Here is a 144179-nt window from a genome sequence, read left to right on the forward strand (position 1 = left end):
GAAAGATTATGTACAGGACTTCATTGATCAAAAAGAAGTCATCGTTGGTGCCCAAACCTCTCCCACTGCAAGCCTACAGATCTATCAAAATGCTTTTCCTCCTCACAACAACCAAAATTCTAGAAAAGCACCTATCCAAACCAACAACAACAACACCAACAACCACCAGCCAAACCAACAACATGGGAAGAACAATGACCACACTTCATCCTATATAGACTATGGTAGCCTCATAGGTTGTATATTTGAGAAAGAGCCTTCTATCAATGTTATCAATATCTGAGGACCAAGCAATGAGTGTGCAGTCACCACTCGAAGAGCACAATTTAAAATTGCAGGCCCACTAGTTCCACCAGCACCATCAGCTCCATCAAAAAGCCAATATAATATCTTGGAACATCTTGGGAACATGTCAGCCCAAATCTCCATTTTAGACCTTCTCCGCACTAGTCCTGTGTATAAAAACATCCTTGATAGTGCTCTCATAGAATCCTATGTCCCTTTAGATATCAACGCTACTAATTTTTTTAATCTCGTTGGACACCTATCCTCCTCATGTGCCCTATCATTCAAACCCACTGACATACCCATGGTCGAGCAAGATCACACCCTTTCACTTTGCATAGCCATCATGGTATCCAATTTTGCCCTAAAAAGAGTAATGATAGATAATGGATCAGCGTTGAATATTTGTACACTAAAATTCATAAAAAAAGTTGGGTATACTAAGGTAGATATCATCAGTGAGGTTATCACCATCAAAGCTTATGACAACTTGGAGAGAACCACATAAGAAACTATTTTGCTGCCAATCAAGGTTGGGCTAGTCATCCAAGAAACACTCTGCTAGGTTATTGATCTAAACCTACCATTTAACATCCTCCTTGCCCACTCATGGATTCATGCCATGAAAGCCGTTCCATCCACTTACCATTAGTGCATCAAATTTCTGCATCAAGGCACTGAGGTAACCATCCACGCCGATCCAAAACCCTTTTCTTATTGTAATATAGATGAAGCCTCATATACAAACCATTGCCCTAAATTGATATCAGCACATCCATTGCTAGCTCATTCCACACTTGTAATGACCCAGAAACCATCCTCACCTCCACCCTATCTACCGTGAAGATCAATAACAAAGGCTATGGCGAGTATAGTTTGTTAGATGCATTTGCTGTCAGGGCACTCCCACTTGATCCCCACGCCCATGGATGATTGAGATATCACAAAGCTAAGGAGATTCCACCTCCTCGATAGAAACAATTTGGCCCAACAACCTTTATATTCTCGAAAGTCCCTCTTCATGAGGAGCTCACTCTAGATATCAACAATTGGTTACATAAGGATGCACCTCCAAGAAATCAAGCATGCCTTGATCACTTTAGCTAGAAGTATCCCCAAGAACATAAGCTCATCACTGACAAATAGAACTATCAAGGTGGTGGTCTAGGACCAAAAGAAAGAGGCATGCAATGCCCCATTGAAGCACACAAGTATGAAACAAATTTAGGTCTTGGCTTTGGTATACCCACAACTAGGGGCACCAATGAGAATGGTCATGATTTTTTGAATATTCACTATGACCTTGTCAAAATTGAAGAAATTCCCAAGGAAGTTGAAAAGAGAACCTACGATGATATCCCAGACCAAATCTCCCTCAGAGACTCTATTCTCCAAGAACTATCCATCCATTTTATTGACCTACCACTCACTCATCCACAACTCATAGATTGGGACCAACCAAGCATCATACACATTGATGAGTTCACATTAGAGGAAGTGCTTCTAAGATTCATAGGAGTTGAAACACCTCACAAGAAAAAAAAGCCAGATTTTGCCTATATATATAAGCTAGATCCCAAGGGGTATTTTGGAGAAAATCCCCAACCTAGTTTCGATACACCCAAAATTGGAACTAAGGTGAGTCCAAGACTAGCTAAGGCAGTGAAGAAGATCTCTTAGCAAGAAAATCCAGATTCACAAGCAGGACATGAGGATTTAGCATTGCCTCCTCAAGATAATCGACCAGAGGTGTCTTCTATTCTAATTGAGGATACTAGAGAAGTCAACATTGGTTCTTCAGAGATCCCCAGACTTGTTCACATTGCTGCATCCCTATCATAAGACCAAGCTGATCTCCTCTTTGAGATCTTAAGAGAGAACATTGGCCAATATGCATGGTCATATTGGGACATGCTAGGACTTGATACAAAACTTGTAGTTCATCATCTTTTATTCAATCCAAAGATCAAGCCAGTTAGACAAAAGCTTAGAAAAATGCACCCCGAGGTGGCATTACTAGTCAAAACTAAGTTAGAAAGAATGTTACCTGCTGAGGTTATCTGACCTATCAACTACTTAGAGTGGATCTCCAACATGGTCCCCATCACTAAGCCTTCCGATGACATCAAAATCTGCACTGATTTTAGAGATCTTAACAAAGCTTGTCCAAAAGATGATTTTCCCCTGCCCAACAAGATATGATTGTAGATCTTACAACTAGACATGAAATTCTATCCCTCATGGATGGATTTTTTGGGTATAATCAAATCAAGATTGTAGAAGAAGATCAGCATAAGACAATATTTACTACCCCTTGGAGAACCTTTTGCTACAGCATGATGCCTTTTGGCCTAAAGAATGCCAGGGCTACCTATCAAAGAGCTATGCCAGCCATTTTCCATGATCTTATCCATAGCATTTTGGAGGATTATGTGGATGATATCTTGGTCAAATCTCACACCTTCATGGATCATCTTGCTAACCTAGAGAAAGTCTTTGATAGGTTAGCCAAATATCATCTCATGCTGAATCCCAAGAAATGTGTCTTCGGGGTCACATCTGGAAAGCTTCTAGGCTTTATAGTTTCTAAATGAGGTATAGAGATCGACCCCAAAAAGGTCAAGGCTATCTTAGACATGCCTCCTCCCCAAAAACTGCGATAGCTTCGCACTCTTCAGAGAAAGCTTCAATTAGTCCATTGCTTCATCTCCCAGCTTGCACATAAGTGCATGCCATTTGCACATTTACTAAAGAAAAATGAAAAATTCAAGTGGGATCCTTTATGTCAACGCAGCTTCGATCAGCTGAAGTAATATCTCGCTAATCCCCCTATCTTGGTTCCACCAGTTCTTGGTCATCCCTTGATCTTGTACATATCAAAAATGCCTACTACTCTAGGGGTAGTTTTAGCATAGCATGATGACTACAGCAAAGAAAGAGCCATCTACTATATCAGTAGAAGCCTAGTTGGTTATGAACTTAATTACACTCCTATGGAAAAAGCTTGTTTGGCAGTTTTTTTCTCAACTCAAAGGCTTCACCACTACATGCTAAGTCATAACATCCAATTAGTCTCCAAGATCAACCCTCTCAAGTATATGCTCTCTAGAATGACACTTACAGGCCATTTGGCCAAATGGGTTATGCTCTTTAGCAAATTTGACATCCAGTATGTGGACATAAAGGCAATCAAAGGGCAAGCTATAGTAGATCACCTAGCTGATGCACCTCTAGTAGATGCATATCCTTTGCTCACAGAATTTCTAGATGAGCATATCTATCTTATTGAAGAACAACCCCTGTGGAAACTTTATTTTGATGGTTCATACAGATCTCATGGATTAGGGCAAGAATATTGTTGGTCACACCTCAAGGATATTACATTCGAAAAGCTTTTAAGCTACAATTTCCTAGCACCAACAATATAGTAGAATATGAAGCTCTCATAGCAAGATTAAAGATAGCCATAGAATGGAACATCACTGAGTTACAAATCTTTGGCGATTCTCAGCTCATCATCAAGCAAGTCCTAAATGAATATCAAACAAAAGATGAAAAGCTATTACCCTAAAAAGAGCTAGTTGATCAACTAACCTAGCATTTTAGAAAGCTTCAGTTTACACAAGTGCCTCAAATGCAGAACAAAGCAGCAGCTGCTATGGCTACTATCATCTCACTCTTGGAAAATTTCCAAGATGCTACAAAGTATGAGTTTTTAGTCAAGCAACTCCTCACACCCACCTATGCGAATGATGACTCAAACCGTGTTGGCATCTTGGTTGGTCCCTAATCCCCTTGGTACCATGAAATTCATGCTAACCTTATAGATGGTATCATATCCCCTCACCTCACACGTACCCAATGCCAAAACCTTATCAAAAAATCATCCCGCTATGTTATAATAGCTAATACCCTATATCATCTGGGTTATCACGATACTCTCTCTCAATGTTTAGATGAAAATGAGCCTGTGATGGCATTAAAATAAGTACACTCTAGACTTTTTAGTGCCCACACGAGTGGTATTGTCTTAGCATGAAAAATCCTTAGAGAAGGCTACTATTGGCCTACCATTGAAGAAGACTCCTGTGAGTTTGTCAAAAAATGTCTTCCATGTTAGCAACATGCAAATCTTGTGCATGCTCTAGCACAGAACCTACAGCCTAATGCACCACCTTGGCCCTTTGCATGTTGCGGCCTTGATCTAGTTGGAACCATCACACCTCTCTCATCTGATGGACATAAATGGATAATAATAGCTACAGACTATTTCACTAAGTGGGTGGAAGCAGTCCCCCTAGTCTCAACTACAAGAGTTTAGGTCTCCAAGTTCATCTTGTACCACATTGTTTGTTGCTTCGGCATCCCATCCACCATCTTCATTGACCACAGAGGTAACTTTGAAAATCTCAACATGGAAGAATTATGTACTTCCCTTCACATCCATCATCACTTTTCTAGCCCATATTTACCACAAGGTAATGGCCAGGTAGAGGCAACTAACAAAACCCTCCTCAAAATCCTAAAGAAAGTTGTCAATGATTTTGACCACAATTGGCACCTACAAATAAATCCAACCTTATGGGCCTATTGAACCTCCTTGCATTAATCCACAGGCATAACTCCATATTACCTAGTCTATGGTGCTGAAGTGCTATTACCTATAGAAGTTGAACTTCCCTCACTGTGCATATCTTTGCGAGGGCAAATCTTAGATGAAGAATACAGAGTAGCTAGACTCACCCAACTAGATTTCGTAGATGAGAAGATACAATAAGCCTATGATCATCTCACAGTTTATCAAACTCATCTCAATAGAAATTTCAATAAGAAGGTGCTTCCATGACACTTTCAGCTGGGTGACATGGTCCTCAAAGAAAACATGAAAGTCCAAGAAGATCGAGAAAAGAAAGGTAAGTTTGAACCTACATAGCTTGGTCCTTATGTCGTCACTACATCCTTTGGCTCTAGAGCCTATCAGCTATCTACACCAAAAGGAGAAATCTTGAATGATCCTACTAACATCATTCATCTCAAGAAGTTCTATGCTTGAAGATCCTTGGTATACCCAACTTTTGAAAAATACATAAATAGTAAAGAGAAATAAGCATCCAATGCCAAAAACTTGGCAATTCAAGCACCTTGGATAGGTACCTTGGTGAAAACCTGGTAATTCAAGTGCCTTGTGTACTAAGACTAATCCATTATCTATCACTATCCTATCCCTCATCCATCCACCCACCATCCAATAAAACACCCACTTGTTCCCTTGGTGTTCCACCCAAATATCCAACATCTAATGAAGCTTGTAAATACCTCTTGTACAACTTGTAAATCTTGTCCCCCAGCTTGTAAATCTTGTACCAAAGCTTGTATCATACCTTGTACATCTTGTAATAAAGCTTGTATCATACCTTGTAAATCTTGTATCATCCCTTGTATCATAGCTTGTATATCCAAATCTTGTCCAAAGCTTGTACCATATTCCAGCTTGTAAATAATCTTGTATCCTAGCTTGTATCCTATCACAGGCACACAAAGAATCCCATTTTAACTTAAGCTTTTTTCAAACCATCTACCTATCTGCCTATCGACTATTATGAGCATCCAACCCTTCAACATCATTTCCATCTCACAAAACCAAAACATGAATGACCTTGTACATTTGTAACATATCTTGGTCTGTTAGCTTGTACATCCTCTTTAGCTTAGTACCATTTTATCTATCCAGCTTCCTTATCAATTTGTCCTTGATCAGCATCTTGCACACATTGCACATCTTGGTTAGCTATTCCAATGCAACCTTTAAGCTAGATCTCCTATCACCAAAGTGTTATCCTTCTTTGTTCAGCTTGCTAGATGCATCTCTCATCCAAATCCATTAGCTTAGGTTCTCTCTGATAGATCCTTGTAGGATATAGCTTTCCTCATGTCAGATCTTAGTCTGGTAGTACCTCATCCTACCTATCTCATTGGCAAATAGTTCTCTTTTAGATTTTTTCTTTCTTTTGATTTGGAATCTTCCTCTTGGGTCTTGAAGGATCTTTTACAAGCAATCCTTTTGTTCCCTCCTCAAGGTGGCCACGATCTTCCATATCATGGTATATTGTGAATGGGGCAATCTAAGTGTAAGGTCTTGATTAGGTCTTTTGTTTGTTTTTCTTTTTTTCTTTTGGGTTACCCAATGTCAGTTCCACGCTACTCCCTCTGGGATTCATGTGTGATACTGGTGCAATCCTTGCATGTTTGCTTTGAGTCAATTTGTCAGTCCTCTAGATAGTTGGTGAAAAAGCCTTGATGTTTTTGGTAATATTGGCAATTAACCAACAGTCCTATAGAAAATCTAGTGCTCAACTACATTGTGGCACTTCTCTTTGAAGTATTCCCCCGCTCAAAAAGCTTCAATGGATTCCCTTCATCTCCATTATCCCCCATCCATATCCAACATTTGTCTCTCCTACCCTAGCTTATGCATCCATATCTATTTGAATCAATCATCACTCTTAGAATTAGGGATCCACAATCCTTGTCTTAGGGATCCACCCATCCAATCAGTCACCAAGCCTCATCTTTCGAGATCCATAATCCTAGTCCTAGGGATCTCTGAAACCCATCTTCCACCAATCTGACTCTTTGAAATCATGTTGCATCAACTTTACCATCCCATTCATCCATCTCCATATCCTGGATTCCTTTTATAGTGCTCCACCCCCCCCTAATCATAGAAAATCTTAAGCTTGCTGCCTCTTGTGCATCTGACCTCCCTTTATCATTCTGCCATAGTGCAAGTTTGAGCTAATTTAGCCCCTTCTCTTTTCCAATATGTGTCTATGCTTGTCTTAATTTCTTGTACTTTTCAAGAAGCCATCAAGCCTCATTTCTCTCTCCACCACCTTCTTGAGGGGGCATCATCTATGTCTAGTCTCTCCTCTTCTTATTCGAGACTGGGGCAACCTTGTTGCTAAAACATCTTCCTTGTGTCATCTCCATTTGAACTTCTTTGAAATAGTGTTGTCTCAACACTATGTCAAAGAGGGTCAAAATGTAGACACCTAAATCTGATTACACTGCTTCAGTAATCCTATTTAGTTATCTCTAAAGGAATCATTAATTTAATTCCTATTTAATTAATCCTTTGCCATCCCCTAGTTGATTAATCTTATTTAATCATCTATAGTCCTAATTGATAAATCAAACAACCTATCATTTATCAATTAAATTCTATTCTCCTATCTAAAATCCAAAACCCCCATTTATTAAATAAATCTATTTAATAACTAAAGCTCTCAAATCTAATAGCCCCTAAACTATCGCTAATCCTCCATTTAGCCTAATCCACCCCATCCACCTATACTAACCAAGATTAGTCACTAACTCACCCACCCTCATGAATGCCATCCACTTACATATCTCTAACATCCCTAATCTAATCCTAACCCAAGCCTAATCCACCCCCTAATCTTGTCACATTCCCTAAGTGAGCTTAAGACTTTTCTAAAACAAACCAAAGTCTACTCTCCAAAATATCCCAACCACCATGCCATGAATGCTCTTACACCTCTCCCATCCTCACTCATGACTCTTACATCCCCCTTACATACTCAACCTCCCTCATCAAGCCTTTGACCAACCCCTTATCCTATTCTCTCACACTCATCATCCTTGTGACAAGTGTCACCTTCCCATTGGTGCTAAAAAAGCACAATCCATGTGCTCCCCTTTGAGTGCATCCTAGCCCTCCTTAAGAATTCATCTCTCCTTGCATCTTAGCCCTCCATCCCTCAAGCCCTTGACCTATAAATTGAATTCCCTCCCAAGCCATTTCATCACAATCATTAAGCTAAAGTTATAATGCCATTTTGAGACCAAGTTTCACACCAAAGCCATCATCCACACCAAAAATCCAAAATCCATTGAAGCTATTTTGAAACTTGAGCATACATCAAATCTACATAATAGGCTCATCCCTAAATCAAGTGACCATACTCATTGAGAGAGCCATTCCATGGCTCAAATTCTCATTTGAGGGTTTCACTTTGTCTATCTCATATGTTATGATTTTTATGCTAGTTAATGCTTTTGTTTTTAAATAGATTAGTATTACTTGCTCTCATATTTTCTTATACACAGTATCATTGACAACACACCAGATGGATTTCATTTATAAGCTATGTCTAGAATGGCTCTAAAATTTTGTTGGCTAATCTCATTGTAGAACCAAAATCAGTATGCAGAGAATATTAACAAATAAAGTAAACATTCACAAACCAAAAAATAAGTTCACATATATGCTTAGACAAAGAAAGAGAACAAGAAGTGCAAACCTCACAAGAGAAAACACTCCATGCTTTCTTGATTCTGTAGATGTGTCCTTTTTCTGTGGATGTATGCTCAAGATGCTCAAAAGTTGCTTCAATGGAGATGGGTAATGGCAAATTGGTAGCTTTGTGAGCTCTCAATTTGGCATTATAAGGGTAATATTGATGGCTTTGGTTCTCAAAATAGCATGGTAACTTTAGCTCAAAGATTGTTGATGAAATGGCTTGGGATGGGATTCAATTTATAGGCTAAGGGGTAGAGAGATGGAGGGCTTAGATGCAAGGATGGATGAAGGCTTAAGGAGGGCTAAGATGCACTCAAAGGGGAGCACATGGATTGTGCTTGTTTAGCACCAATGGGAAGGTGACACTTGTCACAAGGAGGATGAGTGTGAGAGGGTAGGGTTAAGGGTTGGTTAAGGGCATGATGAGTGGGGTTGAGTATGTAAGAGGGATGTAAGAGGAATGAGTGTGGAAGAGGGAAGAGTGTGGAAGATGGATGTAAGAGTCATGAGTGGGCTTGTAAGAGTCTTTATGTTTTGTAAGAGCACTCATGACTTAGTGGTTGGGTTTTTTTGAGGGGAGACTTTCGTTTGGATTAGGAAAGTCTTAAACTTGTTTAAGGAATGTGACAACATTAGGGGGTGGATTAGGCTTGGGTTTAGGATTAGATTAGGGATGTTAGAGATGTGCAAGTGGATGGTATTAATGAGGGTGGGTGAGTTAGTGGCTAAGCTTGGTTAGTATGGGTGGATGGGGTGGATTAGGCTAAATGGAGGATTAGAGATAGGTTAGGGGTTTTTGAATTTGAGGATTTCATTTATCAAATAGATTTATTTAATAAATGGGGATTTTTTGAATTAGATAGAAGAATAGGATTTAATTGATAAATAATAGATTATTTGATTTATCAATTAGGACTATAGATGATTAATTAAATTAATCAACTAGAGGATGACAAAGGATTAATTAAATAGAAATTTAATTAATAATGCCTTTTTAGATAACTAAATAGGATTACTAAAATAGTGTAATCAAATTTAGGTGTCTACACTCATTACTTATGAATTGTACATTTAAAACTTCCTTTCCCTCTAAAACCTTGGCTATTGATGAACTAGATGCTATTTCATAAAACTAGGTTTTACAAAATCTTAAAACTATGTAGCTTGGCACATGATAAATACATTTTCAATCTTCCTGAGATGGTGTCAAATATTTGTTAAATACATTTTCAAACACATAGGAAAATTTATCTAGTTCACCTTTAGCTCTCCATGCTCTCCTTAAAATTTAAATGATGTCAAATGAGTATAAATTGATCATATAAACCTCAAAACATTGCAATTAATGCTTAGTGCTTACACAACTATAAGATTAGCTTCAATAAAGAATTTTACTCACTCAACTTCTATGAAGTTTCCTTTCCCACTTGAAAACTACTATGAGCTCCATCAACACTGTTAGTTTTGATAGCTCGATATCAACTAACATTTCACTCAGCAAGCATAGTGAAACTTTTCATGCTCAATAGTAACATGAAAACTAACAAAACTTAAAGATTTCTACTAGATTATATTCAACACCTTGCATCTTTATTCATTTATATGTAATCTTTCTAGAACTAAATCCTTGGAACTGATGTATAGTATATCCTTTTAAATATTATTCCCACATACTTCTTGATTTCTCAATTGGAGAAGGTGTGATCACCTAACCCATTGGGTGAAGTGATCCCATCTACACTTGATGTGTTGCAATCTATGCTCCACAAAGTTTCTAGTCCATGAGAACATTTTACGGGACAAGGATGTATTTCTAGTACAAGATAGGTAAAAGAAAAAATTTAGGGGATGACGATTAAAAACATAGGGGATATTTTTATATAGAGAGACAAAATTCAAGTATGCATATCATAACATTGATAAACCATTCACCATAGACATTTTTGAAGATCAATACAGGGAAAATTATCAAATGAAAAATATTAAGTACCTTCATTATAACATATCACATACATACATAGTAAAATAAAAATGCCTAAAGTCTTCAAGTATTATGCATCAAATCAAAATGGAATAAAGACAAGTGCAATTAATATAGTAAATACTAAATAGAAATACTAAATGTAATCCTTCCTCACTATTGCTACTATTGTTGCTCTATTTTTTTCCCCTCTTAGCAAGTACATCATATCTTAAAATGAGTAGAAGACTTAGTGCTTAGTGTTTTAATGGAAAAATATGGTTTGCACATTTTTATTATGTGTTTAAGACAATTGTAAACCCATACAAAAAGTAAAATTTATTTTTTTTCCTCTACCCGACTAGCTAGAAAAAAGGAGATAGCTAGAAGTTCTGAGGATCGCTAGGGGATGAATTTTCTATCACTAGTACTACTTGCCATCCCCAAGTTTCTTACCTAACCTTTTTTCCATTTTGAGGATGTTTCCAAATTTGGAAAAAAGGGGCTAGCTTTGAGGATGGCAAAAATTTGTCCTTGCTTCCCTATTTCTTCCCTAGGATGAGTGTGAGCCAAAAAGCACACAGGATGCATCCCCATAGAAAAAAAGTTGCAATCTTCCTTTCTCTTTCATGTCTTGTTCATTTCATCTCTGAAATTCTAAACATCTACCTTCACTTTTCCTTTTTTGAACTTGTTGGAGTTGAGTAAAGCCAACTTCGAAGATGCCCAAGATCACCTACATGCGAGAACCTATCAAAGAGAAGCCAAGGAGAGGAAGATCATGGAGCAAGGGAAAAATCCTAAATGAACATGAGAGAAAATATGAAAACACAAGAGAAAATGTATTTACAGTGTACAATGTTGTTATGAAAATACAAAGAGGGAACCTGCTTATAAAGAGCTCATGGAAGCTTGTAGAACAAGCTGGAAGGTGGTAGAAGATAAGGTTGACAACTCAGCACATATCCACAAAAGGTGGAAAAGCTAGAAGGGAACAAACTCTCATGTTGTCAACAACTAACCACTACATGCATTAAATACAAAATATTAAATAAATGCACTAAGCTAAGTAAGCTTAAGTAATAGAATAAATAATTAATAAATAATTAATTATTTACTCTAACACCCCCCCTTAAGTGCAACTTAGGGAAATGCCTTAAGCTCACAAAACTAAGAAATGCAGAATGGGTCCCGGCAACAAGGCCATGTTAGGTACTCATGTATAATGCAAGAAAATGAAACCTCTATAAAATGGGGAAAGCGAGAAAATCACGTGGAAAAAACCCTCTCCCAAAAAGAGGTAACCTAGTGAAGAACTAAAGAAGCCTCCAACTAGGGAAGTTGTCCCCTAAAATAGGAACAAGGAGTGATCATGAAGAAGCATCACTGAAGTATGAAGAATCCACAAATCTATCAAACTATTGATCTAAAGAACCTTCATGGAAGAAGAAGGCACAAACTAAGCATGTCTATATGGTAGATGATCCATCTCACCGAAATGCATAGGTAGCCAGCCACTGCAATCACCTTGTACATAGGATCAACCACTGAATACATAGTTCATACTATTGAACCATCAAACCATGGATGCATTAGAACAACAACATAATCCCCCCTTAATGCAGATGGGGTGTGATGATAGGCAACTAAAAAGGTGAGCCAAAGTCTCCTACAAATGAACCAAGAATGACAAGAGAGGGAAAGAGGTACATGCACCTATAAAGACATGGTCACACTGACTCTGCATGGGCTAATATCATGGAAGGGACACTCACTTGATAAAGGGAGAATGCCTAAATAGAAAAAACTTATACCCCCCATGGTGCTTTATGAAAATAGTGCATGTACAACTGACTCAAAACAATGTTCATGATCCCCAAAATTCAAAAGTGGCACTTTATCTCAGTGCGATACATAAAAATGCTTCAAAATGATAGCTACAATGATCAAAATTGAAAACAAGCTGATACAAAACAAAGTATAGCTAAAAACAAGAGAATCCATGCCAAGAAAATGATCCTCAGGCCTAAAATACTCAAGATATCCACCATATAGAAAAAAAGCCAAAACTATAATAGAAGGAGTATGGGCTAAAAACTAAAAAAAAAATCACATTTCTGAAAAGGTGATAGAACCAGCTTTCCAAAAATATAAAGTTTTTTAAAAATAGGCATGAGATGCAAAAGATATGCTTGTCAAAGTCAAAAAAAAAATTCAGACTTCAACTAAAAAAATGGGCAATAAAAATGCATCAAAACCAAAAAATATATACACCAAAATCTCTATCTTGGAACTAGCTTTTCGATGCTTGTTTCAAATCGAAAAAATACGTCCATATGCTCAAGTTATGGCCAAAAAATTGAAGGTAGGTCAAAAAGTGACTTTGGAGGTGTGCAAGGTGGTCTAATGACATCATGCTAATGTTAGCAAACTATTGCAAACAATTTGATAGCCACATTAGCCATCACAGCAAAAATAAAGCCACATGACAATGCCACGTAGACACCATGTGGAAAAATGTTGAGGTGGCAGGGGCTATGTGGAAAAATTCCATGTGGAAAACCTACCACATGTCACATAGTGACAGGTGTTGATGTAGCAAAAAGGCTGATTGTACCGCTGTAAACCCATTGACTCAATCTACAACTGTTGAGTGGGCAGGCTGATAGAGCATACATGTAGGTGGAGCAGGGCAGTAGTGGGTTGATGGTTCTACCCAGTCAGAGATAGCGTTGCCCTGGCAGCGAAGTTAATGATGAATACCTGCGATGATGAAAAATTGAGGAGGCACCGCCAAGAGGAGAGGTGGCCGAACTATGGCCGAGACGTCATCACTAGAAGGAGGGTGCATAGCCAAAGGAAGGTGTAACCGCCGATGACTGGGGAGCTGCAGGCAGAGTGCAGGCGGCCCTATGGTGGTAGCTGGGTGGTGCCACAGTAGCGCGCTCTACGTGAATTTTTTAAATATTTTTTTCAATTTTCAAGCTCGAAATCATCCATACATCTGTACAATAGCCCCTAAAGTAAAAAAAAAAAATTCTCTTGGAGCCATGTCTCCAAAAATGAAAATTTTTATATGAATCCTGATTACAAATGACCTTTCGGATCCAATGGTGATGTCCGTTTGGCCCAAATGTGCTCCAAAAATTCATTGATCCCCTAATTTGAAAAAAAATGCACAAACAAACTAGTCTTTGTGACTTCAAATCATGGCTTCAAAATTCTTCAACCAAGCATTAGCAGGGAGGCTCTGATACCATGTTGGAGTTGATGAAAGTCAACTCCAAAGATGCCCAAGATCACCTACATGCGAGAGCCTATCAAAGAAAAGCCAAGGAGAGGAAGAGCATGGAGCAAGAGAAAAACCCTAAATAGACATGAGAGACAATATACAAACACAAGAGAAAATGTATTTACAATGTACAATGTTGTTAAGAAAATGCAAAGAGGGATCCTGCTTATAAAGAGCTCATGGAAGCCTATAGAACAAGCTGGAAGGTGGTAGAAGATAAGGTTGACAACTCAACACATATCCACAAAAGGTGGAAAAGCTAGAAGGGAACAAACTCTCGTGTTGTCAACAACTAACCACTACATGCATTAAATAAAAAATATTAAATAAATGTATTAACCTAAGTAAGCTTAAGTAATAGAATAAATAATTAATAGATAATTAATTATTTACTCTAACAAAACTCACTATTGAATGCCCTTGACCTTGTTGGACAATTCCTACTTATGTGACCAATCTTCAAATAGCTAAAACATGTGGTTTGACTCAACCATCTATTGTAGTCACCTCTAAAATTTGTTCTTATGCAATTCTCAGGAGCATATCCATACTCTTGATAGTAGTGACAACTATACTTTGTATTATAATCTCAATTATAAGAGTTGAGATTCTACTTTACCTTTTTCTACTTGTTTGATGAACATTTTTTTTTGGATCTGTAGTCATATTCTCTATGTCCATACTTATGATAGTTATAGAAATATCCTTCAAATATTTGTGTGGTTATGATCTTGGTTCTACATTCATGTGCTAGATGTCCTTGTTTATTGCATTTGTGGCAATGACCTATGAACTTCTACTTAGGATTCTGATTTGCAGTCTTACTCTTGCAAACATTAGTAGCATGACCTATCTTACAACAATTATGACAAGTAGATTTAGATTTCTTACCTTTATTACTTCTTTCTTCACCACTTTTAGATGATTCTCCTTCTTCAGTACTAGTGTAGCCCAATTTGGAAGCATCACTATTGGATCGAGGGGATCTTATCAACCGTTCAAAGTATTTGATGGCTTTAATAGGATTGTTGAAACTATCAACAAACTCCATTTCTCTTTTTAGATCATTTCTCAGTTATTCATTTTGAAAATTCTATGTTTTGATCTCAATATCCTTTTCATTTATTTTATTATTTGCAATCATCATTTGACCCAAAGTTTCCAATTGCATATTAGCAATCCTAGTTACGTCTAATATTTTCTCTTCTAGTCTATTGGTCAAAATGGTTTTTTTTCATCTTCAACCATGACTTTGTCCTCTTTAGCTTTATTTTTCTACTCGATCACCTCACATAGAAATACTAATTGGACTTCTTGTTCTCTTTTGAGATTTTTAACCTCTTCAATTAGGGTTCCATTATTTTCCATTAGATTTACATCTGCTGTATTAAATTCATTTGTGTTTCCATCAGCAAATAATTTAGTAGTGTCACTTGGTATTGCGTGTCATTCTCTTCCATAGAAATTTCCTTCATTCTTTTTCTATGATCACTTTAACTCATCTCTTGCTTTATTTACCTAATGTAAGGCAAGTTTTATTTCAAATATTTGGTTCTTAATGGTCTTTCCCAACTTGTAGACTTCCATCTCCAAGATCTTTCCTCAAAGATACAAATCTCTACTTTCTAGAGGACTTAACTCTAATACCAAGTGTTGGAAATACAATAGGGGAGTAAACTCTGGAGGGGGGGGGGGTGTTGAATCAACACTTCAAAACTTTCAACCTCTAAAAATATTCAACACACATCCATCTCACAATAGATGCATATAAATTGAAATACCAAATTAATCATATACATTCATAGCATGAAAGTAAAATATTCAAAACATGTATGACACAAGTTATTTGGTTACCCAAAAACCCTTCAAGGAAAAGGTAAACATAGGGTGGGGATGACACTCACAAATCTTGACTACTGCAATAATAAAGTGTCTCCAATGAAGGTTACAATTTTTGACCATGAAACATGATCCACCCTATGAAATTTTTTCCATGTTAAAAGCTTATAATAATGTTAGATCTTAACTTGTCAAAGGATTTAAACATCTTATTAAACGTGTTCCTAGTAAAAGGACTTTAACTACAATAAAGTTAGCACGCTATTAGAGGATTTACAACAGACTGTTAAGAATGCTCTATTAAGAGAGTTAACTAATTCACCTCTTAAAATGTCTTAGAAATGATCCTTTGTTTAGTGCTCTATTGCTTGATGTCAGATCACCTCTATACTAATGTGTACCTAATCCTTTCTAATCAATTGTATCTCTACTATCTTCTAATTCCTTTCCTTTGTTCTCCTTTAACCAATCTCATAATGCATAACTCAATTCATGACACCTAATCACCATGAATGATCTATTTACACATGTAAACTCTCTTCAATTCTCATTAACATTTGTTAAAAAATTTAGGGTTTGTCTTCCTTAAAAAGACTTAGGTGACTTAGGGTTAGGTATGAATCAACAATATTGATTCAACCATATTGCCAATCAAACCTTCCCATTTTTTGATTGGATGCATGTAATGCATAGGGATTCATAATTAAGATTCCTCCTTATCAAAAAATATCGTAAAACAATCCTTAAGTCAGATAACAAATGGTTTACATAGTAGTTTGGCCAATACAAATAACTATGGAAAAACTATATTACTTGGCATTTGAAGTCCCTAGTGCTCAACACTAACTCTAACTTCAATGCTATTACTTGACATCTAAATGACTCGGCATACATTGCTTTCTTGGCACTTGAATCACTCAGCACATACTATCTACTTGGCATCTGAGTGACATGCCACTTAAGTGACTCAAAAATCACTATTTACTCAGCATGCTCTATCTTATATGTTATGCTTGACATATTTTACTTGTTCGGCATGAACTAAGTAAATGACTTATAATGACTTAAGTGTATAGACACTTATTTGTTAAAACCAATATGAAATCTACACAATCTCCCCCTTTGGAATTGATGGAAACATAAATGAAAAAAATCTAAGCTTCAAGAATAATAAATAGGAATATGAAAACCTTTGGAACACTACTTTATTCTTCTTCTTCTTAGGATCAACAATAGTAAATGCACATAAAGTAAAATCACTTGATCTATCATACCAAATTTCATAGTGAGATTTTTTTTCAAATGTTTGAATATCCTCTTTACTATTGTATAATGATACTCTTTAGGATCAACTTGAAATTGAGCTATAATCCTAAATTTATCATCTCTATGTAGTCTAGAGTGAGTCAGATATTAAAAATCTCCAATCATGTATCTGTACTTCTACTCAACTATAGGTTATCATCCTTGCTAGATAACTTGTGACTAGTTATCATAGGTGTACCAAAAAGCTTACAACTTGCCAATCAAAATCTCTTCAACAAATATTTCAAGTACCTAGCATGTGAAAGAAAAGTACTATCACTATTCTACACAATCTACAGTCAAGGAAAAACTTCATTTCTCCTATCATACTCATTTCAAACTCATTCTTTGTATCTTCAAAAAAATTATCATTTGCTTCATCATTACCTCAAAATATTATGTTATCAACTAATATTACTATGATCAAAAAACCATTTACAATTTCTCTCAAATACAAATTACTATCCATTGTACCTTTAACAAATCCAAGCTTTGTCAAATACTTATCTAACCTTTCATAACAAGTTCTAGGTGCTTGCTTCAAACCATGTAGAGACCTCTTCAGTATGCATACTATCTCTTTGTCTTCTATTACAAGGAAACCTTTAAGCTACTCAATATATATCTCATCTTCAAGTTCTCCATTCAAGAAAATTGATTTAAAATCCATTTGATATACTTTGAATTTATTATTTTCTACATAAGACAAGAACATTCTTAATGCTTCCATTCTAGCTATAGGGGCATATTTTTCTTCATAATAAATGCCTTCATGCTATGAATGACCTTTGAACACAAGTCTATCTTTGATTGTCAAAACTTCACCTTGTTCATTCATCTTGTTTCTAAATACCCATTTGGTTCCTATCACATTCTTGTCTTTACATTTAGGGACTGACTCCCATGTTTCATTCTTCATTCTTCAGATCCAATTCTTCTTTCATTGCTTGAATCCAATGATGATCTTTACATTCTTCATCTATACTTTTTGGTTCAACTTGAGAAATCAGACATAATTCCTCATTAACTATGTTTCTTTTCATCACACATTTGTCTTTGCTTCCAATTATTCTCTCTGGAGTGTGATTCTTTGTCATGTTCCTATTAGATGTAGGAGTTTATAACTCAACTTTTAACTCTTCTCTTGGTTTAGATCTTTATTCTCCTCTTTGCTCAACAATTTGTACATTATTATATAGATCAGTGTTAGTCTTAAAGGAAACTTGAACATTCTTTTTAACAATTCTAGTATTATCTTCTTCTTCATAATCATCAATGATAGCTACCAAAGTTATTTCTTCTAAACCTTCCTCTTTCTTAGCCAATTAAAATTATTCATCTTCAGTAGAAATTGAATTCTTTCTATATTTTCTTCCTCTCTTAGGACATATGGATTAAAAATGAAATAACTCTTTACATGTACAACAAATGAAAATTTTCATACTTTTTGGTTCCCTTTTTATCAGTAGATCAAATCCTTCCTCGATTTTCTTGTCTTCTTCACATATGGATCTAACTTTGCTTCTATTCTTTAGTATGCAAAAAAAGAATTCTAGATTAGGAAACTCAATGCCCAGATCATTACACATATATGATAATTCACCAAGAAGCTCTAACTTCAGCGAGACAAAATTTCCTTCATCAAACTTAGGACTAATCTTTCCTGCCATGATCTCACAAAGCTCTTAAGCTTATGCTTCAAGGACCTAATGCTCCGATACCAATTGTTATAATATATAAATATAAATGAGAGGGCGGGTGTGATGGGGGAGGGTGAATTAGTTATCCAACTATTATAAAAAATATCAACGTTAATAAACTTTAATCACATGAGCAATATAATCAAAAACCACAAAAAGATACCCATGAACAATTAACATAAGATATGTTAAGTAGGGAAACCCTTCATTAGAGGGAAAACCCTAGTGTGAATAGTACCCACAAGATGATGTACTAATATAAACATTCCTTGTTAGAGGATGAACTCTATTAGGAGTTGATGAAAAAATTCAGTAGACATCAGTCCCTATTGGGAGACTTTGAATCCCTATTAGGAGATTCCAACATTGGTAGGAGTTGTGGAAGATAGCTGGACCCACTACCCAAAAAATTTCAAGGTTAAGATCAATGAACCCACTATCCAAATGATCTATGTATTATTCTTTGTAGAATAATAGAACTGAAATATTTTTAAATAACAATGGAAAATAAACTCATGGGGGCCATAAATCAAAATGTCAAAAATTTAACCAAAAAATCATTAACCACACATCCATCTCAAAATTTGCATGATAAATGAAATACTAAACTAAACAAGTTCATCCATAGAATGAAAAAAAATAACAAATATGAAACAAGATATTTGGTTACCTAGAAAAACTCCAATGAGAAGGTAAAACTGGGTTAGGCATGATGCCCGCAAATCTTTACTGTTGTAGTTGTAAAGTGCATCCAATGAAGGTTACACTTGTTTGATCATAAACTATGACCTACCCTATGGAAGCTTTATCTTGCTAAAGGCTTACGAAGATTGTTGAATCTTACCCTATTAAAAGTGTGCTTGGTTAGAGGACTTCAAATTACAATAAAGTAAGCACCCTGTCAAATGATTTACAAAATCCTACTAACACTATTTGGTTGAGAGATTTTTGTTGATTCACTAGCTAGAATGTTTTAACATCTCTCTACTAGATATTAGATCACTTCTTTCTTGATGTATGCTTGATCCTCTATGATCAGATGTATCATTTTAGTCCTCTTTATGCTTTCCTCTATTCTCTATAATTGATTTTGTAATTCATATCTTTCTCACAACTTCTTGGTCATCATGAATGCTTGTTTTGTACATGCAAACTTCTCTCTTTACACTCAAACTCTTTAGGTTTTTCCCTCCTTAAGAAGACTTAGGTGACCTAAGGTTAGATAGGAATCAATGACTATGATTCACCCATTTTTCCGCTTAATTCATCCCTTTATCTAATTGGTTGCATGTACTACATAGGGATTCTCAATGTAGATCCATTCTTATCTTCTGGAATCTTAAAATAATCCTAATGTTAGCTCAAAAATGGTTTACATAGGAGTTTGTTCCATTACAAACAACTATGTCCAAATTTTTTTGCTTGACACTTGAAGCCTCTAAATCTTAGCATCCATTACATCTTCAATGAGGTAACACAACCTCTAAATGACTCAACATTAACTATTTACTTAACATTTGAATCACTTGGCATGTATTAGCTTCCTCATCACTCGAGTGACTCAACATTAACTATCTACTTGACACAAACTAGTACTTGACACATATTGTATATTTTTCTCTACATGCATAATTTGACATCTTATGCTCAACATACACCAAGTAGTATTAAGTAATCACTTAAGTGTATTGTTTCTCATATTTCAAAACCAAAATGAGAAAAACAATTTATCCCTTTGACATGAGTGGAAAAAACACTTTGTCATGTATATATGCTTAATAACTCAAATAATCTATATTCTTTACTTGACTCACATACAAAACTTTGAAATGTCAAAACAATTGAAAAAACTAATGACTTATCATTCATACCATAAATATCCACAACCCCCTTGAGTTGATTGTTCTATGCTATATCTAAATCTGATACTCCTATTGAGTAAATTTGTTGATTTACCCCCCTTTGTGTATTCTCTCCTTTTTACTCTCAATCCTGCTCATCTTATATATCTCCCTTCTTTGACACTTATTTCATGGGTGGTACACTAATAGTGTGCTTTTCCAAAAATGTTTTATGACCCTCCATTATAATCTTAAGTGCTACATCCCAATTGTTGCATGCTACCTTTATAGATTGAAATTGAACATCTAGTTTCGCAAAAAAGTTTACTAAGCCCTCATGAGTAGAAAGAGGAGAATCTTTCTTCATCAAAAAATGAACATTTTTTGAAACACCAACCTTGGTCCAAGCTAAAGGTAATGATAGTTTTTGAAGAGCTCCCTTAATCTCCCTCCAAACTCTAACTATCTCTAAACTTAGAGAGTGGGTAAAGAACCCACTAATTTGACCAAAACTCTCTAATAAGGCATTCCCACTAACTATTTTTGGAAAAAAACCAAGCCACTCCCTCTTAAAAACTTTTCTACCTCTAAGTTTGCTATATTTGAGTTAGTGGAGATGTCAGAGAGAACACCTAATACAACTTCATTTTCGAATTGATGGGAGAATGCATGGGTAAATGGCCCCCCCTAGGCTGTTTAGGAACTAACATGGTCAAAATTAGGTCCCTAACATGTTATACTATCATAAAGGTAGCTCATTTTTACATAACTAACAATTTGGGACCACCTAATGACCCCTCAATACCCTAGTCAAGTCCAATTTCGAATTTCATTTGATTGTGACCCATCCTACCCCTTGTCAAGTGGGTTTACTTACTCATTAGAAAGATAATTAGTTTTAGGGTAAAATGCAACTATAACCAAAACCCTAGATGACATGTCATTGTACACTAAATCCACAAGTTTCATGACACTTAAAAGAACATTCCACATCACCACGACATGTCCCTAATGCATCTTTATGATTAAAAATTTCTTCATAAAATAAAACTTACATTTATAAAATAAAATACATCACAATGAGGCTTTTGAACCTTCCAAAGATTCACCTTGGTTAAACTATGTTCACATAGGTTTGGAACTTGTTTCAACGCAAAATTTCCATGGTTCCTCTTCCTACACATTAGACTCAAGCATTAGTAGTCCAAGGAGGTCATATCAAATATGTAGCATAAATGCATATAATTTCAACATTACATAATCCATATTAACATGTTTCAATTAAATTTCCTTTCTTAATCATTCCAAATAATTTCATTCAAAATGTTAAAATATCAAAATTTGCATATCATAAATCATCATAATCAAATTAACATTTATCTAAATATCATAAATCATCATAATAAATTTAACATTTATCTAAATATCATAAATCATCATAATCAAATTAATATTTTGCATCACATAAATCATCATAATCAATTTAACATTTATCTAAATATCATAAATCATCATAATCAAATTAATATTTTGCATCACATTATAATCTAATTCTATCATGTCATAAAAGTTGCATCCATATGTGTTCAATCAATCCATACACAATGTCAGGTTCTTAGTGCATATCATAAATGTAAAACACCATTGTAATGTCAAAATCAATAGATAAAACAAGCCACTATCCATTTAGGTCTTGAATAGCTATCAAAGTATCAAAGTCTTGAATATCAAAATGCAAGTAAAATATGGATGTGATGATGGGTTGGGGTGAGGCCTCACATTACTGTCACTCATATGTCAAAACCAAAATGAGATCAATAGAAATGTCCTTCCTTCCTCTTCCTCTATCTTGTCAATCAGACTTCTACTCCTTCAAATCTTGTAACTAGATCAAAAAAATTGAATCCAATAATTTTTAGATTGCTTACTCACATTTAGTAAATACTCTACTCCTTTTCATGCTTCATAACCAACACAATGATTTCTTACAAACAAGGAAAACAATTTCCTTTATACCGTATCTTCAAAATAATTCCTTGAGGCTTTTTGAATTAATCATAATAAGATAATTAATTATTTACAATCACACTAGCACTATCATCTCACAGTCTATAAAACTTCTCACACATGTGACACTAGGGCTTATGTACCTACTGACATCATCATCAGTCTATCATATGTTACTATCTGACCACACATCAATAGACTATATCTCTATTAGAAGATATAATGAAAACATTAGAAATCACTTCTTAGGTGCTCTATCTCTATAATTCTTCTTTAAATTAGGTATATCTTTCGTAAATATTTGACTTACATATTGTGCATTTAACAAAATCATTAGGACATAGTGTTGGCATTAAGTTATGTTTCTCATTAGTGACAACACTTATTCACAATTTAGTGGTTACCAAGACTTATGGTTCACACCAAGCATTTTAGAGGCTATTAAGTGAAAAAAGGGAGTGTGAAGACCAGTAGTTATCACTAAGTAGTTCAGTGGTTATTGAGCTTTGCAGTGTCTACTGAGTCATCAGTTCCTATGATGTGAAGCCAGTGTTAACCAAGTGATGGATAAGTAGTGTTTACCAAGTGCAAGTAAGGTAAACATAGTATTCAGTTTCTGCTAAGTGACACTATATCTACCAAGTCTCCAATGGTCACCAAGTTTGAAGTGATATTGTGTGATTAGTATGGGCCATGCCTCTACTTCTACCAAACGCATGATGATGTTGAGTAATGCAATGGACATTGAGTATCAAAAATTCACCAAGTTAGTTTCAAAACTTGAGTTTGTTTCTACAATTTGTAAAGGCAATATTTGGTTGGGACTATAATACTTGGTGTAGATGTCATTATTATGGAGAATATGGACACATTGGCATAAATTTTTCAAGGCATCACTTAAGAAAGAAGGATACTACCATAAGATGTTGCACATGTACTGAACTTGGTCATATAGCTAAGAATTGCATGAACATAGGTAAAGTTCAAGATGAAAAGAAAGAAAGAGTAGATAACATTAGGAAATAGATGACATAGTAGTGGATTCCTAAATCTATTGAGGAAACCAATTAAATTCATGGTACTGAAGTCACTCAAGAAGTGGGTGACTCAATCATTTCCAATTAAGTTCTTAAGGAAGAACTGGAACTGTATTCCCAAGGTCATATCTCAAGTAGCTCCAATGGAAGGACATGAAAGATCCAAATTAGTATTCTAGATATAGAGGGATTGCAAGGATCTAGCATTCATTGAGTAAGATTAGGTCATACCGAGCAAGGTTGGTCATAAAATCTACCAAGCGAGGTCAGGAGTAAAAAAGTTTTGTTTGGTCACCAAGTCACAAGCTTTTACCAACCACAGTTAGTGGATGATAATCTATCACACACTATGTCATTATGGCACTAAGCATTAATGATTTTTTTTATCAAAAGGATAGAATTTTGACTTTATTTTTATCTCAAATTCGATATATCTAGAGCAAGAGAAATTTACAGAGCTTTCAAGTGATCTTGAGTGAATTTGTAGCAAAGTCTTTTGAAGAATTTTCTCATTTATTGAGCAATCATGGCATTTGGTAGTAGCAATAGCAGCAAGACAAAGAGAGGTTCAAAGATGTTGGTGAAAGGTGTTGAATGAAAAGCAACAAATTTTAAGTTAGTGCCAACTATTGCAAAGTCACTCGACCCTAATGGAGCTCAATCGAGAATCTCACCAAAGGTACTCCTCATTAACAATATTCATACTCATTTCAAGTGTGCTATGGAAGAAATCAAAACCCTAGAAATGGATAGGGCCCTAGGAGAAATGTGTGTTGATAGATCTCTCAAGCTCGAGGATAAGCATTTAGGGGTCAAAGGTTTAAGCCACATCCCGCATATGCCAAGAAAATTCCAAGTAAAATGAATTAGATACATTTTGAGCCGTATGCATAATGGTTAGCTATGGCTAGAATAGTTACTCTTGATCATGAAGAAGATGGTTCATAATATTGTTGGTCTCCCTATGCTCAACGAGGTCAAAAATACTAAAACCCTAGGTCGAGAAGAGCTTTAGAAGAAAACCATAGCCAAGTGGGAAGGTAGATGTCTAAAAATTAACAATGTATCTAATTTGGAACTTATGTTTGGAATTTATATTATTGCACATAAAATATACAACTCTATTCATTTGAATAGTGTGCCATGTGAGGCTATGGATTTAGCATATAAGGTTGTTAAGAAGAACTTGGAATTTGATCTGACAGACTTGTTGTTGAAATTATTGAATAAGAACATGGGTAGCATCATGACATAAAAGAATAACCCCTATAAATCTAGTTCTTTGTTAACTTGTTTATTCTTTTTCATTCTAAAGTTTTTCCCCTCCAAAGGTTAAGTGGTATGGAGAAAGGATACTCCCATTTTATATCAAATTAATGAGTTTATTGCAAAAATGGGTGAGAATTTTGATAGTATTATGGATAACTATTTTGAAGTTTTTAAGGAGAAGATGAACAACAGATTCTAGATTCCTCTCAAACTAGTTGAAGATTACAAAGATGATGTATGTTTCATGGTTGATTGTGATAAAGTTTATATCCAAGTAGTTAGGGCTAGAGTTGCATGGTTAAAACCTCTTCCATATGAGGTTAACATTGATGAATCAAAAGATATAATTGAAGCCCTAGTAAATGAGTTGATAGATCCAAAGCTACCTCTCTTTAGAACTAATAATGATGCCAAAGCTAGAATAGAGCTTGAAATCAAACTTCCCCAAGCACTCAGTAGAGGTAAGAAGAGGGTAGCCAAATTGAAAACTGATGAAACCCATCTTATGCTTACCAAGGGAAAAGGTGAAGATTAAGAGGAACCTAAGAATGAAGAGGAAGAATCAAAAAAAGAGGAGGAACCAGTGATAAAGAAAGGCAACGTAATTATCACCAAGCCTCCCAAGCCCTCTATAGCTATGTTCACAAGGAGATCTAAGAAGAAAGTAGATAAAGATGATAGTGAAGTTGACTTTTACCACCCTTCTCCCACATATGAAGAAATATTGAAGCAATTAAGAGAAGGTTCTAGTATAAGAAACTTCAAAGCACTAAAATATGAAACTAGGACACTTGCAAAAAAAAAAGAGATAGAAGATCTAATCATGGAAAAGTTAGGAAAATGGAAATTCTCTGCTGATTAGTTTGCTCCCCTACAGTTCTACTAGACAGGATCAAGGTGAGATGGGACAACACCATTCAAACTATCAAGGACATATTTTCTCAAACCCTAAATTAGTTGGAGCCGAACTTGATAGAGGTAGAAGTGAAGAAAGCATTGAAAGACAATGAGAACAAAATGATTTTGAAGTTCAATACTTGTCTTGTTTTGATGAAAAATATTGAACATGTTGTAAAGAATGCTATAATTGTATGGAAAGATGTATGCCATCTTCATAAGCCTAGTGAGGATCCAATAGAAATAAAGATGATGATAGTGACAAGGATGAGGATGATGAAGAAGATAACACCCCTTGTGTCTGTAATCACCTAAAAAATGGTTATCTAGACTATTAGCCCCCTTTTCAACATTTTGGCTAAATTAATTTAATCATTTACCTAGACCAAATTGCTAATAATCAATTTATTTTATTATAAACTATAGTTTGACTATGCTATCCTAAGTTCATTATTTGATTAAAAGAACATGTCCCCTTGTATTGCATAAAATTGTAACCAAGATTATGCAAACCTCAAACTATGAACAAATGAATAAGCAAATGACAAACAAAGACCATTCCACCTCTACAACTCAACAAAGGCATCCATAAGAAGCCTTGTTGGTGTATCTTATATGGAGAGTATGTTTGGTATGCTCTTAGGAACACAACAATGGATGAATCTCTTGGATGTGTGAATGCAAGTGTGAGTGATGGAATATGTACCTAGACTAGATGATATGAGAAATCAAAATGACAGAATGATGATGCAATGATAAGAGATTCTAATGGTACCTAATGGATGATAATGACTTCTAATGACTCCTAACCCCCCCAAGGAAAGCTTGAGACAAGACATCTATTTAAAGTAGATGGAGGAAGCATCTAGAATGTGCTTAGAAACCACTAGGAGATAAGGATAAGGATTGACAACTAAACACCTTATCTCACATTCTAGATAGTTGGATAAGACTGATGAGGTGGCATGTGTGTGTAGAAGGTTCCTATGGTGTAGACAACATGTGCGTAAAAGATATATGGACCCATGTGATGACAACTCATATGAATGCACATACTTCTAGGTAGTTTGGATAAAGATTAAATTAAATGAAATTTAATTTAATCAAGGTCTAGAAGAATTAATGGGAATATGGAGGATTTTAAATAAATAAAATTTATTTAAAAAAGGAATATGTGGAGAATCATGTGTTAATTTAAATTAACACATTAGAGCTAGGAGTATTTAAATTACATTTAAATACTTAGGCAAAAATGAACCTATTTAATTAAAATAATTGAATTAAATAAGTATAGGAATGTGACTAGTATTAATTAGATTAATATAGTCATTTGGGACGATTTTTGGTGTCTACATTTTGCCCCTCTTTGATGTGATGTCGGCACGGCATCATATCAAAGAAAATACAGGTTGCCCCAGAGAAGATAGGAGAGGACTAGTGACAACGACAAAGGAGAAGGGTGATGGAAAATGATAATCTAAATGCAACTTAACTACATGAATGCAAGAGATTCAATTGTGTTCATATGGAGAGCAAACCTTATTTTAATATTGCAAGAGGAGTTATGCACCAAATGCTATAGAAGCATAGATGACAAGATTCCTTTGCATGTATTAGACTCTTAACACAATGGATGTAGGTTTTAGAGTCATGAGGGAACAAATGACATATATGCATTGGAGAGGTCTGGGCACACCCAAAGTCTTTTTAAGGAGCTTGGTGGAAAGTGTGCTAACCTGTTGCCCCCAGTGAGCAATGCATTAACATAACTTGAAACTTACATATATGTGTTAAAGAATCATGAAAATAGATCATATTGCAAAATAACATGTGTAATCAGGATAAGCCATTCAAATGATACCAGGATATGGAAGATCGAGGCACACTGGGGGAGGCTATCAATAACACACAAAGATAAGATTAACAAAAAGACATTATGACTAAGTAGTCATTCAATTCACCATGCTTGCCATGAACCTGAAAAATTTGTTAAATTTGTTAAGCCTATGTAGGAAGGATTCATCCTGTAAGGCAAAAACTGATTGATTGATTGAATTGAAATGAGATATTTGTGATTGGTTGCTGGCAATGACAGTAAAAGGAATGATGTTCTCAAATCATTGAGTCTAAATGTGAATTTGTGTAAGCTTGTTTGCAATCACTATTTGATGAGGTTGGTTTTATGGATGGAAGCTCAATGTGGTGAGAATATGGATAAGATAAGATAAGATAATGGATGAATTGAATTGGAATGGAATGAAAGGAATTGATTATGAAAATAATAAATATTTTGTTAGAGGAAAATGTGTTGAATGGAAGACTAGAAATTTGATCAAGGTAGATGCAAATAGAATGAAGGAATTGATTATGGAAATGATGTGAATGAAGTGATTGGAAGAAGAGAATATGATGAGATTAGAGGATAAATGAATTGATTGAATAGATTGGGAGACTTGGATTGAATTTGATATGAATGAATAGATAGAATGGATAGAAATGAATTGATTGAATGAATTTGGAATAAAATGGATTGAATGTGAAAGATTTGGAATGAATTTGATATGAATGAATGAATAGAAGTGAATGAATGTGGAATAGAATGGATTGAGACCAATGACAAGGGAGAGCCATGGTATTTGTAAATGGATAGGAAGGTTGGGTAGATATATGAATGAAGGAATAATATGGATGACCAATGGATATAGTGTCAGATAATGGGGAACCAAGAACCATATTTCAAAGGAGTGACCAAAAATGCCCCATTCCAAGGATATGAAAACAGAAGGAAATAATGGTGGGGAAGGATTGCATGAAAATGGATGGATGGTGTGAAAGTTCACATATGGAGGAAGAAAAGGCATGTGCTCTTCTTAAGCATGTATGAGCATTTTTGTTGTTGTGCCTCTAGTATTGATTGTGAGCATGGGTATGAAAGTGGAATGAAGGAAGGCATGAAAAAGGGATAATGATACAAAGGATATGGAGGAGGGATAATTATATGAAGGATATGGATGGAAAAGGGATAATGATATGAAGGATATGAAGGAAATGTGTGATAAGAAGTGGATGAAATGAAAGGGATAACCAAGATCAAGGGTATATGGAAGAAGGATAGATGTGTGTAGGATTATGGATGGAAAAGATATGAATGAACATGAAAAGAGGATGGGAATACGTATGCATATGGATGGAAAATGGATGCATGAACATGAACATGACAAGGACTATGGAATGCAAGATAGGGATACCATGTCAAGATCAAACATATGGAAGAAAGTAGAAAGTATATAGGATAATGTATGGATAATGGACAAATGAACATGAACATAACAAGGACTATAGGATAGGGATGTCAAGATCAAATATATGTAAGAATTATGGGAATATGTAGGAAAGGATATGGAAGGTACTTATGGATGGATGAGAGGAAAGTTTTTGAATGGCAAGTCTAACTCTCCCTCTTTTGGCGCCTCTAAGAGGTTTTCACCAGAAGATGCATCCTTTATTTTTTTTTCTTTTTCACCATCCAAAAGTGCCCTAAAAGGGTTTTCACTAGAGGATGTTTCTTTGATTTTTTTTTAATTTTCTTTTTCACTTTTGCAACTAAGAGAGTTGACTTGGCTACCAAAGGATAATGAATAGTAAGATGGGAGCATGAAAGGATATGCATAGAAGGTTTGTATGGATGAAGCGCCAGGGAAAATGGAAAGTGTAAGTCAAGATCAAAGATGGGAATGACGATGGATAATAGATGGAATATGGAAGATAGGTAAGGAAGAACAATATGGATGGAACTTGCCCCTAGTGTAGAGTGCAAGTGGAAAAAGGGAAGTTAATGGATAGGTAAGTGAAAGTGGAAGACAATGGATACATAGTAGGAAAATGACGGGAGGACTCAAGCATCTAGGTATATGGATGTATCCCTTGATATTTATGCTTCTTTAATTTTTTAATTTTCAAGGAATTGTTGGTATTTTCTCATAGATGTTGATAGCATAAGGAAAAGAATGCTAAAGTGAATTGGGGAATAGAAGACAATGATCTATGAAAAAGTTTTGATTAAGGGAGTTGAGTAGGTAGGAGGAAGACATGGTTGATGGATACTAGGTTGGAAGACTTGTGAAGGAAGTGGAAAGATCTTCATTGGCACACACCTTGAAGGGTGGTGGAAAGGAGTAAATTGTGAAGGATGTGTAGGAGAAAGTTGGAATTTTGGGATATAGGGACCCAAAATGGATGAAGGAGATGATAGAGTTGGGATGGCGGATTTGGGTGTATAAGGACCCAAAATGGATTTTGAAAATAGAGGTTGGGAGAATTTATGAAGGAGGGAGTCCTTTGGATTAGTAGAATTGGATGTCATTTGGAATCTTTCTTTGAGATTCATTGCTACATTAAGTAGCTTTGGTATCCACATAACTTTTGCACTTTTGATTTTTAGCCTTTGTGACTTTTTGATTGCATTTTGGATCTGATTTTTCTTTTCTTGGACATGTTGCTTAGATGGGACATGTTGATCCTTACGCTTTTGTGGATTTTTGACTTTGTTTTCTTTTTCTTTGGCATCCAATTTGCTTCCATTGGCCATGGTATGGGTGCATGAAGGTAAATAATATGGAGAACGTATGGAAGGTGAACGTTGGAAGGAATTCAAGGACGTGTGCCTTTGTTGATCTTTACTAGGACTATGAGGGGATAAATTGGAAAATGTGGAGAAGGTAGAAGGATGTATATAAGGACCTAATATGGAAGGAAGGGAAGAAGAGTTTGACGATGGAACATAAGGACCTAGAATGGATGGACTATAAGAACCTAAAATGGACTTGGAAGATGAAGGAGGAGAAGATTTAGGTGTGGAAGGAAGAGTTTTGGAATTGGAAAAAGTGGAAGGTGTACCAACATGTTGAGGAATTATTTTTTTAAGGAGATACATAGTATTCTCAATGCAAGATGCAAGTCTACGTGTATGAGGTTCATGAGGAGATTGGATAGGTGTGATAGGATCATGTTAAGGAGTAGGGTTATGAGGGGGATCATGAGGAATAATAGGATCATGAGATGGAGAGAGATCATGAAATATGGATGAAGGGGTGCATTGATCTTGACTTGGAAGAGGATCATTGAGTGGAATGAGTGGATTGTGAGATGGAATAGATTCAGGAGATGGAATGGAGGGAGTGGAACTATGAGATGGAGTACTTTGATCTTGACATGAAAGAATATCATATAGCTCAAGGAGTGGATCATGAAATGGACTAGAATCATATGAGGATGTGGAAGGAATGTAATCATGTGGTGAAACAAGATCATATAGCATGGTAAGTGGATCATCATATGTGGGCATGGAGAAAATGGAATCATGAGATGGAGTAATTTGATCTTGACATGGAGGAGTTTTAGTGAATGGAGTGGAAGAAAATTTTTCATGAAGGGGAATATCTATGGATGCTAATGCTGGAGATGGAATGGAATCGGTAATGTGTGTAGTACATGTAATGTCTTGATCTTGATTAGGACAGGAATCAAAAGATGGACTAGGAGGGATGGATGAATCTTGAGGGATAGTGGAATGATGGGATGGAGAAGTGCTTAGATCTAGAAGAGAAGAGGAATCAATAACATTATTCTTTGAAGGAAGGTATTGAGATGGAACTGGAGGTGTGACTTTGGGTGATTGGCTCACATTATGCTGAATTTTCAATCTAGCCAAAAGTGATGTGAAATACCCCTAACGAGGTGGGGATGACATTGTTGGAGGTTTAGGAGATGATTTTGTTGGAGGATTAGGGGATGATGTAGTTGGAGGACTAGAGGATAATGTTATTATAAGATTAGGATTTTTTGGAGGTGGAATTATGGATAAAGGATTTGGATTAGGTTCATAGTAAGGGGGATTACATGGAGGATTAGGATTGGATGGGACATGAGAACTAATGCCTTTGAAATATGAGAGATAATTCTTCATTTCCTCCATTTTCTTGGCAAGGGTATTTACGTCTGAGGCATTGTGTGGGCCGTGAATGGAATTGTATGGAGGGATATGAGAGCTAGAAAATGAAGGACACATAGCAAAGAAACTGACCTTTTCCTGCGGACTTATTTTGTCCAAGAGTGTATTCTTTAGTTCCTCAATTCCTATGGCGAGGTCATTTATGACAAAGGAATTATATTGGCTATGGATGGAATTGTCTACAGATGAAGGATAAGGAGATAGATTTCCCTTGTTAAAGGTAGGAGAATGATGAACATGAGATAGATTAGAATTGAAGTGTTGAGAAGGAATTTGATATGTTGGAGGTACGAGATCATGTTGTCGTGCAATATTTTCAATCATTGGAACAAGCGGATTTGAATCCATGGATGCAAGATGAAAAGTGATGAAAATATTTAAAGAGGGAATATGAACTTGGAATTAGGAGCTTTGTGCTGATTGGACTTTGATTTGATTTGATTTGAAATTGATTGCACTTGATATGATCCAATTTGATTTGATTTGATTTGAAATTAATTGCACTTGATATGATCCAATTTGATTGAATTTGAATTGATTGGATATTGATTTGGTTTGGATTTGGATTGGATGAGGGTTTGATTTAATTTGATAAGAACCCTATGATAGTGCAAACAAAGTGAATGTTTGATTTGAATGAAAGTACAATGATAAGACAATGCTCCTATGTCCGAAGTAGAATATGTGATGTCAAATTGAAATAGAAGAAGACTTGAATGAAGTTTTTGAAAGATTGATTATGACTTGGATGACTGAATTTGACAAGGGATTGGATTAGAAGAATGCTGATTTGAAGGATCAAATTAAGAATGCATGATGAGCCTGACTAGGGAGATTGAATATGAATAATGATGAATCATGACTAGGATGAAGATTAGGAATGTGATTGAATGACAAGGAAATGATTTAGATAAATAAAGAGGATGAAGATGTCAAGCAACATTTTGAATGATGAAGGTAAGATATGTAAGAGGGAACGATGTCTTGGATGGAAGAAGTATGTGACGTGAAATGATTTGGAATGATGATTAAGAAGAGGTGTTTTTTGTGTTTTTGAAATGTTTTTTATTTTTTTGGATTTTTGAACTTTTATGATTTTTTTTTGAATTTTTAGGTTTAAGATGCAAAAGCAAACAATGAAATATGTACAATTCCAATGTGCTTCAAACATGCCAAACACACCAACAATCCTATAAGGTTTGACTAGGCTATACAAGGCTCAACTAGGGGGCATCCTCGATATACACAAGGTATGTGAGGCCCAAATCTATAGATGGAAGGAAATACTGCCACACAGCCGGGGGGAGATGGTAACCCAAATCTCCTCCTTCACTTCCCAAAGGTATAAAGTTCTTTGGGGCTTAGCCAAGAGTGACAATATTACACTTCCAAGAGAGGTGTCTTTCGATTCACCTCCCGATTTTTATACTCTGCCAGAATGCTAGAGTTGAGGTCATCCCAAGGCGTGATGAAATCCCCAAGCAGGCCTCCTAGAAAAATAAAAAACAAGTCCACTTATTTCTTGTGCACCCAAGATCACCCAAAGGCGCGAGGGGAGAGAATACGTAAGTGGACTTGGGTTTAAAAGACACACATTCGTTGCCAAAGAAATTTTAAATTTTCTAATCTAATTGAAGACACACGTGATTAAAATGTACAATGTTTGTTCAATGTTGCAAAAATCAGGCACACGAAAAGCAAATTTTTTTTAGTTTTTTGAATGTTTAGGCTAAAAGGAAAATAAAAATAAAGATCTAAATGCCTTTATGCACAAAATAAATTTGATTCTGAATAAAAGTAAAGGGCTATTTGAAGGAAATAAAAAGCAAAAAGGGTTTTTTTTTTAAAATTTACCCAACAAAGAAGAACAAAATATAGGGTACTCACCTCATGTATTCTAAAGATGATTATGATAGAATTTTGTGGCTTGAGTAGACGAGCATGCTACTTGATCTCCAAATGTGAGCCTCCAACCTTAGTTTGAACAAATTCAAACCCGTGAAGTGGGTCCCACTGGGTGTGCCAAAATGTATTGCATAAAATTGTAACCAAGATTATGCAAACCTCAAACTATGAACAAATGAATAAGCAAATGACAAACAAAGACCATTCCACCTCTACAACTCAAAAAAGGCATCCATAAGAAGCCTTGTTGGTGTATCTTAGATGGAGAGTATGTTTGGTATGCTCTTAGGAACACAAAAATGGATGAATCTCTTGTATGTGTGAATGCAAGTGTGAGTGATGAAATATGTACCTAGACTAGATAATATGAAAAATCAAAATGACAGAATGATGATGCAATGATAAGAGATTCTAATGGTACCTAATGGATGATAATGACTTCTAATTACTCCTAACCCCCCCGGGGAAAGCTTGAGACAAGACGTCTATTTAAAGTAGATGGAGGAAGCATCTAGAATGTGCTTAGAAACCACTAGGAGATAAGGATAAGGATTGACAACTAAGCATAGGAGATAAAGATAAGGATTGACAACTAAACACCTTATCTCAAATTCTAGATAGATGGATAAGACTGATGAGGTGGCATGTGTGTGTAGAAGGTTCCTATGATGTAGACAACATGTGCTTAAAAGATATATGGACCCATGTGATGACAACTCATATGAATGCACATACTTCTAGGTAGTTTGGATAAAGATTAAATTAAATGAAATTTAATTTAATCAAGTTCTAGAAAAATTAATGGAATATGGAGGATTTTAAATAAATAAAATTTATTTAAAAAAGGAATATGTGGAGAATCATGTGTTAATTTAAATTAAAACATTAGAGCTAGGAGTATTTAAATTAAATTTAAATACTTAGGTAAAAATGAACCTATTTAATTAAAATAATTTAATTAAATAAGTTGAGGAATGTGACTAGTATTAATTAGATTAATATAGTCATTTGGATGATTTTTGGTGTCTACACCCCTTTTAATTAAGTAAAACACCCCATTATTCTAACCCACTTAAAGTGCACACATAAATTCCTTTTTCTATTTTGGAATTAAAAGAAAAGGCTTTGTGACTTTTATCTTATATAACAAGTCAACTTATATTCTATTGGTTGACTTGTGTGTGCACATGCATCACTCCTCTTTTCAAATTCCACCATTGATCATCCACCATCTTCATCTTGATCTATACTATCCGTATGACTTTAAAAGGGAGAGAGCTTTCCCCTCAAAGGATCCACCCTCATTTGAATATTGTAATGTTGCAAGTTTTCTAATAGGTTTCTTTGGAGCTTTGTGGAGAACTTCTCTTTCTTGTTTACATTCTCTCATCCATGGTGTTCTAGCTTAGCTTAGCTTTCATTTTTACGTTTAGCTTAAATCATATAGTCTAATAGTTGGACTGTAACACTCTCATACATACTTAGCATAGCTACACTTTGCATCTCATTCTAGCTTAATCTTCATTTGCATTGCATCCTTGAGGGACTCATTGTAGACACTTGCATTCTTGCTCTTGTCTCAAAGAACCTCCCGTTGCATAGTTTACTAGCAAGAACCATATCTCTAAGGCTTGGCTGAGAGCCTTCAAACTTGAAACATACCTTCTTGCACTCTGTGGATAGGGAGCTCTAAGCTAGCATTCAAACATCATGAACTCATGGAATCATTTGGATAAAAAGGTTTAGAGCGGGACACATTCGAGTGTATAGTGGCACTATAAATGCTAAAGATTATCAGGATCTAATGAAGGATGACAAAGAAGAGAAAGAGGATGAAGCTAAGGAGGAAGATAAGAAAGAAGAATAAGATAAAGAGGATGATCTAGTGAGGATTGCTGCACAAGTCATTACCTCCCTTCCTCACTCTCCACCAAAATGTGTAGTATCATCAATGGAGATAGCTTTAGCAAGTGTGATTGTAAGCACAATAGATACACCATTTTCTCAATCACTCTTTGCTCCCACTCAGATCTAGATATCACTAATGGAAGTTTCACTTCATCTACCAAGTTGTGGCCCTCCTCTTCTTTAGCTTCTGAGTTAGAAACATCAAAAACATGTATAGTAAGTGCAACATCAAGTTCTACAATTTTGTCTACTTCAGCTTTGCTTGCTCTAGCTTTTTGTTCCAGTAAGTTCTTCCATTGTAAGTACTTTAGTCAGAATTACATCTATTATTACTTCAATTTTGGATAGCACATCAATTTTGGATTCTTCTAGTGCTTCAGCTAGTATTTCATCAGTAGGCCCTATTCAAGTTTTCTCAGAAAGCCCTACTATTTCTACAATTGTGTCTATTTCTAAGTCCAAAGTAGTAATGTCAAAAGTAGAACCAAAGACACCTCTTAAACTTCTAATAACTGGTAAAGAAATTGACGAAGATATAGATTTGGAGATGGAAATTGAGATTCCAAAGATAGATTTTAATACTGCTACTATGGAAGAGATGAGATTGGTTATCCAACTTCTAGAATAGAAGGCCATGCAGAAACAAGTCAGAGATGAAAGAGATAGATAATTCTACATAATTGAAAGTGCAAAGGATATCTTAATAGAAGCTATAGGTGTTGAGGTTGATTCATCTCAACATATTGTGTTACAATTAGAGGAAGCAGTACATAAATTCAATGAGGATTCTACCAAATAGGATAAGTTGTTATAAAAGGCAGAGAAAATATTTGATAATAAAGTGCTTGAGCACATTTCAATACATCATGTAGAACTATCCTCCATTTTGGCTAATCTTGAAAATTCTTTTACAAATGTAACATCTCCTTTTGCCAAGCTATGTGATGTTATTGAGTATACCAAGGAGATAAAATGAAAATTGAATAAGTTAGATGAAGATCTAAAAGCCAATGCCAAAAAGTTGCAACTTGACCCTATCTCAAGCTTAACACATTACATAAAGGTCAAATTTCTATCAGATATGTAGGATGAACTATTGAGAGAGGAAGCAAGGATTTGATCTACATTGATAGACATCCAAAACATGATCCTTCCAATCATGAACATAATACAAAAGCACATTGCATATTCAAAATCATCAATTCATGATAACAATCTTTCAGTTGTAGATCATATGATTCAACTCTCAACAAAAGTTCAAATTGCTCTTCATGCCTACAAAATTTTGCAAGACAACTTAGATAAGACACTAGCTCTTATTCTCAAGGTACATTTTGAGTTTCTTTCACATTTTGGTGTCTCCATATAAATAACTTGTATTAATCTTTGGCATTATCGTCAAAAAGGGGGAGAGAATAGAGAGACATATGTACAAAATAAAAAGGGGGACAGATTGTCGAGTGACTGTATATATATATATATATAAAGAAGGAGAAATACTTGTATATACACTTAGTTTGATATTATATCTTATATGATATGTACATTGTATGGGGGAGATATGTGCATATACATCACAAAGAAAAATTTTGAAAAATCAAAATTCGCATGTCAATGTACATAAGTCTTGGTTAATAAGTATTTTTTTCACTAATGCCAAAGGGGAGATTGTTGGCATTAAGTTATGTTTGTCATTAATGTCAACAATTATTCACAATTTAGTGGTTACCAGGACTTACAGTTCACACAGAGCATTCTAGAGGTTACTGAGTGAAAATAGCTAGTGTGAAAACTAATAGTTATCACTAAGTAGTTCAGTGCTTATCGAGCTTCGTAATGTCTACCGAGTCATCAGTTCCTATGATGTGAACCCAATTTTAACTAAGTGATAGATGAGTTGTGTTTATCGAGTGCAAACAAGGTAAACATAGTATTCAATTTCTATCAAGTGACACTATATCTACCGAGTCTCCAATGCTCGCCAAGTTTGAAGCTATGTTGTGTGATTAGTATGGACTATGTCTCTACTTCTATCGAATGCATGATGATGTCAAGTAATGCAATAGATTCTAAGTATAAAAAAATCACCAAGTTGGTTTTAGAACCCGAATCTTTTTCTACTATTGGGCCGACTCAATAATATTTGTGTTATCTTGTGTCTTAGTCAACCTTGTAATTTTAAGAATTGGAATGTATATATGTAATGTATTGTATCATAACAATGTATGAAAGAATGCATGTAATGCTAAACAGATGTTTTAATGAGAATGCGAATGAGTATCAACAAAAGAGAAAGGTATTCAACAAAGTCAATTCAGAAGTAGTAAATTCTTAATCTATCACAGAAGGTGATTAGTACTTTAAGGACCTAATCAAAAAATAAAGTTGTAAGTAAGATCCTCTATTTCATCCTAACAGGTGAATTGGACTCAAATCCTTTAATAGGGTAGACTAAATAGTCTTTTCTTTAAATCTATTTACCAAGTGTATACTTCATTGTATGTTTGTAAATCCTCTAACAAGGTGGATCTAGCAATCCAAATTGATCGTAATAGGGTAGATCACTAGAAGTGATCAATGAAAGCCTTAATAGGCCAACTTTATGCTGTCATACTAAAGTTTTGTGGGTATCATCCCCACCCAATTTTACTTTCTATTTGGAAGGTTTCTAGATCACCAAATATTGTGTTCATGTGTCATGCATGTTTATCTTTTAGTTTCTTATGCATGCAGTAGGTTAGATCAATTAATGGTGAATGATTTATGTTATTAAGTGTTGAATCTATTAAAAAATTTTGAGGTTACTAATTCACCCCTCCCCTATTAGTAATATATCTAGTCTTTATTATTTCCAACACATAGTATAGAACATGTCCATGAATTCACATCATCAAAAAACTAAAATACCATTCGTACAACTAAGATCCCTATCTTCTACTCTATCAGTCTTCATAGACTTACTACTATGTTAACATCAATGATAAACATAGTCATAAATGAAACATGTCAATAATTTTTAATTCTTAGGATACTCCCCTAAAGGAATACCTTTAGCATTCATGCTAATAGAAAGTAGAAATATTTAAAGATTATCCTAAAGAATCTCATTATGCAATAGTAAAGAGGATATTGAAATATCTAAAGGGTGCACCTAATTATGGTTTATGGTATGATAGGTTAAGTGAATTCTCTTTGCGTACTTAATGGATACGGATTGGGTAGGCAATATGGCTGATAGAAAAATAAATATTCATTTCTTGGGTAAGTAAGAAACATAATTATATTTCATAGAGTACATATAAAAAAGAGTATGTAGCAACACCAAACAAATTTTATTAGATTATATTGATGAACTAGATGCTCAAATGTATTGGGATAGAATTTTTAGATCTTGTTATCATAAATTATGATAACACAAGTATAATGAGTATTTCTAAGAAACTTGTATTGCATTCTAATACAAAGTATATATTGATTAAGTATCATGTATTTAGAGGTAAAGTTTGTAGAGAAAGAAATCATATTGGAGTAAGTTAGTTCCAAAGATCTAATTAAAAATATCTTTATGAAGCCTTTTCATAAGGATATGTTTTAGTATTTACAAGGTATGCTTGTGGTTATACTCCTACCTTTTGCAATGTGGAGCCTAATTAGACTTGGATGTTTATTCAGTGCAATTTTCTTCCCATATTATTGCTATGGGGATTCAAAGGTAGCACCCCTAAAGCCAAAAATGAACTTATATTGCAAAAGGCATCGACTACTATTTTTCTATTATTATAGCTCTAATTTTGTAAGTGAAAATTTTTTTACTATTAAAAAGGATTAGGGTTAGGTATTTTCATAAGGTGTGATGAGAAAATTGGTTCTTGTTGCAATATTGAGCTATAAGGGATTACAAATTGTAATCAGGTTGTAATCACTAGATCTTAATAATAACAGACTTGTTATTTAGTGGATGTAGCCTAGGGATTGGGCGAACCATGTTTAATCTTGGTGTCTTGTGTTCATTTCTATGTGATCTATTATTTTCTAATATTGTTTGTATTTGCATGTAATTATTATTTCTATTTGAGATTTAATCTTAACAAGTGGTGTTAGAGCCAGATGGTAGTCTTTTTTTTAGCCAAACTGTTGTTTTTTTAGCGATCCTCTATAGGAAGGTCTCACAATTGAGTGGGAGTGATAGAAGATGAGGCTAAGTTGAGGGTTGACAAGTTTAATGGGTAGGACTTTTAATTATGGAAGATGCAAATGGAGGACTATCTCTATCAGAATGATTTATGGAAGCTATTGGAAGGAAAAACTAAAAACTAGGGAAATATGACAAATGAGTAATGGGCAATTTTAGATAGAAAGACACTTGGAAGCATTTGGTTATGCTTGGCACCATTGGTGACATTTAACATTACAAAATAAAAGATGATGGAAGAGTTGATGGAAATCTTAGTAAAATTGTATGAAAATCCTTCCAGTTCAAATAAGATATTTCTCATGAAGCATTTATTTAATAGGAAAATGAAAAAAAAGGTGGATTTGTTGCAGATCATTTAAATGATTTTAATGCCTATTACTGGTTAGTTATCTTCTATGGCTATTAATTTTGATGAAGAAATTAGGGCTCTCTTAATTTTGTGTTCTTTGCTTGAAATTTAGAATGGCTTGGTAATGGTTGTGAGTAATTTTGTTTCTAAATCTAATACCCTAAAATATGATGATGTGCTTAGTGCTATTTTGAGTGAAAAAACTCATAAGAAAACCTTAGGTGGATCTACATTAGAATGCGCTTTGTGTTAGAGTAAATAATTAATTATTGATTAATTATTTATTCTATTACTTAAGTTTACTCAGGTTAATGCATGTAGTTAATAGTTGTAGTGATGAGTTGTTGACAACATGGGAGTTTGTTCCCTTCTAGCATCTTCTCACCTTTTGTAAACATATGCTTAGTTGTCAACCTTATCCTCTACCTTCTTCAAACTTTTTCTACAAGCTTCCTCAAGGCCTTTATATTTGGTCTCTCTCTCATTGTAAATACATACAATTCATTTTGGAATCCGTTCACATAGAAATTTCATTTTTCCTATTGTAAAATATTTTCTCTTCCATTATTTACTACAAGCTCTTCCTCCTTAGGTTTCTCTTCAACAAGCTATTTGCATTGTGGAGTTAGATTTCTTCAACTCCTAGACTTCAAACATACAAAGTAGAGATAGAATGACCAAGCAAGGAAATAATTCTAAAAATCTTGGGAAATCAAGAGGAAAGTACAAGGGGAAGAGGTCTCAATCTAGAGGACCAAGAGATTGCTGACTGTGGTAAACTAGGGTATAAAAAGAAAAATTGTTGGAATCAAAAGAAAAATGGAGGAGAAAATAAAGATGGAAAAAGGGAGGCAAATGTGGTAAGCAAAAAAACCGAAGAGGATGCTTTGCTTCTTTCTTTACAAAATGTTGATGACTCATGGGTTTTAGATTCTAGTACTTCATTTCATGCTACACCTCATCGAGGTAATTTTATTGATTATGTACAAGGGGATTTTGGGCTTATTTATTTGGGGGATAATGAACCTAATTAAATTTCAAAATGGGAATCATTGGCTACTACATGAGGTAAGACATGTTCCAAGACTAAGTAGGAATTTAATTTTAGCAAGACAACTTGGTGGTGAGGGTTGTGTAGTTACTTTTAATGATAAAAATTAGAAGGTTTCAAAAGGTTCCCTTATAGTACTAAGAGATGTGAAAGTAGGAAGCTTATATATTTGTATAGTTCATATTGTTTCTTCTATTTTGATTGTTTTAGAGAACAATGAATGTTTAGGAATAGTTGTTATAATTGAGTAGGGAGAAAAAATAGTTGCTAAAGATTTTGATATAGTGCAATGGCACAATAGGATCGGGCATATGAGTGAGAAAGGTATAAAAGTAATTCATTCAAAGAAAGTCTTACTAGATCTAAAATGTGTTAATATAGATTTTTGTGAAGGTTGTGTGTATAGAAAACAATAGAGAGTGAGTTTTGTGAACACTGGGAAGGAAAAGAAAAGTGAGAGATTAGAGCTTGTACATATAGATGTATGGGGACTAACTTAGGTATCTTCCTTTGGTAGGTCTTATCATTATGTTACATTTATTGATGATGTAACTATAAAAGTATGGGTTTATTTCCTTAGATAGAAATCTGATGTATTTCAAACTTTTTAAGAAATGGAAATGCTTGGTTGAATTTGAGACTAGAAAGAAATTAAAATGTCTCAGATCTAATAATGGTGGTGAGTATTGTAGTCATGAATTTGAAGATTATTTCTTCATTAATGGTATTTGTAGATAAAAAACTATTCCAAGGACTCCATAGGAAAATAGAGTGGTTGAACACATGAGCATGACTATAATGGAGTGTACAAAAAGAATGAGGTTGCATACACAATTACTATTAAACATGTGGGTGAAGGTTGTTAGTACTACTATACATTTAATTAGTAGAGGTCCCTATACTCCTTTGGATTGTGGGATTCTAGAGGAAGCATGGATTGGTAAGAAGGTGAGTCATTTTTTTTTCAAAACCTTTGGTTGTGAAGCATTTACTCATATAGATTCTGAAAATAGAACCAGTCTGGAGGCTAAGCCAAAAAATGTGTATTTTTTGGATATGGCATTAATTAATTTGGTCATAGGCTTTGGTATTTTGAAAATTGTAAAATTGTAGATAGCAGGTATATGAGTCATCTAGGAATTGAGCATTGGAATGTAGTAAAATGAATTCTCATATATTTGAGTGGAACATCCAATAAGTGTTTATATTTTGGGGGCTCTACTACTGATTTATAGGGATATGTTGAATCAGATTTGGTAAGGGATATTGATACTAGGAGGAGTACTAGAGGTTATGTATTTACTATTAGTAGGGAAGCCATGAGTTGGGTTTCTAAGTTACATAAGGTTAATGATTTATCCACTATAGAGGTAGAGTATCTTTCTACTACAAAGGCATCCAAGGAGATGATATGGCTTCAATTCTTCATGGAAGAATTGGGGCATCCAGAGAGTGATAATTATTTTTTCATAGATAGCTAGAGTGCCACTCATCTTGGAAAGAATTCAACTCTACATTCAAAGACAAAACACATATGGTTACATTACCATTTCATTCATTCAATTTTGGATGATGGATAGTTAAAGCTAGAGAGGATACATATAGATGATAATCTAGCCTATATGTTTATAAAGGTAGTAACAAGGGAGAAGCTAAACTCGTATTCAACTTTAGTTGGTCTTCTAGACTAAAGAAAATAAAAAACAATAGAGTCTAGTGTGGTTTGATATTCCAATGGGAACTACATGTTTAGTAGTGCTATGACTAGTATCTAAGTGGGAGGTTATTGTTGTGGAGCCTAATTAGTCTCCAAGTGGGAGATTGTTGCGATGTGGAGCCTAATCAGACTTGGAGGTTTATTTAGTATAGTTTTCTCCCCATATTATTTCTATGTGAGTTTGAGGGTAATGGCCCCAAGATAGGGTCAAGGGGAAACACCCTTGTGGGGTCATACCCCAAGTGTGCTCCTTGTCATAGTATAGGGTGGGATCAAGGGGCAATGCTCCTGCAAGGGTTTTTGGGGGCATCACCCCTCAAGCAAAAAATGACCTTATATTTTAAAAGGTGTTAGCTACTATTTTTCTATTATTTTAGGCCTAACTTTGTAAGTGGAAAAAATGTTCTATAAAAAAGGCTTAGAGTTAGTGATTTTCATAAGGTGTGATGCAAAAATTGGTTGTTGCAGTGGTATTGAGTTGTAAGGGATTATATATTATAATTAGGTTGTAATCACTAGATTTTAATAATATTGGACTTGTTGTTTGGTGGACATAGATCAAGGATTGGGTGAACCATATTAAATCTTGGCATCTTGTGTTATTTTTTGTGTGATCTATTATTTTCTGATATTGTTTGTATTTTTATGTAATTTTTATTTCTATCTAAGGTTTAATCCTAACAATACCTACTTCTAAGTAGAAGATGCAAAGATGTTGGAAATAGTTAATACTTAGAGGGGGTGAATAAGTATTCTAAAAACATTTTCCAACAATTGAATATTATTAATTACATTAAAACATGTGTATGAAAGTAAACTAAAAATGTTGAACAATAATAATAACCATACAAAAGATAACTCATAGCACCTTATCTTGTTAACTAGGGAAAGCTTGGTCAAGGGAAAACCTTGGTGGATATGGTACCCACAAAATGATTCACTACACACAAATATCTTGTTAAAGATGTTGACCTTGTTAGGAGTTTATGAAGTACATATAGTGTCTTAGTAGATATAGTGCCTCATGTCTCTTAAGGGTTGGTACTACAACTACAAAATGTGTTTAAGATGAGCCCACTACTCCAACATGCAATTATCCAATACAATTCCTTTATACAAAAAGAGATAGATGTTGAAAATAGATTGAAGAAGACTATTAAAGAGGGAGATTATTGATAACAAATTTATGCAAGTATGATCAATCTACTTCAATCATTATTTTGTCATTGATGTCAAACCTAATATTTCATGGTAAGATAATTTCTTATATGATTTAAGTACTATCACTTATTTGATTGATGAAGGGAATTTGATCAAGAGATGTAACAATAGCACCTAGAGGAAAGGTTGAGTTATGATATGCAAAAGGAGTACAAGAATCCATCAAAGTAGTAAATAACATGATGTATTGATAATCTACTTAAGGTTACAAAGGCTGGTTACAATAAGCAAATACAGAAGAACAAGTTAAACAAAGACCATCTACCAAGCTTGATCAAGTGGATAGTAGGTGCCAAGAAAATTCAATGCAAGCCGAGTAGAAAATTAGTTGAAGCCAATTAACTATTTATTCTAGTCTATGCCAAGAAAAATAGTGGATGCCAAGCAAACTTTAGTTGATGCAAAGAACCAATAAACTTTAGTTCATATTTAGTGATTCCACAGAGGATGTTGAGAAACATAGTATGTGCCAAGCATCAAAAGAAATTTAATAGTGAGTGGTTGCATTATTTGAAGAATCATGAACTCAATGAATTTGAGTTGTCAAGTTTATTTTCTCAGATTGTGTGAACAAGGTGGAAGATAAGATTGATGATCTGGTGGCACAAGATTCAAGATAAAGTGTTTTTAGATGAATCCAAAGAGGATTCAAGGAGAAGTTTCTAAAGGAGATATAGAATAAGGGGTAGATTCATTATATCATATACCTAATCTTTTATAACCCTAAATTAGATGATGGAGAGTGAATGACAAAAGATCTTAATTTCTTATTTATAGGGATGGTTAGTCAAAAGAAAATGTTGTCATGTAAAAGAACCTAAGGAAGACAAGGAGTCAAGGGTTTTTCTTTATAAACTAACCTAAGAGAAGATTCTACATTGGCATGTTAAGAAAGAAGGCTTAAGGATATGAATGCTTGAAGGGTGAACAAGCTATCAGAGATAAAATATGTGAAGCCCAAGCAGAATGGAGGACTAAAAAAAAGATTTGTAATCTACAAATGGAGTTATAAGTTATTAGTAGACCAAGCCTTACTGTTACTCTCTTATAAGTGTATCAGTCTAGGGTAAATCCTTTGAATTAAGGTTTACCTAACAGTCATTTGAAAATCTTTTGACCAAGTGACATTCCAAGTGAATGGTTCAAAGTCTTATAAAAAGGCTCACTCCTAATAGGGTGATTGAAATTCTTTAACAAGGTCACATTTAATAGTGTGTATTGTAACCTTTAACAAGGTTGGCTTTTCATGGGGCATCACTTCTGAAGAGTGAAGAAGAGTAACATATTACTGGTCAAATGTTATTATGTTATCCATACATAACAAAACTATTCTTGCTTAGTTGCAAAAATATGACACTTAGAAAAATTCCTAAATATAATTGCCTTGATTTCTTTTTCATGATCTGCTATATTCATAATAACATCAAATTGCCATAAATGATAACATTTGATTATTGCATTAACTAAATTTCCAACAATATGCCCCATTTGCATTGATGGCAACATCAGGAAAATTTGCAAATTCCAAAAATAAACTTATCACTTCAAAACCTATTTTACAAAATTGGCCTTGACAAAAAAAATTAAAAACTTCAAAACTATGGATCATTATATCAACCATCTTTCCTTATAGCTTATAACTTCTAATTACATTACCCCTCTTTGAATTACATACATTTATTATACATGTATATAATTTTCCATACTTTTTTCTCTCCCTTTGACATGAATGACAAATATTTCAAAACTTTATTTACAAGTGAAAATTTTGAATAATACCTCTTTATTAGGTTGATAGCCATATCATACAATCATCAAAGCTGGTCTTTCTAATTTCAAATTCTTCAATAAATCTATGATGCATTTAGATATGTTGCTAAAGATGCAAAGTCCATAATAATGCAATATAAATTGCATTTAAGTTTCAATAGAAAAATTTCTCAAATGATGTCTTCACCTTAAGACATTCTTCTTTCTACTACTCCAATGCTCCAATTTTTAGATATTGATTTTCTCTAAGAAGAAAAATATCTTTGCAATTATATCTTTGTCCATCTTAGTGAGCCTTATCATGTTAGAATATATGGTCTACCAATATGATTGAGGCAGGGGAGGGGGGAGGTGGGTGCCCAATTAGTTATCTAACTAATATCAAAATTAGCAACCATATTAAATCTTAACCATATGAGAAATGTAACTAGAAACCACAATAAGATATTCATGCATACTAATACTAGATATTTTAACTAGGGAAACCATTGATCAAAGGGAAAACCTTGGTGGGGATGGTACCTACAAGAATATGCACTTATATAAATATTCCTTGTTAGAGGATGGACTTTATTAGGAGTCTATGAAATACATTTAGTACACATCAGTTTCTATTAGCAGACTTTCAAACCTTATTAGGAGATTCCTATCATAATAGGAGTTGTGCCAACCCTGTTAGAAGTTGTAGAAGGAAGATGGACCCATTTTCCAACTAGTGTTTAAGGGCACAACCAATTAACCCACTTTCCAAATGATATTTCAATTATTCCTTGTAGAATAATAGAAATTTGAGCTATATTTTTTCTTTCTCTTTCTCTATATTGTCAACCAAACTTTTGATCCTTCTAATCTAGATACCATATCACAAAATTTTCATCCAATAATCCCTTGGACTGCTTACTTGTATTTACTAAGTATCTTCTCTTTGTCACACTTTTGCATCACATCACAACACTTTATAAATAATGAAACTACATTCCTTTTTACAAAGTCCTAAAAAAAAATTCTTGAGTCAGCCTTGAGGCTTTCCCAATTAATCATAATAGGACCACAATAAGATAATTAATTATTTCACAACCATATTGCACCATCAACTCATAGTCTATACAACTTCTTCACATGTGGAACTTCATGGCTTAGGCACTTGGTAATGTCATGATGTAGGATCATCAAGCTTAGATTTTGGTGGAGTTACACTTGTCATGGTTAGGGATGTATTGGAGACATGTTGAGAATCTTTCCTCATGATTTCATAGAGATTGGATCGATTGAGTTGACATTTGAACTATTTTTACCTTGCTACTAGAACTATGTTTTTTTGGTTTTTGGATGCTTGTTTCAAGACATATAACTAATTTTGTGCAATGAATGAGAGGCTTTTCATTTCAACGATTTAAGAGGGCCTAGATTAATATCTCTAGTGAAAGGTGCAAGTTCTAATTTATTATAAGTTGGGAGGTATAACAATTCTGTAGGAGTATCAATTTATGGCAGTTTGCACAACAAGTTTTTGTATGTGAATATTGGGATGGATGTGTACTTATCATTGGTGAATTAGCCTTTGTACATTTAAGGGGATGTAGAGGAACAAAGTACTACCAATAGTTTGAAGCACAAGTTCTATTCAATCAAAGCTAGGAGATATCACAATTTTTCTCAAATATCAATTTGTAGACATTTAGTTGCTGCTACAGGTTGACTTGTGGCTCTTCAAGTATTTAATTTTAGGTTTTTTTGCATTTTGGATGAATTGTGGCTTAGATTAGTATAATTAGGGATCTTGTGGAGTCTTTTAGTTATTAAGTTGAGATGGAATCAAGGATAGATGCGAATTTGAGGAGCTAGAGCTACAACTTAGGAATTAGAGGATCTCTTGGTGGACCTAAGGATACAAGTATGGATTGTTCTTGATGTTCTTATCTAGTTGTGTATTTGGACTAGTTGAGATTGGTTTTGTAAGTTGGATCTTGTAGAACTAATGTTCTAATTTTTTTTTTGTATTTGGCCCTAACTTGAAAGGCCTTAAAGCTAGGCATATTGCATGTAATCAGTTATATTTCATGAACAAATTATTGTAATTTGGTATTAAATATTGCATTATTGCTCATTGTTATTGTGTTTTCATGGTGTGGCTATTTTATGGGGGCTAAGACATCTCCTTGAGGATTCTCCTACCTTGCACTACATTAAGAGGTATCAAAGCCAAGGTTGTTCCTGAGTGTATAGATAGATCACCAAAGTTGTGGCAGTTTGACCTAAGACTTGGGTTGGAGAAGTAGATCTAAGTTAATCTCGATCTATTGGTGGACTTTCTTTCTTGAGTCCTAGATCTCTTGGTTGTGAGGTGGCAGATCATGGTTCTGACTTGTAATTATAGAGGGCTTCTAGATGGAGTGATAGATGCATAGATGGAAGATTGATCTTGTTGAGGCATGATCGTAGAATGTTTGTGGATTGTAGATCTATGGTCCTTGACTTGTGATGTGGTTCTTGATTATTTGTGCAAGGTGGAAAATTGCAATCTAACTTGCAAAAAATTTGGGTTTGTCACAAGGAGCATAGGAAGGATTTATTGGAAAGGGTTTATTAAGATCTTAGGAGATGGCTTTGAGAGGATTGGACCCTAGGATGATTGCAAATTTCTATGATGTGGTGGAGAGAAATTTTTCTAAGATGTCTGCTCAATTTGAAGCTAGTTTGGTAAATCAAGCTAAGAAGGAGATTGCTCAGTTTGAAACTAGTTTGGCTGATCAAGATAAGGATAGGATGAGGAAGACATTTCATAGATGTTTGTGGAGGTGGAGTCTACCAATCCAGAAGAGAGTTATCTGGCCAGTTAAGAGACTTGTTCATGCGAGAAGATAGCATAGCAAAGTTGAATTTGATTTTGTTGATCAAATTGTGGAGTTTGATACAAAGCTTCTAGAACAGTTAGAGGTTGTTATTGAACACATTCCTAACCTTGTTGATGCTAGGATAGAGGTTGATCTTCATTATCAATTGGTTGAGTCTGACATGGAAGTTGCAGAGCACTTGGTCATGGATGATCTATTTGTTGTTGGTGGTGTCTTATGTATTACATATCATCTTGTTGTGAGTAATGAGATTGATGATGTTGTAATTTTAGCATGTGTTGATGGAGATCTAAATATTTGTGCTAATATGGAGTTTGTTTCTGTTGATGTGGAGTTTGTTCCTACTAGTGTGGATTCACCAGTTGCTGATGTGGATGAGGGTTTGTTGTTGAAGCATTATGTTTAGTTTATTCTTGGGTGTGATCATGCTGATTAGGTTGCTAATATGTATTTTATTTTAGTGTTTTAGTCGATAAAGCATAGATGGTTAATCTTTAGATTTTTTCTATTGAATTTGATGAAGTGAAAGCCTTTGGTAAAGATGAAGTTGGTTGTAGATCTGTCTTTGGGCATCAAAGTATGGGACATATATTTCTATTTACTTGGGGAGTCTAATGTAGAGCATTGAGCTCAATTTTGGTGGAGTTACACTTTTCATATTTAGGGATGTGTTGGAGACACATTGGGGAACCTTTCCTCATGATTGCATAGAGATTGGATGGATTGAGTTGAAGTTTGAACTGTTCTTACCTGGCTATTGGAACTATGTTTTTCTAGTTTCTGGATGCCAATTGTAAGCAATATAACTGATTCTGTGAAACTAATGAGAAATTTAAAATTTAAAAGATTGGAGAGGGCCTAGATTAATATATTTGGTCAAAGGCAAAAATTCTATTTCATTATAAGTTCTAAAACTAAACCAAATTTAAATAAAGCTTCTACAAACTAAACAAAATTCATAAACTTCAAGATAGACTAAGATGAGCTCTCAATTGAGAATATGAGCCATTAATGGGCTCTCTTCAATGAGAAGATCTCTTGTTGAGTGGCTTTGTCTAAATAGATAGGATGTATGCTCAAGCTTATGCTTCAAAAATGGCTTCAAATGGAGTTGGAATTTGGGTGTGAGTGTATGGTTTTGATGTAAAATGGCTTCTTAAAATGGCATTATGACTTTACTTCATGAATTGAGTTACTTTGCAAAGGGGAAGGAGCCAATCTATAGGCAAAAGGCTTGAGGGATTAAGGGCTAAGATGCAAGGATGGGAAAAAGCTCATGGAGGGCTCAGATTGCATGAGAGGAGATCACATGGATTCTGCTTCTTTACAGCCAATCAAAGAGTGACAAATGTCATATGGTGAGAGGATGGAGGAAAGGGGAAGGATGAGTCAACAAAGGAGGCTCAAGGGATAAAATCTTCATAAAGACCCTCATAATGGCTTGTAAGAGCAATAAAAGGGCTTGGAAGAGTCATTTATGACCTAGTGGGATTCATAAAATTTTATGGTTGAGATATTTTGAGGGAGATGAGAGAAATTTTGACTTGGGCTTCATTAGGAGGGTTTTAAGCTTGCTTAGGATTGTGCAAATGATTAGAGGATGGATTAGGATGGTTTAGGATTAGCTTAGGGATACGCAAGTGGATAGCATTTAATGAGGGTGGGTGAAGGAGGAGATGTTTGTTAACTTTGTCTTGAGTTAGTAAGTCTTAACCCATTTTTAGGGAATGTGACAAGGTTAGGAGGGGATTAGGATTAGGTTTAAAGACATCTTCTAGAAGAGTCTAGACTTTGGATGAGGATAAATACTTTCTAGAATACTCTAGAACTTCCTAGGATGAGGATGAAGACTTTCTAGAAGAGTCTAGAACTTCTTAGGATGAGGATAAATTAGATTTTTAAGAAATAAATAAAGTTTTATTTATTTCAAGGGTTTGGGTTGAGGAGATATTTATTACAACTTTTTTAATAAACATGAGGATTAATATTTAATCTTAATTAAATATTTTGAGTTGGGATTAGGGGTAGGAAATGATGGGATTAGCCTTTAATCAAAATTAAAGAAAGATTAGGAGATTTTGGAAGAGGTTAGTGGTCTTAAGGAAATTGGCCAAGTTTTGGGCAAAAATTTTTTTTTAAATTTTTTTTGGATTTTTTGGTCGATTTATTAATTAAATAATTAATAAATAAGGAAATAATGTTTAAATAAGATTTAAATATTTTTGGGAGGGATTCCTTAGTTAAATATTTTTAATTAAGATAAAGGGATTTAATGGCATAAAAATAAATTAATTAATTAATAAATGATGATGTCATCAGGAATTTTTCAAAAAATAAAAATACTTTATTTTTTAAAGGTTTTTAGGTGTCTACATTTTGCCCCTCTTTGATGTGATGCCACAAGTGGCATGGCAACAAAGATAAGAAAATAAGATGGGCAAGGCTAGAGCAGAAGAGGAGAGAATGGACTGTGAGATGCCCCCTCAAGAAGGTGGCGGGGAGAGAAAGCAAGGCTCGATGGCTTCTTGAAAAGTACAAGAATCTCAGATGAGCAAGGAGACTCATATTTGCAGAGAGAAGGGGCTGAATTAGCTCAAACTCTCACTATGGGAGAATGATAAAGGAAAATCAAATGCACAAGAGGAAGCAAGCTTAAGACTTTAGGGAAGGTGGAGGATGAAGGAGTGGAGCGCTATAAAAAGGAATCCAGGATAGGGAGAAGGATGAGGGGATTATAAAGCTGATGCAACAGGATTTCAAAGAGTCATATTGGCAGAAGATGGGTTTCGAAGATCCCTAGGACTAGGATTGTGGATCTCGAAAGATGAGGCTTGGTGGATTGATTTGGATTGGTGGATCCCTAAGACTAGGATTGTGGATCCCTAAAGCTAAAGTTGAGGAGTGATTCAAAGAGATACTAATGCATAAGCTAGGGTAGGAGAGATGGATGTTGGATATGGATGGGGGATAATGGAGATGAAGGAAAACCATTGAAACTTTTTGAGCAGGGGGATACTTCAAAGAGAAGTACCACCATGGAGTTGAGCACTAGATTTGATATAGGACTGTTGGTTAATTGCCAAGGTTACCAAGAACATCAAGGCCATGTCACCAACCATCTAGAGGACTGACTGACTGACTCGAAACAAACACACAAGGATTGCCCCAGCATCACACATGAAATTTGGAGGAAATAGTGTGGAATTGACACTGGGTAACCCACAAGAAAAAAAGAAAACAAGCAAAAGACATGATCAAGACCTTACGCTTTGATTGCCCCATTCATAGTATACCATGATATGGAAGATTGTGGCAACCTTGAGGAGGGAACAAGGAGATTGCTTGGAACAGATATTTCAAGACCCAACAGGGAAGAGTCCAAATCAAAAGAAAGAAAAAATCTAAAAGAGAACCATTTGCCAATGAGATGGGTAGGACAAGGTACTAACAGACCAAGATCAGACATGAGGAAAACTATATCCTACAAGGACCTATCGAAGAGCACCTAAGCTAGTGGATTTGGATGAGTGATGTGTCTGGCAAGCTGAACTAAGAAAGATATCACTTTGGTGACAGGAAATCTAGCTAAAGGATGCATTATAATAGCTAACCAAGAGGTGCGATGGGTGCAAGATGCTGATCAAGGATGAACTGACATGAATGCTGGATAGATACAATGGTACTAAGCTAAAGAGGATGTACAAGCTAATGGACCAAGATATGTTACAAATGTACAAGTTTTTTCATGTTTTGGTTTTTTTGAGATGGAAATTTTTGTGAAGGATGAGATGTCTATAATAGGTGATAGGTGGATAGGTAGATGGTTTACAAAAAGCTTAAGTGAAAATGGGGTTTTGTTTGTGCAGGTGATAGTATACAAGCTGGGATACAACATTATTTATAGGCTGGAATATGGTACAAAATTTGGACAAGATTTGGATATACAAGGTATGGTACAAGATTTACAAGGTATAATACAAGCTGAGGTACAAGATTTTACAAGCTGTACAGGAGGTGTTTACAAGCTCCATTAGATTTTGGATATTTGGTTGGAACACCAAGGGAACAAGCAGGTGTTTTATGGGATGGTGGGTGAATGGATGAGGGATAGGATAGTGATAGATAATGGATTAGTCTTAGTACACAAGGCACCTGAATTACTAGATTTTCACCAAGGTACCTATCCAAGGCGCTTGAATTGCCAAGTTTTCACCATTGGATGCTTATTTCTCTTTACTTTTTTTTTGTATTTTTTAAAAGCTGGGTATACCAAGGATCTTCAAGCATAGAACTTCTTGAGATGAATGATGTTAGTAGGATCATTCAAGAGTTCTCCTTCTAGTGTAGATAGATGATAGGCTCTAGAGCCAAAGGAAGTAGTGACAACATAAGGACCAAGCCATGTAGGTTCAAACTTGCCTTTCTTCTCTCGATCTGCTTGAACTTTCATGTTTTCTTTGAGGACCATGTCACCTGGCTGAAAGTGTCATGGAAGCACCTTCTTGTTGAAATTCCTTTTGAGATGAGTTTGATAGACTATGAGATGATCATAGGCTTGTTGTCGCTTCTTTTCTAAGAGATCTAGCTGGGTGAGCCGAGCAACTATGTATTCTTCATCTGATATTTTCCCTTGCAAAGATATGTGCAAGGAGGGAAGTTCAACCTCTATAGGTAGTATCACTTTGGCACCATAGACTAGGGAGTATGGAGTTGTGCTGATGGATGTACGAAAAGAAGTTCGATAGGCCCATAGGGCTAGATTTATTTATAGGTGCCAATCACGACTGAAATCATTGACAACTTTCTTTAGGATTTTGAGGAGGGTTTTGTTAGTTGCCTCTGCCTGGCCGTTACCTTGTGGGAAATATGGGCTAGAAAAGTGGATGCGGAGGTAAGTGCATAATTATTCCATGTTGAGATTTTCAAAGTTACCTCCGTGGTCAGTGAAGATGGTGGATGGGATGCTGAAGCGGCAAACAATGTGGTACAAGATGAACTTGGAGACCTAAACTCCTGTAGCTGAGACTAGGGGGACTACTTCCACCCATTTAGTGAAATAGTCTGTAGCTATTATTATCCATTTATGTCCATCAGATGAGAGGGTTATGATAGTTCCAACTAGATCAAGGCCCCAACAAGCAAAAGGCCAAGGTGGTGCGATAGGTTGTAGATCCTGTGCTAGAGCGTGCACAAGATTTGCATGCTGCTAACATGGGAGACACTTTTTGACAAAGTCACAGGAGTCTTCTTCAATGGTAGGCCAATAGTATCCTACTCTAAGGATTTGTCACACTAGGACAATACCACTCGTGTGGGCACCATAAAGTCTAGAGTGTACTTCCTTTAACACCATCATGGCCTCATTTTGGTCTAAACATCGAGAGAGAGTATCGTGATAACCTCGAAGATATAGGGTATTGGCTATGATAACATAGCGAGATGATTTTCGGATGAGGTTTTGGCATTGGGTATGTGTGAGGTGAGGGGATATGATACCATCATTAAGGTAAGCATGAATCTCATGGTACCAAGGGGATTGGGGACCAACCAAGATACAAAGATGGTTTGAATCCTCATTCACATAGGCAGGTGTGAGGAGCTGCTCAACTAAAAACTCATATTGTGTAGTTGCTTGGGGAATTTCCAAGAGCGAGCCTATAATAGCCATAGCATCTGCTACTTTGTTTTGTATTAGAGGAACTTGTGTAAAATGAAGCCTTGTAAAATGTTGGGTTAGTTGATCAACTAGCTCTTTGTAGGGTAATAGCTTTTCATCTTTGGTTTGATATTCATTTAGGGCTTGCTTCATGATGAGCTGAGAATCACCAAATATTTGTAGCTCAGCAATGTTCCATTCTATAACTATCTTTAATCCTGCTATGAGGGCCTCATATTCAGCTATATTGTTGGTGCTAGGGAATTATAGCTTGAAGGCTTTTGGAATGTAATCTCCTTGAGGTGTGACCAACAATATTCCTGCCCCTGACCCATGAGATGTGTATGAGCCATCAAAATAAAGTTTCCATGGGGGTTGTTCTTCAATTAGACAAATATGCTCATCTAGAAATTCTGTGATCAATGGATAAGCATCTATTAGAGGTGCATCAGCTAGGTGATCTGCTATAGCTTACCCTTTGATTGCCTTTTTGTCCACATACTGGATGTCAAATTTGTTAAGGAGCATAACCCATTTGGCCAAACAGCCTGTAAGTGTTGTTCTGGAGAGCATATACTTGAGGGGGTCAATCTTGGAGACTAGTTGAATGGTATGACTTAGCATGTAATGGCAAAGCTTTTGAGTTTAGAAAACAACTGCCAAACAAGCTTTTTCCATAGGAGTGTAATTGAGTTCATAACCAACTAGGGTTCTACTGATGTAGTAGATGGCTCTTTCTTTGTTGTAGTCATCGAGCTATGCTAGAAGTGCCCCTAGAGTAGTAGGTGTTGCTGATATGTACAAAATTAGGGGACAACTAGGACCTAGTGGAACCAAGATAGGGGGATTGATGAGATACTAGTTGAGATGGTCAAAGTTGTGCTGACATAAAGGATCCCACTTGAAGTTCTCATCCTTCTTCAGTAAATGTGAAAATGGTGTACACTTATCTGCAAGCTGGGAGATGAATCACAAAATAGATTGAAGCTTTCCCTGAAGAGAATGAAGCTGTCATAGTGTCTGCGGAGGAGGCATGTCTAAGATAGCCTTGACCTTCTTGGGGTCAATCTCTATACCTCGTTTAGAAACTATAAAGCCTAGAAGCTTGCCAGACGTGACCCCAAAGACACATTTCTTAGGATTCAGCATGAGATGATATTTGGCTAACCTATTAAAGACTTTCACTAGGTCAGCAAGATGATCCATGAAGGTATGAGACTTGACCAAGATATCATCCACATAATCCTCCAAAATGCTATGGATGAGATCATGAAAAATGGCTGTCATAGCTCTTTAATAGGTAGCCCCAGCATTCTTTAGGCCAAAAGGCATCATGTTGTAGCAAAAGGTTCCCCAAGGGGTAGTGAATGTTGTCTTATGCTGATCCTCTTCTGCAATCTTGATTTGATTATACCCAAAAAATCCATCCATGAGGGACAAAATTTCATGTCCAGCTATAAGATCTACAATCATATCTATGTTGGGCAAGGAAAAATCATCTTTTGGACAAGCTTTGTTAAGATCTCTAAAATTAGTGCAGATTCTGATGTTACTAGAAGGCTTAGTGATGGGGAACATGTTGGAGATCCACTCTAAATAGTCAATAGGTTGGATAACCTTAGTAGCTAACATTCTTTCTAACTTAGCTTTGACCAGTAATACCACCTTGGGGTGCATTTTTCTAAGCTTTTATCTGACTGACTTGATCTGTGGATTGACTGCAAGATGATGAACTACAAGCTTTGGATCAAGCCCTAGCATGTCCTGATATGACCACGCAAATCGGCCAATGTTCTCTCTTAAGACATCAAAGAGGAGATCATCTTGGTCTTGTGATAGGGATACAGCAATGTGAACAAGCCTAGGGATCTCTAAAGAACCAATGTTGACTTCCCTAGTATCCTCAATTAGAATAGAAGATATCTCTGGTCAATTATCTTGAGGAGGTAATGCTAAATTCTCATGTTCTACTTGTGGCTCTGGATGTTCTTGCTAAGGGGTTCTCTTCACTGCCTTAGCTAGTCTCAGATTCACCTTAGTTCCAATTTTGGGTGTATCGGAACTAGGTTGGGGATTTTATCCAAAATACCCCTTGGGATCTAGCTTGTAGATATAGGCAGAATCTATTTTTGTTTTCTTGTGAGGTATTTCAGCTCCCATGAATCTCATAAGCACTTCCTCTGATGTGAACTCACCAATGTGTATGATGCTTGGTTGGTCCCAATCTATGAATTGTAGATGGGCAAGTGGTAGGTCAATGAGGTGGATGGATAGTTCTTGGAGAATAGAGTCTCCGAGGGAGATTTGGTCTAGGATATCATCGTAGGCTCTCTTTTCAACTTCCTCAAGAATGTCTTTGATTTTGACAAGGTTACGATGAATGTTCAAAAAAGTGTGACTATCGGTATTGGTGCCCTTAGTTGTGGGTATGCCAAAGCCAAGACCTGACTTTGATTCCCACTTTTGTGCATCGATGGGGCACTGCATGCCTCTTTCTTCTGGTCCTAGACCACCACCTTGATAGTACCATTTGTTAGTGATGAGCCTATGTTCTTGGGGATACTTCTGGCTGAAGTGATCAAGGCATGCCTGATTCCTTTGAGGTGCATCCTTATGTAACCAATTGTTGATATCTAGAGTGAGCTCCTCATGAAGAGGGATTTTTGAGGATACAAATGTTGTTGGACCAAACTGTTTGTATCGAGGAGGTGGAATCTCCTTAGCTTTGTGATATGTCGGTTGTCCATGGGCATGTGGATCAAGTGGGAGTGCCCTAATAGAAAATGCATCTGACAAACTATACTCTCTATAGCCCTTGTTATTGATCTTCACAGTAGATAAGGTAGAGGTGAGGATGGTTTTTGGGTCATTACAAGTGTGGGATGAGCTGGTGATGGATGTGTTGATATCAATTCTAGGGAAATGGTTTGTATATGAAGCTTCAACCACATTGCAGTAAGCAAAGGGTTCTGGATCAGCATGGATGGTTACCTCAGTGCCTTGATGCAAAAATTTGATGCACTGATGGTAAGTGGATGGAACGGCTTTCATGGCATGAATCCATGGGCGACCAAGGAGGATGTTAAATGGCAGGTTTAGATCAATAACATGGTAGAGTGTCTCTTGGATGACTGGACCATACTTGATTGGCAGCAAAATAGTTCCTTCTATGGTTCTTTCCAAGTTATCATAAGCTTTGATGGTGATAACCTTACTGATGATATCTGCCTCAGTATACCCAGCTTGTTTTATAAATTTTAGGGTGCAAATATTCAAGGCTGATCCATTATCTATCATTACTCTTTTCATAGCAAAATTGGATACCATGATGGCTATGCAAAGTGGAAGGGTGTGATTTGGCTTGACCACAGGTATGTCAGTGGGTTTGAATGATAGGGCGCATGAGGAGGATAGGTGTCCAACAAGATTATGAAAATCAGTAGCATTGATATCTAAAGAGACATAGGATTATATGAGAGCACTATCAAGGATGTTTTTGTACACAAGACTATTGCGGAGAAGGTCTAAAATGGAGATTTGGGATGGCATGTTCCCAAGGTGTTCCAAGATATTGTACTGGCTTTTTGATGGAGCTGATGGTGCTGGTGAAACGGGTGGGCCTGCGATGTTAAGTTGAGCTCTTCGAGTGGTGACTGCACACTCATTTTTTGGTCTTTGGATATTGATAACATTGACAGAAGGCTCTTTCTTAGATATACAACCTATAAGGCTACCATAGTCTATATAGGATGAAGTGTGGTCATTGTTCTTCCCATGCTGTTGGTTTGGCTGATGGTTGTTTTTGTTGTTGTTGTTGGTTTGGATAGGTGCTTTTCTAGGATTTTGATTGTGGTGAGGAGGAAAAGCATTTTGATAGATCTGTAAGCCTGCATTGGGAGAGGTTTGGGCACCAACAGTGATTTCCTTCTGATCAATGAGGTCCTGCACATAGTCCTTTAATTTCATGCATCTGATGGTAGTGTGACCTTTTACCCTATGAAATTTGTAGTACTCATTGTCTTTGTACCATGTAGCTTTGGATTTTCTTGGGTCAATTTGTTGGGTAGAAGGAAATTTTATGAGGTTTTCCTTGACTAATTTCTCAAAAATGACATCCAATGGCTCACCAAGGGGTGTATAGTTTCTAGGTGGAGGTTGGAATCTAGGCTTTTGTCCTGCAGCTACATTGATACATTAGGTTGATTGCTAGACCCTTGAAAGTTTGGTCTTGGATTGTGGTTTTGATAGCTCTGGTTATTCTGCTATTGGTAGTTGATAGCTTGCTGATTGTTTGGTTGATAGGGTGGGTTGGATTGGTTGTGAGAAGGACCAACAATATTCACATGTCTAGTGTTAGTGATGCCATCTATTGCAACATGCTTGTTTTTGTTCCAATACCTAGACTTGTCATTGGAATATGATTGATTTTGGTTGGATTCCTTGTAAATATTGACCACACCATCTTTAATGAGTCCTTGCTCAAGGATCATTCCTTTCTCTTTGATATCTTTGTATGTTTGCAAACAGTTCATGGTCATGTGGTGAGCCAAGCTAGGATGGGCATTATCAATAAACATTTTCACCAAATGGTGCTCTGGCAAGGTGCAAGATATGCAGGTGGTAAGGGTTTGTCATCTTTGTAGATATTTAGGAAGACTTTCTCCACCTTTTTGCTTGGTGTGGACAAGATCAACTAATGATAGCTCTGTTTCAACAAGATGGGCATATTGGGCTACAAATGCCTCAGATAATTCAGTAAAAATTTTAATTGTGCCATAGGGGATTCTATAAAACCATTCAAGAGCTAGGCCAACCAAGCTTTTGGAAAAGAGATGCAAGAGGAAGACGTTATCGTATGCCACTTCTTGGTAGTGCATGTAAAATTCTTTGATATGTGTGACAGGGTCTCCTTTTCCTCTAAATTTGTCAAATTTGGGTGTCTCAAAATGCTTTGGAAATGGTGTCATGGTAATGGCTCTGTCAAATGGGTAAGGACACACATTCTCAAACTTGAAGGTTTTTGGATCATTTCCCTCTTGGATGTTCTTTAAAGCTATTTTCATGGCTTCCCATTCTGAATTAATGGGTGACATCTAGGGTGCCCCCAATGTAGGAGTGCCTTGAGGTAGGTATGTTCTAGATGGGGCAATGGAATATGGATGGTTTTGAGGTATGAGCTGGTAGGGATTATACATGGCTTGGGCAACTAAATGGTAGATGATGGGTTGCTGAGGTGGAGGTGGCACATATTGCTGCGTATGTTGCGAGGCTTGCTGTTGATATTAGATTTGAGGTTGGGATTGAAGAACATAAGCTGGCTGTGGGATAAATGGATTGCTTTGTGGAGGTAAGGTATAAGATAGTTGTGAAGCTCAGGGAAAGGATCGGGGGGCTTTTGGGGTTTGACCAAGGTATGTGGGCTACGCCCCCATTTGGGATGGTACCTACAAATAACTGGTGGTTGGCTGGATTGGTGGGTTACCTCCTAGAAGTGGCATTGAAAAGTAGTTGGTAATAGGAGGTAATGGATTAGTTGGTGGTGGAGGTGGTGGGAATTGAAAGCTAGGAATGGAATTGATGGAGTTTGATAGCTTGGCGGCTGGATTTGGAAGCTTGGTAGAGTGGTGGCAGGAGCTTGGGTCACTTGAGAGCTGAGAAGAATAGTGGTAGTAGCTTGTGAGGTTTGATAGCTTTGTGGAGTGAGGGTAGTAGCTTTTGGATTTGTGTCTGATGGCACTAAGCTCCCAAGACCTAATGAAAATGATGGGATTGTGCTTTGGGCTGTGGTGAACAAGCTGGGGGTGATGAAAGGTTGATTACTTGGCCCCATGGGCGACATCCCTGTTGTATATTGCTGAGGTTGGCCAAAGATGCTAGCCCTAATTTGGGAGATGGATGGATTTGGAAGGCTGGGTTGGGGAGCAGCAACAACAATAGTGAACGGCATGAACGGTGAGGTGTTTTTGGTAAAGGGGGTTTGGAGCGAAGAGATATGAACCAAGGATGGAGTGATGGTGGCTGGATTGGCTTGCAGCATGGAGATTTCAACTTGGATGGATGATGGTATGTTTGGGTCTATTGGATCATATGGATTGGCTAGAGGCTCTTCTTTTGGCATATATTGAGGATAATTTGGATCATAAGAGCCTATGGGTGGTGGCAGTTGCCCAAACAATGGGTGGGATGGATCTGATAATGGAGGGGGTCTTCTAAAGTCAAAGGTTCCTACATTGTCCCTTCGAAAATTAGCCATGATTGTCTCTTTATTCTTGTTTGTAATGGCGTTTATCAATACTGCATTTCTTGGTTGGTTTATGAAAGCTTCAATGTCAGTAGATGATGGCATAGCTTTCTCTAGGCTGAAGGATGGCTGAGTGCTCAAGAGGGGTGAGGTTGTTCGATCCAAATGATAGGGCTCCATTGTTTCTTTCTTCTTGGCTAAGCGAGTGACGGGTGGCATGAAAAATGCTCTTAGGGATGAGATGTAACAAATTCTGGTGGATGCAAAAGGGAGGAAGGCTTTTCTATGCAAATGATTTCCTAGGTTGAGGCAAAGATATATGACAAAACCTAAGGAGGATTGGGTTGGGGATTCTAACTTCAAAGATCTGTTGCCAAAGCACAAAAGGTCTCCTTTCCTATGTGCAAGCTTGGTGGTGATTGTGTCAACTTAAGGATAGACTGATGATCCTTTAGGAAGAACATGAGATTGACCACTTGTGGATCTCAACCTTTAGCTCAAGGTGATGAGGGATAACAAATGGCAAAGCTAGATTACCCTAGAAAAATCTTTGTCAAAGGGATAACCTTGGTGAGATTGGTGGTTTTGAAAGATTTTAGGAATGGAAAACTTTTAGCAAGGTGACAATAATTTTTGAAGGCTTGGATGTGAAGATTTTGGATTGTTGGCTAGATGGTTTGGTCCTAAATGATATGGATGAGCTAATAATTCTTAAGGGGATAACCTAAGATGGCTGACTTTTCTACAAAAATGACTCTAAGGTGAAGCTTATCCAAGAAGGTGTGGAGAAACAAGGGTTTCTAATCATAAAAATCATGCCTGGTTGGTAAGGCATAAGCAGGATTAACTCCTAGATGTTGGCTAAATTTGATGGTGTGCTCTAACCAGGCCTCTTGAAGTGCTTCATTGGCAGCTTTATCCTCTGCTTTGTGGAGTTTGGCAATTTGAGGACTTGGTGTTAGTTCCTTTCTCCTGGCTGAAAGTTCTTGGTATGCCTGAGATGGTTTGAGTTTAAGTTTGTGGAACTTTTGTTTGGGTTTGGGCTGCTCTGACATCAATTCTTGAATCTTCTTGGCTTTGAGAGACCTCAATTATTTTGCTTCAACTTGTTCAACTTCTGGAATAGGCAGTGACTATGCTAAGTTTACCCTAAGCTAGGATTGACCAAGTTTGGAAAACATTCATTCAACAAATAAAAAAGCAAGCAATAGATAGGAACAACCAGATAGAAGTTTTTGATTCTCAGAATGTGATACTTGCACTGAGGAGTGTGTATGTTTTACAAATGTTTCAATCAGTCACTTCAAACACATTAACACTCTAGATGGTTGTCTACAAGGCTAACAGTTGGTTTAGCTAGGGAGTCCTTGATATACCCAAAGGTAGGTGAGGCCTAAATCCATAGATGAAATCAACAAGATTTCACACAGCCGAGAGGAATGGTAACCCACTTCTCCTCTTTCACTTCTGAAGGGTATAAAGTTCCTTGAGGCTTAGCTCGAGTGACAAAAATCTTGATTCAAAGAGAGGTGTCTTTCGATTCACCTCATGATTCTTATACTCTACCAGAACGCTAGAGTTGAGGTCATCCAAGGGGTGATGAAATCCCCAAGCAGGCCTCCTAAAAAGAAATAAGGTTTTGGATCCTAATCTTATGCACCCAAGATGGCCTCGAAAGATGACAAGGGGAGAGAAGACTTGGACGACCTTGGGCTAAAAAAAAAAACATGCTTGTTCTTTTACCAACTGACTCTTATGTATATTAATCTAGAATTTGCAAGCACTCATGTTTAAGAGACAATGTTCAATTCCAACTTGAAGCGCCAAAAAAAGTAAATCAATCGAAGAATGCAAACAAGAAGAAGAGTTAGGGTCAACAAAAGCAAACTTGCATGCCTAGAGGCCCTCCACATCAAGTATTGATTAATTTCCTTTAAAGCATTCAAGAGTTGGTGTGATTTGTTTTAAGCCCAAAGCAAAGATGTATGAGACTCGATTTGTCAAGCGTGCACCCAGAGGCCCTCCACGTCAATAGTTGTTCAATTTTAGTGCCCAAACTTGAAGTGTGATCAATTTAATCTAGAGTTTTGGTCATTTAAATTTTTTGATAAAGTTAAAGCAAACGTTCAAAGACCAAGTGAGTGAGTTAGATTGTGGAACATTTAACACCTTTTTCAAGTAGACCCATCCCCATAAATGGCACTAAGATTGCAACCAATGGTTGAATTGATGGGTGATTAGAAAAGAGGTGAGTCCAAGGAACTACTCAAATTGATTTTTGTAAATTTGTATTTAACTTAAAAAAGTTTCTTAAATGTCCAAAAATCAAACTTTACCTAAATTGCATGTGGAAAAGAGATTTGTTTTGTTCAATTTTAGAAGCTCCAAATGAAGTGTTTGATATTGCAATGGTTAATTGATCCTTGACATTCAAGATTTGATTTTTTGTTTTAATCATGCATTCAAGAAAAATTTTATTTTAATCCATGGCATTCAAGAGTGTGTTTAGCAACATGCATTCAAAGACAAGTGATTAAACATTCAAGTTTTTTCCTTTGAGCATTCAGGATTGAGATTTTGTGTGTTGTTTTAAGAACTTTGAATTGCTTTGTTTTAACCTTAGATCATTCAAGCTTGTTTTGGACTCAAAAGTGAAAATGAATCTTTGGACTTTGGTTTTCATTCAAGATTTTGTGTTCTAGTTTGCATATTTTAAGCCAAAAAATGATATTCCTAGATTATTTTGATGCATGAAAAACCTAAGAAACATTCAAGATTTTGCAACAAGACATTTGTTTGAAACAAATAACAAAGCTTTTAGGACAATTTTTGGCAACCATTTAGTACTCATAGTTTTCATGAGATTTTTAAAATAACTTTAAAATATTTGCAAATAAAGTTCATTTTATCCTTGATTGATGCTTTGAGTTTGATTTAGATTTTAGTGTGCACTTAGTGTTGATTTTCAACCTTTTGAAATGGAAACTTGAAGTTCTTTTTAAATTTCCAAAAATGAAATGTTCCTAACTTTGCATGAATGCATCTAAATCCTTGATTTTGCAAGGATGCAAATGATTGAATTGGTTTAGTTTCACTTGTTAAAAGGCTTTTTTTTTTCTTGCAAATTTTTAGTTTTTTAATGGATTTAAGTATGATTTAGGGGTTCATTTTAAGCACTAAAAAGAAGTGTGTATGATTTTGCTTCCTTCAAAAAAAAATGGCTAAGATCTCCCACAAGAAGAAGAAGAAGTAGATGGAATAAGAAGAATATAGACAAGAAGAGGAAGAAGAATTCCAAGTGCTTTGTCCACCTATAAGCTTGAAAAATCTGCAAACACTATGAGATAGATTATGAGTTCCTTTGTCTTTTTCATGCTCATGTGGACCTACAAAACCAATTTATACAATCCTACCAATCAAAAAAACAAACAAAATTAGTCAAAATTAGCAAATGACATACAAAACTTGACTAAAAAAGCTAACGAAGATGACCCATTCGGGGTCCCATCGGGCGTGTCAAAATGTATATGAGCAATGTTAGTATGCTAATAGAAACCAAATTTAAATAAAGCTTCTACAAACTAAACAAAATTCATAAACTTCAAGATAGACTAAGATGAGCTCTCAATTGAGAATATGAGCCATTAATGGGCTCTCTTCAATGAGAAGCTCTCTTGTTGAGTGGCTTTGTCTAAATAGATAGGATGTATGCTCAAGCTTATGCTTCAAAAAGGGCTACAAATGGAGTTGAAATTTGGGTGTGATCGTATGGTTTTGATGTAAAATGGCTTCTTAAAATGGCATTATGACTTTACTTCATGGATTGTGTTATTTTGCAAAGGGGAAGGATCCAATTTATAAGCAAGAGGCTTGAGGGATTGGGGGCTAAGATGCAAGGATGGAAAAAAGCTCATGGAGGGCTCAGATTGCATGAGAGGAGAGCACATGGATTATGCTTCCTTACAGCCAATCAAGGATGACACATGTCACATGGTGAGAGGATGGAGGAAAGGGGAAGGATGAGTCAACAAAGGAGGTTCAAGGGGTAAAATCTTCATAAAGACCCTCATAATGGCTTGTAAGAGCAATAAAAGGGCTTGGAAGAGTCATTTATGGCCTAGTGGGCTTCATAAAGTTTTATGGTTGAGATATTTTGAAGGAGATGAGAGCAATTTCAACTTGGGCTTGATTAGGAGGGTTTTAAGCTTGCTTAGGATTGTACAAATGATTAGAGGATGGATTAGGATGGTTTAGGATTAGCTTAGGGATAGGCAAGTGGATGGGTTTTAATGAGGGTGGGTGAAGGAGGAGATATTTGTTAAATTTGGCTTGGGTTAGTAAGTCTTAACCCATTTTTAGGGAATGTGACAAGGTTAGGAAGGGATTAGGATTAGGTTTAAAGAAATCTTCTAGAAGAGTCTAGACTTTGGATGAGGATAAAGACTTTCTAGAATACTCTAGAACTTCCTAGGATGAGGATGAAGACTTTCTAGAAGAGTCTAGAACTTCTTAGGATGAGGATAAATTAAATTTTTAGGAAATAAATAAAGTTTTATTTATTTCAAGGGTTTGGGTTGAGGAGATACTTATTACAACTTTTTTAATAAACATTAGGATTAATATTTAATCTTAATTAAATATTTTGAGTTGGGATTAGGGGTAGGAAATGATGGGATTAGCCTTTAATCAAAATTAAAGAAGGATTAGAAAATTTTGGAAGAGGTTAGTGGTCTTAAGGAAATTGGCCAAGTTTTGGGCAAAAAATAATTTTTTTATTTATTTTGGGTTTTTTGGTCAATTTATTAATTAAATAATTAATAAATAAGAGAATAATGTTTAAATAAGATTTAAATATTTTTGGGAGGGATTCCTTAATTAAATATTTTTAATTAAGATAAAGGAATTTAATGGCATAAAAATAAATTAATTAATTAATAAATGATGATGTCATCAAGAATTTTTCAAAAAATAAAAATACTTTATTTTCTAAAAGTTTTTAGGTGTCTACATTTTGCCCCTCTTTGATGCAATGCCGCAAGTGGCATGGTATCAAAGATAAGAAAATAAGATGCGCAAGGCTAGAGCAGAAGAGGAGAGAATGGACTGTGAGATGCCCCCTCAAGAAGGTGGTAGGGAGAGAAAGCAAGGCTCGATGGCTTCTTGAAAAGTACAAGAATCTTGGATGAGCAAGGAGACTCAGATTGACAAAGAGAAGGGGCTGAATTAGCTCAAACTCTCACTATGGGAGAATGATAAAGGAGAATCAGATGCACAAGAGAAAGCAAGCTTAAGACTTTAGGGAAGGTGGAGGATGAAGGGGAAGAGTGCTATAAAAAGGAATCTAGGATAGGGAGAAGGATGAGGGGATTATAAAGCTGATGCAATAGGATTTCAAAGAGTTAGATTGGCAGAAGATGAGTTTGGAAGATCCCTAGGACTAGGATTGTGGATCTCGAAAGATGAGGCTTGGTGGATTGATTTGGATTGGTGGATCCCTAAGACTAGGATTGTGGATCCCTCAAGCTAAAGGTGAGGAGTGATTCAAAGAGATATTGATGCATAAGATGGGGTAGGAGAGATGGATGTTTGATATGGATGGGGGATAATGGAGATGAAGGAAAACCATTAAAGTTTTTTGAGTAGGGGGATACTTCAAAGAGAAGTACCACCATGGAGTTGAGCACTAGATTTTCTATAGGACTGTTGGTTAATTGCCAAGGTTACTAAGAACATCAAGGCCATGTCACCAACCATCTAGAGGACTGATAGACTAACTCAAAACAAACACACAAGGATTGCCCCAGCATCAGACATGAAATCTAGAGGAAATAGTGTGGAACTGACACTGGGTAACCCACAAGCAAAAAAGAAAACAAGAAAAAGACATGATCAAGACCTTACACTCTGATTGCCCCATTCGTAGTATACCATGATATGGAAGATTGTGGCAACATTGAGGTGGGAACAAGGAGATTGCTTGGAAAAGATATTTCAAGACCCAACAGGGAAGAGTCCAAATGAAAAGAAAGAAAAAATCTAAAAGAGAACCGTTTGCCAACGAGATGGGTAGGACGAGGTACTAACAGACCAAGATCAGACATTAGGAAAGCTATATCCTGCAAGGACCTATCAGAGAGCACCTAAGCTAGTGGATTTGGATGAGTGATGCATCTGGCAAGCTAAACTAAGAAAGATAACACTTTGGTGACAGGAAATCTAGCTAAAGGATGCATTGGAATAGCTAACCAAGATGTGCGATGGGTGCAAGATGCTAATCAAGGATGAACTAACATGAACGCTAGATAGATACAATGGTACTAAGCTAAAGAGGATGTACAAGCTGATGGACCAAGATATGTTACAAATGTACAAGTTTGTTCATGTTTTGGTTTTTGTGAGATGGAAATGTTTGTGAAAGATGGGATGTCTATAATAGGTTATAGGTGGATAGGTAGATTGTTTGCAAAAAGCTTAAGTGAAAATGGGGTTTTGTGTGTGCACGTGATAGTATACAAGCTAGGATACAAGATTATTTATAGGCTGGAATATGGTACAAACTTTGGACAAGATTTGGATATACAAGGTATGGTACAAGATTTACAAGGTATAATACAAGCTTTGGTACAAGATTTTACAAGCTGAGGTACAAGATTTTACAAGCTGTACAAGAGGTATTTACAAGCTCCATTAGATTTTGGATATTTGGTTGGAACACCAAGGGAACAAGCAGGTGTTTTATGGGATGGTGGGTGAATGGATGAGGGATATGATAGTGATAGATAATGGATTAGTCTTAGTACACAAGGCACCTGAATTACCAGGTTTTCACCAGGGTACCTATCCAAGGCACTTGAATTGTCAAGCTTTCACCATTGGATGCTTATTTCTCTTTACTATTTTTTTTTTTGTACTTTTTAAAAGCTGGGTATACCAAGGATCTTCAAGCATAGAACTTCTTGAGATGAATGATGTTAGTAGGATCATTCAAGAGTTCTCCTTCCGGTGTAGATAGCTGATAGGCTCCGGAGCCAAAGGAAGCAGTGACAACATAAGGACCAAGCCATGTAGGTTCAAGTTTTTTTTTTCTTTTTTTTGGCTTTTTTATTCTATGCCAACTTGTGGCCTAGATTAGTATTATTAGGGGTCTTTTGGAGTCTTTTAGTTATTAATCTAGTATGGGATGAAAGATATGAGTGAATTTGAAGAGCTGTGGCTTAGGAACTAGAGGATCTTTTGGTGGATCTAAGGATACAAGTGTGGATTCTTCTTGATGTTCTTATCTAGTTGTGTATCTAGACTATTTGAGATTGGTTTTGTAAGTTGATCTTGTTGGATCTTGTAGAACTAATTTTATAATTTCTATTTGTATTTGGTCCTAACCTAGAAGGCCTTACAATCAGTCATATTGCATGTAATCAATTATATTTTATGAACAAATTATTATAATTTGGTATTAGATCTTGCATTATTGCTCATTGTTATTATGTTTTTGATGTGTGGTTATTTGATTAGGGTTAGAACATCTCCTTTGGGGATTCTCTTGAATTGCACTACATCACATCATCATTAGACTATCTTATATTATTGACTAACTATACATCATGAGATTATATCTCTATTAGAAGAGATAATATGATCATCAAATACTGCTTCTTAAGTAGTCTACTTTTGCACTTCTCTCTATAAATCACATATATCTTTCAGATGTCTTCAACTTAAGTTATGTGCATGTAACCTCACCATTAGGATATAGTATGGAACATATCCTTATCCATGCATCACCTAACAATCAAGACTCTATTAGTATAATCATGAGCTCTATCTTCTACTCTTCTATTCTTCACAAAATTTCTATTATGTTGAAATCACTGATAAATATAGTCATGAATGCAGTATGCCAATACTGCTACATTCTCTCCAATGCTTAGGATACACTCCTAAAGAAATACCATCATCATTCATGGTAATAATCTCCCCCTTTTGCATTGATAGAAATATAGATGAAAAATATCTATGTTCCAAGAATACCAAATAATACATTTGCATTTTCTATATCTAGTCTAGTGTGAGTTAGATATTGTAAACCTCCAATCATTGATCTATATTTTTTTTTTCTCAATTATAGGTGTCTCATCATTGCTAGATAAATTGTGGCTTGTTATCATTGGTGTACCAAAAAGATTAAAAATTTCCATGCCAGATCTTTTCAAAAAATCTTTCAAATACTTAGATTGTGAAATGAAAATTGTATCACTATTTTGCATAATCTACAAACCAGAATAGAGCTTCATCTCTCCTATTATGCTCATTTCAAACTCATTCTTCATTTATTTAGTAAATTTATCACTTGCTTCACCATTGCCTCCAAATATTATGTCTTCAATAAATATTACTATTATCATCAAAATATTCTCCATTTATTTCAAATACAAGTTACTATATGCCATACCTTTAGAAAATTCAAGCTTTTCCAAATACTTGTCCAATTTTGTGTTCTAGGTTCTATTGGAAACAAATTGATACAAGTATGAGAATCTATTTCAATCATTATTTTGTCACTAATGTCAAACCTACTATTTGTTGGCAAGAAAATCTCTTAAATTATTTGAGTACCATCATGAGGAGGTTTTGATCAAATGAGATAACAATAACACCTAGAGGAAAGGTTGAGTTATGGTATGAAAAAGGAGTACAAAGGTCAATTAAGAAAATCATGTTATAGTTCATTAATTATGTACTTAATGTTGAAAAGGATGGATACACTGATTAAGTTTAGAAGAACAATTAAAATGAATTAAGTATTCTAAGTTTAACAATTGGTACAATAGGTGCCAAGAAATGTTAGTGCAAGCCGAGCAAAGTCAAATTTTATTGTATGATGAGTGATACAATGTAAGATGAGTAAAGTTTAGTTGATGTTGAGCTCCAATAAAATTTAGTTTGGGCTGAGTGATTTGATAGTAGATGCCAAGAAACATAGTGTATGTTGAGCATTAGAAGCAAATTAATGTTATGTGACAACATTATGAGAAACATCATGAATTTGATGAATCTAAGTTGACAAGTTTGATTTCTTGGATTGTGTGAAGAATGTGAAAGATAAAATTAATGAGCTAGTGGCATGAAATTCAAGATGAACCATTTTGTGGAAAATTCAAAGAGGATTGAAAAAGTAGTTTCTAGAAGGGAATAAAATGAAAATATGGGTAGATTCAGTAAATCCTACCTAATCCTACCTAACCCTAAAATGGACGATAGAGCTTAAATGAAAAAAGATCTTAATTTTCTATTTATAAAGATGGCTGGTAAAAAGAAAAGGTTTTCATGTGTGAGAACCTAAGGAAGACAAGGAGTTTAGGGTATTGCTTCATTTAGTGACCAAATAGGATAGACTGTGTTGACAAGTAAGTTAAGAAGGCTTAAAGGTATGGATGCTTGAAGGGTGAACAAGCTATTAGAGATGAAGTATGTGAAATCCAAGCATAATGGAGGACTAAAACAAAGATATATAGTCTACAAAGTGAGTTGTAAGTAGTTATCAAATCAAAGCCATCTTGTTACTTTAAAATCATTGTACTACTCTAGGGTAAATCCTTTGGATTAAGGTTGACCTAATAGTCACTTGTAAATTCTTTAACTAGGTGACATTCTAGGTGAATGATCTAAAGTCCTATAACAAGGCTCACTCCTAATAAGTTGATTGAAATATTCTAACCAAGTCACACTTAATAGTGTGCATTGTAACCTTTAACAGGGTTTCCTTTTCATAGGGTGTCACTTCAAAACAGTGAGAATGAGTAGCATATTACTGGTGGTTTTTCAAAAATTGGGTTTCCATGTAAAATCATTGTGTCAAATATGTTATTGAATCTATTATGTTTCATGCTTACATTTTTGCAAAGTTGATTTGATAGTAATCTACAAGTTTAAGTGATTATATCATCTAATGGATGCATTCATGATGGATATGTTTTATGGATATGGGTTCACTAAGTCGTGAAAAGTTTTATTTGTTTATCAGGACCTTAGATAATTGATTCACCCCCCCCCCCCCCCCCCCCCCCCCCACCCCCCCCAATTATTCTAAAGAATTATAATAATTGGTACCAAAGGCATCTACTTAAGAGGACTAGTTTGAAGGTACTAGGAGCACAAAGATCAAGATGTCAAAAAAAGATGTACAAGGGAAACCTTGGAAAAGGGGAAACCCTAGTGGGGATGATACCCACTAGATGATCCACTAAAAAAAAAAATTATGTTAAGGATATTTACCCTATTAGGAGTCTATGAAATACATATAGTGTCTTGAGTTCCTTTTAGAGGACTAGGCATTGTTAGAACCCTAAACCTTGTTAGGAGTTTCTTCAGCCCTATTAGGAGCTGGTATATCAAATACAATGTATGCAAGAAGAACCCACTTCCCTAACATGAAATTATATAATTAAGTTATTGACAAGAGTAGATATATAACATACAATACTATCTCACTATTGTAATTTACACTTTCTCTGATCATATATAAGATCTCACATCACATAAAGTTCATATATATTAAAAGTTGTTCTTACAATAGTTTGGATGTCATACGTCTCACACATCACATTATTTATTTGCACAATATAAGATCTTTACTTATACCTCACACATTAGAAAATATTTGCTTAGTTAACCTTCATGTCTTTACACACTTGACATAATATAAAATAACTTATGGATTATTATCCATAAAGTCATATCGTCATGACTTAGTTATAATTTTGTCACCAAAATAATTCCTCAAGTCATACAAACCAATTCTTTGATATGCTCTATTAAATACTCATAATGGTATTCTAATGGTAACTGGTGACCTATTTTCCATACACATCTACACACTTACATACATCATCATGACACTATCGTAGAGCTATCCTCAATTGTGCATAAGTTATCTCAAAGAGAGTTTTCCATACATATCACATCTATCTTTGTACTGCTATGAACTATCTAACACTTAGACAATTTTCTAACTCTAAATGTATAAATGAAATGTTGAATACATGTTTCCATAAATGATAGCTAACTAGACATCTAAATAACTATACTTCTAACAATGGTGATAGATTTTTTTATGTGATTCCAATGACATATTTCCATATTATTCTTGGAAGGCCATGGAAAGATTCTATGCATACTATACATTATCGTTTGGCAATTGCATACATTGTGCACATGAATGGTTAAATTATTTACCTTAACCCTTTACTGAGTGATTATGGTGATGGTGAGAGCATTGTATGTGTTAGTGAGAAGAGGCATATTACCTTAGAAAATCAAATAATAGGTGGTGTAGATCTGAAATACAAGATTCCGTTGGAAGTGATGAAGAGCTCTATTATTGATCATAAAGATTTTGATTTGTAGTAGATGGAATGTGAAAGGAGAATATTGGTTTGTTCTCTTTAGCATCCTATGGTGACACTCAACAAAGATAATGTTGGAATGTCCATGAAGGAAAGAGATAAGGGTCTTTTAGATCCTTGAATGAGAGAGGTAGTGCAAACTAAAGGGGAAAGGGACATATATCCTAAATTTGATATTTGTAATGAAATTGTTGGTTCTAATAATTTGTATGTAGGAAGTAAATGTGGTGTAGGTAGAGAAATGCAAGAAAAGAGTTGTAGAAATCCATCTAAGTGAATAAGTGGCTTGAAGACAACTCCCCTTCACTATTATGGCAAGAGTCTTTTTCAAGGTGGGGTGTATGGTGCAGGAGCACCTAGGCAAACATATAGGTACACCTTAGTTGTAAGAAAAGAAAAATGATCAATGGAATCCTTAAGGTGGATTCAAATTTATTGAAGCCTATAATGGAAATATGTAATGATAAATTTAATGTAAACTTGAAAATTCCTAAAAATACTGATAAGTGATTTAGGTGCAAAAATGATGTAAGAGTGGCCAATAGTACCAACAAGGGATATAAGTTGGTTAGAAGAATCAAATAGGTCCAAGGGGCTCCAAGAATATTTCATAAGTGGTAGGAAGTAATAAATTAGGTGATAAAGAAATTAAATAAGGTTTAAAATTCAAATTTTGAATCCTACCGGTCATATCCTAGTCAGGAAGGAAAACAAGTGTTTGAATGTTTTAGCATTTATAATGGATTCCAACCAATGGAATATGGTTGGGGAAGTTCTAGTATATCTTACATATCCTAGTGAATTCATAGGATCAATGGAGAAAAGCATTAGTTTGGTTTTACCAACAAATATAAGGTTTGGGCAATAAGAATGCAATAAAACTCCATTTTTGAGCATTTTTGTGTTTGATCTCTTTATTGGATTGGTTCCTTGGTGCTGTAATTATATTTTAAGTCTAATGGCATGACATTGGATGCATTTTTGGTGCATTAAGATAAATAGGAGTGTCATTTGAAAAAAGTGTTGATTGCAAGCAAGTTTTCTTCATTTTTATAAGGTTTTGGGTACCTAGGAAGCATTTGGCTATTCCATGGATGTAGGAGTTTGATTCCCTGATGGGGACACAACCCAAGCACAGAATGGACACAATAGGAAAGGGAAATTTTATTAACTTTGTAAATAAGCTAATGCATCCAGTATAGAGAAAATAGACTTCAAAACATGCCCTATGGGCTTACAATAGCATAAATTTGGAGATAATATCTCCTTTCAATACCTCCTCTCAAACTCCACTCCGAACTGCCTTTTACAATGCCAAAAATGTCCTTAAATAGACCCTGGAGGGTTAAGGACTAGGAATACATTCTAGAAAGTACTAGTAGGCATCCACCGACCAAATAGAAGGCTCCAAAAGCTGCATTAGAAGTCGACAAAAATCTAGAAGAATCCAAAAATGGTAATCAAACTTTTGGGAGGCATAACTTTTGAACAGTAGCTCTGATTGACGAACTATTTACATTTCCAAAAAGCTCTCAAAGTGCTCTATAGCCCTATGGACCAGCTTTTTGGCCCTTTTTGAGGTCATTTAATGCCCCTAACCTGACTTTGAAGCACTCTTAGGAGGTCTCCAAAACTTCAAAAACTACAATAACTTTCAAACTGTGGGGCCTTTTGACATGATTCTCTTTTTAGAATACTCTAAATTACAATTACATTCATCTGGCCAATTTACACCTCCTAGTTCACCGAAATGATGGCTCAATTGAATACTCCTATTTTTTTGGCATTTACATGTATCCCAAGGTGTTCAAATACTCTATCCTAGAACACTGATAGTGGAATTGTGAGAGTTGGAACATTTATTTGACCCAAATGGGTATCTAGAAATGAAAACACACGAAACAGAAACTAAGTCTAAGTACATTTTTTTTTGGGTGACACAAGATTGCCCTTATACCTCTTGATGCTCCTGCATCATTCCCATAGAATGAACCTATATATTTATGTAAATAAGAATCCTAATTATGTTTAAATAAGATCTTGTAAGGATGGTGGCTTGTAATAGAGTTTAGGTGGTTCTACGTGCATGAAAGGCATGGGTTTGGAGCAACAGCAAGAGATCCATCCTTTGAAGGGTATGATTTTATGATGGAATATGTATATAAATTTCCTATACATTTTGAATCAACCTTTACTAGATTGAAATTGGCTTGGGAAGTAATACATTGAGGAAGCCCTAGGTTTGAGGGCTTGTAGGAGGCCAAATTTGGGATTTCATACTTTCAAAGGCTAAAGCATCAAATTGACTTGATATTCCTTGGATTGGAACCATTTTGAGAGACTGTTGAATGTCTTGAGTATTGGAAGCAAGTACAAATGGCATTTTCTTTGGAAAATCACCCTATTTTATGCCTAGAAAGGGTGCACAATTGAAGGATCCACTGGTTGCTCCAAAAAAACCTATACTAAGGTTGAGATATGCTAAAGAAGACTAAAATGGGTGTCTAAATACCTTTTTATTTTGTGAATTATTTTGGATATTTTGTGAGAAAACATCTTTCTCGCTGGAGACCTAGTTGGAAGCAATTAGGCCTACTAGGCAATTTTGAAGAGTTTGAGTGCTAGGAGTGGGTTGAGGGTATAAAAAGAGTTTGAAAATATTGAATCCATCTTAGATAGGTGAAATATATCTACCATATCCTTGGGGAGGGTGTTGGAGTTGTAGAAAGGATAGTTGTTATTTTGTGGGTTTGGAGAACCTTGCATTTTCCCTTACAATTATTGAATTTTGAACTTGTTTGGCCCCATTACACTCTATCCACTGCATCATTTCAACTTGAGAAACCAAACATAATTCCTCATTTACTCTATTTCTTTTCATCACTCCTTTGTCTTTACTTCCAATTATCTACTCTAGAGGGTGATTCTTTGTCAGATTCTTGTCAGAATTAGGTGTTTCTAACTCAACTCTTATCTCTTCCCTTGGGTAAGATATCTATTCTCCTCTTTTATCAAAAATTTTTACATCATTCTATATATCATTTTTAGTCTCAAATAAAACTTTCTATCTAACAGTTCCAATATTCTCTTCTTCTTCACAATCATCAGTAATAGTTACTAGAGTTGTCTCTTCTAATATTTCTATTTTAAAACCAATTCAAACTTTTTGTCCTTATCATCACAATCATTTAGGAAACTTTCCATACCTTTTTTAGGTTCTTCATCATCATTATTTAAAAAATACTTTCTAAATTTTCTTACTTTCTTAGGAGACCTGGATGAAAAATGACCAAACTCTTTACATGTCCAACAAATGAAAACCTTCATACCTTTTGGTTCTCTATCATAAGTAGATCAATACCTTCTTTGATCTTCATTTCTTCTTTAGATATGTATCTACCCTTACTTTTTCTTCTATTCTTTTTTATGCAACAAAAAAATTCTAGATCTAGAAACTCAATGCTGAATTCTATACACAAATATGATAACTCACCAAGAATCTCCATCTTTTGGGTTGAAAAATTTCCTCTATATAACTTGGGATTGTCTTTTCCAAAATTAATGACCATTGATCTCCCAAATTTATTAAGATTTTTGTTCAAGGACCCAAGGCTTTGATACCAATTATTAGAATATACAATCCACTAATATAACCGAGAGGTGCGAGAGGGGGGCTGAATAAATTATCCAACTAATATCACAATTGTCAACCTTATTAAATATTAACCATATGAGAAATATAATTAGAAACCACAATAAGATACTCATGAACAATAACATCAATTATGTTTGTTGTAAATATTAGAGGAGTCACTAAGAGGGGAGAGTGAATAAGTTACCACTAAAATATATGTTATATCCCTTAGATGTCAACTTAAAAGTCAGACTGATAAAACTAATTACTGTTGATGCTAAATAAACAAACGTAAATTGTTGTAACTTGGTAAATCTAGAGTGTGTTTTTCTTTAGTAAATCTTAAAATATTATTAGTAATTAACTTTAAAACATAAGAGAAATAAAATTAACACATGAGACACCAAGATTTAATGTGGAAACCCAATTTGGGAAAAACCATCAATCTAACTAGTTACTATTTTTCACTCTTATGAAGTGAGCCCTATTAGGAGCCAACCCAGTTAAAGGTTACAAAACACACTGGTAGGTGTGACCTTGTTAGAGGATTTAATCACCTTGCTAGGAGTGGCCTTGCAAGAGGTCTTAAAATAATTAAATGGAATTACTACCTTGTTAGAGAATTTACAACTGGCCTCTAAACCAACTTGGTTAAGAGATTTTAGATTACTACTACAATGGTTAGAGAGTAACAATGAAATGACCTGATTGTGATGCAACTAAATTTTTGAATCTAGATCTCTGTTTTGCTTAAACTTGATCCTTCCTAATCAAATGTAAATTTTTTTCTCCACAAGGATACCTTCTTATCCTTTAATTTCACTTCCTCTCTTTTCTTTTCAATTCAATAAATACACTTGCACACACACTTGAAAATCACAACTTGACCTTATATTTATATCATCCAAATTGTCAAGTCAACTCAATACAAATTAGAATGACCAATATTCATTACAATAATCAGCTAGAATCAATACCTAAAATAATTAAGCTTCATATGAAAAAATAAAAAAATCTTTCATTAGTTGACCCTATTTTGTAAACACGAGTTTTGAGACGATTTCCTATGTTAACCAATAGAGGCTGGATTAACACTGCAAACTTGTGAAAATCCTTTGGTAACTAAGTGAACTTGGTTAGCACTAACCCTGTCCAACTTTATCTTTGTTAACCAAGTGAGCTCAATTAACACTCTTTTTTGACTAAATTTCCTTTGATGCTTGAGAGAGCTTGATAGACACTATCTTCGCAGAATAGACTCAAGAATGCTTGGTAGACAAGAAAAACTATCTTGCTAACCAAGTGAGCTTGGTAAGCACTGAATATCAATTGATATGACATTTTTGTAACATCAAAGACAACACATAATTAAACAATTGTATCCAAAAATCTTCCTCTTTGACATTGATGGCAACACAACATGTCATAGCATAATGAAATTTGAGAGTAAGACCCCCTCTTAGATTTTTTTCCAAAAACATCTCCTTCATATAGTAGACTTAACTTCTATTCCTCTTGGAAAAAAAAAATTCTTAGAAAGATATGACAGTATACTTCTCCCTCTTTGACAACACATGCCAAAGACAACTCATACCATATTAGTATCAATGTACCTTGAGTACTGATTCATATACAATATTCTCTTAACTATGCTACACCAACCGATTGATCTTTGACTTGGATCTTGTTGATGCATAACTAAACTTTATTTAGTGAGCTTTAGATAGGGGAATGAGCCCTAGCTTACCTCTTAGATACAAAAATTCATCCTTAGGTAATGTCTTGGTGAATATGTCTACAATATGTTGTTTTGTATAGACATATTCCAACCTGATTTCTTTGTCCTGCACCAATTCTCTAACAAAGTGATATTTTATAGCTATGTTTTTTGTTTTGGAATGCATCACTAGGCTCTTTGATATATTAATTGTGCTAGTGTTATCACAAAACATGACTACTAGTTCTTTGATTTCAACCTTCATCCCTTCTAGCAATTATTTGAACCAAACAACGTTAGAGCAATTTATTGTTGCTACCACATGCTTTTCTTCTATTGTGGATTGGGATGTGCAGTTTTACTTCTTTCTTGTCCAAGGTACCAACCTTTTACCAAGAAAGAAAGCTCCACCACTAGTGTTTTTCCTGTCATCAAGATTTCTTTCCCAATCAAAATTAATATATACTTTTAGGTCTATATTTCCTCCAAGTTTGTACCATAAACTATATTATTTAGTGCGTTTGAGATATCTCAAGATTCATTTGATTGTTATCATGTGGTTTTCTCTAGGTTTAGCTAAAACTCTTGCCACTATCCCAAATACTAGGCAATATTAAGCCTTGTGTGAACTACATACTATAATTTTCCAATCATTGATCTATATAAGGTTTGATCTACTTCTTTGGAGTCATCATCTTTGGTAAGCTTAAGTCCAGTACACATGGGGGTACCAACTAGTTTTGAATCTTCCATTCTAAAATTCTTGAGTATCTCTTTGATATACTTAGATTGAGTGATATAAATACCATTTTTGTTCTATTTTATCTATAATCCAACAAAGGATTTTATTTCACCAAACATGGACATCTCAAACTCTTTGTTCATTTGTTCTAAAAATGCTTTGCATAGGTCATCATTTCTTGTAAATAGAGTATAATCCACAAATATCTCTATGAACACAATCTTGTTATTAAGTCATTCCTTGATGTAGGGACTATTGTTATCATTTTTCCTTTGAAAACCAATCTATATTATGTAGTTATACAGTCTTTCATACCAGGCTCTAGGAGCTTGTTTGAGAGCATATAATACTTTGTGTAATTTTCAGACCATGCCTCTGGTGTCAGGATCAACAAAACCTTTTGGCTATTCAATGTAGACTTCTTCATCAAGAAATTCATTTGATAATGTAGATTTAACATCCATTTGATATACTTTGAATCCTCTATGAGCTAAATATGCAAGTAGGGTCCTGACACCTAATCTTGTAATAGGGGAAAATGCCTCACCATAATCAATACCTTCTTCTTGAGAATATCCTTTACATACCAATCTTGTTTTGTTTCTAGAGACTTTTCCATGTTCATTCAACTTATTTCTGAATAGCCATTTTCTTCCAATCACATTTTTATCTTTAGGCCTAGGAAAAATAGTCCAAGTTTTGTTCTTTTCTTTCTATTCTATCTCTTTGTTTATTGCTTCAATCTAACTTTCATTTTCCAGTGCATCCTTAAAATTTCTAAGTTAAAAGTCAGCAAGTAGACATTTACCTTTTAATTTTCTTCTTGTTTTTGTTCATTCTAAATTATCTCCAATGATCTAGTCATGTCCATGATGCCTTCTGACATACTTGGCCAATATAGATTCTTTGCCTTTTGAATGAATTGCATTGTCTTTTTTCTGAATTTCAACTTGAGATTCAGGTTGTTCAATCTATGGCTTGGGTCCTTCAAACTTGGTAGGTGTTAACTTGGTAGCTTTAGAATGTGACTTAGTTTTCACTTCTTGCAACTCAATAACTCTAGAGGGATTGGGAGATGAAGTCTTCTTATAATTAGATATGCTTGGCAATGTATCACATTTGAAGTAGACAAATCTTTTGTAATCCTCTAGTTCCTTTTTTCTTTCTTCATCAATCTTTTCTACAAACTGGTCAATTCTAACATCTGTACTTTCTATGATCTTATGAGTAGAAAAATTTAAACATTTATATGCTTTGCTTCTATAGGAATGTCCTATAAATATACCTTCATAAGCTTTTACATCAAAATTTCCTTTTCTAGGTTCTTTCAAGGTATAACATTTATTGTGAAATACTTTTAGACAACTTATATTGGGTTTGTAGCCATACCATAGTTCATAGGGAGTTTTATCTGAGTCCTTCTTCAACTATACTTAGTTCAAAGTATGAACTGAAGTGTTGATGGCTTCCTTCCAATATTTGATAGAAACATTATTTTCAATCATGAGGGTCCTTGCACAATCCATGATAGATCTATTTCTTCTTTCATCTATTCCATTCTGCTTAGGAGTACTAGGGGCTGATACTTATCTTTTGATTCTTCTTTCAATGAAAAAATTATTGAATTCATTAGAGATGAATTCACCACCTCTGTCTGATCTAAAGCATTTCAATCTTTTTCCTATTTCCTTTTCTACTCTTTCTAGATACCATTTGAATTTCTCAAAAGCTTCTAACTTTTCTCTAAGATATACAACAACCATCATTCTAGAGTAGTCATCAACAAAAAGAATGAAGAATTTTTCTCCACTATAAATTTCTACTCCAATAGGTCCACATAGGTTAGTATGCATAATTTCCAAGACATCTTCAAATTGATAGTTTTTTCTCTTAAATTTAGTCTTTCCCATTTTGCCAATTTGACAATTTTTGCATAAACCAACATCTGCTTTCTTTAAACTAGGGATACCTCTTACTTTTTTGAATTTTCTTAGCTTGATCATGTTATCAAAGTTTACATGACATAGTCTTCTTTTCCATAGCCAATTTTCTTCCATTTGAGCAATAAGAAATGAGAAATTACAAAGATCAAGATATAATAAGTTACCCTTTTTTTGTTTTCCTAATCCAATTAGATTCCCTTTGTCATCTAGCACTCTTTCCTTTCTATGCATGAATTCTACCTTGAATCCAATATTTATTAGCTATGCCACACTCAATAAATTATGTTTTAGTCCTTTAATCCAATAAGCATTGTCACACACAAGTTCATTGGTTAATGAGATATGACCTTTTTCTTTGATGCAATAAGGTTCATTGTTTCCAAATCTTACACTACCTCCATCATAACGTTCAAAATGTTCAAAATTTTTTTTTTCTCTCATCATATGGTGTAAAAATCCACTATTTATGATCCATGTATCATTTTTTCTAACATAAGAGATAAGTGTCATCTTATCTCATTCATAATCAGATTCATCTTTTACAACAATGTATACTATTTCATCTTTATTGTTATCATAATCCTTAGCCATAAAACAAGTTTTCTTACATTTTTCTTTGTATGATTTGTGACTTTCGAAATCCTTTTTTCCTTTGTACTTATGGCTCTTCTTCTCATCCTTTCTATCTTTGTTTAGGCACCTGGTAGAAATATGACCAATTTCTTCACATGGAAAATAGATTAGAGGAACCTTACCTTTGTACTTTCCTCTACCTCTAGAATATTTCTTTGCAAGTAAAGCTTTAACAACTTCAAGATCACTGTCAAAAATTTCCTTTTTTTCCTCTTCACTTTCTGACTGATTGTCCTTTATTTTCTTTCCTTTATCCTTAAGAGAAAGTTTAGCTTCAAATGCAGACTTGATATTTTTGGAAGTTGGAACATAATTGTCAAAGTTGTGTAGCTCAAAAGCTGTCAATCTTCCTACTAGGGCATCCAAGCCTAACTTTCTATTTGAATCACGTCTCTTTTCTTGAATAGAAGACACTCTGATTGCATAGATGGGAAGAAAAGTTCTGAGAATTTTACTTACAAGAGTTTCTTCCTTGATTTCTTCTCTAGAAGCTTTGATTGCACTGACACTAGCTTTGATTCTCTCCACATATTTAGCAACATTTTCATCTTCTCTCATCCTCATTTCATCAAATATTCCTCTAACATTTTCTACTTTGGCTACCTTATGTTTTCATCACTACCATAGATACCCTTTAGCTTGTTCCACATATCAAAAGTAGTTTTATAGTCTTTGATGTCATCAAATTCATCATAGCTAAGAGTAGATGCAATGTCAATCATCATAATGTTATGATTCTTTTTTTAGCAAGATCTATAGAAGATAATGTACCAGTAGGAGCTTTATATTCCTCACCAAGATATTTGCAACATGAATCACTTATGGTAGCTAGATGAAGTCTCATGAGTTCCTTCCATACCAAAAAGTTATCTCTATTTAGCTTTGGAATCTCTCAACTGTTGGAAATATAAGAGGAGTAATTAAGATGCGGGGGGGGGGAGGTGGGGGTAAATTATTTACCACTAAAATATATCCTAGATCCCTTAGATGTCAACTTAAAAGTTAGACTCACAAAACTAATTACTACTAATGCTTAGTAAACAAACATAAATTGTTGTAACTCGATAAATGCAGAGTGTGTGTTCCTTTAGCAGATCTTAAAATATTATCAGTAATTAAGTTGCAAACATAAAAAAAAAAATATGAACACATGAGACACTAGAATTTAACATGCAAACCCAATTTGGGAAAAACCACCAATGTAACTAGTTACTATTTTTCACTCTTCTAAAGTGAACCCTGTTAGGAGCCAATCGCTAAAAGGTAACAAAATACACTGTTAGGTGTGACCTTGTTAGAGGATTCAATCACCTTGCTAGGAGTGGCCATGAAAGAGGTCCTTAAAAAATTCAATGCAATCGCTACCTTGTAGAGGATTTACAACTGGCTATTAAACCAACTTTATTAAGAGATTTGAGATCATTGCTACAATAGTTAGAGAGTAACAATGAAATGACTTGATTGTGATGCAACTAAATTACTAAATCTAGATCTTTATTCAACTTAAATTTGATCCTTCCTAATCGAACATAAATTTTTTTCTTCACAAGTATATCTTCTTATCCTTCAAGTTTGCTTCCTTGCTTTTCTTTTCAATTCAATCAACACACTTGCACACACATTTGAAAATCAAAACTTGACCTTATATTTATATCATCCTGATTTGTCAAGTTGAATAAATACAAATTAGAATGATCAATAGTCATTACCATAGTTGGCTAGAACCAATACTTAAAATAATTAAGCTTCATATGCCAAAATAAAAAAATCCTTCATTATTCAACCATGCTTGATAAACACTAGTTCTGAGATGATTTTTTGTGTTAACCAACAGAGGCTCAGTTAGCACTACAAAATTGTGAAAATCCTTTGGTAATTGAGTGAACTCAATTAGCACTAACTCTATCCAAATTTATCTTTGTTAACCAAGTGATCTTGATTAACACTCTTTTCTACCTAAATTTCCTTTGATGCTTGAGAGAGCTTGATAAACACCATCTTCATATAAATAAACTCAGGAACGCTCGATAGATAAAAAAAATTGTCTTGTTGACCAAGTGAGCTTGGTAAGCATTGATTGTCAACTAATATGACATTATTTTAACATCAAAGACAATACACAATTAAACAATTATATCCAACAATTTTAACTAAGGAAACCCTCAATTAGAGGGAAAACCCCAGTGAGGATGGTACCCACAAGATTATGTACTGATGTAAATATTCCTTCTTGGAGGATAAATCTTGTTACGAGTCTATGAAATACATTCGATAAATTTTAGTCCTTGGTAGAATACTTTGAATCCCTATTAGGAGATTTAAAACATTTTAGGAGTTGTGCCAACCCTATTAGGAGTTGTAGAAGGTAGATGGGCCCACTGTCCAAACAACTTCAAAGGCAAGACAAAATTAACCTACTGCTCAAGTGATCTCTATATTATTCCTTACAGAATAATGGATTCTAAACTATACTTCTCCTTTTTCTTTCTCGGTCCTATCAACTAGACTTTTGCTCCTTCTACTACTGATATGCAACTAATTTGTATCCAATTATCCCTTAGATCCCTTAGATAATTAATTATAATAGGACTCCATTAAGATAATTAGTTATTTCACAACCATATAGCATCATCAACTCATAGTCTATACAACTTCTTCGTATGTAGAACTTTAGAGCTTGCACACTTGCTTATGTCATTACTAGACTATCTTCTATCACTGACTAAGTGTCAATCTCTAGATTATACCTCTATTAGAATATATAATATGATGACTAGAAAATGCTTCTTAGGTACTCTGCTTCTACACTTTTTTTTGTAAATCACTTATAATATAGTGTGGAACATTTATTTATTCAAGCATCACTTGTAGATCAAGAATTTGTCTATAAAATCATGACATCTATCTACTACTCTTCTAGTCTTTACACAATTACTACTATGTTGACCTCAATGACAAACATAGCCATGAATGCAACATGTTAATACTACCATATGCTCTCCAATTATTAGGATACTCACCCAAAGGAATACCATCATCATTCACACTAGTACATCTCATCATAGATATTCACAATTTGTGTCTCAATATCCTCAAATCTTTGACTTGGTTGCTAAAACTGATTTAGCAATGCTTTAGGTGCTTCATTTTTCTTATTCACCTCACCATCTTTATTTTTAGTGAACCTAAATGTCAATGCACATGTAGGTACACTTTCTTTCCTTCCTATTCACATATTATTTCTTTGATACACACATCAATATTTCCTAAATCATTTTTGATATTCTAGCAAATGGTGTTGAACAACTATGAATCATGGTTTTCTTGTGCTTGCACACTCCAATGTCTAATATACTTGTGAATCTTATATCAAATGCTTGTATTACTACATTTTCTCTATCTTGGGGATCAGATTCTATCAATTTTGTAGGGAAATGTTTCTCAAGTCTTTATGTAGCTTCCATCAAAGTGGCCTAAATAATTTTTAATTTCCTATTCTTCTCTATTATTTTTCTAAGATATGAGATTAGTTCTATCTGATCATCATCATATTGTTGAATAAAATTGATTAATTTATTTATTATCTTTGATGTTACACAAAATTTCATATCATTTCTAGTCAATGTATGCCGAGCTCACTCAAGCATTGAAGATAGTTTTTTGTATCTTTTCAGCATTCCAGAGTTTGTAAGATAGTGTCTACCAAGTTCGCTCAAGCATTGAAGGAAACTTTGCAAAAGTTGTCTATTAACCAAGCTCACTCCATTCATGAAGGAAATTTTGGATGCAACTAACTTTAACCGAGCTCACTGGGTTACCAAAGGAACTTTGTGAATATGCAGTGTTAACTGAGTACACTTGGTTAACATAGGAAAATCATTTTAGAGTTAGTGTCTATCAAGCAAGGTTGGCTACTGAAGGATTTTATTGTTTTGGCATATTGAGTTCAAATAATTTTTCTGTTGGTTCTAACTAATTGATAAGATGAATATTAATTATTCTAAGTTGTATTCAAGCTATCTTGCCAATATTAAAGATATAAATATAAGGTCAAGTTGAGGATTAAAAAAAAAGTATAGTGGAACATAATTGAAGATTTGATGATACCAAGAGGAAACGAATTAGAAGGATAAGTAGAATATCCTTGATGAAATGAAATGATACATTCAATTAAGAAGGATCAAGTAAACAAGCTAGAATTGAGATCTGTAATTAGTAATTTAGATGCATCAGGAGTCAAGTCATCTCATTGTTACTCTCTAACCATTGTAGTAGTGATCTAAATCTCTTAACAAAATTGGCATAATAGCTATTTATAAATCCTATAACAAGGTGGAATTTGTTTTAAATTGTCTAAAGACCTCTAACAAGTCCAGTCCTAATAGGGTGATTAAATCCTCTAATAGGGTCACACCTAACAATGTGTTTTGTAACCTTTAACAAGATTAGCTCCTAATAGGGCTCACTTCAAAAGAGTAAAAATCAATAACTAGTTACAAGTTATAGTTTTTCCCAAATTGAATTTTCACATTAAATCTTGGTGTCAAGTATGTTCATGATGTTTCTCTTATTTGTATGCAACTAAGTTAAAGTAATAATAATCACATATAATATCTTAAAATACTCATGTTAAGCATTTATTGATCTATTTCAGTATTTATCAAGTTACAACATTTTGTCTATGTTTTTTCCAAGCTTTAGAAAAATTGAGTTTTCACAGAGTTTGTTTTGTATTGACATCTAAGGGATCTAAGATTTATTTTAGTGATAACTAATTCACCCTTTCCCTCTCAGTTACTCCTCTTATATTTCTAACAATTGATATCAGAGAATCTCATGCTTGTAGATAAGGTTTTAAGGACTAAAGATAAAGAGTAGGATGTTTTACAGAAGAGAGATTCTCAAGTTAAACTGAGATAACTTTGCAAAATGGCAAGGACTTATGAGGTTATATTTGGAAACTACCAATGATTCAATTTTTAAGTATCTTGATAATAAATACAAGACTTTGACTAGAACATTATCAGTTGAAGATATTGCTAAAAAGAAAAATCATAAAATCATGATGTTGACATTGCTTTTGCTCTTAATTTGTTGAATTTGATGAAGTCAAAAATTGTACTACAACTTATGATATGTGGATCAAACTAAAAGATATCTATGGAGGACATGATAATGTAAGAGGAGCTAAAGCTCAAAGTATTAAAGGGCAATTTTATCAAATGAAGATGAGAGAAGATGAAAATATTACAAAATATGTTGAGATAATTAAAGCAAGTGTGAGCGTAGTCAAAACATCTAGAGGAGACATTGATGACAAAATAGTTGTAAACAAGGTATACAGAACCCTGTTTCCTATCTATGCAATCAAAGTGTTTGGAATTCAAGAGATCAGATGTGATCCAAATAGAAAAAAAACTTTGGATGCTCTAGTTGGAAGATTGATATTTTTTGAGTTAGATAACTATGATAACTATGTCCCTAGTTTGAAAGGCATTGAGCTTTCATTTGAAGCCAAGCTTTCACTCAAAAAAGGGGTAAGAAATCAAAGGCTAGTCAATCAAAAAGTGATGCAAAAGAAGAAAGTTTAGACAGTGATCTTAAAGTTTTTGAAGCCCTACTTGCAAGGAAATATTCCTAAGGTAGACAAAATTACAAAGATAAGATTCCTTTAATCTATTTTTCTTGTGAAGAATTTGGTCAAATTACTGCAAGGTACCCAAACAAAGAAGACAAGGATGAAAAAAAATGGAAATAAGTACAAAGGCAAGAAGGAATTCAAAAACTACAAGGAGTACAAGGAAACAGGTAAGAAATCTTATTTTATGCCTATTGGCACTCAAAATTTTAGCTCAAATTTTGGGCACTATTGAAGAAATTGAGCCCTATAAACACTTTTTAATGTATTTGTACCTAGTTGTACTTGAGAGCCCCATGAGGTGTTTAATGTTTCTAGCACCTTTCATTTAGTTTTCCTAAGCATTCCATGAAATTAAATCATCATTCCAACTCATTTCGTGAAGTCTTGTTTTGATTTAGTTCCAAATCTACATTTTACCCTGAGTGTCAAACAACAATAGGAGGCTATGTTTGCACCTAAATATCTTGCACCCAGAATTGTGTCATTACTTGTTGCTTTGAGAATGTCTAATATCTATACCTGATAACCTATGTTTCAGATTTTGAGTCCTTTCAAATTTTTTTATCTAGATTTTGAATCCCTCAAAGTTGGTAGTTTAATGTTTTCATGCTTTTGCAATTAATTCAAAATTTTGGGAAGCCCTGTTTCATGTGTAATAACTTTTTATCAGTTGACCTACATATTGAATTTCCTTTTGTGTTGCATTTTAGATGTCATAGAATTATTATGTTTCAAGTTTGAGCTTATGACGAATCCATTTGATCAGTTTTCAAATGTGATTCCAAATGCAATTTAAAACTTTTTACTGGTGTCAGTATTTGCAGATTGTTTGGTACCCCTGTTTGGGATGTCATATCTTGAGATCCATGATTGGTAAGATTGAATGGATTATACCATCATGTTTTCCACTAAAAATACTTTAAGTGCTTCGAGTTTCAGGTCGTGATGAATCCATTTGCACACTTTTCCAAGTCAATTCCATTCACAAAAAATTTTTTTTGTCAATTTTTCCAGTTTGCAAAATTCAAGTAGCCCACTTTGACCGCTTGCCATTGGTGCCCTATTATTTTTCATGAGCCCAAATTGCAGATCCATACTCTCCTCATGATAGAGAATCAACGCCCCAACTTTCATTTCCCCATGTGCTCATTTGACCAATTTTTTGAGCCAAATTTGAACCCAATTTACTACTTTCTCACATGTTTTCTTGCAGGTAATCCTAAGAGGTCAACTTTGACAGTCAATATATTTTGACTGGGAATCTTTCATTAGATAAGATTTGATAGGGTGCAAGTGTGTGGTACAAAGAATCAATGCTCCAATTTTTAGAGCTTGGTCAAGTGTTTGCGTCAATTTTTAAGGCCACTCAATGAACCTCCTAGAGTAAAATTGACAAGTTGAAAATTAACAAAAAAAGTAGTTTTTAAGAATCAGTTAGTGCTTGACCTAGATTTGAGTCAGTTTGAAAAGGTCGGTGGGTCAATTTGACTGTTTAGTTTTCTAAAAACAATTTATTTTTTAAGCCAGACCCACTTCGAGGCCTGGCTAAATTCATCAGATTTGTGATAGCTGATAAGATTTTAAAGATGGATTCTATATTTAAACTTTGGAATTGTGGAATAAGTATGATCATATGCACAAGGGGTAATTCAAAATTACTATATGGAAATAAGGAATAGTTGCTAGCACAAAGAAGCCCTACCTAATACTATATCTGGAGTTCACAAGCTTGTCATTTAAAAAAAAAAAATTTCCATAAAAAATCTCTAAAATTCCACTGAATGACATTTCCAGAATTACTACCTCTGAAATTCTAGAGGAGAAATAATCTAGTGTTGATGCTGAAGATAAGCTAGTTAAACCAAATTGGAAAGAGGGGGAAGACAAAGCAACAAATGAAGAGTATGTACAACCACCAAATCACGCATAAGAAAAGAAGTATAAGGAGCCACCTTCTTCTGCTCCCATTGATCATATGTATTATCATTGAATATTGAAGACACTCAATGAAGAGATAACTTATAGTTTTATGTTTGGATTAGAAATTTGTGGTTATAATGCTCAGAAATTTTATGCTCAAATACTAGTTTGTAAAGGAGAGAGCAATCATATTAAAAAGGAGGCATCACAAGTATTTAATACAAGGTTGACCTCTCATTAATAGCCTTTAAGTTGACAAGCATTAGGGGCGAAGCCATAGAATTGATAGGGTCAATGAAGCATAAAAGGGGAATAAAGCCATGGTCAAAAGAGAAAATCATGATAGAGGTTAACAAAACAGAGTAGACATAGCCCAATGTTAAAAACCTCACACAGTCAAAAGCAAGAAGTGAACTATCATCAAAGGTTAATATTTCAGGAGGCTCAAAAGAAATTTGCAAGCATCTTTGGCTAATAAATAAAGGAACTACAGTGTTTTCGATCTTTAAACGACAATCTCACTCATAGTAAACAAAAAAGCAGAACTAAGGTCAAATCATATGTTTTAAAAAATACATTGCAAGAAGAGCTTTGAACCATCTTTACTGGAGACAAGCACAATTCACAACTTCTTGGATTGACTTTTGTTGTAGTTGGCATTCTGTAACTCTCTAGAGGAAAAATTCTAGAAGATACATTATGGAAACCCGCAAGAAGAACTAAGGCTAAACATTTAAAGGAGCAGAAGATGTCATATAAAGGAACTATCCATGCTGAACAAAAAGAAGCCCACGCATTGACTAGAGACATGCAACAACAACATAAAAACTCACGGCTAAGACATATAAAAAGAGAGCAAATTACACAAGAATCCTATGGCACAGCAAGAAGAGAATTACATTTGTGACTACCCACGCAAGGCATTCAAGGTGGAGACATGCATAGTAGGTAGGAGGAAATGTTCTACGTGAATGGAGAGGAAGGTGTTTTCTAAAGGAAACCCATGTAGTTGAAATGAACAGGCATTTTCATAAAGGCAGTAGACTAAGGAGCTTCCATGCTTGTGAGAATGAACAACCAGCATTGAAAAGAAGGGAGCAATCATTTTAAAAGGAGGTCCACATATCAAAAAGACCCCCAAGACATCACATTAAAAAAGCCGATCATGTTAGCTCCAAAGAGAGACCACACAACAGTGAAGAGGGACCCTACACAAAGGAAGCCACCAGTTGAAAATGTCTCCACATATAAAGAAAAGGACTACACTTGGTAGGACATGAAGGTAAAGCCACAACACATCCAGAGGAACCCATGAATAAGGAAAAGACACAACCAATGCATTGGAGAGAAGAAACTAGCATTTGAAGTGAGGAAAGAGCCACATTTCAGAAAAAAAGGGAGCATTCAATGTAAGGGTAGAGATAAAGAGACATAGACTATAGTCAAAGAAAGGCATTTTGACATGCAAAGAAAAGAAGAACTAGTTGCATTTCACCATAGTAATTGGATGAAGCCGCAAGGAAAGACATTGAATTCAAAGCATAGGCAAAATAGTTTTAGATATTGTCCCACATTTACTATGGTGAGGAACAATTAATTGTTTAAATACTCCAATTCTTCTATTTTAACATGTCTAAAAGAGAATGGTCTTTTTAGAGGCATGCATGTGGAGGGGCCCATCCAGTTAATGCACCCAGTCAATATGTTTTGACTCACCTAGGTTCAAAGCATGTGTGTAGTCATAATTTTTTTTTCAAAGGGCTCTAATGTTATGTGAACATGTATGAGCGTATGACCACTTCAAAAGCATTACAATATTATGCTCAGATGTTACACTCAGTCTAAATGTTCGTAAAGAAAATTTAAAAGGTCTCTCGATGCTACAGGAAGGAAAGGGTCCTCGTAGGAGCATGAATCAAATTTTTGACATCTCTAGTGATACGCATGAGCACAAGGACATAAAGTAAGAGGTTGAGCGTGAGAATGTGAGGCAAATCTCAAAAGTCATTGCACTTACAAAAATGGGATGAGCGTAACAATGTAAAGTGAAAAATGAATGCCTCCGGTGCTACGGGGAAGGAATTAGGAAATTAATTAATATTAAAGTATTAATTAATTTAAAATGTCTCAAATGGTGCACAGTTGATCAGATTGTGACAAGTGGAAAGGGGAGTTATTAAAGTGAATATAAAATTCAAAGGTGATTTGAACATATGAATTGTTCAAATGAAGAATTTGAATAAATAAAAAAGTTTATATAGTTCAACTATGTAAATTTTTTAAATTTTTGAATTTTAATGCTATTCACAGTCCAGACCTGAGTTGTTCAAATGGCCATAATAGGGGCATTTTTTATCTAAATTATGCCTTATCATATACTGTTGGAACTGGGAGAAGCTGAATTTTCCAGATTTGGGATCAATTTTTGCACAGTTATTCACTAGTTCATGTTATAAGCAGAGTTCTAATTTATGGGGCATGCTCAATAAAAGAGGTAGAATTCATCATGAAGTGTCAGAATCAGTTGGGGAACATGTATTTGAGTCTTTTGATGCCAAAAAAATTCTAGAAAAGTTTTCATCCTTCTGGAGTTCAATTTTAACTGATTTTATGCTATTGTTATGAGTTAAAATCAGAAATCAAATCACTTATTCTTAAAATATCTGAGATATTTTGTCATGGTATTTTGTGATGGTGGAGGTTAAATGATGAAGATTTGATTTGCTAGCTGAGGGGAGAGATTAGAAAGATGTTTTAACCTATTGAGAAGGTTTTCTAGATGGACAGATGTCATTTTTTGATCAGATCTAGGAATTAACTCTTCTCCTATATCTTCTTTTCTTTTCCACATTGTAGGGGTTCCAATTTTTTCACTGTGAGACCATTGTTGGTAGGAATTTCTCAGTCATTCTGTGAGACTATTTATTTTGATCCAGAAGTATGATTGCACCTTCATTCTTCAACATATTCTTTCTTGTATGAACAACAGTAGGAAGGAATACATAGAGAGTTTAAATCTGTTAGGTTGTTTCATGTCTTTCATTTCATGCATACGATTGTATAATTTCAATGAAATAATACAAGGAGTAGTAGATGATTGAGTTTTAGTTGAATCTTGTCTCCATTCTCAGCGAGTTATAATGTTTTATGACCTTTCAGCAAAGAGCCTAGGTCATAGTTGTAGTCCCTTAAGGTTGTATGTTGTTTCATTATTGCTGATAATTCAAGGAATTATGTAAATGCTTCATAGAAATCAATAGGGTTGCAAATTTATTGAGGAGGATATTAGGTAAGAATGAGATTTAAACTGAACATAAATGTCTATTTACAAGTTGAATAGATAGATCAGATATCTAAAGATGCACATATGTCTCAGATATTCATATGTATGTTTGTGATTCATGGATTTTCCCAATGATTAAGGCATTGATCATTTATAGGATCACTAGGTCTTACTGTTGCATATTTGAGGTTTTTGCTAAATTCAACATTATTAATCAAAAATTCTTTCCCTTTCATGTTGAAGGACCTAAATGTTTAACCCTCACTCAGCTTTTGAGATTCATAGATCTTCATTTAGCTACTGTAGATTGATGTTATTTCATGAGCTATTAGGAGAAATAAGGGTAAAATCTTCTTAATAGATTCAAGGATATGTTTTTGTATTGGTACAATATCATTTGAATTTGAGGTCTACCAGCCTAGGTTTATCATAGCCTGAAGTAGAAGAAGGGTTATGCCTTATAGTTGGCTTGTTGTCAGAAATGGCATGTTGAAAATGGGAGTTAGCTACCCCTAGATATGTTAGTTTCTCAATGGGATAATTGAAAACCCTCCAACATTTTAAAACACCAACAAGATGGTGACTCTACTAGGGAGATAAGATGGTAATACATCTTGTTAAAAGGACAAGAATCTCTAGTGTATAAGTTGAATATTTTATTCCTATTGTTAGTTGGATTTTTCCCATCAGAGTCACCAACAAGATGGCAACTCTGTTGGGGAGTGTATTGAATTAGAATGACAGACAAACCTTGAGAATTTAAGAAGGGATTCAATACAATAGGAAGATGTGCATGGAAATGTTGCAAGAGTAATTTCTCTGATTTTCTTTCTAGTTTTCTTACTCCAAATCATGCACCCTAATGAAGTTTTATCCATTTGTAGCAGTAAGTTTGAAGGATTGAATGTAGATTGTTGTCACTAAGTTTTATCTTTAATCAATTTAGTCAATTCTTTTTTTTCAAGGTACTATTGTAATTTAGAGTTGGAATTTTTTTAAAAGTGTTTTCTCTCTTTTAAATGTTTAAAGATTTGCAAAGTTCTACAAGTTGACAATCCAGTTTAGACCTATCATGTTATGAATCATGTTTTAAAATCTTTCTCACAATCTTGAGTGGTGACTTTCTCTAAAAGGATCTTTGAACCAGTGTAGATTGGTTACATAAAATTGCTTTCAAGAGTTTTCAATAGAATCAGACAGATCTGAAAGTTGTGTCAAATTTTAAATAGAAAAGGAGAGTATATGAATTTCTGACTAATAAGTTTCAGAGTGCTTTTGATTTTCTGTCATAAGAATTTTTAATTTTAAATATGAATCACTTTTGTGATTTAATTTTTCTCCTAAGGAGATGGTGACTCTATAAAGGATATGATCAGTGGTGTGAGGAATTGAGATCAACACCAATCCAATCAGCAGATCAGTGGTTTCATGCAGCAACACTTGAGGTATTTCATTTTCATGATGTTTTTCTTGTCATGAAAGAAAGTAAGTTTTACACATGTGTTCTCCATTAAGTGAAGTTTAGCACTAAGAAGAGCATAATAGTTTTATGGTTTTATACACTTCACTAGATCAAGTTTCAGCTTGTTATGATAAGTTTGTGAAGTGTATAGTTTAAAGTGTTCATTTGGTAGAAAGTGTGTAGATCTCTTGCAAGTTATAAATCAGAATTTATTATGGGTGAATGATTTTCATATTTTGGAAAGAATTTCAAGTTTTATTTCACCTAGTATGCAGCCAATTAGTAAAGTTCCTAGATCCATTTCTACCAAGAGATATATGCCATTAAGTTTCAATGGTATTCATGGTTTCCTGAATGTCATTCCTAATGATGTTTGAAATAAATTGCCCAAGTTTAATGGGAACCATACCATTTCAACTATTCATCATGTTGAATTGTGCAACAATTTGATGGGTGACTGTGAAATTGCTCATGAGGACGTACACATGAAGTTATTTGTTCAAACATTGGAAGGTGATGCTAGAGACTGGTTTTCTTTTCTACTAGCATGTTCTATTTCATCTTGGAGTGAGTTTTATTCTGCATTCATGTAGCAATTTGGAGAATGGGTAAGCATATCTGATTCTTATGATAAGTTCTTGAAGATTCATATTCAGAGTGATGAACTTTTCCCTCAATTTAACATCAGATTTGCAAGAGTTTTGAATGAAATCCTTGAGAGTTATAGACCCAATGATCAAATGTCTTCAATAGTTTATTTTGATGCATTTGACAAGAAAATGAATTATCTACTAAGGGATAATAGGCTTTTATGACTGCTAGAGATATTGAAAATAATTTGAAATACGGATTCACTAGAGGTCATTTTTCTATGTATGATTGCTGGTATAATTGTTATGAAAGAAATGATGAACATAGTGTTGATGTTTCAGTCTCAAATCATAATGTCAACACCCCTACTGTAATGTATGATCGGATTGAAAATTTAGATCAAAATGTGTGTGTAGAGAAGAGTGAGTTTATTACAAACAGAGACTCATATGTTCGTGATGCTCCAGTAGTAGGATATATCTCAAACTTTGATAGGGTTCAGCATTATCTTGATTTTATGAATCAAGGTTTAGTTATAGTAGTAGGTTCTTCTCATGATAATTATATGTGTGATGATGTAACTAATGTTTCAAAATTTGAAGTTGTTGAACCTAGATCTTATTTTTGTGCAAGTGAGAAGGTTGAAAGTTACTTTTTTGATCATGAACTTAATATTTTTTATCCAACATGTAATGGAGAAATAACACAAGATGAAGAATGTAAGTTACACTCATCTCAATCATAGTCAGAAGAACTAAGCTCATATGTTGATAATGTTTTAGTAGTAGAGATGGATTTTCTTGATTAGCAGGATAGGAAAGAAATGAATTATCTTATTGAGAGATTGCATCATGTTGAGAACATTATTAAATATGAATTTGAAAGATAGTCATCTCAATGTGAGTATGGAGAAGCTGAAAGTCATTTTTCAAGTGATGATAATAACGTTGCTGATCTGATATATTATCAAGAGGTGTCATATGAAGCTGATGATGAGATTTGTCACTCGAGCCAAGGAGAGGATAGTCATAGTGTACGATCATCTTCACATGAATTTGATGCCAGTTGGGAAGAAGAAAGCAATGATGGGAGTGAGTATTCTTATGTCAGTAAAGGTATGAGTTCTATTTTTAAATTTGAAAATGAATATCTAGTTTAGAGTCATACAAATCAGTTTGAGATTGAAAGTTATGAAGAAGATGTGTCTACACAATATGAAGACAAAAAGGTTATCCATAAGGATGTATTACCTAATTGTGTAGAAAAATTTCTTGAGGATGCATATAGTTATGATTAGCATATGAGTGATCCTATGATTAATGCATCAGCACCTATTAGTAAGATAAATAATGATTTTCTTGCAAGACATTTTAATCACCTACATGAAGACAATGAAAGTAACTTTGATTTATATTCTACATGCTGCAGTGATGGAATTGATGATGTGTCTTCAAATGATGATTCTGATTTTTCTTCACATGCTAAAAGTCTCCATGAAGACAAGATGGCTAACGGTTTTAAATTACATACTAATGCTTTATATGATGGGAATCTTGATGATAATCAGCCCAAATTTTGTCAAAATGCTCAAAGAGGGTCATTGCATGCAGTTATCGATCCTTTATTTGAAGAGCACATGGAAAATTCAGATTTAGTTGAGAATGAGTTTGATGATGATATCTTGTCTTACTACTATAAGAGACTAGAATGTTCTTCTTCCAAGTTTGATAGTGAAACTGATGATTGTGTTGCATTTGATGAGATAGGTGGCAAGGTGTTTGACAAAGTTGTTTTTGAAAATTAGTATGGACCTTGCAATGAGTTTTATGATGAACTCTCTGATGTGAAGACTAATCTATTTTCTGACTATGAAGAACCATTTGAAGATTGTGGATTAGCTTCAGATTCTAACATTGATGACAAGTGTAAGTACAAATCTAATTGTTCGTTTGAATATCATTCAGTTATGCATGAGGATATACATTTTCAAGGTATGTGTGATCCCTTTCCCCAAGTTAAATATGAAGCTTTCATATTCAAGAATGATAGTATGCATGAGCCATTAAATGAAGAGGATTTTCAATTTTAGTCTGATATATTTAAGCATGCTGATCAGTGTTTTCATAATGAGCAAATGGTTGAGAATGAAGTAAGCTTTTATATGCATTATGGAAGTAAGAACAAAGACTTAGTTTTACTAAGTGTTTAGTTTTAGGATACTGATCTAATTGGTGAAACTAATATGAGTGATAGTTTCAATTTACCTTATGAGGAAAGGAAACAAAATCAAGTATATGATAGAGGTAAACAATTTTGTTGAAGTTCGGTGACTAGGGTCATCGCTTATACATAATAGTTGTAGTTGTTTCCTATTTTTAATAAAGCTATTTGAGAGAGTTTTTGAAGTTGAGGTGTGTCATATACTTCTTTAGAAGATCTAAATCCTTTCCATGCCCACAAGGGACATGCATCACCAAACAGAGCCACTATTGACACTCAAAATTGTAGCTCAAATTTTGAGCACTATTGAAGAAATTGAGCCCTATAAATGATTTTTAATGCATTTGTACCTGGTTGTACTTGAGAGACCCATGAGGTGTTTAATGTTTATAGCACCATTCATTCAGTCTTCCTAAGAATTCCATGAAGTTAAATCATTATTCCAAGTCATTTTATGAAGTCTTGTTTTGAGTTAGTTCCAAATCTGCATTTAACCTTGAGTGTCAAACAATGATAAGAGGCTATGTTTGCACCTAAATATCATGACTTGCTAATTTGAGAGTGTCTAATATCCATACTTGATAACCTATGTTTCAGATTTTGAGTCATTTTGAGTTCATTTATCTAGGTTTTGAATCCCTCAAAGTTGGTAGTTTACTATTTTCATGCTTTTGCAATTAATTAAAAATTATGGGAAGCCCTATTTAACATGTAATAACTTTTGATCAGTTGACCCAAATACTAAATTTCCATTTGCATTAGATTGTATATTTCAGAGACTTGTTATGTTTTAATTTTGAGCTTATCACGAATCTGTTTGATTAGTTTTCAAACGTGATTCCAAATGCAATTTATAACTTTTTACTAGTGTCAATATTTGCAAATTGTTTGGTACCCCTATTTAGGACGTCATATCTTGAGATGTATCATTGGTAATATTGAATGGATTATACCATTGTGTTTTCCACTAAAAATACTTTAAGTATGCCAAGTTTTAGGTCATGACGAATCCATTTGCACACTTTTCCAAGTCAATTCCATTCACAAAAAATATTTTGCCAGTGTTTCTAGTTTGGAAAATTCAAGCAGCCCACTTTGACCGCTCGACATTTGTGCCTTGCTATTTTTCATGAGCCCAAATTGAAGATCCATACTTTCCTCATGATAGAGAACCAACGCCCTAGCTTTCATTTCCCCATGTGCTCATTTGTCCAAATTTTAGAGCCAAATTCAAACCCAGTTTACTACTTTCTAACATGTTTTCTTGCAGGTAATTCTGAGAGGTCAACTTTGACGGTCAATATCCTTTGATTGGGAATTCCACATGAGATAAGATTTGATAGGGTACAAGTGCATGGTACAAAGAATTAGTGCTCCAATTTCTAGAGCTTGGTCAGGTGTTTGGGTTAGTTTTTAAGGCCAGTCAACGAACCTCCTAGTGAAAAATTGACAAGTTGCAAATTAATGAAAAATTAGTTTTTAAGGATCAGTTAGTGCTTGACCTAGATTCCAGTCAGTTTGAAAAGGTCAGCTGGTTAATTTGAAGGTTTAGTTTTCTGAAAACAATTTTTTTTTTTAGCGAGACCCACTTTGGAGCCTTGCTAAATTCATCAGATTTGTGACTGCCAATAAGATTTTAAAGACGGCTTCGATATTTAAACTTTGGAAGTGTGGAATTAGTGTGATTATATGCACAAGGGGTAATTCAAAATTACTACATGGAAATAAGGAATAGTTACCAGCACAAAGAGGCCCTACCTAAAACTATATCTGGAGTTCACAAGCTTGCCATTTCAAAAAAAAAATTCCATAAAAAATCTCTCAAATTCTAATGAATGAAAGTTACAGATCAACTACCTATGAAATTCTAAAGGAAAAATATTCTAGTGTTGATGCTGAAGATAAGCCAGTTAAACCAAATTGGAAAGAGGGGGAAGAAAAAGTAGTAAATGAAGAGGATGTGCAACCACCAAATCATGCACAAGAAAAGAAGTATAAGGAGCCACCTTCTTCTACTCCCAACGATCATATGTATTATCATTGAATATTGAAGACACTCAATGGAGAGATAACTTATAGTTTTATGTTTGGATCAGACATTTGTGGTTATAATGCTAAGGAAGTTTATGCTGAAATACTAGTTTGTAAAGGAGAGAGCAATCATATTAAAAAGGAGGCATCACAAGTATTTAATACAAGGTTGACCTCTCATTAATAGCTTTAAGTTGACAAGCATTGGGGGAAAAGCCATAGAATTGATAGGGTCAATGAAGCATAAAAGGGGAACAAAGCCATGGTCAAAAGAGAAAATTGTGATAGAGGTTAACAAAATAGAGTAGACACAACCCAATGTTAAAAACCTCACACAGTCAAAAGAAAGAAGTGAACTATCATCAAAGGTTAATAATTCAAGAGGCTCAAAAGAAATTTGCAAGAATCTTTGGCTAAGAAATGAAGGAACTATAGTTTTGTTGATCTTTAAAGGAAAATCTTGCTCATAGTAATCAAAAAGCACAATTGAGGTCAAATCATATGTTTTAAAGGGTACATTGCAAGAAGAGCTTCAAACCATCTTTATTGAAGACAAGCACGGTTCACAACTTCTTGGATTGACTTTTGTTGTAGTTGGCATTTTGTAACTCTCTAGAGGCAAAATTCCAAAAGATTCATTATGGAAACCCACAAGGAGAACTAAGGCTCAATGTTTAAAGGAGCAGAAGATGTCATATAAAGGAACTCTCCATGCTAAACAAAAAGAAGCCCACATGTTGACTAGAGACCTGCAATAGCAACATAACAACCCATGGCTAAGACATATAAAAAGAGAGAAACTTACCCAAGAAGAACATGCACAACAAGAAAAGAATCGCCTTTGTGACTACCCACACAAGGAATGCAAGGTGGAGACATGCATAGTAGGTAGAAGGAAATGTTCTATGTGAATGGAGAGGAAGGTGTTTTCTAAAGGAAACCCACATAGTTGAAATGAATAGACATTTGCATAAAGGCAGCAGACTAAGGAGCTTCCATGCTTGTGAGAAAGAACACCAAGTGTTGAAAAGAAGGGAGCACACATTTTAAAATGGGGTCCACATATAAAAAAGACTCCCAAGACATCATGTTAACAAAGTCGATTAGGTCAACTCCAAAGAGAGACCATGCAATAGTGAAGAGGGACCCTGTGAAAATGAAGCCACCAATTGAAAACATCTCCACATACAAAGAAAAGGACTACACCTAGTAGGGCATGAAGGTAAAGCTGTAGCACATTTCAGTTGACAAGGGAGCATTTAGGGTAAGGGCATAGATAAAGAGACGTAGATTGTAGTCAAAGAAAGGCATTTTGACATGCAAGGAAAAGAAGAACCGGTTGCATTTTGCCATAGTAATTGGATGAAGCCATAGGGAAAGCCATTGAATGCAAAGCATAGGCAAAATAGTTTTAGATATTGTCCCACATTTACTTTGGTGAGGAATAATTAGTTGTTTAAATACTCCAATGCCTCTATTTTAACATGTCTAAAAGAGAGTTTCCTTTTTAAAGGCATGCATATGGAGGGGCTCATCTAGTTACTGTGCACAATCAAAATGTTTTGACTCGCCCATGTTCAAACCATGTGTGTACTCATAAAAAAATTTTCAAAGGGCTCTGATGTTATGCCGAATGTGTATAAGCATAAGACCACTTCAAAAGCATTATGATATTATGCTCAAATGTTACACTCAGTCTGAATGTGCATAAAGAAAAGTTAAAAGGTCTCTCGATGCTATGAGAAGGAAAGGTTCCTCGTAGGAGCGTGAATCAAATTTTCAACATCTTTGGTTCCTCATAGGAAAGAGAAGATTCACTTATATATCATTCATAGGCTAGAAGAGATACAGTCATGCAGATTGTAGATCTCTACAAAACACTAATGAGAGGAAAATAGTTCTTATATTGTACATTAATGGCTAAAGGAGATAACAAAGAATGTAATACAGTTCAGAGGCAAAGGGAATTTACTATGAAATTGCAGAGCAATAACAGAGAAGCCAGAGAAGATTTGACCTAAACAAAATCTAAAAAATTCACCTTTATAGCTCAGGCATAACTAAGATATTCCTCCACTGCAATTATTCTACAACCACTGCCATTAAGCCCTAAAGAGAATAATCATGGAGATCCAGATGTAATGATATCTAATCTTGTTGGAACAGGGTCCCGAGAAGATAGAAACAATGCCATTAAATTGTCTGACCAAGTAGATGGAACAAATTAGAGGTGGTGGTGTGTTCTCCTGGGGGTAGCATTCATTCTAGAGTGGTTGGCATCGATCACAAGGATCAGATCATGTGGGAAAACTTGATTTCCCCTATTCTAGCTTGTGGATCAGCAAAGTTAGCAGGTCAAACAAATCCTGCAAGTAGAATGAGCCACATGGGCCAAGGATCTTCCTTTGTTTTGTGACCCTATAAAGTCTCCATGCAGTTGACCATGCCTTTTAACTAACCACACCACCTCCTTAGAACCCTGACCATAATAGCCATGTAACCACTAGCCCAACTATCCATGCTAACTATTAATACCCTGGTTGAGCCTATCGAGACATGTGTGGTAAAGGGGCTTCCTCATAATGTTTAATCTTCATGAACTCCATAATGCAAGAAAACCCTTATCATTGATCTCTTGTGAGATCAATGATCAGGAAAGACCCCATATATTGTGTTTCCACCCCCACCCCCTCAAAATTCTTGGGCCCATGAGACAATTATCATACACCTGGCATCCAACTTAGCAACCACCCTGGCAGCACCTTGGCGACCCATAGAAGAAATAGGTCCCACAAAGACATGCAACAACGAGGTGATTTCTCACATTACTTAAAGTCTTCACATCTTAATAATGCAAGAAAGCCTCAATCGTGGATCTGTTCACATCAGACAGTCGAAGCTCAACATGTATCTCCCTATGAGAAGGGTGGGCTCATGACATCATTTGAGACAGGTCTCACTAGGGTGCTTGCCCGCAATAATTAAAACCCTTGCACTTCCATCAAGTGGGAAAGCGCTAGCCCTTGATCCTCACAGATCTAACAGTGGAAGTTCCTCATGCACTATTCTTTAAACAAGGTGGGCTCATGACATCATTCCCTCTATGTGTCATGAAGGGACTTCCCCGCATTACTTAAAGTCCTCACACCTTGTTATTGTAGGGATGCACTAGCCATTGATCTGATTTATATCTACGGTGCTCAAAATTTGCATCTTCTAAACCTTTGGAATATCAATCATGACATCATCCAGATGCGTGTTGCCAAGGTGCTTGCTTGCATTGTCAAAAAATAAAATGCAAGGAAGCGGGTGCCAATCAAACTACCAGCTACAACTACCACCCTACCTACCCTATCTGTGATGGCTCAAAAAAAATGGACCAATGTAAACAACAAGGACCCATTGAACCACGTGTCGCTAAGGGGCTTTCCTATAATAGTTAAAGATTGTACAATTGGAGAATGCGGTAAAGTGCCCATCATAGATCTGAACCAGATTTGATGGTGTAGAAAGTTGTAGGCCAACGAAACAAAACATAAGGTTTATCATTTATTTTTTGATATTTCTTAGGCAATTAAATAATATTAGATCTGGGAACTAGCCATTTAGCAGGCTAAACTTTTGAATTCAAACTTGGCAGGGGGCAAAATAAGATAACAGTAAAATGGGAAAAACTAGTTAAAAAGCCAGAACTATCATTTTGAAGAAGTCTTAGAGCTTATACATATAGACTAATGTGGACCTATTGATATAGAAATTTATAGTGGAGATATTTTTTTCATTCTTTTTATTGATGACTATTCTAGCATGATGACTATAATGTATCTAAAAGAAAAATCTAAATCTTTTCAAAAATTCAAGTGGTATCTGGAAAGAGTAACAAAAGAAACTAGAAAGAAGCTGAAATGTTTGAGATCAAATAGAGGTGGTGAATTCATTTTCAATGAATTCAATGATTTTTGCATTGAAAAAAAATTAAGAGATAGATATCAATCCCTAGAACACCTTTGTAGAATGGTATAGCTAAAAGAAGTAATAGATCCATCATGGATTGTGCAAGAACATTGATGATAGAAAAGAATGTTGCAATCAAACATTGGAAGGAAGCAATCAATACTATAGTGCATACTATGAATTGAGTACAGTTGAAGAAAGACTCAAATCAAACTTCTTATGAACTATGGTATGGCTACAAACCTAATGTAAGTTACTTGAAAGTATTTGGCAAAAAATGTTATATCCTAAAAAAATCTAGGAAAGGTAAATTTGATGTCAAAGGTGATGAAGGCATATTCCTAGGATACTCATGTAGGAGTAAAGAATACAAATGTTTGAATTTGTCTACTTATAAAATCATAGAAAGTGCACATGTGAGAATTGATGAGTTTGTAGAAAAGAGTGAAGAAGAAAGCAAAAACAAACCTGAGGATTATAGAAGATTTGTTTACTATAAACCTAATATTCTACCAAATCTATCTTGAAGAACAAATGCCTCACCTCCTAAGTCCCAAGAATATCCAAAAGCCATTAAGTTACAATCAGTACAACCCATGTTACAGTTTGAAGGATCTGAGTCCTTGTCAAAAGCTATTGAACTTTCAATAGAGAAAACCAAGTATAATGGACCTAAGTCATGGACAGTAGTACTTGAGCTTATCACAAAAGATCATAAAGAAATTAGTGAAACAAATTCAAAATCCAAAGCACCTATGCCAAAAAGATATGTCATAAAGAATCATGCACTTAACTAGATCATTGGAGACAAATTAGATGGAACAATGACAAGAAATAAATTGAAAGGTGCATGTTTACTTTCTAATTTTGAACCTAGAAATATTAAAGATTCTTTGGATAATGTAAGTCAAATTGAAGCAATGAATGAAGAAATAGCACAAATAGAGAAGAACAAAACTTGGACTCTTGTTCCTAGACCCAAGGATAAAAATGTAATTGGCACAAAGTGGGTATTCATAAATAAGCTAAATGAAGATGAAGTTTTTAGAAACAAAACAAGGTTAGTATGGAAATGTTATTCTCAAGAAGAAGGTATTGATAATGGTGAAACTTTTGCTCCTATTACAAGATTAGAAGGTGTTAGAAGTTTACTAGCATCTGCAACACACAAAGGATTTAATGAATGAAATTCTTGTTGAGGAAGTATACATAGAACAACCTAAATGATTGTAGATCCTAACAAAAGAGATATGGTTTAAAAAGTACACAAAGAATTATATGATCTAAAGAAAGCTCCTAGAGCTTGCTATGAAATACTTCATAACTACTTGATATAGATTGGTTTTCAAAGAATAAATGATAACAACAATTTGTATATCAAAGAAGGACTAGATACAAAGATTTTGTTAGAAAAAAATCATGGATGACACTTTATTGAAAGGAAATGATGACTCGTGCAAGGAATTATTAGAAGGAATTAGTAAAGAATTTGAGATGTCTATGTTTGGAAAAATAAAATACTTTGTTGGATTGTAGATCGAATAGAAGAAAGATGGTATCTACATTACTCAATCTAAGTATATCAAGGAGAAAATAAAGAAATTTGGAATGGAAGACTCAAGACCAGTTGGAACCCCTATGTCTACTAGAAATAAGCTTTCCAAAAATGATGATTCCAAAGAGGTAGATCAGACCACATATAGATGAATGATTGTAAAATTACAATATGTAGTGCATATAATGCATGATATTGCATTAGCAGTTGGTATGGTTTATGGTATAAAATAGGAAGCAATTTGGATTTAAAAGTGTTCATAGATGCTAATTAGGGAGGAATTATTGATGATAGAAAGAGCACTAGTGGTGGAGCATTCTTTCTTAATAGAAGACTAGTATCTTGGACAAGTAAGAAAAAAATTGTATTTCTTAGTCCATAGTAGAGGAAGAATATGTGGTAGCAATAGTTAATTTTTCTAATATTGTTTGGTTCAAATAACTATTGACATGTATGAAGATAGAGATCAAGGATCCAATGGTTATATACTATGATAACACCAATGCAATTAACATATCAAAGAATCCAATGATGCATACCAAAACAAAACACATTGCTATAAAATATCATTTTTTGAGAGAATTGGTACAAGATAAAGAAGTAAAATTAGAATATGTGAATACTTAAAAACAAATTATAGACATATTCACCAAGCCATTATCTAAGGATGTATTTCTATATCTAAGAGGTAAGCTAGGGGTCATTCCTATATCTAAAGCTCACTAAATGAAGTTTAGTAATGGATTAACTAGAGCATGTTGAAGATTAATTAGTTGGTGTAGTATTGAAAAAGGATATATTGCAAATGAATTAGTACATAACCTATATTGATATTCACTAAATATTGTCTTTGGCATGATATGTAAAAGAGGGAGAAGTTTTCTATCATATCTCATAGAAATTTTATAAAGAAAAAGAGAAAGAGATGTCAATAAGGGAGAATGAACTTGGTCTGATATCAAAGATAGAGTTTTCTATCAGAAACTGATTTTGAAGAGATAATTTTTCTAATAAAGGGAGAACCTGAAGGTAGAAGGAGTTCACAATAATAGAGGGAGTTCTTAGGGATGAGAATCATAATGAAACTAAGGATGTGTTCCTTTCTTTATTCTTGCTCTAAAATTTTCACTGCATTATGATATGTTGTGTTGCCATCAATGCAAAAGAGGGAGATTGTTTAATACAAATGATTAGTTGTGTACTATCTTTGATGTTATACAAAATGTCCTATCATTTCCAATTAGTGTATACTGAGCTCACTCAGGCATTGAAGATAGTTTCCTGTGTCTATTGAACATTTTATAATTTTTAAGACATTATCTACTGAGTTCACTTGGGTGTCAAAGGAAAGTGTGAAAAAGTTGAGAGTTAATTGAGCTAACTCAGTTAATGAAGGAAATATTGGATGGAACCAATGTTAATCGAACTCTCTTGGTTACAGAGGAAATTTTTGAATATGTATTCACTCGGTTAACATAGGAAAATCATTTCTGAGTTAATATCTACTAAGCAAGGTTAGCTAATGAAGGATTTTCTTATTTTGGCATATTGAGTTTAATTGATTTGTCTATTGGTTCTATCTGACTAAGAAGATGAATATTATTTATTCTAAGTTATATTCAAGATGACTTGACAATATGAAAGATATAAATATAAGGTCAAGTTGAGGATTAAAAAAAAAGTATAATGGAACATAATTGAAGATTGGATGATGCCTAGAAGAAGTGAATTAGAAGGATAAATAGAATAATCTTTTTGAGATGCAAAGATACATTTGATCAAGAAGGATCAAGTATACAAGCTAGAATTGAGATCTGTAATTAGAATTCAGTTGCATTAGGAATCAAGTCATCTCATTATTTCTCTCTAACCATTGTAGTAGTGATCTAAATCTCTTAATAGAGTTATCTTAACAACTATTTGTAAATGTTGACAATTGGCTAATGAATATATGTAATTATTTTCATTTATGGAAAGACATGATGTACATTCTTACAAGAAACGTCCTAAATAAAGATACTTAGCTTTTGGTACTCAAGAAATTATCTATGTATGAATTTGGTTTACAACAATGTATTTTTTTCTATGTAACTTGTTACTGATGTCATATTATGACTGGTGAAGTTAGATGGAGCTATTATACATGTTAATGATGACATATACGACTTTAGAAATCAAATAGACTATACAAAAAATAGATACTTGTATTTTACTAGTGAACCAAAATGGTAGAATTAAAGGAAGAAATTATTCTTTTTACAAAATAATTACTTGACCAATTAGGGTTGGCTTCCTATATGTTTACTCTAAGTTTGAAAGGTGTATTATTGTCTTAGCTATCCCACCTATAATTTTTGTGAAGGCATGATATTTATGCAAAGGACATCTTGCGATAAGAAGTGTGTATTGTATAATTATGTAAGTTCTACAAGCATTATGATATGTGAACTTTCTATGAAAATGATATATGAAAAGTTGATTTTGTGATCCGAGATTGAACTAAGGAAGAAGTTACAAAACCTATATTCTAGAAGTCTAATTACTTGTTTGGTTAGAGAGCTTTCTTGTAATTGGAAATGCATGTTTGGGTAATGGGCTAATTTTGCATCTACTATACTAGAACTCCTAATAGGGTTGGAATCTCCTAAAAAAGATTCAAAGTCTCCTAATATGGAATCTCTATACTAAATTTACTCATTGACTCCTAACGGGGTCCATCCTCTAACAATGAACTTATATATTAGTATAATATCTATTGGGTATCATCCTTGTTGGTGTTTTGCAACTACTAAGCAACAAATCTTAATACCAAGATAATAAAAATCACAAAATCTAGAAATCATCTACTTCCCATTGACAATTATGCATATTTCTTATCTAGATCCATCTTCAACAAAACCAAGATTAGTTTTCTACTCTTTAGACTCTATAAAATTAAGGTGGGTATACCTAAGGGATTGAAGACTTTTCAATATAATGTCACACACAAAAATTTTCTTATCCCATAACAATCCACAATAGCATGCATCCTTTAATAGCAGATTTGGTCATTTTCTCCTTAGGTTTGCAAATATTTCTTAACAATACTAGCTAACTAAGACCCAAATATCAAATGCAAACAAGTGTTGACCAAAATTGATGATCTTGAATAGTAAAATAAAATTAATTATGAATTCCAACTTGATGCTTACCTATTTCCATATGTAAATTGAAATAATTTGATCAATGCCTTATCCATTGGGGATTTAGAGTCTATTCAATTCATAGATAAGATTGATTGCACTACAACCGATACTATCAATAGCTTTCACTGGATCTCATACTTACCAACATCCATCCTATTACTATGGAAATCCTATCAATATCACTAAAGCATTTATTTAATTCATTGAATTAAAAGCAATAATGAATTGACATACAATTTAACTCAATTGCATTCAATTGGACAAGCTTTTTCTTCTACAAATTCAAAATAGTCATATAATAGAATTGGAGACAAGATCCAGAAAGAACATAAATGGGGATAGTTCATGTTCTTCATTAAATTTCTTTTAAAATTGTATACAATTGTATAAGACTCAAAATGACTCAGAAATGAGACATCTAGATCCTACCAAATTTATGTATTCTCCAAAAATTTGCAAAAATGACATATCATAAAATATACATCAAGAGTATTGGACCAAACAAGCTTAATAAAACTAGAAAGCTAAATTATTTAGATCTTTTTTCCATCCCTGGAATCTTGCTTATATGGGGTGAGATGCAACAAGCTTCAGGCTAAGATAAAAAGACAATTGTCCCTTTAGACAAAAGATATTTACATTCTATTACAAAAAATAGATAAAAACTTTTTGTAACTAAAACATTTACACCAAAATATTCCCTTGGGTCCCATCTCTATTACAACTCCAAATGCTACTGATCCCTTGATTGGCTTATGTGTTATCCTGACTTTATAGAATATGTAGTTATTAAATTACCTAATGTGGTATCCTCTTCTAGTACATGCAAATTTACCTCAACTTTGGGATCCCTACTAGTCTCATCATGAACTAATAAGGTCACATTTACTCTTGATTCTCCTTTTTCCATGTCATCACTTTGGGCCTCTACACCTATAACTACAATTTGTTATTTGTCCTTTTTCTCCTCTTTCCTCTAATCTTCTAGAGTGGCATCAATAACCTGTACATCATCTTGATCCATTTCACCATTATCATCATCTTCTTCTTATCACTACTCATCAGAAGCAACACTACCATCCACTTGTCAAAAAGTGTGTCATCTAGCCAGTTGAACTATAGGATATTATTATGCTTCCTAATCACATACTCTGCATCTTTGTCAATTTTAACAAAATGTTATTTTAAAGAATCAAAGAATAATTGAACCTTCACCAATTCCTTTGTTGTGGTGGCCCACCATGCATGTCCTTTTTCATTAATGAATTTATTCATTCTTTAAAACAAAAATTTAATTCCTTGGCCCATTCATCTTTATTTTTCAATTTTTTTTTCTTGTCTAGAACACATGGGAATAAATCACTTTTTTACTTATTCAAGTAATTAACAATCTTCCTCTATAATCTAACTCTTTTTTCATCAAATTTATACAAATCATTAGCAACATCATAAGTTTTTTTAATATGGTCATGTGAAGACCTTATGACAGAGTACCATAAAAATATAATTTCTCTTATCCTCTTATTCCACTTATTGACAATGGGTTTCAGAGTTTCTACACTTGCTTTCATTTCTTCCCATATGTTTATTACCCTAGCTAATTGATCATAGAAAAATGGCTATTCTATTTTGAAATTCTTTTATCATTTCTTCTTTTACTTAATTTTGAATAGCTATATCCTCAATTTCTAGATGCTTAGTCTTCAAATTATTGCACCTTTCTTTGAATCTACCTATATTTGATCTCCATTCAAATTAATAAAAATTCCTTGACTTAACAAAATTGTCATCTGACAAAAATGCATGGCTAGCTTATTTCATGATAGTGTGTAGCTCCCTTACTTTATAATTTTCCACTATCAAATTAAGGCTTGGCATAGAAGGCTCTTGAAGGTTTCCCTCATTTAGCTTAGATTGGGTAATAAATACTCCCCCTTGGGCCCCCAGTTGTTCAACCTGCTCCCCAGTGATCTACTTCTCTCCAATCTGTAAAGGAGATTGGGTAGATGAATACTCCTCAATGTGAGGACCTTGATCTTTTATTACTTTTTTCCTCTCAAGAGAGGGCTCATCAGGTCTTCCTTCTAAGATAACACTTGTGGATCCTATTATTTGTTTACCTTTATCCATAGTGGTTTTCTTATTTTGGATTACATTATATCCTGATCTTTTTTGGATAGTCAATTATCCTATTCCCACATTGGGAGTGAATGCCAATCTCCTCATAACCTCTTTGGCCTTATTTGGATATGCATTAATAAAGAATTATTTCTTCTCATTCATAGTTTCCATTATTTCAAGAAAGGTAAACATGAGTTTATTGATTCTATCTACCTTTATGTTGGCATTATCCAAAGGCTTATAACTCTAATCAAAACAATGAAAAAATTCCAAAAACCTTGAGAAAACCCTTCACTTCTCTTTCTTGGTCTCTTACTCCTGCAAGGAAAACTCATTTCTTATTATGTCCTCAGGGTAATATGGCTCATGTTTTATTTTACCAAACTTAGCTCTGTACCTAAAAGCCAAGTCATAGAATCCCTTAGTATCACAAAAGTGGGGATGGGACATAAATTGGTCTATTATTTTATAAAGGAATAGCCAACCACCTTTTGTAATCATAAAATGATGGGCTATAGTACAAGTTGGGGAAATTGAACCTATTCCCCTTTTCACCAAATAATTTTCCTCTAATCCTCCTAGCTGCCACAAAATCTTAGCTACCCCTACCTTTAATGGCACCTAGTAGGGCAATACATGAGGAGTTCCTTTGAAACCATAAATCCTAAAAATAGTTGGAACAAAGTATGGGATAATGTCTACCCAATTATGTGACACTTTTAGACTAGTAGGATTGTCCATGTGCTTGATAAGATCTATCAGTACCTTAGGAATCCTAGGATTATCTTTGAGTAAAAGGCATCTTAAATTTGAGCCAAATTATCTATCAAACCTAACAAAACTAGCATTCTCTACATCCCAAGTCATATATACACTCCACAACTAAACTGACATAGCCTCTTTCTCATGTACTCTATTCAAATCCATTTCTTTACCAAAATAAGTTTCCCCTTTAAAAAAATAAATATGCATCATTAGAGAATAGTGACCAAAAGTTTTTTCAATCTTTCCTTTGGAAATACCAACCAAGCCTATGTGGATTTCTTTTGCTAAGTAGGAGGCAGAATAAAATATAACATCAACACCAAAAGAACAAATCTGAGCAATCATATACATAAAATTGATAGGCATAAAATTCTACTCATCTTCACTAAAAACCCTATATAGAGTCATATATAGCTCTACAGCCCAAGAAATGAAATATTCCTTTTTAAAGGGTTCCTTAGAGGATGCTATGATTACTAAAAAATTCCCAATTGTGCCTATATGTGCCCTCTGTGCGCCCTACCTGATCGTATCCCTTTTAGATAGATCCTCCTTTTCTAAACCTTTTAGGTCAATAGATGTATGATAATCTAATAATGGCTCTAGACTAAATACTTCCCAAATTTCCTTAGGGCTTATTGTGATCAAACATTCACCATCTATTCTCCTTACTACTCTGATGGCTGGGTCATAGTTTTTGGCAAGAGTCATTAACAACTCAGCATCCATGAAGACATTAGGGACCACAAGCTTTCCCAAATCAAAGTTCCAAACATTTGCATGAGGGGCAAATAAATTTCTTTTAGAGAACCTTTTTTTTAAAAGAAAGCCTAATTTGAGAAGTTTTAGCATCCCTAACCCAATTTCCTTTATCATATAACCCATCTAAAATTTTGAGTCTAGGGTTTAAAGAGGTTAACTTTTTCATTTCATTTGTGGACTCAAGTAGTAACTCAAGGAGATCATCATGAATATTTCTAGCTAGACAGTCTTCTTGACTAGAGAAAACCTTCTTTGGGGGCATGGTCAATAGAATTTGCAACAAACTAGATTACTTTGATAAGTATGGTGCACAAGAACTTACCTGATTCTTTTCTTATCCTTCTCTGCAATTTTATGATATTTTGTGAACAAAGGGAAATTCTTTCACATTTTGATCATGCCCAACACAAATTCTCAATAACTCTTCTTTGGCGGCCTAAAATTTTGTTTGCATGGGAAGGAAATGGAAAACATTTCTACAATATATATATTTACTAGATTTCATGAGGAGCTTTCATTCTTCATAAATGAACTATAAGGGAGATAGAGTGGAACCACCTTCTATCTTAAAAAATGCACCCTTGATCTTAGAAAATTCAACTATCCAGGAGTAAAAATAGGAATGACTCATTTTCCACTCACCACACTGGAAGTCAACCCAATGAACTTTCTCCACATGTTCTTTTCCTTCACTGTTGGTGACATAAACTCGACCCACTAATTCTTGCAGACATGTGTCACCAAGTTGCTACATCACTATGCATAAAAAGTGAGCATGTTGTTTATGTAACATAGTGATAGTCATTGATTTTATTTCAATCTGATGATGTGCATTTGATCAATGTTTTAATATAACAATGGTGGCTTCCTCCTTTTCTTCCTTTGGTCACTATGTTGTTACCCTTAAAAAATGAGGAACTCCCCATAGTGACGAAGTGCCCACCATTGATGTAAACTTGATCTGACATTGAGGAAGCTGCATTTATTTGACCTCAACTATGGTGGGTCCATGTGTTCTTTCCTTTAGTTTCCATGTCACATTAAATAAATAGTGTGTAGCTCTTAATAGCAACTTGGCGACGATCATTGATTTAACTTTAATCCAACGATCATGATTCTTCATCTGCCCTTTCCTTTTGAGTGTGGGTCCATATCACATATGACTTGGAAATATTCAGACAAGCTAGAAAATCATATAATTTTTAAATTTTTTCAGTGACACCATAAATTAGGCCCCATTGTGTTTCATCTTTTCTTGTAAGGCACCATGTTGCTACTGGTGGAAAACAAAGACTTCTTGGTCATGACATAGCAACCTCACATATCTCTTGCAAACTTTGGCACATAAAACAAACACATTCTTAAGAGATGCCAACATGTCAAGGTAATTACATGGTTTATTTTTGATAAAGGAAATGTTTAGAACCCACCTTTTGGAATCATTGTTGTATTCCTTTTTCTATAAAAGTTATATGTCACTATTGGTGGGATTTCTTCATTTCTTGATTGCAACATAGTGACCTCTTTAAAGCTGTTAAAATTTTGGTGGTGAGAAAATCTCCATGTTTCTACCATGATTACCACAATCAATGCTTCTAACAAAGTATTGAAATTGCTAACCACATTAACAATTAGGAACTTTATGGTTCCCATCCATTTCATAACCGCCCATCCTTTTTAATTTTTGCTAAGGTGTTATGTCACTACTAGTAGGACACTTTCATTTTCTAGTCGTAACATAGTGACCCACTAGAAAATACCAAAATTTGGTGATGTCAATTGCAAACTATTCTAGCTAGTCCTTCTTTAGTACTAATAGCTCTGACACCAGCCACATCACCAAAAAGTTCAGAGGAATTAAAAATTTTGGTGCTCAGTTTCCACTTTATGAAACTATCCTTCTATTTCATGGTAGTCTATATGTCGCGCGGGCTGAAATCCTCATATTTCCTTTAAGCAACATAACAACCATTATAGATCTTGCAAAGATCTGATGGTGCAAATAAATTTAGGAACAAGAAGTAGGAAAGTGGGATTTTAAATAGATCTTAAAGGAATATTCCAATTTCAAAACAACTTCCTACCCAATAAAAATTTAAAAAGGACAAGACCTAACATGCTTAGTTGTGACACAATGCATATTTTAATAGCATTTCACATAGGGTTAAAAATTGCAAAACTAGTTGAACTATTGAACCAATTTTAAATAATATATATATCCAGTGGCTCATCCACTTTTGCCAAAAAAAATTGTAAATCCAAAAAGCCAAACCCTAATAAGCAAGACATAGAACTTATTCTAATTCTTACACCTAAATTTAGGAAAAAATTATTTCATGGAAAATTAGACCAATAGTGGCTCTTTCTAGGGATGATAAACTACCTGTGTCTATGCAAGAAAATAGAATCTTTGGTAGAGAAGACCACATACTTGACAAGAAATGACAACATCTGAGAGAGAAACCACACCAGAAAAGAACTATGCACAAGAACTATACATAGACCAATAGGATATACAAATGTACATAGAACCTAAAACTACGGTTCATGGATAAAAAAAAGTATTTCAATAGAAATTCCTCTTCAAGAATTGTCCATGAAATGGTAGCTCAAGAGTGTTACCTAATAGATCCTTTAGTAAATAAAAATCCTCTCCCCATGAAGCTTCAATTAGATAGTGACCCAACCATATAGGGTCAAGCTTTCCATGTTTTCCCTTATCTTCAATTCTTGCATTCCACATGAGGACCAAATCTTTAGATTCAAACTTCTTACTCATTATTCTTCTATCATACAGTGTCTTGACCTATAATTGTATCTTTTGGTTCTTGAGAGATGCTTCTCTCCTAATTTCTCATAATCCTACATACTCATCCAACCTTTCTTGCATATCATTAGTAATATCTTCATCATACAATTGGATGTAATTATAGAGTCCTACTAGGTTATTCTAAGGCATCCTCACCTAAATTCCATACACAATATCAAAAGGTGCTACTCATATAGCCCTTTTAACAGTCACTCTACCAGCCCATATTGTTAATTATAGTTTAGAATCCAAGGCCTTTTTATTATCATCTAGTGTCCTTTTTATTATTTTGAACAAGATCTTATTTGTGGACTCAACTTGTCCATTCCCTTGTAGATGATAAGGGGAAGAGATTGATCTTGTAATTCCAAATTTATCACAAAATTTAATGAATTCCTCAAACCTAAAGCACATTGCATTATCTATTACAATTTTATGAGGACAACTAAATTTGGAAATAATGTTTTTTAGCAAGAAATTATTGACAACTTTGCTAGTTGCATTTCTTTTAGGAATTTCCTCTACCCATTTTTCAAAATAATCAGTTGCAACCAGTATCCATGAATAACTAGTACTAGATTTAGGAGATATTTCTCCTATGAAGTCCATTCCCCATTGTTGGAATGGTGCTTGCACTTCTACTGACTTGAGTGGGGTATTTCCTAAAAATTTCAACTTACCTACAAATCTCTGGTAGGCATCATATTTTTTGATCATTACCTAAGCATCCTTAAAAAGAGAAGGCCACCAAAATTCAGCTCTCATCACCTTGTGTGCAGTGGTCTTAGCCATATAATGTCCTCCACAAACTCCAGAATGCCTTTCCTTCAATATTTCTTTTGATCTTTTCTGATCAACACATTTTAATGACACTTCCTCGAGGTTCCTCCACCATAAATCATTCTGAATAATAATATATTTGATGGCTTGTAACTTGGTACTTCTTTTTTCATTCTCAATCAAATGGGAATGTGCTTCAATATGTTATAGATAATGAATGGCATTGGTGTACCATTCACAATGTCCATATCACATAAGCCTAATTTTAAATCATTTTTTATTGCATTAATATGATTAGCATCTAAGTTAGTTTGAACCATAAGCTTGGCTAATCCCTGACTTCACACCAATTTTGTAATCTAAAACTCAATGTTGAACTGTTAGATCTTGTTGATCCACCTACATCTCCTACTTGATACCTCTTGCTGAGAGAATATTTCCTTGATAGCTACACTAGGTAAAAATGTAATGACAATGGCTCCTACCAAATAACACCTAAAATCCTTAATAACCTTCACCAACGCATAAGATTGCTTCTCATTTATCTCATATTTTAGTTTAGTAGGTTGAATTGATCTACTAAAGAAGGAAATAGGTTGTTCAAACCCTTCCTCATTCTTTTGTAACAAGACTGCAACTACAGTGTGGAAAGATGCAAAGGAAAATATGTGCATGGGTTTTTTGTAATATGGGGCCCTAAGGACTAGAGCATTCTTTATAGCATCTTTAATGTCTTGAAATGCCTATGAAGGTTCACCATCCTAATTGATAATAGTTCCTTTCTTCACCATTTTATAAATGGGCCTACTAATCTCAACAAAATTTGTAACAAATCTCCTTAGGAAGTCTACTTTCCCAAAGAAAGATTGTATCCCTTTTACACTTTTTGGCCTTGGCACTTTGTCAATAGCTACCACTCTTTTGAGGTCTATTTTTACTCTATCCTTTGATACTATGTGTCCCAATAGTTTACCTTTAGTTATTCCAAATGTACATTTCTTAGGGTTTAAAGATACTCCATATATTAAAGCTTTGATAAATATCTTTTCAAGATGACTACAACGATCACTAGCTTTCTTGGAATATGTTGTAAGGTCATCTTAGTATGCTACCATAAACTTGTCAATATAGTCATGGAATGCAACATCCAAAGCTCTGTGAAAAGTGGCACCTAAATTGATTAAACGAAATGGCATCCTCACATACACGTAAGTTACCCATGGGGTTGTAAAGGCTATCTTGAATTGTTCACTTTCTTTCACAAGGACCTAATTGTATCCTAAAAACCCATCCATCATGGATATTAGCTCATAACTAGTTACCTGTTGAAGCATAGCTTCCATGTTTGGTAACCCATAGTTTTCCTTCAAAGATACAATATTCAAATTTCTAAAATCTACACATAGCCTTATGTCTCCATTCTTCTTTTAGAAAGATACCACATTTGAGACCCAGGTGGAATATCTAATTGGCTTAATTATTCACCCATTCCTTAGTTTCATCAATTCCTCTTGCATGTTGGGGGCTAGAGTGGGATTTACTTGTCTTTTCTTATGCCTAAAAGGTTTTACATTATCCTTTAGTGGTATGACATGTTGAAACAAATCTTCTCTATAAGACTTAAGGTCATCATATGACCATGCAAAAACATGTCTATACTTTCTCAAAAAACTAATTTGTTGTATTCTAATTCTAGCAAGCAAGTTTTGGCCAATATATAACTTTTTGGGAGCCTCATTAGTACCAAGATTTATTTCTTCTAATTCTTGAGGCTTTGGATCCCTAGTCCTAGGTTTTAATCTATCTTGATTATCAAAAATATTCTCCAAAATGACTAATCCCTTGGGAACCTTGTTTGATTTCAACTACATAATATCTTGGCCAAAAATAGTTTCCTTGCCATTGATGGTTTCAATCAAATTATTGCAATCCATTTCTTAAGCATGATATTTATCTTCACTTAACATAAAGTTCAAAATATCTTTATAATCTTCAAACACTTTCCTAATCTCAATATTGTCAGGTATTAAAGGCCTATTTTAAACTTCCATTTGTGAGATTCCAGAAAAAGACATTTCCTTAGTGTTGATTGCTACATTTTCTATTAAATCTACTATTTTATTTTGGCTTCTATCCCTCCGTGAAATACCAAATGCATTAAAAAACTCTATCTGGTCCCAAACTGCATTCCCATATTTTTTTAACCTTTTATGTTTGAAGGCATAGGTTCCCTTTATTTGGGAGATAACGAATTTAGAATCACCTATAACATGCAATTTTTTGATTCCATGGTGGGTTGCAACTTTAAATCCTAACAAAAGGGCTTCATCTTCTGCTACATTGTTGGTACAAGAAAATTTCAAAGTAAATGAATATCTAAAAGTATTCTTCTAAGGAGACACAAAAATGACCCCTACTCTTGAACTTTCTTTGGAACTAGCTCCATTAAAGTACATGGTCCACAATATTAGTGAAGTTGTACAACACTCCACTTCATGTTCAATGAGTGTAGGCAATATCTCAACCTCTTGAATGATTAATTCTCCCCTAAAAGCATTCACACCAATGTCTAAGAAATAGGTTGAATCCTTATCAATTTTTTCTCCTAGAATTTGGTTGACCTTTGGTTCCCTATTTACTCTAACAACCTTTTCTCCTATATGAAAAGTTGCATAAGTTAAATCACATTATAAAGTACCTCCCATGCTAGCATTGCATTTTCTAGAGAGTAACATCCTGTAATATGGAGGAATGTCAACCACAAGAACTGAAATAGTCAACTTTTCCTCAGGGTATGTAGCTAATTTGAATGGAAATGCATTAATAGTACCTATAAAAAGAACTTCTCTAGCATCCATATCTACCTTCAAACCTAAGGATTTCACAATTTTAAAAGGCATAATGGTGTTTGAGGCTCTTGAATCTATCATGAAATTCTTAAGAATTTTTCCAGCTATGATTAGATTGAGAAAAAATGGGTAAATATCCTCTTTATAAGCTCTTGATGAGTCATGCAAAAATGTTTGTGGGATTTTTGATATAATGCCACTTTCCTCTACTACTGGGGATGGTTGAATGGGGCTTGTTTCAAATAAACTACTATTATCTCCTATCCCACCTAGCCATGACAAGGCTTTGCTCTTGTGCTCATCAATTCTAAATAATTCAGATAGAGGTACTTTAAAAATAATTTGTGACAACATGGATATCATATCAATAGGCTTAGATACAATGGGCTTCACAAGCATACATAGAGTAGAAGCTTTCTGAATAGTAGGTGTTATGATCTACTTATGATTTGAGGGATATTTTCATCAAAAATTGAAGTATCTACAAAACTCAAATAATCAATACCAATTTAAAGTTCTCAAAATCCTAGATCCAACGCAATTCGAACGGATGAAAAAGGAGTTCATATGCAAAAGTTATAGCCAGTCAAAGTTTGGTCAAACTAGGTACAAAGGTTGTCAAAAGGTGAAAATAAAATCATCTCAAAAGTGGTCAACAATGGATTTCAAATTGAAGATCTCATCAAGAGCTTTCTAGCGACGTTTGTTTCATAAAAAATGGAGCTTGTATGTAAAAGATATGCCCGATTGAAGTTTGAGGTGGAAAAAAATAATAAAATAATAATAATAAAAATTCAAAAAACAAATAAAATAAAATAACATAATAATAGCAGTGCCGGGTTTTGAACCCTTGACCACCGGCCCCTAAAATCCAGCCAGTGGCCATTATACTACCGATAGCTTTTAAAGATTATTTAGGGAATGTTCTATTCATTGTTTTAGTGGTGGTGCTCATTTGAGTTAAGAGCCAAAGGTCGGTGGGGGGTTGGAACCACCGACCTCCTTTATGACAAAAGACTTTGCTACCATCATGCCACATGAGTGGCTATGGACATAATATTCATTTTTTTTATTTAACTTTAAACAAATCTAATTCCCTCTTGCCTAAATAAAGGCAATTATTAAATAAGGACAAATTTCAAAAATAGGAATGAGTCTTATTTCGAAGATAGGCTACTGAAGCAGGAAAAGCTTCTACTAATCTACAAATTGTAGCATCAAGATTGGATGACAGGCTCATTCAATCCAAGAAATTCATGAAAGATGATGATTTTATGAAATCATCAGAATTTAAAAGTTTTCTCTATAAGATCAAACAAAATGAACTCACATTGAGTCTCATGCCAGGAGAAGATCTAGAGAAAAATAAAGAGTTAGTTGAAAAACTATTGGCTTATGACCCTGAAAGTGAAACAATGACTGTTGTAGAAGCTAGAGAATTGGTACATAGGAGTGGTATGATTCTAATACCACATTGGGATAGTGAGAAAGCTTTCGTGTTGGACCAAATGAGAAGACAAGATAAGGCCATCGGTTATGAAGCCACTAGCAGTGAAGGTTTTAAAAGAGGGTTATGTTTTAATGTGGACACTAAAACCCTAGCAGTATGGAGTGTGGCCCCTAACACTAAGAAGTCTAAGATGATGGATATAGAAGAAATTGCTCAAGGCAATATGATTGTGTGGACATTGGAGAGCACTATTGGGAAGGAAATCACTAGTTTGGTAAAACATTTTTCTCTTATGAATGAGGAAAAGGTTGATGAAATTGAGGATAAGTTAGCTGCAATGTTCAATGAATGCCTTGATATTAGAAGAACATATGAAGAAGAGCTCAAAATGAGCCATGTACAGAAACAAAGAATAGAAGAGTTGGAGAAAAAATAAAAATTTCTGGAAACAGAAATAAAATCCCTCAAAGAACAACTCAAGGTAGCTGCAGGGGCAGAACATGCACCAAGGCAAGAGGAAGAAAGAAGGCACATGGTAGAAGCAGAGGCCCAAACAGAAGGAATACCTATAGGAACAATAGAGCCAGTGGCTGTGATTAGTGTGGAAACAAAAGTTTCCCAAGCTGACAGTAATACCAAGAACAGTGCTTTGATGAATGTATTAAATCATAGAATAAGCATTCTAAAAAGAATATCTCAGGATGGTTGTAATACATTCATCAGTCTACAATTTGCAGAACAGGTATGCATGGGTGCAATTAGATGGCTTGAGCCTACTTTTCAACAATGGAAGCCATATATGCAATTTTTTGATAGGTTGATACCCTTGTTAGCCAAGAAGCTAGACCTCCCAAATAAAGTTATTACTATGAAGGAGGGTATGGACAAAGTGAAAGAATTATTGCAAATCTTCACAGGGAAGTTGGCAGCAATTCAAAGTAAATTGAAAATGCTAACAAATGGTTTATATTCTTTGATTCCTTCTATTATTGATTCTGATGATAAGTTAAAAGATTTTAATGAGTGGTCTAGTTCTTTTTATCACATTATAGACTTGCCACAAGTGGTATCTGTTCTCCATAGGGAGTAGTTAGAGAAAAGGACAACATTGAAGATTTTATGCTCCAGTTGTCATCTGCTACTGTTTTATTTGTTCCTTTTTGAGTTAAGGTGTTCAGTTTCTTTTGAAAAGGGGTAATATACCCAATTTTGTAAAAGTACACCTGTCACTTTCTTTTAGCCTAAATCTTGTTGCATCTCATGCTATTTAAGTGAGATTCCAAGGCTAAAGAATGGTCTAAATTCTATTTTTCAAGTAGAATATCCTTAGTATGTCTTTGGTCAAAGTTTCATTTTTTTAGAAAACAAGTTTATGATGTATATTCTCTATTAATGGCTTTGATAACACATGAATATAGAATGAGCTATGTTTCTTTCTAAAGGTATTATGAATCTATTGTAAATGGTGTGAAATTTTCAAAGAAAATAAATACAATTGTGAACTATCCCCATATCAGTTCTTTTTGAATCTTGTCTCCTTTTAAGTACTTGGCTACCTTGATATTGTATGAGTAAATTCTTATGCAATTGAATGCAATCCAATTAGGTTGTATATCTATTTATCATTGTTGTTAATTCAATGGATTAAATAAATTCTTTGATGAATATGATGAGGTTTCTTTGGTAATGGAAAGCATTTTGAATGATGAGTTCTGATAAGAATTATTGTTAGAATTTGTTGTAGGGCAACAAACTAGATCTAAGAATTTGCTATAGACTTCAAACCCCAATGGATTAGGCACTAATCAAATTGATTCAGCTAAAGGAGAAATATATAACAAATGATTATCAAAATGCAACATCAAATCAAATTTTACTTTTATTTCTTGTAGATCTTCAAAGTTGGCCATCACTTGTCTGCATGGAATGTTTTAGCTCCAGTTAGCCACTATTGTAAAGAACATCTGTAGATCTATAGAAGAATTCTTGGCCATATCTGTTTTATCAGATGTGTATATCAAGTAAATAGGAATTATGTGTATGTTTTGAGGATTTTTGAAATGAGAATCTGAATGAAACTAAGAATAAACCTCGTATAGTTATTCCAATTTTAAATCATCCCTAGGTATACCTACCCTAGTTTTGCAGAGCCAAAAGAGCAGAAAACCATCTGTGGTTTTTTTGAAGTTGGATCCAAGTACTTTGCATATGCATTTGTTAATAAGAATTGGCTAGTCTTTAGATTGTGCATGTACTGTTATCTTGGTATTAAGCATTTTTTCGCTTAGTAGTTTTGTGCATTTTAAAACACCAATAGATCCATGAGATAAAGCTGCTAAAAGGATGGAGTCGACTAAAGTTCAAAGATCAGACATCCATAAAGAGAAGGCCATAGCCAGCTAATGAAGAGGAGACACCATATTCATGATTCAACACAGGTCAAAGGCACAAAAAAGACCAAGCAACACATCAAGGAAAGATACAGCTAATGGCTTGAAGATAGAACAACTTGCAAGCATGAAGAATAGTCAAAACAAATTATCCCACATTGTCAGTGGGAGAGACTTCATATGTCTTTAAATATGAAAGCACTTGATAGGCTTAATTTCAAGTGACACATGACTTTTGGAAAGCCACGGGGTCTATTGTGGGATTGCACCCATGCGCCAGTAGATACCAATTGGAGGGTGACATAAGGAGAATTTTGATCAAACACACAGGTACACTGATGTGGTAGATTGAAGACCAAGTACTTAAGATACTACCACATGGCTTCAGCCTGTAGTGGGTGCATGCCCACATTTTCAAGTTTGTCACCCATTAAAAAATGTGAGAATGCAAGATTTAGACATGTGACAAGCAGATCTTGCATGCGATGAGGTGGCACTTTGATGCTGATCAGGCAAGAATCACCCAGATTATGACATGTGTCATGATCTAGTGGATGGCACTTCCTTGCAATAACAATATGTACACTAGTTAAATATTGTAGGCATGTGAAAATTTGACACATGGCAGCATAGGACACAAGCATGGTAAAATGGTGACCAAGACTAGTTGTAGACTAAGGCATAAGATGCTGCCATGTGGCAGATTCGACAAAGGCTGCACACCTACAAAAGAAAAGTGCTCGCTAGTTAAATAATGTGGGATTGTAGGATCATGTCACATGGCACAGAACCTGGTAGGTGATGAGGTGGCACTACAAGCTCAAATTGAGGTGGATACAACAGATTGCACCATGTGGCCCAAATCAACACCTAGTGCTTCCCCTCTTTATGAAGATGCTCACCAGTTAACAAATGCAGGAATGCAAGAAGTAGACACATGGCAATGTTGTGGCATGGACCTAGTGTAGATGGTGATGTGGTGAATGCACAAATAATGATGGCATGGCTTTTAGATGGCGGGTGTCATTATGGTCAACAAATCATATGTTGACATGTGGTCAAATACAGTCAGGAAGGACAGTTGGCAAGTCACTTAGAAGGTTATTCAAAGCATGATGAACTTGCTGATTTCACACCATGTTGACACATGGCTTGATCAAATGATGGGCTCATGCCCACATTTCCAAGGTACTCACTAGATAAATATTACAGGCATGTTCTTTTTTGAGACGTGGCATGTCAAGGCACTCAGAACAGATGGTGATATGGCATTTAATGGCATAGGAAAACCAATGAGACACATGGCCTGGTCAAATTATTTGACTATGAATTCAAAGGAGCATTTAATGCAAAGTATAAATTTAGTTATTTTAAATTTTCAAATTTAAAATCAAGGTTGCAGACCAAAACTTCATACCAGGGAGGCAATTTTCAAACGAAGATTTTAGGTGTTTCTAGTAAGCTAAATATGTAGTATAATATGCTATTGGAATCACCAAAACCTAATTTTTGCAATTTTCTAATTAGTTTTTGAATATGTTTCAAGCAGGAGCAGCCATAGATGAATTTTTGATTCCAGGGGCTTTATGGTGAAACATGAAAATTTAATGTTGCAGATGAAATTGCAACCTAATTTAGAGATATTTTCATCATTCTTAACTTATCCAATGAATTTTAGGGTGATTTGATGGTTTTTGTTAGAGTAAGTCATTTATTACTCTAGGTGCTTTAGCTCTATTAGGTGCGTATAATTAATATTTTATAGTAATTATAATGTGCAAACCTAGCTTTCTTTCCTTTAGGGTTTCATTCACCTTAAAAGGTTGAACTCTTGTATTTTGTTTTTATAACTTAGAATACATTTTTCTCTCACATTTCTGAGAACTTCTAAGCTCTATTTTTTCCATTTTCTAGCTTCTCTTCATTGCAGGATATTTGCATGTAGGTGTTCTTGAGGGTCTGTGAAGTTGAGCACATGTTGCGGATTCTATAGAGGATGGTCATCTCCTCTTTCATGACAGTCTCAGCACACCTGCATTAGGGATTCCTTTTCAGGATCATCATGTTTACTCTTTTGAGCATCAGTTAGCCCTTCCTATCATTCAATGGTTTCCTTGTTATCTGCCCTTGTTTCTTCTGCATTGACATTCCATTGGTTTCTTTATTTCTACAGGGACTTCATCATTCTAGGGGGGCTTTGTTGTTTCATCTCTCTCTCATGGGGGGGGGTTGTTTATGGTTTTGAGAGAGTCTCTTGAGCCATAAAATTTATATTTTTTTTCAACATGTTTGTTCTATCTCTTTTTGGAGAGGGGTTTCTCCTTTTTCTTCAGTTCATAGAGATTTCCTTGTATTGGGTACTTGATCAGGCCTTGTTGCCGGGACCCATTTTCCTACTTTCATAGCTTTGCTAGGTTAGCTTCCTCCTAAGCTTCACTTAAGGGGGGGTGTTAGAGTAAGTCATTTATTACTCTAGGTGTTTTAGCTCTCTTAGGTGCATATAATTAATATTTTATATTAATTATAATGTGCAAACCTAGCTTTCTTTCCTTTAGGGTTTCGTTCACCTTAAAATGTTGAACTCTTGTATTTTGTTTTCATAACTTAGAATACATTTTTCTCTCACATTTCTGAGAACTTCTAAGCTCTACTTTTTCCATTTTCTGGTTTTTCTTCATTGTAGAATATTTGCATGCAAGTGTTCTTGAGGGTCTGTGAAGTTGGATTTCTCAACTTCTACAGTTTCTAATTGTAGTTGGAGTAGTTATTATTTTTGGCATCAGCAACATTTGATTTTCATAGCAAAGCAAGTTGAAATCAAATTTCTTGGGCCTCGGTATAGATTTGTGATGATTTCTTCATGTCTTTCTATGAGATATTTGCATATTTTAAAATGGAATTATATCAGATATTTTGTGCATCATTTATGGTTGATCAAGTGCAAGTAGATGAAGGATGATAAGTTTCAACAACTCTAGAATTGAAGGCATTCTCAATGGGATAGATGTCAAATTCAGCTTACATTTCCTGAGATATCTTCTCCTATATATCTTCCTCTTCTACTCTTTAAAGGGATTCCAATTCTTTGAAGATTTTAGGTATATTGAGAGACCACAAGTCTAGTTCTGATTTCCTGAGTTTTCTCATAGTTGTGATACCAATTTTCTCATTGCTTTCATATTATGAACAACATACTATATCTTTTTTGAGGCATAGTTATTTCATAGTCATTCCTTGTGTATTTTCCGAGTTTTGATGTGCAAATGTTGTATTCTTTTCAATCAAATTAATACAAGAGTTTCAAAGGTTCTTGGTTTCATTATGATTCTTATCTCCTACTTTTGTTACTTGCAATGTTTTGTTTTTGAGTACTAAAGTCTTGAGCTCATTTGCAATAAAGTTGTATATCTGAATAGATTTTCTATTGGATCAAGGATCCAAGTAAATGCTTGTTTATGCTGATAGGGTTGTAGGTTTCATTAGAAGGATTTCCTCATAAGCATGAGAGTTTTAATGAACATTAGTGTCTATCTACAAGTCACATAGATAGATCAAAAGCCTGAATATATGAGTATATTTTAGGTAGCCATCTATGTGTTAAAGTTTAGTTAATTTCCCAATGGATAAGGGACTAGTCAGCTTAAAGGATACATGTTTTCTATTGTTGCATACCTGGGTTATGTTGAGATACAAATCTTAATTGAATATATTTCATTTTTGTGTTTAAGAGTAAAAATAGTTTTTCCCCACTTAGTTTATTAGGTTCATGTGCTTTATTATTAGCTATTTCATCCATTAATTCTTTCATAAACATAGAATATTAAGGGATTTTATCTATTTTCCAAATTCAGTTGTATTCTTTTATACTAGTACCATATAAGGAATCTGAGGTGCACCCACCTAGGTCTAACAGAGCCTAAAGAAGAAGGATTTATCCTTATAGTTGGCCCAAGACTGCAATCAAGTACATCCATCATAGGAAGTTGCTAACCTTAGATGTATTTTTTTGGTTTCTTGGTTATTTCCAAAACTATTAAATTAGGAGCCAACACCTTGTGTCCTACATATTAGGGTTTCTCCTCTTATCATTTGTCAAAATCTTGTGTTACCCTAGTTATGCCCTAATTTCTATGTTCTTTGAATTTTATTAAATTCTCAAGGTTTGTCATCAACATAGTCTTCAAAATGTCCTAATTATGTTAAAACCCTAGTTTTATCTTGAATTTTTTGAAAGGATTTGCAAATTTTTTTAGTTCTTTTCTCTTACGGTCTTATAGTGTTTGAGCTTCATGTATGAGCATTGTTTCAATGTTATAGGATAAGGATGTAAAGGAATTCCCAATTTATAGGTATATGGTTTTGCATCTCATAATAGTGAAGCAATGAACTTTGGAGCCTCTCGATCATACAATTGATCCTTGAGCAAAGGTGCATAAAAGGTTTTTTTATACTTTGTAAGTTTGTCTTATAGTTCCATAGTGATGAGTTAAACTATATCAAAAAAAGCCTAACATCAGGATACCTCTAGCTATACATTCTCCTTTTTGGTGTATGAGTATAATGGGTTTTAGATAGTCATGTTTATTGACTTACGAGGATATGAGTGCCTAGTTGAGCAGATAGGCGAAAGGGTGGATGACTTTGGTTCATGCACTTACATTTTGTTATGGCATAAAAGGTGTATCACAAAAATTTCAAATGGGTTTTATAATTATACGAATAGGGGAAGCTTGTAAGAGAAAAGAAAGGTTTTATTTCATCTATGTGCTTCCACTATTTTTGTTTGTGGACAACCATAAAGTGGTTTCATAAGGAGGAATGTGTCATGTGGGACCTAACAAATTCCCACTTGGGTCTTCAGAAGAGTGAATCAAGTTGTGACATGTCACATGTGTCAGATGGGCCCAGCCCACATGGAACATAACTTAAGTCATGAATTTTACATGTGCCTAAATCAATGGTGATGTTTTTTCTAAGATCTAATTTGGATCATTGATTTGCTAAAAGAAAATTTTTCCCTTATGTTCTGACATTTGCAAGTATACCGTCTGGACAAAGAGCTGCTTCATGTCTTTCTCCATGGATACAAGGCACATTTCAGCATAAGAGTGTAAAAGATAAAATGTAAAGTGGAATGAATTCTTTACACTAGTATGAGATTTTTTAAGTGTAAATAGATAAGGGTATGTTGAAAGGGTTTGAGATCTTATAATAAATATGGCCTCGTAGGGGTATAATTTTTTTTAAAGCCATGCTTAGAGAATGTTAATGCTTCTATGCTTGAAGTTTTCTAAAGCATTATTGTAAGAGTATGATAGTTGCATCTATGAAGTTATGAAGGTTGAAGGGTTTGGGCTCAGCATATAAGTGGAGGACCAAGTTTGAAAAAAGAAATCAGCTGAGGTGTCATGCCAGTTAAGAAAAAGGACAAGTTCACCGTAGCCAAGTAAACCAAAAATCAAAATAGTACTTCAAGATTGCATTACATGGTTGAAATTGTTTGCTAACAACCTACAAGGATGGTATTAAAGCTTGTGCATGAAAAATTTATAAAATCTGGTATATTGCATGATTAAAGTATAAAGATTTGATTGAAAGTTCAAAGTATTTTCCATTCTAAAAATTCTTTAGGTGTCTGTAGCTTTGTGATTTTCTATGCTATTTTTGTAATAGTTTGAGATATAAATTTGCAAAAAATAATGGCTAACATTGATGTGGAAGAAATCCTTGCTGATGAAGTAGAGGTTGAAGAGGAAGGATAAGATGTTGTTGAAGTGACAACAAAAAGAAAGAAGAAGAAGGGAATAGTTAAAGCTAAAAAGAAAACCAGGGTCCAAAAGCCAAGTAAACATGTAGAAGAATGGATGAGGATGCTCCAATGGTCATCCAATGCAATTTCAGCTAATGACCATGTTTTCAAAGATCCTTACTTTTTATGTAGAGATGCAATGCTCCCTAAGATCGATGGGTTTAATCTATTCATGTATTTCTACCAAAATAGAACTCAGAATGTGCCAGTATGCAACACATGGAATAGGAACATGGAAAAATTAATATTTCTTGAGGTATTTATTGATGTGAATTTTTTGAGGGTATTGATAAACTTGTATAGTCCAATCATGAGGTCATTCCATAGACATAATGGGATTATTTTATGCACACTTGATAGGAGTTCTTTCATAGAGGCTTTCAGTTTGGAGGGATAGATGGATGTGCCAATAGATATTGAGGATTTACAAGGTAAATTTGGGAGAAATAAAATTCATTATTTAAATAATGTGATGCTACCCCATATCCCCTACAATGTTAAGAAGGCAGGGCAGATACTAAAGAAGGTAGAAGATCATTTTCCACTAAGTAGATTCAAAAACTACTTCAAGAATATAGTGTATGGATTAAACAAGATTATGTATATGGTTTATTGTTTTTAATAGCATGTGCCATACAAAACCCTTTCCACAATAGGGAATATTATTATGTGGGGTTCATTATTGACACTATGCACCATCAGATTGTGAATGCCAAGAAAGGAGAGCTAAAGGACTTCAAATTTCATCATTATTCATTGTTAATGCACCTGATCCTATATAAGAACATTGGTTATATTAGTCAGAATTTCATTGATCAAACATCTAATGAATTTGGTGAGTTTCCTATGTAATTATGGACTTGCATTTGGGATTAAAAATTTCATTATTCAAATACAATTGTATTTTTCAATTTATTTAGTTCTGTGATCATGAGAATGGTAGATCATACCTTTTTAGGGTCCCCAATGTTTTGAAAACATTACTCAAGCCTTCCTTTTTGGATGAAAAAATGAAACTAGACCATAATTGGGGTGATATTTTTTTTTTTAAGGAGTGTATCTTAATGAGGGTTTATGCATGCCCATAACCACCTCATATATTAGCCAAATATTTGCCTCCTAGGTTAGCTATTATTGATTTTTTTGGCAATTTTTATTGATGAACAAAGAGATGATTCCACCTTTGCTACATAAACCTACATTTTTCTATAGATGCTTTAAAGTAGGAGATTTTATAATTAGGAAGAATACTGATGAAGAACTTAGTAAATATTTAACCCTATATAAATTTGTCATTGGACCCTATAGAATGTATGGCCTAGACAACTTTGTAACCAATGAGGTAGAGGCTATCGGGGGTTCTATTCTGCCTCCTAGTAAACCATCCCTGTGGAAGATTTGATTGCAAAAATATAGTGGCAATAGGGGAGTCTAAAGAGTTACTGGGAAAATATTGTCTAGTTGGAAATTGATGTTGATGAGAAGGAACCACAATCATATTCTACATGGGTGGATAAAGGAAACAAGAGACATAAAACCATGCATATCCTAGAGAGGGTGGTGAGCAGAGCCCTACAAGTCATACCAAGAAATGATTAGTATTTTTTTGATATTAGTAGAACTACTTGCATGAGAGGGCAATAGAGGTAGGTAGAGCTTCAACTAATTTACAAATTACAGCCTTCAAATTAGATGATAAATGCATCCAATCTAAGAAAATCATGCAAGATGATAATTTCATTATATCATCTGAATTTAAGTTTTTTTTACATAGAATTAAGAAAAATGAGCTCACATTGAGCCTTATGGTAGGAGAAGATCCTAAGAAGAATAAAGAACCAGTGGATAAACTACTGGCATATGATCCAGAAAGTGAGATAATGACCCCTGTAGAAACTAGGGAGTTGGTACATAGAAGTGGCATGATTTTAGTGCAAGGCTAAAACATTGAAAGGGCCTTTGTACTTGACCAAATCAGAGGGCAAGACAAGGAAATAGGTTATGAAGCCACTAGTACTTAGGGTTTGAAGAGAGGATTAGGTTTCAATATAGACATTAAAACCCTTTTTGTCTGGAGTATTGCCCCTAACACTAAAAAGCCTAGAATGATGAATGTAGAGGGGACTACTTAGGGAAACATGATTTTTTGGACATTGGATAGCACCATAGGCAAAGAGATCTCTAGTATAGTTAAACATTTTTTATGCATGAATGAGGCAAAGATGGATCAGATTGAGGATAGGCTTGCTACTGCCTATAAAGAATGCCTGGATGTTATGAAATTATATGAGGAAGAGCTCAAAGTAAGCTATGTCCAAAAATATAGGATAGAAAAGTTGGAGGGAAAAATTTAGAGCCTAGAAGAGCAAGTTACATCTTTGAAGGACCAACTTAGAACTGCAACAGAGGTAGAACATGCACAAGGGAGTGTGTAAGAGGTTAGGCACATTGTTGAAGTAAAATTCCAAACAGAGGATATACCCATAGGGGTAACTATGCAAGTACCAATTGTAAATATGGAAGGTGAGGTTCCTCAATCTAATGGTGCACCAAAAAGGGGTGTAATGATGAATATGTTGAATCACAGTATAGGCATCTTGAAGAGCATATCTAAAGATGCATATAATGCATTCACCAACCTAGAAGCTATTGAGAAAAATGTGCAAAGAAGTAGTAATTTGGCTTGACCCCATTTTCTAGCAATGGGGACCATAGATGAATTTTTTTGATAGATTGATACCTCTATTAGCTAAGAAGATAGACCTTCCTAATAAGGTCATTTATGTTAAAGAGGGTATGGATAAAGTAAAATATTTGCTACAATTCTTTCTAGGAAAATTGACAATAATTCAGAATAAGATGAAAGTGTTGATCAATGGGTTTTATTCCTTAATCATTTCTATATTTAATTTTGACAGCCAAGTAAAATATTGGAATGAATGGTCTAGTTCTTTTGACCATATTGTAAGTTTATCATAGGTGGTATCAGTTTTTGAAGGTGACACTGATGAGTTTTCTTTCAATAAACTCATTGATACTCTATTCAGGGTTGAAACTAAATTCATAACAGAAGAGAAGGAAATCACAGATGCCAAGTGGAAAAAGTTTGTTGGTGAATTAACAATAGTAAAAGCATGTGAGTGTCCAACAAAAATAGAATTCATCATTTGGGAGGCAATCATGGAAATAAAGGCTTTACGAATAAGGGTCAGTTGAAGAAGAGGACAAAATTTGAAGATTTGATGCTCTAGCTATCATGTGCAACTATTTCTATTGTTTCTTTTTGTGTTGAGGATTCAAGGATATTTTAAAAAGTTTTTTGTTTTCCTTGTTGTAAAAGAACATACGTCAATCACATTTTGTCCTTTGTTTGTTGCAACACATGCTTATATAAATGAATTTTCAAGGCATTTTGATGGGTCTGAAGGCTTGTATAACTTTTTTTTTTAATCAAAGAAAAGTATAGTCGGTCCATATATTGTAGCTATTTTTAAAAAGGTTTACTTTCAATTGTGTACTTTTTGATAATAGATAGAAATGATAGAATCAATAAGATATTTTGGGTTTGGCATTGAGTTTTTATTGGTCATTGTATCAATCTTCTAAAAGGATAATACAAAGGGGTACTTACACTATATCTATGTTATCAATTTCTATCTCCATTTTATGAGTTTGTTCACTTTGAGGTCATTTAAATAAAGTATAATTGACTAAATGCAATTTGGATGGGTTGTATGCTAGTTTTATTGTTGCTCTTAATTAAAGGAGTTATTGAAGTGCTTCAGTAAATCAATAGAGTTTATTAGTTAATAAAAGGCATATTTCATAAGAACGGAAATGGGTGACTACAATTGATAGATCCATTTACAAGTTATTTGAACTAAATCTCCTCAAAATTGTTAACCTTTTTCCCAATGGATAAGGCACTAGTCACATAAATCATAAGTGAGTGAGAGTGAATTCTACCACTACATATCAAATCAATTATAAAATCAAAATCATTTTCATTCCATTTTGTTCTAGGTTATAAATGCTGGTCACCACTGATTTATATGTAATTTTTGAGTCTTAGGTAGCTGCTATTTTCAAAAATATTTGTGAACATTAGGAGGATTATGACCAAATCTTCTTATGACGGATGTATATAAATATGAAAATATCAAGAATTGGATAATCTATGTATGTGTTAGGAATAAGAGATGAGAATTAGAATGGAAGTAATATAATTCTCATATAGTAGTAGTCACTTGAATCATACCCTAGGTATACCCACCTTGGTTTTGCAGAGCCTAAAGAGTAGAAAATAATCCTTGGTTTTGTTGAAGTTGGACCCAAGTGGTTTGCACATATAATTCTTAATAGGATGTGGCTAATCCTTAGGTTATGTGAGTATTATCATTTTGGTATTGAGCATTTTGTTGTTCAATAGTTTTAAACACCAACAAAATGGCGACTCCACTGGGGAATACACTTAGTATTGTCATAAACTAGTATATCATCTAAGATTTGTGTCTCCCTTGGGTAGGGTTTGAGGTAGGTATTTCACATGAAAATTTCCATGGTTTTGGGGGTTTTTTGAATTTTTCTTGAGATTATTAGTGAAGTAATTGTGATTTATCTAGAAATTATTCCCATTCTAATAGGGTGGGTAGTGACTTAGAAGGTTTTAATTAGTGTCAAGATTTAGAAATTAGTTGTCTCAAATTATGGAAAATAAGAAGAACACACAGGTAAATGTGAGAAAAACCCAAGAATTAAATTACAAATAGATCTTCCTCCTAGGGGAAGATAGAATTGGGCTGTGAAAAGGCCTCATATGAAAAGAGAAGACTACTCCCAAGAGCAAGTAATAAGGTGAGAGAATGCTCATTTTTCTGCTATGGAAAGGGAATCATCTTGCTGAAGTTCTAGATCCCATCCCAAATTATCTGGTGATGACTTATTTAGCACTCCCAAAGTAATATCTCAAGAGAATATAGGTGGAAAAATGCACCCAGCTTGGATAAAAGAAATAGAAATAATCTCTTTCAATGAAGTAGGAACCCTTTCTTGTCTGATTGTTCTCAAGAAGAGATAGGAAAAAAACACTTAGACCCTGAGAGTTTTAATGATGAAAAAACTACTAGTTTTGAGTTTACTATCCCTGATCTTGATGAAATTGAGATCCTAAGAATGTAGCTTGTTGAGCGATAAGCCATAAATAAGAGATTTCAAAAGGAAAGGAAAGAAATAATCATGAAGACTTTCGAAGAAAAGAAAACAATACTTAGGCAAATTTCTGCCCTAAAGAATAAAAATGAGATAGAAATTAGTGGTTAGCAATAAAAAATTATAGGTCAATTTGAATAGCTTAAGATAGAAGAGAAAAATTTGTTGGAAACTTAGAACATGAATCTAGAAGGACCTATAATACAATATATTAAGAACTATAGTGCACTAGAAGTCGACAAAAGTAAAGCTAAAGATGTAGAGCATGTTGTTGATGCTAAGGATAAAGGAAAATAGAAGGAGATTGGTGTTAAGATTAAGGAACCAACAAGGATTGTTTAGATCCATGATTCCATATCACCTTCCAATATTGAATTGGAGACGAAAAGGAAAGAAAGGGATGCTTTGGCTAAGAAATTGGAGATTGTAGAAAATGAAGCAGTCATAGATGAGATGAACAATAAGATTAAATTTCTAGAAATGCTAGGAAGTAGTTTGTAGTTATGCCTAAATATGATGTTGCGTCTAATGATGCAAATCCAAAATATTACTAAGGTACCTATTTCTTTCTTATCTACATTTTCATAGAAAATATATCTTAATAAATCTATTCATGATGCTAGTACTAGTAATACCTTAGATAATAGTAAGAGAAATGTGTATAGTCACCCCAAGATTGACCTACAAAGGAGACCTTTCTAGTTAGAGGTTTATAAGCAAATATGTTTTGATGGAATCCCTAGTTTCCCTAACACTATCACACAAGAAATGAGAAAAAGGTTGCCTAAATTTGTTGGGAACAATGCTATCACTTGTGAAGACCATTTAAGGAGTTTTCTTTATATGATGAGTGATTGTGAGTTTGAAGCTGAAGATGTTATTATGAAGTTATTTGTTCAGTCTTTAACTGAAGATGCTAGAGAATGGTTCAAGAGACTTCCTGAATTATCCATTGTTGATTGGAAAGATATTGAGTATTGTTTCAAAGAGTAGTATGGTCACAAGTAAAACCAAAGCTATATCTTAAGTGAACTCAATAACATTAAGAGGCTATCCAATGAGTTTGTCACCAAATTCAATAATTGAGTTCAGAAAAGGATGTATAAGCTGATGCAAACCATGCAAGTTGATGACAAGATATTTTTGATTACTTACTTGAATGCTTTTGATGGAAAAATGGTATACCGGCTTAGGAATAAAGAACCTAAGACTTTAAGAGATGCTTTCAAAATTTCTATAAATGTAGAGAATAATTTGAGAATATTAGGGAGATTGGAAAGTAAAAGAGATGACTCTAGGTTGTTTGGGAGTAGGGGAAATAGAAAGGAAGATCAAAAAGTTGTTGGTGGAAAAAAAAAAAGAACCTAGTGAGATAAGTCAAGTTTTAAATGCTATAAAGATTCTAAACTTTCCTTAGGTTAAGAATGATAAAAGTCCCACTAAAAATAGGGTCCCTTATCAATCAAATTTCAATAGATAGAATAGGTTGCAAAATTTCCCTTATAACACCACTTGGAAGGATGGTTAGCCTAGTGGCCCTCCCCCTAAGAACACCAACATCAAGGTGACCGCTGATCCCTTATCTAAAAATTCTATAAATTTGGTGGATGATGTTGAGTTCACTAATGAGCCTACATGGTGCTTTGTGTGTTAATTACCCCATGCTCCTAAATCTTGTGTAATAGCCTTGTCCTTCCTAGGAAATTAGATTATAGTAGAAGAAGGTCAAGAACATGAAGAAAATAATTATGATGTAGGATGTAATATGTTTGAGTCACATTATGATTGTTCTAACTATGAAGATTATGATATAGAAGTAAATAAGAAAAGGTAGTTTTAGAATGAAATACAATAGCAAGTATTTTTTGATGAGAGTGATATTGAAGACATTGTGAGTAATATGGTAAGTACCAAAGAAGAAGTGACATTAAGGAAGCTATCTAGGGAAGAGATTGATCAAATTACTACCAATATGATAGCTCAAGTATAGAGTTGAAACATGGCTTAAAAAGAGGGAAATGAAAAGGTGGCTAGTATGTGTATAAAAGGGATTGATCTTTAAAAAGGGGAGGTTGTGAAGCCTAAAGAAATCTGTACTGTGAAGTTTAAATTTTCCAATAAGAAATGGGAACCAAGGAAGATGGACAATCCCAAGGTTTTGAGCTCCCAAATAATGTTCCCAAGAATTTAAATGAGAAGATACTAAAACTGATCACTATAAATGACAAGAATCATCAAGGTGTTGTAAAAATTTTGGATAAACATAATGAGAAAAAGAACATGATTATTGATGGTCCCTTATATTCTTCTATAGATATGCTTACTATTTTATCACAAATCACTGTTAATGTTTGTTTGTTTAAATTATTAGGATAGCTCTGTAAATCAATGTTTAGGAAGCGTTGAGCCATTTTTCTTGAGTATCTTAATAAATGGTAAAACATTAAAAAATTACATGATTGATTCTAGTGTTTCCAATACTATTATTCCTTTTAAAATAAAGAACGAATTAGGCCTAAAGTTTAATACTACTCAGGGAAGATGTTGTGCCATGGATAAAAGAGTAGTGACAGTCATAGGCACTATTAATGCTTTACCATATAGATTGATAGCTTGTCGAGACAAAGAGCTTACTATGAGTGTTTTGATTGTTGATAGTCACCCTCAATTTGATATGTTGTTATTTGGAAATTGGAGTGCTACCATGGGAGGAAGTTACAATGTGATCTATCATTTGCTACTTTCAACATTGATGGGAATTTGATAAAAATAAATAGAAAGCCTAAGAGTATATATATATGATAGAAGAAGAGATAGAATATGATATGAAAAAATTTATGGATATAGATGTCAATGCATTCCGAGTTGAGGTTCTAACTTTGAAGAAAGGCAACCATAAATCTTAGATGGAAATAGAGGCTGACACAGAAATAGACAAAGGTGATATATGGGCTATGTTTTTTGATGGTGCTTGCTTGAAGGATGGATTTAGTGCAGGTATTTTATTGATATCTCTTGCTAGAGTCACATACAAATTATCTTTTCCATTCATTTTCCCTTGTACTAACAATATAATAGAATATGACACCTTATTATTAGGGCTCAGATTAGCTCACAAGAATGGGATTAAATGTTTACCTATTATAGGGGATTTTGAATTGGTTATATCCCAAGTAAGAAATGTTTATGTGTCATAAAAGAAAAGATTAAAACCACACATAAATGTTGTATGGGATATGGTTGAATATTTTGATGCATTTGGGATAGTTTGGAAAGATAAGACTAACAACAAGATGGCAGATTTGTTGGAAAACATATCAATAAAATCAAATGACATTACATTTTCTGGTATATCCAAAGTTGAGATTCAAACTAGGCCTTTTGTTGCTGATAATGTCTAGAATTGGAAAGTATTTGAGGATGACAAAGACATTCTGAGATTTTTAAATTGTGAAAATATGTTATTAGGGCAAGAAATTGATCTGTAGCCTATGTAGAAAATATAGATTGGAAAGATATTGTTTTTGGGCATGAAGTTGTACAATTGAAAAAAAACAACATCTCAAGGGGTTTAATTATTTTGGAAACTATTTTTGACAACCAAGATAGATTCCAAATTAATACTAGTGAATATAATGCTAAAGACCTAGATGAGGTAAATTTAGGAACTGAAGAAACACCTAAGAAGGTATATATTGGCAAGAAGTTGTTGTTATCCATTTTGCCTCCCGCCATAATTTGAACTTTAATTGCTTGCCCCACCCAACAGTCATCTTCCATATTTTAGTATTATTTTAGTGCCCGAGAAATATCAAAAATAATAAAATGATAAAACCTTATGTTTTGTTCCATCAGCCTACAAATTTCTTCATCATCAGATCAAGCCAAATCTAATGGCAGACACTTTCTTGCATTCTCCAAATGCACAATCTTTAAAAATTATAGGAAAGCCCCTTTGTGACATGTGGTAGGTGGGTCCATTTCTCTTGTGGGCCACAGAGGGTGGACAAGTGGCTGATGAGCTAGCAATTCGATTGGTGCCCACTTTTTGACATTTTGAGCCTTGTCAGACCTTCTAACAATGTAAGGAAGCACTTTGGAAACATGTGTTCAAATGAAATGATGATGAATATCCACAGAGGTACAGGATGTGTGATTTATGAGCACTGTCAGATCTCCCAAGATCAACAATTGATGCATGCCAGCAAGAACAAGATGCAAAGAAGGTAAACAAAGCGGGCATGCCCCCTTGTGACACATGGCTGGTGTGACATCATGAGCCCTCTTTTCTTAGAGAGTAACAATAGCTCGTTCTTCATGGTAGTGGTCAGGTGAGTCAAAGTATGAAGGTAAATCTCATTGGACCATCCAGCTAACTAGGTATTCAGTTCTATAGGGTTTTGATCATTATAGATTCAAATTAGATCAATAGTTGGTGCATGCTTGCAAGATAAAGCCATGAAGAAGTTAAGGAATGCGGGCATGCCCCCTTGTGACACCTATCCCATGTTCCCATTTGTACCTCCAACCATCAGATCTTCACAAATCCATGGTCGAGGATTTTCCACATTATCAAGATGCAAAGACTTTAAGAAATTCGGGCAAGCGCTTCACTACCACGTGTCTCTGTGGCACCTATTTCTTGTGTGGGTTGCCAAGATGCTACCAGGGCAGTTGTTGAGTTAGCTACAAAGTGTTTCATGGGTCCAAAATTTTGAAGAGCAAGCGTAGTATACAAAGAATCTTTCCTGATCGTTGATCTTTTTTAGATCAACAATCAACACTTGCCTGCAATATGGAATTGCATGGAGATTAAACATTGTGGGAAAGCACCTAAAGGACACATGTCCTTGCAGGCTTGGGGAGATATGTTGCAACTAGGTATTGACAGTTAGGCAGTAGTAGTTAATGTGACCATTGTGGATAAGTTGGGAGGCGGCACAGTTAGTCAGTTGGATGTGGTCAACCATGGGAAGCCCTTGCAAGGTGGAAGAAGGATAAAAGACCATTGGACCACATGGCTCATTCTACTTACAAGATTTGTTTGACCTACTAACTTTGTTGATCCACAAGCTAGAATAGGGGAGATTAATTTTTCCTGTGTGATATGATCCTTGTGATCAATTATAACCACTCTGGAATGAATGCTACCTCTAGGAGAACACTCCACCACCTTTGATTCAATCCATCTACTTGGTTAGATGATTGAATTGTTTTGTTTCTATCTTCTTAGGACTCTATTCCAACAAGATTAGATATCATTGCATCTAGATCTCCATGATTATGCTCTATAAGACTTAATGGCAATAGTTGTAGAGTAATTTTAGTAGAGAAATATCTTAGCTATGCCTAAACTATAAAGGCAATTTTTGTAGATTTTCTTAAGTTTGAACCTTTTCTAATTTCTTTGATATTGCTCTACAAATCTTTAATGTAAAATTCCCTTTGCCTCTGATCTGAATGACATCATGCTTATCTCCTTTAGCCATTGATGCGAAAGTGCAAGAATCTTTTGCCTCTTATTGATGTTTTGTAGAAATCTATGATCTACATGACTGTATCTCTTTGACCTGTGAATGATATATAATTGAATATCTCTTTTCTTGTGTCATTAATTCTAGTTTTCTAATCTACATGTGATTGTTAGATTAAAGAAAGTCTAAATGTGTATATCTTTTGGTTTCATGATGGTTCAATAGTGCATGTGTAAGAAAAGATTGGTTTGAACATTCTATTTTGGTGCATCACCTCCTTAGATTAGAATAGATAGATTTTCTTCCATGCTCTCCTTCTTCCTTTTTCTCTCCAAGAATAGTTAGGTGCACCCTGATAGTAAGAGGAAGCTAGCCTTCTTCGGAGATTCAACCTCACAATTCAAGTCTCGTAGCTTGGAGGTTGTTTCCATGTTTCACGAGGTTGTCCTTAGGTAAGACTTTGGACAAGGGTGCAAACCTCTGTGACAACAATTTTTGGCATGCCTGATGGGACATATATCAGAAGATTTCAAGTCTACTAGTTTCAAGAAGAAAGATTTTGAGATTAGTACTGAGGAGATAGTATTGGCTTCGGTGTTCAAGCCTTCAAGAGGCTCATTCTTTAAGTACTTGGTGACTCTAAGCTTCAAATACATCTAGTTCTAGACCAAAGTTGTAGTAATTCATGCCTAGAGCTGAAACAAGGGAATCTTCTAGAAGTAATTTTCAATACCATGAGCTTTCAATTTCATATCCTAGAAGAAGGAGGACTAGAGTATCTTTATCACCAGTTAGGAGTGCAATAGTAACAAGTACACCTGCAAGATCCATCTCTACTCCTCTTGCTATTAGATCTTGACCTAGATTGTTGTCAACACATATCAATAGATCACTTGTTTATATGGTGCAGCCTTGAGCTCATGCTTTTTCCACCTTTAATGGTGGCAGTCCTCTCTTGTTGGCCCAAAGACATGACATGCCAATAGTTGCACTCAAGAGTATACCAGAGTTTACTGGTGAAACTTCTATCTCTTCCTCTTAGCACATCCAAGAAGTTTCAAATGTCTATAATATCCATGGTATTATAGAAGATGATGTTGCAGTTAGGCTTCTAGCCTCATCCCTAAAAGGAAAAGCACTACAGTGGTATAGAGGTTTGGCTCATTGTTCTATAATAGATTGGGATGGATTGGGACTAGGACTATGCAAACACTTTGAGCAAAAAAGTGATCATCTATCACTTTTGGAGTAGTTGGCTACCATAAAAAGAGCCCGCCATTAATGTATAACTAACTTCAGCTATAGATTTCAAAAGACATGGGATAGAATACCTACTCTAGTAAAACCTACCCCTAGTAATGCCTTCTTGCATTACCTCAGAGCCTTTAATAGTGACATTGACACTACAATCCAAACTATGGGGGGGGATACCTTGCTTAATGCTTATGACATAGCAATAAGGGCAAAAAATATATTGATACAAGGAGGCAAGTTAGCTCCAAGGCCTCTTATGCCCTTTTTCCCTGATGTCCCAAACCATCAACCAGCAATGGATCCTCTCCACACAACTTCCATATCACAATCCCTTACCCCAGTCCTTCAAGCTTCCACATCTTCAAATGGGATAGATGAAATCAAAGAGATGATGCAATCTATGATGCAAAACCTAGATAAGAGATTTCAAGGCCAAGAAAATAAGTTGCAAGATAGCTTCTCTATGATGTAGAAAATGAGAAAAAAGGTGGTGACTTTAGAAAGACAACAAGCTTAAAGTAGAAAGGCTCATCAGTTGCAGCATCAAACTATGAACAATGGTAGATCTCCAAATCATAATAATGGGAACAATTCTTTTGATCAAAATAGACAGGGTAGTCATGCTTCAACCTCAAATGTAAATCAAAGTAGGGCCATAGTCCCTCAAAATAACATGGCCCATGATCAAGATTTATGTCCCTCTTGTAACTACTCCTATGCCCATTGCATGTGTCAAAAGGCTAAAACTTGTTTGGATTTAACCATCCAAGAGCCTATAGCAGGATAATCATACAAGGAAGATCGGTTTAAAGATCCCTCATATATGCAAGGGCAAAGTGATTGTTCCTTTATGAATCATCAGGTGGAGGAACATTGTAGTGTAAACAAGGATTCCATTGCTCACAATACTAGGAGCAAAAGAAGAGCTATTGAAGATGTTGCCCCTCCTCTGCCTAATTAGGCCTCAACTTCAAATGTAACACCTCATGAGAAATCAAAAGTAGATGATCAATCAAATACCTATTAGCAACAAAGGCAAAATAATGGTAGAAAGAATGTAAGTGATCCTCAGGTTGTTCAACCTCAACCTCCTACAAATGTAGCTCCCAAGGTTTCTACAAAAGCACCTCCTATTCCATTCAGTGTGGTAGAACAAATGAAGAAAAAAAATATGAATATTTCTATGTGGGATGCTATTGCTACCATACCCATGCAAAAGAGGTTTCTGCAATAGGAATTAGAAAATATTGAACCAAAGGATCAAATGCCTAGTATGGAAAGTGCCACAAGCCTAATACAACCATCAAAGCAGATAAAAACAAGTAAAAAGTTCAGACCTCCTCCATTCTATGTTTCTCTAATTATAGGGGATAAACTAGTCCACAATTGCATGATTGATTAAGGGGCTAGTAGTTCAGTGATGCCTAGGTGGCTAGGTATTGATAATTAGGTGCTAGTAGTTAATGTGACCATTGTAGATAAGTTGGGAGGTGGCGTAGTTAGTCAGTTGGATGTGGTCAGCTGCGATAAGACCTTGCAAGGTGGTAGAAAGATAAAAGAACATTGGCCCACATGGCTCATTCTACTTACAGGATACATTTGACTTGCTGACTTTTTTGATCCACAAGCTAGAACAAGGGAGATCAATTTTTTCCGTGTGATCTAATCCTTGTGATCAATGCCAACCACTCTAGAATGAATGCTACCCATAGGAGAACACTCCACCACCTCTGATCTAATCCATCTACTTGGTTAGATGATTTAATGGTATTGTTTCTATCTTCTCAAGACTCTGTTCCAATAAGATCAGATATCATTGCATCTAGATCTCCATGATTATTCTCTATAAGACTTAATGGTAGTAGTTGTAGAGTAATTTTAGTAGAGAAATATCTCAGTTATGCCTAAACTATAAAGGCAATTTTCATAGATTTTGTTAAGGTTGAACCTTCTTTGATTTCTTTAATATTGCTCTGCAAATCTTTAGTGTAAAATTCCTTTTGCCTCTAAACTAAATGACATCCCGCTTATCTCCTTCAGCCATTGGTGTGAAAGTGCAAGAATATTTTACCTCTCATTGATGTTTTGTAGAAATCTATGATCTACATGATTGTATCTCTTTGACCTGTGAATGATATATAAGTGAAGCTCTCTTTTCTTGTGTCATTCATTCTAGTTTTTTGATCTGCATGTGATTGTTAGATTAAAACAAGTCTGAATGTGTATATCCTTTGGTGTCATGATGGTTGAATAGTGCATGTGTGGGTAGAGATTGGTTTGAACACTCTATTTTGGTGCATCACCTCCTTAGATTAGAATAGGTAGATTTTATTCTATGTTCTCCTCCCTTTTTCTCTCCAAGAATAGTTAGGTGCACCCTGATAGTAAGAGGAAAAGAGAAAAATGTGATCCTGTAGGATCAAGGATCTACAGGATTGCCACTTTTAGCTAGCACAAGAATATGCAGGTAGGAATGGGGTGAAAAGGTTAAGGGTGGGCCAAAGTCAAAGGCATGATCTTGTCAGAAGATAGATTCATGAGAATGTCAGAGTTTGGGTGTGCGGATATGCGTTTACAAGAATGCAAGTCAAACTAGGATGGAGGCTAAGTCAAATCTGTAATCCTATAGGGGGATGCACCAGTAAGAATGTGATTCTATAGCTGTGAGAACACTATCACAAAATTTTTTGTCAAATAGAGTTGAACTGGGTAAGGTCAATGGTGCGATCCCATGGGAATATGATTTTGCGAGAACGTGAGCATCGTGCTTCACGAGAATGCATTTTTCCAAGAATGTAGGTTTGTGCCAAAAAAGAAGAAAAAGCTAGGGTTGGGAAAAATGAGGGGTTAAGGATTATAATTTGACATAGAAAACTGACATCTAGATCAATTTTGTGGTGTATAGTGGAGCGACGAGCGCTGGTGTTGTGCACAAGTGAGATGTTGACACCTGTAGACTGGGCAAGGATTGAGGCTATTGGACTAGGCTACCTAGCGAGGTTGCCCCATACCTACACATACATGGAGATGGTCATAGCCTTGTGTGAGCGATGACATAGTTAGACAGTGACTTTCCATCTATCGACTAGGGAGATGATGATGACCTTAGAGGATGTGTATCAAATATTCAGACTATCGATATGGGGGATGCCAGTGATGGTGAGTAAAGAGATGATAGCGAAGGTGGCTATATAGGGATTGATGGGACCCAAAGTTGAGTTCAAGATCTAGTGAGGATAGTTTTCCTTAGATGAGCATCTAGATTGTGTGGTGTCGAAGAGATGGATTTAATTTTATGTGTTGCAGCTAGTTTTTGGGTACATTACGCCATATTGGTGGGATAGGGGTCACTCTAGTGTTGATTCTAGTTGTGATGCAAATAGTGGATGTGGAACTTCTAGCTACATGGGGTCCTTGATATTGGCCAAGCTATATAGGGACCTTCATCAGATAGTATACCAGGTTGGTTGTTAGCAAGGTAGGAGTATTGGTTTTTTGACACTGCTATAGGTATGGGCATGGGAACATATTGCTTTGCTTAGGCCTCTTTTGTGGAGAGAGTGACAAGTGGAGGAGCCAGTGACATATAGTTGGGTCAAGCTATTGACATACCACCATGCAGATTCAATGGACTACTAGATAGTCTACATTGATGAGATATTTATAGTGGTGTGGCAACCATACATGGGCCTGGGGCCATGGGTAGAGGACAAAGAGAAACTTCCATACATGATATCTCCATATTTTGTGTTTAGTCGATGGGCCTATGTGGTAGAGCAGTATAGGCTAGACAAGGTGCTACAGTAGTTTGGGTAGTAGCAAGTGGCTCTAGGGGAGCCAAATTGGTATTAGCATGTCAAATGTTAGCTAGTTTCTATGTATAGGCCAGCCCTAGTGAGATATGGGCTACTAAGAGCATGGCTAGAGTTGGAGCCATAGTAGTGGGATTGGTTTTGTGGGCTAGTAGATGCAGGATCCACTTGGGATTATTGCAACAATTGGGAGTGACCAAGGCTGGTGGGGATAGCTCATGTTATGAGGGTAGTGGTGGTGGTGGGTGAGTTAGCCTGGGCATCCCAATAGGGATGCTATGTTGCTAGAGGGTTGCCACAATAGGCAACAACTATTTCTTAGGAGGAGGGCCCTACATGGTAGGGGAGGATGGTTGAGAGGGGGGAGAGGGGAGCTTAGCCTGAACAAGGGGGGAGAGGAGAGCTGATGAGAGGTAGTAGCTACCAAAGAGAGAAGGGGAGAAGAGGGCTGAGGAGAGGAGGGGAGAGGGGGAGTAGGGGCCATAGAGGCCAGCATGGGGAGATGTAGGGGGGTTTTCTATTGGGGAGGAGATGACAAATTGGCAACCCACTATGCCTCACTATAGCAAGCACACAAGACCATTAGCTAGCTACTTTAGGACACAAAGTAGGAGAGAGACTAGCTTCGTGTAGAGTGAGATTAGATTCCCCAACAGCGAGATATAGCCCAAGGTCAAGCAGACAGGGTAGGTCTCAAGGTGGGGAGGTTGCAAATAGAGGTGGGATGAGTGGAGGGGAGGTTGGACATCATGACTCTAGAGAGGCAAGTGGTGTAGGCAAGATTAGATGCCCTCTAGTAGGAGCAAGATAGGCTAGTGGTGGAGGTGGCAATCCTACAAGTGTAGATGGTAGTGGGAGGGGGTCTAGATGAGTTGAGGAGACTATAGGTATTAGTAGAGGAGCTAAGGGAGAGGGCTAGTTTTTATCAGGGGAGGTATCACACAGTAGTCTTGACATCCCAAATTGAGCACTACAGGTGATCGACTCTGTTAGGTATAATAGGTACCTAGATTGGGATGTAGGGAGGAGGGGATAGTGGATGGAGTGTGGGAGGGTAGAGTATAGGTGGCTTTTAGTGCAAACGTCATACTCAGAGGATAGGACCAAGCTAGAGGCGAGGAAGGAGGAATGAGGCAGAGAGCTCTAGGATAGGGGGAGGACTAATGAGGCCACCACCTCCACCACCACCAGGGGCTATGGGAGATACAAAGGAGGAGACTAATGATGTAGAGATGATGGATTGACTATTGATGAGCTAGGAATTTTTGGATATTGTTTATTTTTTACATATCAGCCATTTTGAGATACATGGATATTTTACACGAGCATAGACCTAGTTGTATGATATGGACATTGATGGATTGTTATTCTTTTATTCTTTCATCGACATAGAGTTGATGATTCTAGTGAGATATGTGTTATGGCTTGTTGATGTCATGTGTATTGTTGATATGCTTTGATATGAACGATGTGATTTTTTGATGATATTGATGATGATTTGTGATGCAGGATGGGATATGTGTTGAGATTTATGATTATGCTAACAGTTTTTGATGTAGGATGTGATATGTGCTGCAATTAGGATGTATGATGTGATATGTTATGAATGTAATTTTGTTATGAAAGTGATGTGATGTGATTCTTGTTGATGATATTTTTATATGTGATATGATATTTGATGATGTGATTTTCCTTATGACGTTTTAGATGTGATGCGATATACTTTGATGTGATCTCTGATGATAGGATTTTGTTGTATACTATTTCAGATGTGATGCGATATGCTTATATGTGATCTCTAATGATAGGATTTTGTTGTATGCTATTTTAGATGTGATGCGATATGATTTGATGTGATCTTTGATGATATGATTTACTTTATGATATGTGATGTGATATGTTGTTGTTATGATGATAAATACAAACTAAAAGATAAGTGGTAAATGTAAAAATAACATCAATTAAATGATAAATAATAAATTTATGATATGGAAAAATAAACTCAATGGTATTAAAAAAGGACGAAGAACAAAAGTTAAAATGAACCCTAATGAAATGATGAATTTACAAATGAATTCATATTTAAATGATGCACGTCATATGCTAATGGAGTGATGAACTTACAATGAATGAAATCTACTTAAATGATG

This window comes from Cupressus sempervirens, chromosome 7 (assembly GCF_028749045.1).
Source record: "Cupressus sempervirens isolate cs-2001-9-10 chromosome 7, ASM2874904v1, whole genome shotgun sequence".
In the NCBI taxonomy this organism is placed as follows: Eukaryota; Viridiplantae; Streptophyta; class Pinopsida; order Cupressales; family Cupressaceae; genus Cupressus; species Cupressus sempervirens.